The 144,179-nt window shown below is 45.3% G+C and overlaps 1 protein-coding gene across 7 annotated transcripts; it reads left to right on the forward strand.

Moving 5' to 3' along the window:
- The first annotated feature begins 35,978 nt into the window (after positions 1-35,978).
- Positions 35,979-77,603, forward strand: TENT4A (terminal nucleotidyltransferase 4A). 7 transcript variants are annotated; one of them, XM_059694676.1, is made up of 13 exons: positions 35,992-37,165; positions 57,076-57,199; positions 58,241-58,287; positions 59,641-59,761; positions 62,493-62,600; positions 63,642-63,770; positions 67,221-67,434; positions 70,113-70,239; positions 71,325-71,425; positions 72,083-72,255; positions 72,701-72,859; positions 73,900-74,064; positions 75,366-77,603. In XM_059694676.1, exons 1-13 carry the CDS (start codon positions 36,453-36,455, stop codon positions 75,555-75,557), a joined length of 2,373 nt encoding a protein of 790 aa, XP_059550659.1. In that variant the 5' UTR covers positions 35,992-36,452; the 3' UTR covers positions 75,558-77,603. The 7 variants fall into 7 exon arrangements, with proteins under 7 accessions (XP_059550664.1, XP_059550663.1, XP_059550662.1 ...); XM_059694675.1 differs by having other exon boundaries at positions 35,995-37,165; positions 75,363-77,603; XM_059694681.1 differs by lacking the exon at positions 73,900-74,064 and having other exon boundaries at positions 35,979-37,165; positions 72,676-72,859; positions 75,363-75,498.
- Positions 77,604-144,179: the final 66,576 nt, after the last annotated feature.

Raw genomic sequence — 144,179 nt, forward strand, 5'->3', positions numbered from 1 at the left:
AAGCTGGATGGTTATGTTATACTTCGTAGTTTTATGTATTTTTAAAATTTTAAAACAATACAGAGATGTGCCATGGGCTAGGTTATTTTACTCAGGACAGAGATCCCACAGGTCTGCTTGGGAAATAACAACCTGGGTAGAGGCCATTCATACCTGTAGAGGCCACAGGAGTGAAAGAACAGGGAGGCTTCCTGGGTCTGCATTTAGTCCCCTGTTGGTGAAAAAACAAACAAATTAAACAAAAGGGGGAATGGGAGGCTCTGGAATAAAACAGGTGAGAAGCACATGAAGAAGGCACCCTCGGGGAGGATGGAGAGCCTGTCAGGGCCCACTGCACTTGTCTGAGCAAGAGAATGACACATCAGCACATGCTGGAAGATGTCTCTGGTAGCACTGTGGGAGAGGCAGGGAGGTGGCAGGGTAAGGGGCTGGAAGACAGGGAGTCTAGATCAGATAAAGTGAGAATTAACTATAGAATAGTTCCCAGGGGTAGGGGAAGGAGGCAGATATGAAAAATAGGAGTGTTTTGAAGGCTGTATTTTTTAATGGGCAAAAGATTTGAACAGATGCTCCACTGAAGATGTACCTGTGACAAATAAGCAAATGAAAAAATGTTTGCCATCTTTAGTCATTAGGAAAACACATTAAAACCATAAGCGTATCACCCCACATGTGATGGAACAGTTCCAACTTAAAAAGCCTAAGTGTTGGTTAGGACATGAAGCAACTGAAACTCCCACACATACATCGATGATGAGAATGGAAAACAAAGACCGACTTTGGAAAACTAGCAATTTCCTTCCCTTGTTTCCCTTTTTTTTTTCTTTCTCTTCCTTCCCACCTTTCTTCCTTTCCTTCTTTTATCCTCTCTCTTCCTTTTTTTTTAATTGTCAAATATGTAATGCTAATTAAAGGCCAGGTAATTCATGCTCTTGCAATTTTATCACCATTTGATCATAAATAGCAAACACTGTAGGTCTGAACATCGTAACATTTTCTCAATCTCTTAACTCTGAGTTTGAAAATTTAGCTAAATTTCTGTTGAAACTTGGGAAATTTTAACTATAAACAATGATGGAATTTCTTAATTTTGGGCTTGTTCTTTGAAGATTATTCACAGTGTGAATTTAACAAGTGTACCATTACAAATTTTAGAAATTATATTCTTAACATTCATCTTTTCTGCACTTAAAATTCGTGAAAGCTTTCTTTCATTGTCAAAGCTCAGAAGTGTTTATCACATGGTACACTATATTACAAATGTGGTATTAGGAGATTTGGAAACAGTTTATCACAGCACTAAATATAGACCATAATGCCACAAGAAATTCCAGTTCAAGTTAGAGGTCAAAACACAATTTAGACTTCAAGTGCTGTATTTAAAAAGGATATAACTTTTGAATTTGAATAAAGAAAAATCATTTCATTTTTTAAAGGCTTGGCACTGCAAAGAATGGAATGCACACACAAGAATTATTACTGCACAGTTGTCCTACTTTTCTAGGACAAGTCAAGAAATGATTTGATTTATAATGCAAGAGTTCCCAGGCTTCTACCTCAGTCAACTTTTCACATAGCTCTCTGATGTTCAGTGTTGAAATCTATAAAAATTCCTTCTCAAATTGATAGTCCCACAAATATGAGCATTATCCCATTAACACTAGTAAGTCATAACTTATTTACTTCCCTCCATTAAATATTGTTACATTTATTTCAAAGTTTAAAAACTACAGGTTTGCTCATAGTGGAGTTTCTCCAGGCACAACTGGTTTGACCAGAAAAAGCAACCATTGACTAATAATGCAATCTTTATTAAAAAAAATTTAACCCAATTTTGTCATTTAAAAAAAGCTAGTGAAAAAAAAGGCTGTATAAAGATGTATCTTTTCCAAATCATTGGGAAAGAGACATTAGTATTTTTATTTTTACTCTATGCCTTAGAATTCCTCACAAAGTCTCTCTGACACACCAGAACAGCATTTGCAAAGCATTATGATAAAGGCAGTCCATGTATGAGGCTGTCAGACACATACTCAACAAAATCAGGAGGCTTATTGTTAATATGTTGCATTGTTCAGGTAGTAAACAGTTATGTGCTCATTATTTGCATAGAACATTGATTTCTATAAAAAATAAGAACAGCTAGGAGACTACATCCAATGTTCAGTCAACTGTGCTTCCCACTTTCTGCAGGCAAGTCCTCCTATAGACAGAAATCTTGTGGCCATTCTCTGGCACTTCCCTGAGTTATTGCCTGAACAGCATGCTAGCCCCTGTCATAACAGTAGACTTCAACCCCGAGGTTCCTTTCACCCAGATAGAGCAGTGCCCAGGAGCTGGGTGCCAAGAATTTGCTGTGGCCTTCATGGCTCGCGTTACAACCCACTGGGCAGTGCTTCCCTGGGCTCTGGGGGTTGCCAGAAGTTAAAGCCCCTGTCTGGGTCAGTTTGCCACCACCAGCCACCCCCTCCCCCCATGTCTGCCTCTCCACTCTGATATTTGACCTCATTCTCCAAGTGCTGCCACAGCCCTGATAGCTTCACCAGGGAGGAGATGTGGGGATGACCTTGGCCTATGATGGAGTAAGTCCAAGATTGCCAAATAAGTCATGGCTTTAGAACCTTCGGTTTAAGCTGATTCAGTAGTTCCTGTAGCTTCTTCTATGACCCTGGGGAAGGCCCGCTGTCTGTTTTCCCCACCTGAACATGTTTCATCCACCTGCACTGTGACCAGCTCTCTACTAAGATTCTATGTGGGACCCTGGCACTGACCCCCCCCAGTGTGGGGCAGAAGGCTGCTCCACAGGGAAATGGCCCTGCTGCTGCTGGGGGCTGCAGCCTCTCCTCAGGGACCCTGGGTCCAACCTCTATCTGCTCAGGGCCAGTGGCCCCTCACTTGCTCCTGTGGTGCGGGGTCCTCGGGCACCAGGTGCATCCAGGCGCCTAGCCCACAGCTCGTCACCTAGCAAAGGCAGCCCCTGGCCACCCTGCCCACTGCTGTGTTTCCTCTTGGCCATCCCTCACCCCCACTCCTCCCCCCACAAGTCTGCAGCCTCCTAGGAGCTTGCTGCTCCCCCACACCTGGCCTCCCCTGACAAATGTACTTTGCTGTGGCCAAAAGCCCTTCCTATTGTGCTCTCCTGGTTCATCTGAGCCTCACCCTGCCCCTTTGCCGGGCCTCACTGTCCTCCTCTCACTGTCCCCGGGTTCAAAGGGGCAGGCTTCCTCCTCTCACTGTCCCGGGCTTCCATCTTGGCCTCTGTTGCCTGCTGGGCCTTCTTTCTGACCTCAACCTATGGTTACACTTTAATGTTGCACAAGGCACAGGATAGAGGGAGGGACTGGCTTAGTGCGAAGGGGTAAGGTCAGGTCATGTTCCAGATGTGGCCACCTTCTTACCATTGCCAGCTGCCTGGCTTGTTTTAACCCCATATGGTTTTCCCTCAACCCACCAGTCCCTTTCCATTATAGACGCAGAATCCCTCCCTGGCTTTTCCCTGTTTAACCTATTAGCATTTTAACTTCTCCCTGGCAGGGACTTCGTTCCTTACTTTTTACCTGCTTCTCACCAAAACTATCTGCCTGCCAGGCTCCTCCCTCAGGGCATGGCATCAGTCACCTGTTGTCTGCTCTCTGCTCAGTTTGCCACTGTCTGTGGGAAGATCACACCCACCGCTGCCTGGACAAAGGTGAAATCCAGCAAGGCAGAAACTTACTGTACCTGTGTCCTCTTCAGTGGATGCATCTTCGGGGCAAGGTGTCCATTCAACACGATTTACTGAGCACTGAGTATGTGTGTGCCAAGCACAGTCAGAAGTGCTGGGGCAGAGGGCAGATGAAATACTCCCTGCCTAGGCACAGTGATGGGCAAGAAACAGATAAGTAGCTAAAACAATGGCTGGGAGGAAAGGGTGACAAAAATAAACACAAGGCCTCGTAGGGGATTATGACCCTCCGTGTTGTCTGAACTTCCACCCACGGCCACTGTGGTGGTCAAACGCTGCCACCCTTGTCCAGACACGAACCAGCGTGCTCCAGGCTGTCTCCCACTGCTGGCCTCTGGAGATGCAGAAGCCACCTCCACTTCCCTGTCCCCTTGTCCTTTGGCAGCAGGCACAGGCTTCATCATGATAATCCTTTCTCAAACTCCTCCAGCCACTTCCATCTGAAAAGGAATTTTTGGACTGGAACCCGGATTCTTTGTCCGCCAGAGTCAAAGAATGAATCCACGGACAGAGAGTAGTACAGCAAAGGTGGAAATTTATTAAAGAACAAGTACAGACTCCCACATGGGGAGAGGGAAGGAGCCCCACAGAATGGACTCCCACATGGGGAGAAGGAAAGGGAGCCACCCCGTCCCTTCTTCCACAGTTTGTAAAGGCTGCAAGTCCCTGTGTCTGGATATCCCCTCTGATTGGCCACGATAGCAACTCCTGAACTCAAAGGTCAAACACCACATGGGACATGTGATGCCTTCCTCCCTCATTGTTTTTTCTTTCTGGCTTTCTTCCTTCTTGTTTATTTTGTAAATATAGATTTTTTGGCTACTCCCAGCTCCCTTGTCTTATGTAAATGCACCTGTGGCTACTCCCTGCACCTGGCTTCCTTGTGTTATGGAGATGTACCTGTTGCTGCTTCCTTGTCTTATGGAAATGTAACTGCATCTGGCTTCCTTGTCTTATGGAAATGTACCTTCTCCCATCTGTAGCCCTGTGTTTTTCCATGGACCCCAATTCTAAAAATTCCCTAAGCCTGCCTATATTCCCCTAAAATTCCTGTTTCACATCTCTGCTGCCTCCAGGGGAGATTTCTGCTCTGGGTTTCAAGGCACTGCAGTTTGGATCGCTCTGCCCCACTGATTCCATGTCCAGACCCCCTGTCCTGTTGGTAGGACCCCTGTACATTATGGCTCAAAAAGAGAAATGCAAGAGAGTCTGGACACCCATTGGATTGTTGTATCACAAATCAGCGAGCTGGACAAGACCCCTAATGATCCATTTAGTTAGGAGTCATCTTTATTGCATGCAGGTTCAGAGCAGATTACCTCTGTCAAATTCTGAACAAACACAGGAGGGAGTATTTCCTTTTTATATCCTTCTAGTTCTTCGTGTAAGACAGCTTGTAACCTTGAATACATATCATATCTAACAAACACCTGTCAGACAACTTGTAACTTTGAGTACATATCATATCTATATAGACACCTGTAACCTTGGATGAACAAACACTCGGCAGAATATGTGAATTAATACCAGTATCAGTGTATCAGCCCCTTTAGAGGGCTAGCTTGCAAGGTCAGACAGTTAAGTTTATCTTTTCTATTCAAGCAAAAAACAAAGGTATTTTACAGTCTAAAAATAACAGAGTTGTCCTACAGAATAAGAGACTAAGAATAACAGAGTAGTTCAAACAGCAGTTTTCCAAAGGAGGGACTACTATGCTTAAGCATCAGCTTGTGTGGGAAAGCCATCTCCAGTGGCAGCCTCCCTCACCTGGCCAGGCAGGAGGGGATAGGACTACTGTGGATCAAGCCCACCTCTAAAGCAGGCTTGCAATCCGAGTTCTGAGATTTGCAGTTACTGTTGGGAATCAGAGAAAGGATTTTCAGCTCTAAAATACTCATTTGAATCAAGTTTTCACAATCTTAAAATAAAATTTAAATCCATAGTTTAGAAATCCAATTATATTTTAGAACAATTTGGGGGGGGGGGAGAGAAGACATCAGATATGACTTCAATAAAAGGAGAATTTATGAGAGAGAAACTCACATCCTGCTGTTTTCTAGAGACATTTGGGGGCTGTTTTGAGGACCAGGTGAGCTGGCCCTCTGAGGTCACACCCATCAGAGGCTTTAGCGCAATTCATCACAAGGAAAGGCACCTTGTAATTCTGCCCCAACCATCCTGCTGGAGCTTTGTTCTGTGAGTTGCTGCTGCTGCAGCCATGCACTCTGGTGATCTGCTCTTTGGTCACATGGCTGGCACTGACTTATCATTCTGACGGAGCCACTAGGGTGCCATCCCAGCTTCTTGGTCACACCTCCTTACTCTGTTTCTCCTTGGGGCTCAACTGCCCAGCGATTCTGAGCTTCAGTAGCATAAGTTAACATTCATTAGAGGACACTCTTTACCCCTCATGGCTCCAACTTAGGTGAACAGCAGTGGGACACGCAGAGCAGTTAAAAGCACTGGGCTGAATCCTGACTCCACCGTTTCCTACTCACATGACCTTGAGCAAGTCACCTTTGAATTCTGTGCCTCAGTTTTCTCATTTGCAAATCAAAGATAATATAGCCATGCACCACAAAATGGTGTTTTGGTCAATGAAGGACCCCGTGTACCATGGTGGTCCCATAAGATTATAATGGATTTGAAAAATTCCTACCACCCAACACCATAGCCATCCTAATGTCATAGGACAATGCACTATTCATGTGTTTGTGGTGATACTGGTGTAAACAAAACTACTATGTTGCCAATCGTATAAAAGTATAGCACAGTGGGTCCCCATGTATAAAGGTCCGCATATGTGACTTTCTTCAAATTAATAGAATAATTCTCCAAATGGAAGAGTTTCATGCAGTTCTCCTGTCCTGGTCCACCACTGTATTTTGGAGATCAGGAAAGTGGGGTGGCAGATCTTATCCTGAAAGGGCGAGGGCTACTTCCTCCATCTTGCCCCAGGGCGAGGGCTACATCCTCCATCTTACCCCAGATCCTCCATTTTTTGGGCAGCAGCCTTAGCCATGTGCTCAGCAAGGAGCTTCTTCCTGGAAGCCCAAGCCTCTGCTAGCCACACCTAGGATTTCTTTAAACTAACCAATGACAATCAAGGGAAGTGCGCGCCATAGATACGACCACATCCTGTGTAACAAGACACCGACTTGCGCCCAGCCAATTGGCAGGGCCCACAGTCCTCTCTCCTCCCCTTACTCCAACTCCCCTATAAAACCCCTCTCCACACAGAGCTAGCTCTCTCTGCCGCTTGCCACTGCGTCAGTGAGTGTGGTCGGGGAGCCGAGCTAGCTCGAATAAAGACTCTTTGCTTTTGCATCGGACTCGGCTGGCTCCCTGGTGGGCTTTTGGGGATCCTGATATCTGGGCATAACAATCCCTCAGATCACAGAAGATCAGACCAAAAAGAACTGCTGCTGTTTTCATGAGGAGGCCTGAACCATGCAGAGATCCTGGGCTCCAAGTTGCCTGCTACAGCTGGATAGGTGTCTGAGTTCTCTCTCTTGGGAAGAGGGTGAGCAAGTTGTATTATGTGGGAAGAAATATAAAGCAATTTGTTCACTGGAGGGTGGCCAGTGACATAGAAATGCCATAACTTTATTGAACTGCTTCATTTTCTACCTGGGATCCAGGAAACTACATTTCCCTAACCTCTCGCATATGCCTGTGACCATATGATTAGTCTTGACCAATGTAATATGGACAGAAATGACATGAACACGTATTAGCGTGTGACATATATACAAACTTCTTTTTCTTCCGTCCCATGGTGATCTTAGAGGCTATTTGTTGAGGATGGCAGTGCCACGAGATGTTTCTGCCACTCGGAGGAGAGCTTCCGAGGGGAACCGACCAACCAGCAACATCCACATGAGACCTTGCGTGAATGAGAAATGAACTGTTATTATGTCCAGCCACTAAGATGTGGGGGTTTTGTAGCTTCTAACATCACTTTCCTGAATAATAGTGTCTTAAATAATACTAGGAGTTCACCTGGATAAGGGGGAAGGAAAAACGGATTTTAGGTGTAGTGAGGATGAAAATGCTGGAGCATATTTATTAGAGTAGGTTCGGGATGGCTGCAGAACTGGGTGATTCTAAGAGCCATAAAGAGAATGAAATGACAGCAAGATCAAATGATCAAGAGTCCACTTGTCCAGATGGGAAGTTTAAGATATTATTCTGTAAGTGATATGCAAATAGGAATTTTAAGTTAGACGTAATATGATGCAATATTACCTTTAAAAATACTCCCCATGACACAAATTGAGAGACTTTCTGAAATACCTAACTGGTATTCTTCAAATATGTCAGGGTCAAGAAAGATAAGGAAAGACTGAGGAACTGTGATAGACTGAAGAAGGCCAAAGAGACAACACAACTAAATAACAGGTGGGATCCTGGGATGATAAAAGCACATTCATGGAAGAAAACAATGAAATTTCAACGAGATCCCTGGTTTAGTGATGTGTGCCCTCTCATGGTTAATTTCCTGGTTTGATCATTGCAGGAAGGGCATATGGGAACTCTGTACTATTTTGTAACTTTTCTGTGTTTATCTACACCTATTACAAAATAAAAGTAAGAGAATGTTAAAATATGTTGCGAAGCATGGTATTAGATCAAATACCTAAAGAGGTATCAAAAAGGGCCTCAGGCAAGAGGTGGGAGGGGCCTGGCAAGCTAAGTGGGGCAGAAGGAGAGGCAAGTGGGGTCTTAGCCAGCAAACAACAAGCCAGAGTCAAGGCCTCAGATTCTAAGGCACCCGATGCCCATGCACTTGGATGGGGCATGAGTCCAGAATCAGATGGATGTCAAAGGTGATTTGATATTCATTCGCAGAAAACGATCTGGTGCTTCTGTAATCCTCTTTGTATTCAGTCAAGATTCATCCTTGGAACTAAGACTTGGATAACCCTGGAGGTGGAGACCTGTGAGGTAAGTAGGGGAAAAGAGGCTGTCTTTGCCAAAAGAGGTCGAAAGTGGCTGAGATTCAGAATTCTGGATACCTAGGCTCTGGTCCAGTCAAGTTGTCATCAATGGAGCGCTCCAGGAATACAGATGCACCCTTGTGTATTGGGAACTCTTTATGACCAGTCTTTTTTTTTTTTTTAATATTTGTGTTGATTTCAGGAAGGAAGGGAGAGGGAGGGAGAGATAGAAACTTCAACGATGAGAGAGAATCATTGATCAGCTGCCTCCTGCATGCCCCCCACTGGAGTTCCAGCCCGAAACCCAGGCATGTGCCCTTGACTAGAATCGAACCCAGGACCCTTCAGTCTGCAGGCCAACACTCTATCCACTGAGCCAAACAGGCCACGGCTATGACCAGTCTTGATGGTCTTTGTTTTCCAAACCTGTATGTGAGCTGGGCCCAGAGCTGAGTATGTTCCTTTCCCACACGCTTCCCTGCTTCATTTATTCAGAAACTACTCATGTGCTCCCTTTTGTGTCAGGCACTATGCTTGGTTCTGGAATATGAAGGTGAGCCAAGTAATATGATCCCTGTGTTTATGGAGCTAGAGTCCAAGGCCCCACTGTCACTAAACAAATATTGCACAATTTGCCCTAACCGGTTTGGCTCAGTGGATAGAGCATCGGCCTGCGGACTGAAGGGTCCTGGGTTCGATTCTGGTCAAGGGCATGTACCTGGGTTGTGGTCATATCCCCAGTAGGGGGTGTGCAGGAGGCAGCTGATTGATGTTTCTCTCTCATCGATGTTTCTATCTCTCTCCCTCTCTGTAAAAAATCAATAAAATATATTTTTTAAAAATATTGCACAACTGGAAACCCCGAGATTTTGCTACAAGTATATTCTGTAAATCACCCTCTAAACCTTCCCCAAAATGGCCAGCATCCAGTTAGTAGGATGGAAGTGCCATGGAGAAAGGGAAACTCTGATTTTTGTGGGTCACTAGACACTGACTCTGAATTGATGTTAATCACTGTGTTTCACCAAAGTGAAGACTTATGTTGGTCAAATAATAAATGGGTTGTAATCCAAATCCCACAGTGAGTCCTGTTGGCTGTGGACCCATTTTGTTGTTATTTTTCCAGTGCCGGACAGTAGTGATTGGAATACACACTAGAGTGCTCTGCACTCTGCACATTGGGTCCCTAATGCTCAGACGATAGGAGGCAACAAGTGGAAGTCCCTCAAACGCTTCCTTTCTTCTAGGACAATAAACAACAAAATACCATGTCTCTAGGTGGACTGCAGAGCTCAGTATGATTACCAAAGACTTGAAAGATACAGGGTGGTGGTCATACAGTTTTTCTGCAGAAGTTTTGACCAGAGTACTCTTTTTTTTTTATAAGTTGAAAGTATTATATTTTTATTTAACTTACTTCTTGCATCATTTCAAAGGTAATGGAACTGTGGACACCATAAATTTAGTTACACAGAGACTTCAATAGCAGCTGCTCTTCCAGATGTGGTACCTTTACTGGAAAATATCAACACAGCTCCTGGCATTTGATATATAGCTATTAATCTCACAAATGCTCTTCTTTCTTTCTTTCTTTCTTTCTTTCTTTCTTTCTTTCTTTCTTTCTTTCTTTCTCTCTCTCTTTCTTTCTTTCTTTCTTTCTTTCTCTCTTTCTCTCTCTCTCTCTCTTTTTCTTTCTTTCTTTCTTTCTTTCTTTCTTTCTTTCTTTCTTTCTTTCTTTCTTTCTTTCTTTCTTTCTTTCACAAAGAAGTTTGCTCTCACTTGGCAGAGCCAACAATATGCCGTTACAATCTTGCCTCAGAGTTATGTCCACCTTCCTTCTCTGCCATAATCCAGTCTGTGGAGAACTTGATTATTATGATATCCTATGAAATATTACACTCACCCTCTACATTCCTGGAATTATTCAGATTGAATCTGATGATAAGTAGGGAACAAGTACCTTAGGTGCTGTCTTAGTCAGCTTGGGCTGCCATAACAAAATACCACATTAAGTGTGTTAAATAACATAAATTTACTTTCTCACAGTTTTGGAGGCTAGATGTCTAAGTTTAAAATGCCAGCAGGGTTGGTTTCTGGCAAGACCTCTCTTCATGGTTTGAAGTTGGCTGCCTTCTCTCTATGTCCTCATACAGCCTTCTGCTTGTGCATGCATGGAGAGAGTTCTAATCTCCTTCTCTTCTTATAAGGACACCAGTCCTATAGGATTAGGGCCCCACCTTATGATCTTATTTACCCTTAATGACCCCTTTAAAGGCCCTCTCTCAAATACAGTCATATTTGGGGGTTAGATCTTCAATATACTAAGAATTGGGGTGCGAAGACAAACACAACTCAGTCCATAATAGATGCCTTACTAAGATCCATGACAGCCAGAGGGCAAGAGATAAATGCAATGACAATTCATGGAACCAAAACCTGAATAAAATTCCTAGGCATGTAGTGGTCTGAAGCATGTCAGAAAATTCTTTTCCAGGATAAAGAAAAGTTGCTGCACATTATTCCACCCACAACTAAAGAGATGCTTCACACTTAGGGGGCCTTCAGGATTTTGGAGGCAGCATATATCACATTTGACTGTGCTTCTCCAACCCATTTACTGAATAACCTGAAAGGTACCAGAGCAAGAGAAGATTCTGTATCAAGTCCAGGTTGCAATGCAATTGCCCTGGCACTTGAGCCTAATGATAGAACAGATCAAAAGATACTTTAAGTAAGGGGCATCTCTGGCAAGTCCCAACAATAAAATCATAGGACAGAGCCAGAGGTTTTGAAGCAAAGACCTCTCTTCTGCAGAACAATATTCTCCATTTTGAATAAAAGTTTCTTGCTTGTTACTTGGCCCTGAAAAATACGGATCAAGCTGTCTGATCAAGCGAGTTCATCACCAGGTGGGTGTTGCATTTATGTAACTGGCCTCCAGCGGTTATAGGAGACACAAATAAATTGCATAAGCATGTGTTTCAGACTCTGACACCTGTCCCTGCGCATTGTGACCTTTTCCTTAAGGAGTTCTTTCTGTGTAGTTGACTGGGAAGGAAAAGCCCTCATGCCTGCTTTATGCTTGGTGCTGCACATCATGGAGGAACCAACTAGAAGTGGACAGCTGCAGCATGTCACCCCAGTCAGGAAAATCCCAGGAAGACCATGCTAGAGGGAGATCTTCTCAAAAGGCAGAATTTTAGGCAGTTCATTTGCTTATCCATTTTGTATAGACAAGAATGGCAAGAAGGACAGATCTACCCTCAGTTATAGGTGCCAGACAATGATTTGTGCAGATGCTCAGAGACTTATAAGGCAAAAGATTGAAAGGTTGGTCACAAGGAGTTGTGAGGAAGAGTTATATGCCTGATCCTTTCAAAATTGTATATGAAATCTTTGGGTTTTTAAATGTGAGCAACTGATTCGAAAATATAAAAAATGCTGCACAGGCCAAACAATAGATGTCCTTAACTTGGGTCTTGGGACACTTGTAGGTTATAAAAACTAAATTAAACAAAACAAAAATAAGTATTAGAGAGAGAGCTGACATGTGCCCAAGCCTACCAATAATCAAGACAAATAAAAGAGATAAAAGGGTAAACAAGTGGCCCTGACCAGTTTGGCTCAGTGGATAGAGCGTCAGCCTGCGGACTGAAGGGTCCCAGGTTCGATTCCGGTCAAGGGCATGTACCTTGGTTGCGGGCACATCCCCAGTAGGGGGTGTGCAGGAGGCAGCTGATCGATGTTTCTCTCTCATTGATGTTTCTGACTCTCTATCTCTCTCCCTTCCTCTCTGTAAGAAATCAATAAAATATATTAAAAAAAAAAGGGTAAACAAGTGAATCTTTTCATCTCATTCCCCAAAAGTTGAGGTTGGAAATTCGGGTGAACAGGGGGTGCTGTGGAAACGCTATGACACCATCTCATCTATGACATGATGCACGTCATATTTCTATGACATTATATACAGTCAGCTCTTGTTATTCACATTAGTGAGATTCTATAATGCTGCCACCAACACCAAATTATCAAATACTGAACCATTGCTCCTAAATGAAATGAAGAGCTTCTGTCACATTTTTACCAACCAATCAATACATAGCTTTGTTTCATTGTTAAGTAATTATTTATTAAAGACATCTATTTCATATATATTATTGATCAATTAACATTGAATTCATAGCCAGTAGCATTATACTTTATGCCTGAATGGAGCTTATTTAACAAACACATTTGGTTTTCCCAGCATATCTTTTTCTATCCCTTCACATTCAAACTTCCTGTGTCCTGATAGCTAACGGCTGTCTCTTGTAAGCAGCACATATTTGGATTTTAAAAACTTTGACTGACAGTCTTAATCGTTTTCATGGAATATTTAGACCATTTACATTTAATATACTTACTGACATAGTTGTATTTATATCTACTATCTTATTACTTGCTTTTTATTTGACCCACCTGTCTTATTTTCCTTTCTTCTCTTTTCATGACTTATGTATTAATCAAATATTTGCATCATTTTATTTTTCCTATATTTACATGTTGGATTATTTCATTTAACATAATAATGCCAGGTCTATCCATGCTGTTGCAAAGGGTATGACATCCTTTATTTTTATAATAGAGTGGTATTTCATTGTGTAAATCTATCACAGCTAACCCTACATCTAAAAGAACTAGAAAAAGAATAACAAATGGATTTTCTTCTTTTGAACAGGATCTGGTTGATGCAACTGTTCATTTAAGATACACATGATGCCTAATGCCTAAATAAGATTTTAGTTAAGACAGGCAAAGAGATATTGGGTGGGGTGGGAGAATGTAGATCATTCAGAAAAACATAGCAACATGACTTAACATGAGGAGAACCAAGATGGCGGCATAGGTTAACGCCGGAGTTTGCTGCTTTGAACAACTACTTCAAAAGTGAAACCAAAAAACGGAAGGGACATCACCCAGAACCACAGGAACACTGGCTGAGTGGAAGTCCTACAACTAGGAGGAAAGAGAAACGCACACGGACACTTAGAGGAGGCACAGTGCTGAAGTCAAATTCTGAGGTGCGGAGCGCACGGAGCTGGCTGGCGGTGGAGGGCGCGGTTGGCGTTTTCAATCGGGAGGGAGTCGCAGACTCTGAGCTCCAGATACAGGCGAGTCTTTAGGGACCCAGACTCAAACGGGAGAAGCGGTACTGTCTGGCTTCGGTCAGAGCGAGTGCAGCTTTCTCTCCGAGCTTTGCAGCGGGTGCTGGGACTCAGGCAGAGCCCCTGGGGACAGGACTGAGAGCCGCCATAACTGCTCTCTCCGGCCCACCCTGTTGATCCTGTGCGACCCGCCCCGCCCAAGCCCTGCACAGACGCATTTGCCGGATAGCCTCAGGCAAAGGCTAGATTAGCACCTCCCTAGAGGACAGAAGTTCTCTCACTGCTGACACAGCTGATTCTCATAGCCACTTGGCCTGGAGGTCAAACCCTCCCTGGAATTAGCTACAACAATCAAGATTTATCTATAAGACTGTGAACAAAGACCACTAGGGGGTGCACCAAGGAAGCATAACAAAATGCGGAGACAAAGAAACAGGACAAAATTGTCAATGGAAGAAATAGAGTTCAGAACCACACTTTTAAGGTCTCTCAAGAACTGTTTAGAAGCTGCCAATAAACTTAATGAGATCTACACGAAAACTAATAAGACCCTCGATCTTATATTGGGGAACCAACTGAAATTAAGCACACACGGACTGAAATAACGAATATTATACAGACGCCCGACAGCAGACCAGAGGAGCGCAAGAATCAAGTCAATGATTTGAAATGCGAGGAAGCAAAAAACATCCAACCGGAAAAGCAAAATGAAAAAAGAATCCAAAAATGCGAGGATAGTGTAAGGAGCCTCTGGGACAGTTTCAAGCGTACCAACATCAGAATTATAGGGGTGCCAGAAGATGAGAGAGACCAAGATATTGAAAACCTATTTGAAGAAATAATGACAGAAAACTTCCCCCACCTGGTGAAAGAAATGGACTTACAGGTCCAAGAAGCGCGGAGAACCCCAAACAAAAGGAATCCAAAGAGGACCACACCAAGACACATCATAATTAAAATGCCAAGAGCAAAAGATAAAGAGAGAATCTTAAAAACAGCAAGAGAAAGAAACTCAGTTACCTACAAGGGAATACCCATACGACTGTCAGCTGATTTCTCAACAGAAACTTTGCAGGCCAGAAGGGAGTGGCAAGAAATATTCAAAGTGATGAATACCAAGAACCTACAACCAAGATTACTTTATCCAGCAAAGCTATCATTCAGAATTGAAGGTCAGATAAAGAGCTTCACAGATAAGGAAAAGCTAAAGGAGTTCATCACCACCAAACCAGGATTATATGAAATGCTGAAAGGTATCCTTTAAGAAGAGGAAGAGGAAGAAAAAGGTAAAGATACAAATTATGAACAACAAATATGCATCTATCAACAAGTGAATCTAAGAATCAAGTGAATAAATAATCTGATGAACAGAAAAAAAAGAATAACAAATGAAGTACAATGTAAGTAGAAGAAAGAAAAATAAAAACTAGAGCAGTAATAAATGACATAGAAACTAAAAAAACAATACAAAAGATCAATAAAATCAAGAGATAAATAAGATTGATGGACTTCTAACTAGACTCATCAAGAAACAAAGAGAGAGTACCCAAGTAAGTAAAATCAGAAATAAAAGAGAAGTAATAACTGACACCACAGAAGTACAAAAGATAGTAAGAAAAACACTATGAACAACTATCTGCCAACAAATTGGACAACCTGGGCAAGATGGACAAATTCTTAGAAACATACAATCTTCCAAAACTGAATTAGGAAGAAGCAGAAACTCTGAATAGACTGATTATAACTAATGAAACCGAAGCAGTAAAACCCACCCTCCCCCCCAAAAAAGTCCTGCACTGGCTTCACAGGCAAATTTTACCAAACATTCGAAGAAGAACTAACACATATCCTTCCCAAATTATTTTTAAAAATTCAAGAGGAGGGAAGATACCCCAGCTCATTTTATGAGCCCAGCATTATCCTAATTCCAAAAGCAATTAAATACATTACAAAGAAAGAAAATTATGGCAAATATCCCTGATGATGTTAAAATCTCCAACAAAATATTAACAAACAAGATCCAGCAATACATTAAAAACACCATACACCATGATCAAGTGGGATTTGTTCTGGACATGCACGATTGGTACGATATTCACAGATCAATAAGTGTGAAACATCACATAAACAAAATGAAAGATAAAAATCACATAATCACATCAATGGATGCAGAAAAACATTTGATGAAATCCAGCACCCATTTATGATAAAAACTCTCAGCAAAGTGGGAATAGAGGGATCACACCTCAACATAATAAAGGCCATATATGACAAACCCACAGCCAATATCAAACCCACTGGGTAAAAAGTAAAAATGTCCCCCTTAAGATCAGGAACTAAACAGGGATGCCTTTTTAACCATTCTTATTCAACATAGTACTGGAAGTATAGCCACAGCAGTGAAACAAGAAGAAGAAATAAAAGGCATGCAAGTTGGAGTGAAGGAAGTAAAACTGTCATTATTTGCAGATGACATGATATTGTACATAGAAAACCCCAAAAATTCTACTAGATCTAATAAATTAATTTGGCAAAGTAGCAGAATGCAAAATTAATATTCAGAAATGGGTGAGAAAATTCTAAGCATGACTCATAATAAGAAAAAGTAGTCTGTGAGTAGTTCTTTTCTCTTTTGTGCATTATTCTTAAAATATTATACTAACCCATTGAACCATTATTTTATATTTCGTTATCCACCGGGTGAAAAGAGTATACATGTTTTTCCCTCAAATAATTCTCTCATAAAAACTCACAAACATAAAATATATTTTTCTAGTGTTGGGTTTATATTTACCATCCATTTTTTCCCCCCATGAACTTACATGACATGAAAAGACTGGGTCCTGAGTCACCACAATTTGAATTTAAACTTGTCTAGCATTTGAAACTTTAACTAGCAGAATATAAGTAACTAGAGGCCCAGTGGATGAAATTCGTTCATGGGTAGGGTCTCTAGGCCTGACCAACAATTAGGGCCAATCTGTGGGGCGATCAGTGGGCCAATTGGGGCCCCCACTTGCACCCACCTTCGCCTGGTTCTGTCTGCTCACCTGCTCCACCATCCTACCATGGTCCCACTCTCGTTGGGGCCCATGGGGGCTGGCAGTGCCTCCACTGCTGCCCGCTGCCAGCACCTTTACTGCTGCCCGCTGCCAGCACCTCCACTGCTGCCTGCTGCCAGCACTGCATTGCTGATGCCCGCCATGTTTCTGCACGCCCCCTGGTGGCCAGTGCACGTCTAACTCCCAGTTGGTCAAACTTCCGCTGGTGGGGAAAATTTGCATATTTGCCTTTTATTATATAGGACTAGAGGCCCAGTGCACAAAAATTTGTGCACTCGGGGGGGAGGGGGAGGTCCCTCAGCCCGGCCTGTGCCCTCTTGCAGTCTGGGACCTCTCGGGAGATAACAACCTGCTGGCTTAGGCCTGCTCCCGGGTGGCAGAGGGCAGGCCCAATCCCTAGGTGCAGCCCCTGATCGGGCTCAGAGCAGGGCTGATTGGGGAGTTGGGGCGCCACCCCGTCATGCACAGAGCAGGGCAGATTGGGAGGTTGTGATGCCACCCTCAGTCACGCTCAGGGTAGGGCCAATTGGGGATTTGGGGCACCATCCCCTGTCACACTCAAGGCAGGGTCGATGGGGAGGTTGTGGCACCACCCCCTGTCACGCATAGAGCAGGGCCAATCAGGGGGTTGGGGTGCTGCCCCCGTCACACACAGAGCAGGGCCGATCAGGGGGATGGGGCACCGCCACTCTCACACTCAGGGCAGGGCCGATGGGGAGGTTATGGCTCTACCCCATCACACACAGAGCAGGGCCCGTGTGTGTGTGTGTGTGGGGGGGGGGTTGGGGAGCTCTCCCCTATCAGGCACAGAGCAGGGCTGCTCAGGGGGTTGGGGCCCCGCCCCCTGTCACACACAGAGCCGCAGGGCGATCAGGGGGTTTGGGCGCTGCCCCCTGTCACACTGATCCCGGTGCCGGGAGGCATATTACCCTTTTACTATATAGGGTAGAGGCCTGGTGCATGGGTGGGGCCGGCTGGTTTGCCCTGAAGGGTGTCCTGGATCAGGGTGGGGGTCCCCACTGGGGTGCCTGGCCAGTCTGGGTGAGGGGCTGAGGGCTGTTTTCAGGCTGGGAGTGACTGAAGTTCCCAACCACTCCTTTTTTTCTTTTCTTTTTTTTTATTCTGGGCCAGCTTTACCTTGAGGCTTGGCTCCTGCTCTTAGGCCTCCGCGGCTAAAAGTAGGTTTCTGGCCTTTGCTTACAATGTTGCGAATCTGCTGGCTGAAGTCCAGCGGTATTTGTTACAATGTTTCTTAAACTGCCCGCTCAGAGGCCTGCAGCCGCAGGCGGGGAACGTTGGTTTCCTCCAATGATCCTCCATCACTGAGGCAACCAAGCCTCATGTTAGTTTCAAGCTGCCTGGCTGCCGGCTGCCATCTTGGCTGACAGTTAATTTGCATATCTTGCTGATTAGCCAATGAAAAGGGTAGCGGTCATACGCCAATTACCATGTTTCTCTTTTATTAGTGTAGATTATATAGGATGTGTCAGTGTTGGCAACGATGGTTTACGGTTCTTTTAACATTTTGAATTCTGTAAATGCCTTTGCCTCCACAGCATGCTTTTTTCATTTTAGGCATTTTGCAAATAGGATGATGCTTTTGAAACAGAATTTTCTGTCTCACCCTGAAATAATGTGAGAAACACACCCATGATTCCCATGATTTTTCTTTGTCATTTTATTGTTTAGACATGAAAGGGATTTATGTCTGTCACTAATCAAGCCTTTATTAACTAGTAACATAACTATAGCATTTATGCATATATGTTCTATGACACATCTATTTCACAAACTCATTCTTAGAAATTCGTGGCAAAAGAACAAAGTGAATATTTCTCCCATCCCACCTCCCACAGTTCTGTGTCTTGTACAAAACATGTGTGATGACCTATGTGTCTAAAATATGCTACGTGCATTGTCTGGAAAAGAGCCAGCTTCTTTTGGGAAAAACAAAAAATAAAAAACAAGATCATTCTCTCTTACTGGATGATAAAATATAGTGTTCCAATTAAAAAGCATATATTCCATTTAAAAAGAAATGGAAATGATTTTAGAAATATTATTTGATTGAGCCACAGATGAAGACAAATAAATTACATATCTTCTTTTCCTCTAAGCGACATTTTCCTTGTACGTTTTAGCACCCAGATGTCAGCAATTGTGTTGAGTTCATGAATACTACTTTAATAACTGACTCATTTTGACCTTTTAATTTTTACTTATGTGCTACATTTTTCAAACCAGTGTGAAAAACCTCTGTCTCTTGCTCTTTCTCTAGTTCCCTAAGTTGAGGTCATTGGGAAGGTACTGGCTCAGAGGCTCACACCCTTGGAATGCAGTGGTTACTCCTTAAATCCTTAGACCCAAATGCATGCCTGTCCTCAGACTCCTCCTTTTGCTGGTCCAGAGCACTTGGAGGTGAATCGTGTCTGTCTCATGTTAGTTTGGGACTAGAGAATTATATAGGGGGAAAGGACGGTCATAAGTACTAACTCTATACCCAATTGCTGTTAGGCACGTTTCTTCCTTCTTGATTCCGGGCTGCCTGTTGCAGTGCCAGGACCACCCTTGCCCCGTCTTTCAAATTACAAAGGAGCAGAGAGGCCGGCAGGCAAATACAAGTCGCACCCACTGGTATTGAGCGCCTCCTGCCTGCAGGACTCCTGCTATGACACAGCCTGCCGCCCTGTTGGAACACTGAGTAAATGAATGAAATTTTACGTAGAGCAAGAGTTACCTAGTTCCAGGCAATGAGAGCAGCCCATTACTCATTTATTTTCCAAATCAGTATAGCAATTTTCCCAATGATTGTAAATCTCTACGTGTGGAGGAAGGCCTGTTCTATGAGGTGACCATTGTCTGTCCCAGGAACTAGACACAGGCAAAAAGGAAGGTTGCTTTTCACAGCCCCCCTTACAGACTGTCCAATGGTAACTGATGTTCACTCTGACACAAATCAGCACCCGTGCCCTGCCTCCTGCGATGTGCTGGTTCCTGGAACAGGCTGTTGTCTTGACCTGGGCAAGCATGTAAAGTAATTTCTGTAGCTGGTAGCATTCATGTACGAGTTAGTACTTATGATCATCCTTTCCCCCTATATAATTCTCTAGTACCTGCCAAGCAGTGTGGGAAACTATTTTATCTTGCAGCCATCCAAGACGTGCCGCATATACAGTAGAACCTCGTTTCTCACACTTAATTCGTTCCATTTCCCATTATTTCTAATGGGAAAAAAATAATTTTTTCCCATTAGAAATAATGTAAATTGAACTAATTCATTCCAGACTCCCAAATTCCAGATTCCCTATTTTAACCTTTATTATATACAGTACATATCTATTATATTGTTTAATCTATAAATACTTTTAAAACAAAAAGGACATGAAATGTAAATGAAAATTTAACAAAAAAGGAAAGGAAATGTACAGTAAAAATGAAAATTTAACAATAATTATAAGCAGCAACAAAGGCAAAAAAAACCCCCAAAACCCAAAATATTCACAGCATAATATCCTGAGATTTTTAACAGTGGTAAACAGACTCATATTTGTGCATTATCTCCTTTGTCACCTGAGAGATGTATGACTGATCATACAGGTATCAGCATGAAAGGGTGCCAGGTTGAGAAGTGAATTGTTCGAGATGGGAGACATTTGAGAAACGAGGTTCCACTGTATAAGTTTCCCTTAATAATGTCCATCACTTCCCAGAGTGAAGTGGCCATCCTCTTTCTTTCGTCTTTCCCTGCCCTCCTGTACAGAGGTAGAGTTTCACTCTCTGCATATACTAAGGCTACCTCCTAATCCTATCACTTTAGGTTGATGTGGCCGAGAAAGCTTTGTAAAGGTTTACATTGGCCCTCTTCCTGGAAGGTTTGGGCTGCACTGGGAGAGGCAAAGACCCCACTGGGAAAATCTTCCAGAAAACTGGTGCACCCTCAACCAAAGGTCAGAGACAGGAAAGCCAGTGGCTCGCTGAGCAAAGAGTTCTGAGGCCTCAGGCTTCAGCAAACCGTGAGTGGTTGGAAGGAAGGCTGGTCTGGAGACCGAGGTCTGGCAGGGAATATCCCAAAGGTCAGACCTGTTACTCAGCTGACACTGTGTATGGGACACAGCTCTCAGCCAGGCCTTGCTGAGCTCTGTCATACAGAGTGGACAGGGCTGGCACTCTCCCCAACTCCTATGGGGGTTTGCTTATACAGGAACATACGTGTGTAAACCTACAGTGAAAACCAGCATATTAGCGCCATTCAAATAACAGTGTGTGCCAACGGCACGGCTTCTCTGCTGCTTCTGTCCCTTAGAAACTCTGACCTCAGGACGACTGGTGGAAACACCAACTGCGCATCCCTCTGAGATGGCTCACATTCCATCCGGTGTGCACGTTGTCCGTCACACTGAGGTTTTCTTCACCCAGAGCATTTAGCACCTGCTCTGATGGCTCTGCCTTTGCTCAGGGGGGCAGGACCTAGGTAGGTATCTGACTTCCATCTGGGTGACACTGAGACTCCTTCCATCACACACCCTAAGGCATCCTCCTCCTTCAAAGCGTCTATGTGAGGCCAGGTGAGTATAGTCCCCAGGCAGGAGCAGACCTCCTCATCCCCTTTGTGCAAGGGATTTGCTCACCCAGCCCACCCACTTTGAACAGCAAACTCCAGTCCCACCAGGAGTCGGGCCCTCAAACTCCATGGAATGATCATATTCTCTGAGCTGCTCTGAGGCACTTCATCGCTGAAATTCAACACTCCTCCCCTTCCAGGAAGTAAATAAATGGACAATAGCAAGGAAGAACAACCTCTCCTATGTTTTCTTCTTAAATGTTGGCACTTGTCAATTTTGTTCTTTGCTGGAAGTGAAAGCCACACCTTTTCCACAACGACTGTGTTCTGTTAGGAAGTACTGTAGCATCATTTACTAAATCACACACGCCCTGCCCTGTGCTTTTCCAACGCACCATCTCATTTCTGCTGTGGCTGCCCTTCGAGTTGGGGACCTCCAGCCATCGTCCCGTCATGGCTCGAATTCAGAAGGGAGGCAGCGTTATGATGAGCACTTTTCCTCAACAAATAGCTGACTGGTGGACTAGCGAGAGTCCAGCCATCGCCTGCATCTGCTTTACTGGCTGCACAGAATTCACTGGAAAGGTCTCTGCCAGCGAGTCTCTGTGTCCAGCCTCTGTCGGCGCCTCTAAGAGGGGCCTGCCCCTTCCAGCTGCCTGGCTGGGACTTCCAGGCTTCACTGTCATGAGAAAAGAATCCACAGGTCTGTAAACTCGCTATTTTTAGGCCTTGGTGGATTTGAGCCAGTTTACCAAGTGCAGTAATTACCCAAATATTTTATTGAACGGGGCCTTGAACAATGACAACACACATCTTAAACCTACTCAGAAATTTAAACAGGCTTAGATGGCCTCACAGCTAATTCACAAAGACACACGACAAGCCTCCTGGTCCTGGTCCCACTCACCCTGCTCCTCTGCTCTTGTCACCCCCCCCCCCCCCCACCAACCCAATGGGCGAGCTCATGCAGAGCTGCCGATTGCAGGCCAGCAAGGAAACGTTCACTCCCAGACACGCCTTTCCAGACCGTCTCTTCCAAACGTAGGACTTGCGTGTCTAATTGCCTCCTGGACATCTCTCCAGGACGTCAAGGGGCGTCTCAACCCTAATGTTCCCGCAGGGACTGCTTCCACTCCCCTCAGCACACTGTGGCCACTAACCAGAGACAGACCCCTTGTTCTCTCTGCCTCACTCCACAGTCGATCCTGATAACTCTACCTTCAAACTCCACGCTGAATCTGCCTATTGGTCCCCCTCAACCCCCATCACCCAGGTACCCACACCATGTCTCTTCCCCAAACTGGCTTACTGTCTCTGTTCTTCCCTGCCCAGTTAATTAGCTTTCACATAGCCCGCTGGTAATCTGTTCGAGAATATAAATTCCATCTTGATTGATAGGCTCAGATCCTCCAGTTTTTCACCTCTTGCCCTACCCTGTGATGAAAGACACACGTGTCTGTGGGTCTCCAGTCTGTGGTTGTCAAATGTCAGGTACCGAAGCTTATAACTTGAGTGATGGTTTGGCAATGATAGAAACTAGAGATGCCTCCAGCTTCCTCTCCATGTCCCGGTTTGCACAACTGAACAAAACAGATGCCCAAAGGGTTCAGCAGGGAGCAGGGAATAGTTAGAGAAATAGAAAAATTAATTAGTTCATTAGACCTGGGGAGCAGTACAATATTCAATTCAATTAACATGGAATTTGGAGCCTGACCAAGAGCAGAAAGTAGGCAGCAGTGCCCTCAACCGTGTCTTCCCCTCAGAGGAGGAGATAAGCAGGACCCAAAAGAAACCAGGGGAATTCCAGCTTTTTTAAAGAACCTCTGAAGGACCGTTGCTATGTGCTGGTCACTCTGGTAAGCCCCTCATGCCTTTATACAATGCTAAGCATAATTTACAACTATTGTCCCCATTCTTCAGATAAGGAAACTGAGGCCTTCGAGGTTAATCAGCTTGCCCAAGGCCTCACAGTGAGGAAAGGCAGCGTGACTGCAAAGCAAACTGGCTCTGCAGTCCCTGTTCTTAACCAAAGAAACCAAAGAGTGTGAGATTGGGCTGTGTGCCCTGATTCAAGCCCTAGAACAGGAAAATTTTCGCAAACTCCGTAAGACAGAGAGCCAGGTTTTGTTTACCTAGAACTGCTTCCCTGCACAGAGCCACAGCTTACTAATACCTTGGGCTATGGCACAAAGGTTTGGATTGGCTGCCAATGAGCTCAGTGGGAGCGGGGCACAGCAGCCCACGGACGACTCCATCTGCAGGCGGTGTCTGGGATGGCAGTGGCAGCTGCGGAGCTGGTGTATAAACAGTCAGTGCTTCTTGCTGTAAATATTAACACCAAGGATCAAGGAGAAATAACGGAGTAAAGGGGTCTTTACTAGATAGAACGAAATACTGAAAAATGAGAATTTTCCTGTTCCACAAAGTCTTTTTACATCGTAGATTTATATTCATTTATATAAAATCCCTACCTTCAACCATGTCCATCACAATTCCATCTGCTATGGCAGAGTAAGCCTCTGAAATATATTTATATGAGAGCATTTCTCCTATAAATGGAACACAGGTTGCTCAGTAAAACAGGCAGTCAATGCTAAGTGCCTGTGGTGCTTTCAAAATAGATCTACTGTCCTCCTTGCTAAGGCAGTGGCTCCCGTGCTCACCATCCAGGGCGTCCTGCCCCAAGCTCCTCGGTGGAAACCTGGATGCTCTCCGATTCTCCCTCTCCCGTTCCTCCATGTGGAATCAATTATGGGGCCCTGATGATTTTACCCCCGAAACATTTTGTGGCAGAGTCAGTGTTATGTTAGCCAGACCCATTTCCTTTCTGTCCTGAGCGCTCAGCTCAACTATGCTTGCTAGACTCCCTCGTACCGGGGTGGGGCCACGAGTCTGAGTTCTGACAACCAGGATGTGGGCCGAAGGTCCATGTTGGCCACTCCCAGGCCTGGCCTCTAAGCTTCCTGCAGGGTCCTCCATCCTATTTCTTCCCTCTCCTGCTGGCCTTCTGCAGAGAACCAAGAGGACTGCCAGGCAGGCCCTAGGGAATGGCAGAATTCCTAAACGGAAGAGCCCGCATCCCTGCATGACTGCATGGACTGGGACCCTCCTTCCTCACACCCAGGCTCCATCACAGACCCACACTGGACCGGGATGGAAGTAGGAAATAAACTCTGACTATACCATGTTCACTGAGCTTTAAGGCTACTTACCTTAATTGACCTTCTCCTAAATAATTCTTCCTAAACCTAATACTCTACCCATGACTGACTTTCTACTTCTCTCAACAGGCCACATCCTCCCAACCTCTGTCCCTACCTTCTACCTTGTCCATCACAATTCCACCTGCTAAGGCAGAGCGAGCCTCTTGGTGTGAACCTTTTAATAATGACTTCGGATATGGCCTCCAACGGCTACAACATGACAGATGGTCTCTCCAGGCCTGGCTTTGGTCTACAGTGTAACCCTCACATTACATTTCTGTTGCCACCCACCGGGCCTGGCCACAGGGAGTGCTGGGCATTTCTGTCTCAGGACTGTTTCTCTCACCATGCCTCCTCGGGAACATCCTTCATCTGTCTGCCTTCTACCGCCCTCTGCCGACTTAACCTCTCTGGGCAACACTTCTTCCAGGCTCCCTTCCACTTTAACTCCCGAATCACCTGCACACCATGCACGCCCCTGTGTTTTCTACACTGAGAGCACTTGGGACAGAGATTGTGTTGGTTGTCTAGGCTCCTGACACACAGCAGGTGCTCAAAAGCTACCCCCAGATGTGCCAACCAAAAATGTCTTTAGGCATTGCCAAATGCCCCCCTGGGAGACAAAATCAGCCCTTGAGAAGCCCTGCTCAGGGTCACGTGGGAGAAGGGATGATCTGTTAACCCTGACAAGAAAGCACAAGGCACATTATTTTGGTGGAGTCAACCTTGTCAATGATGACCTGAAACTGGATTTTGTCAAAAAAGGCTCCTGGAAGCAGACTTGTAGGGACCAAATTCAGAAGAGATTGGGGGTGGCAGACATTGGGCTTACACAAACCCACCATCTGCTTTTGGCTAATGACCCCAGTCTTTTCCAACATGGCTATATGCCTAGCACAAGCACGTCTTGTGATTGGTCTAAGCTAGGGGTGGGGAATGTCCTGTCTCTGGGCCATATAAGGCCTGCAAAATCATTTGGCCTGGCCCTACCAAGGCATTAATTAACTGTTTGACCAAATATAGCAAATATATTTTTTTGGTCTATAGCAAATAGATCAAATAATTTTTAAGTTGATAATTTTGTATGGCTTGTGAATGAGGTTAAAATATCCAAATGGCCCTTGACAGAAAAAAGGTTCCCCACCCCAAGTCATTCACAATCATTCTGTGTACCAATATCCCAGCCTCTTTTGCAGGTAGTGGTGGTCTTCTAGTCAGTTATAGTCAATGTGATATAAGGAGAAATCCAGTGTGAGGGTTTCTTGAAATTTTTGATTTTCTGATAAAAATGGCCACAAGCAGCAGACACCCCTCCTCTCCCTTCCATCCTTGACTGTGGGCATATGGCTAGAGCTGGGACAGCCATGGTGCCAAGCCAGGGGAGTCACAGAGGGTCAGCTCAGACATCCTGAGTGGTGCTGCACCCTGGCAAGAGCCCTCTATCTCTTGATTTCTTATTTTGGTAGAAAAAGATCTCTGCTTTGTATAATCCCCTGAAGTGGGTTGAATAGTGCTTCCCCCCTCTCCATTCATGTCTACCTAGAACCTCAGAATATGACCTTATAGTATTTGGGAATAAGGTCTTTGCAAGGGTAATTGGTTAAGGATCTTGAGATGAAATCATCCTGGGTTTAGGGTGGGCCCTAAATCCAATGACTGGTGTCCTTATAAGAAGAGAAGAGAACACAAGGAGTCTTGTGGAGAGAAGGCCACTAATTTATTTTTATTATGTATCATCTAGACATTTAAAATGGAGAATATCATGCATGCATAACACTCCATTTACCTTATTGTGAAGTAATAAGAATTTCACACAAATTACTATTACAGATACCTGAGGCTTATCATTTTTTATGTTCACAAACTTCTATTTTCTAATATATAGCTACTAGAGGCCCGGAGCACAAAAATCTGTGCACTTGGGGGGGGTGGGGGGTCCCTCAGCCCAGCCTGTGCCCTCTCGCAGTCTGGGACCCCTCGGGAGATAACAACCTGCTGGCTTAGGCCTGCTCCCGGGTGGCAGAGGGCAGGCCCAATCCCTAGGTGCAGCCCCTGGTCAGGCTCAGAGCATGGCCGATTGGGAAGTTGGGGTGCCGCCCCCTGTCATGCACAGAGCAGGGCGGATCGGGAGGTTGCGATGCCACCCTCAGTCATGCTCAGGGTAGGGCCGATTGGGGGGTTGCGGCGCCACCCTCTGTCACGCACAGAGCAGGGCCAATCAGGGGGTTGGGGCACTGCCCCCTGTCACTCACAGAGCAGGGCCCATCAGGGGGGTTGGGGCTCTGTACCCTGTCACGCACAGAGCAGGGCCAATCAGAGGGTTGGGGCGCTCCCCCCTATCAGCCACAGAGCAGGGCTGATCAGGGGGTTGGGGTGCCTTCCCCTGTCACGAACAGAGCAGGGCGGATAGGGAGGTTGTGGCCCTGCCCCGTCACACACAGAGCCGCAGGGCGATCAGGGGGTTTGGCCACTGCCCCGTCACACTGATCCCAGTGCCGGGAGGCCTCTCGGCTCCGCTGATCCCGGTGCTGGGAGGCATATTACCCTTTTACTATATAGGGTAGAGGCCTGGTGCATGGGTGGGGCTGGCTGGTTTGCCCTGAAAGGTGTCCTGGATCAGGGTGGGGGTCCCCACTGGGGTGCCTGGCCAGCCTGGGTGATGGGATGATGGCTGTTTGCAGCTGGTCACACGCCCTTCATGGTGGGGGTCCCCACTGGGGTGCCTGGCCAGTCTGGGTGAGGGGCTGAGGGCTGTTTTCAGGCTGGGGGTGACTGAAGCTCCCAATTGCTCCTTTTTTTCTTTTTCTTTTTTTATTTTATTCTGGGCCAGCTTTAGCTTTGAGGCTTGGCTCCAGCTCTTAGGCCTCCGCTGCTGAAAGTAGGTTTCTGGCCTTTGCTTACAATGTGGTGATCCTGCTGGCTGAAGCCCGGCAGACTAAAGCAGGTTTCTGGGGGTTTGTTTAGCTTCTATATTTGTTACATAGTTGCTTAGAGTTGCAGCTCAGAGGCCTGCAGCGGCAGGCGGGGAATGTTGGAGTCCTCCGTCACTGAAGCAAGCAAGCCTCATGTTAGTTTCAAGCTGCCTGGCTGCCGGCAGCCATCTTGGCTGGCAGTTAATTTGCATATTTCCCTGATTAGCCAATGGGAAGGGTAGCAGTCGTATGCCAATTACCATGTTTCTCTTTTATTAGATAGGATTTAACATTAATTTTGAAATTATATTTTTTACTTTTCAAAACCAAGATTTTTTTTAACATGATTTAACTTATGTATGAATTTAAAAAAATACTTCATTTATTTATTTCTCTTTCTCTAATTAAATTTGTACACATTTAAGGTATACAGCATGGTAATTTGATATGACTATACACAGTGAAATGATTACTAGTCAAGCTAATGTATCCATCTCCTCACAAAGTTTTTCTTTTTTTGGGGAGGGTGGAGCTTTTTGAAAATCTTCCCTGTTCCCCTAGAGCTCACCTTATGGTGAAGGATCATGTGCTTCCGTGGATAAAGAGAATCAAAGCATAATTGGGGGCTCCCTGTTTATAGGTCTCCTACAGACCATCTCCCCAGTTCTGGTACATATTCCTTCCACTGGAATATACCTTCCATATTCTGTGTGGCTGAATGAAGTTAATTTTTTATGGGATCTAACTCATAGTATGTGCTCTGCTGAGGTCCCCACTCTTGTCATCCTGACTGGGCTGTGGTTTCAGACAAACCTCTGAACCCTCACCTAGAAAGTAAGGCGTTAGACCTGAGGATTTGTAGGGTGCTCTGCTTTTCAGATTAGGTGGGTGGAGCAGTCTTAGGATCCTGTGCTGGTTGGATGTGCTGACTCAGCTCTGAGGAAACAGTGGACCTTGTGTTTTAGGCAATGCTCACCCAAGGCATTAACGTCACCACAAGAGAACACCAGATGCTGGAGCCTCCAGGTGGCACATAGCACCATCTTTGCAGTCGTATTGCCAAAACTAAAAAGACCAAACTGAAATTCCATCAAGACTCCAGATCCAGAGACCAATTCACAGAGAATAGAGATGACAGGAAACATGTTAAATGATACCACATGGAGATATAATTGCAAAATACAGACTGTGGGAAAACAACAACAGATTAAAAAAAAAAGATTAGGCAGAAATCACAGATTAAAAGCCTTAGAAGATCTAAATCAACCAATTGTAATGTATAGATCTTTTTTGAAAAACAACAACAACCAATTAAAAATTTTATAAGATACTCAGATATTTATTGTTGGTCAGATATTTGATTAGATTAAGTAAGACAGTAATTATACTTGGATGAGATAATATAGTTATGTTTTAAAACAAGAATGCTTAGAACTTAGAAATATGTATTAAAATATATACGGATGAAATAATATATTATCTAGGATTTGCTTCAGTATTGTTGAAGAGGGAGGAAGTGGGTGAGGATTCTGATGAACAAGCATGGCCATGAGTTGATAATTATGAAAGCTGGGTAATGGGTACACAGGGGCTCATTACATATGTTCTCTCTACTGTTATATACATTTGAAACTTTCCATAATTAAAAAAAGAGATCATTCATTTTACAGAAAAACTCACTCCAAAGATTTCCTTTAATTGAGTGGCACCACTGCTTGAAACTTCCAAAAAGTTTAGCATTCACGTTTGCAGAAAACCTCTCTTCGTGAACACAAAATCAAAATTGCTAGGTGCAGATCTCTTTCTTTCTCTGTCTACCTCCCTTTCTCCCCATCGGTGACAAGAGATTACCCACAAGCTAGACATAACCCATTGACTGTTCTAGTCTGGGTTTCACAGTACATTAGCATTTTAGGAATTAACTGCTATATCGTGGTGCTTTCGGCAGCAAATCAAAGTGTGACCTGTCCAGAAAATACTTCAACTAGTAAGGAATGTTATCACATCAGATGCCAAAGGGTCTGGGAGCCATGGTATGGTTAAATCTGCTGCTCGCAAGCAATTGAGAGCATCTTCTTTCCATCATTCGGCCCATCCCCCAGAGGGTTGGTCACGTCTCTCTCCTGGCCTCTAGATGGCTACAGCATTGTGTGGTGTCCTATGCAGATATAAGTATGTTCAGTGGTGAAGAAGGGAGTTTCCTCCTATAAGTCTTTTTTACTCAACTGGGAGACTCCCAGGAGTGTCTTGGCAGCTTTTCCTGAAAGTCTTTTCCTCTAGGATTTAGTTACCTCAGCGCTGGCAGGAAGAATCTGATCACCAGGAACAGCACAGACTCTGTGGTGTGAGGAATGTGGCATCTTCCTTTGTACCTGGCCATGAAGACACCTGGGGAGAATCAGGGCCCTTCCAGCTAGAGCAGAGTAGGGTCAAAGGACTTGGGTGGGCAACCAGCTGCATCTGCTTAGGGGTTGACATTTCAGATCAGGCGATTTCAGACTCACAACTGCATTTTCCAGTTGGGTGGGGCCTGCATTCTGGCAGCCTGGAGAGGAGCAGCTTTGGACCCTTTCTGCTAGGGTCCCCACCACTCTTCATTCATGTCACTTTGGGGCCCCAATCATTGCCCTTCAGTATCCCACACCCCTTGCAGTAGGAAGCTCCTTGCATTAAGAGGTGAAAGCTATTTCTCTACCACTTGAATCTTGTCAAGGCCTCATCACTTGCTTTGGTGAGGAAGTGAAGGTGTGACAGTTCTGACCTTGTGCATGTCCAATTGCTTTCCCTTTCAGCTATCTTGAGAACAAGCTGGGTCTAGCCTGCTAGATAGTGAGAGGCACATGGGCCAGTCTCTGGTGCCCCAACTGCCAGCCAGCCAATTGTCAGCCATGTGAGTGTGGCCACTTTAGACCACCTGCCTTCAGCTCACCTGCCAGCTGACTGCAGCATATAAGTGATCTATAAGCCAAGTTTGGCTGTATCTGACTTAGATCAGCAGAACCACAGTTGGTCTGTAGACTTGTGAGCAATGGTAAATACTTATTTTAAGCCACTGAGTTTGGGGGTGACTTACTACTCAGCAGTAGCTGACTAACACACACATACACATCCTTGATTTTTTCAGTTACTTACATTACCTATTCAGTTCCTGTGAACAGTTGAGTTTGGGAACCCTATATTAGGCAGAGGTTTCAAACTTTACTGTGTTTAAAACTGCTCAGGAATTTACTTAAAATACAGATTCCTGGGCCTCCCTCCTAGAAAGTCAGGTGAGCGCCAGATATCTGCATTAAACTAATCAGCATATCTAATTCTGGTGCAAGAAGTCCGTTGTAGGCTACACTTTGGAAATCATTTATTTGTGAGTACAAACCATAATGTGATCTCTACTATTACCCCTCCTCTAATATCAGGAGAGAGAGACAAGAGTGGGTTTTGGCCAAAAAGGGAAAATGCTGGGCTCATCTGTGAAACTAGGTAAGCAATGAGAAAGACCTCCCTTGCCCAGAGTCTCAGGAACTGCATTTTACTCTCAGCAGTTCTTCTTGATTTACATTAAGAAATATATTGCTTCTAATTTACATAAAAAGATTTATGACCAAATACACAAGTAATAAAATCCCAGGTCTAATTATAAGAAGTTGAATGGTGGCTGATGAATCAAACTAAGGGAATTAGCTAGAGGCAAACAGCAAAGATGGAGCATCAGGCTATAGAGGGGAAAAAGCTTAAAATGTTGAAAAGAAGTAAACAATGGCAATCTATATAATAGATCCTGGAAGCTGGCAAGGTAAGTGCCTGCTTTCATTCCCATTCAGTCAGTCAGTAGACCCTTTGTCATTCCACCAGTGTTCACTGAGGACCTACCATGTGGCAGACACAGTCCTTGAGCTGGCCCACAGCATGGAAAAGGACAAATAAGAATTCTTCTCCTTGTGGATCTTACATTCTACTGGGGTGAGGGGGCACAGCTGATGAAAAGATAAATAAAATTTATATTAGATGGTGTAGAGGAGTTGAATTGTGTGTCTGGCCAAAAGATATGTTTAAGTCCTAAACTTTGGTACCAGTAGAATGTAACCTCATTTAGAAACAGGCCCTTTGCAGATGTAGTCAAGTTAAGATGAGATCATTAGGGTGAGCCCTAATCCAATATGACTTCTGTCCTTATAACAAGAGGATAAGAGACCCAGACACAGGGAGAACTCCTTGCACTGATGAAGGAGGCAGTGATTGGAGATTGGAGTGATGCACCTATAAGCAAGGAATGCCAACTCACTAGAAGCTAAGAGAAAGTAGGAACAGATTCTCTCCTACAGCCCTTAGAGACAGTGGTCCTGACATCTCAGTTTTAGACTTTTTTAAAAATATATATATTTTATTGATTTTTTTACAGAGAGGAAGGGAGAGGGATAGAGAGTTAGAAACATCAATGAGAGAGAAACATCGATCAGCTGCCTCCTGCACACTCCCTACTTGGGATGTGCCCGCAACCAAGGTACATGCCCTTGACCAGAATCGAACCTGGGACCCTTCAGTCCACAGGCTGAGGCTCTATCCACTGAGCCAAACGGTTAGAGCTCAGTTTTACACTTTTAGCTTCTAGAACTGTGAGAGAATTTCTGTTGTTTCAAGCCATCCAATTTGTGTTATTTTGTTTCATGGCTCTAGGAAACTAATGAAGATAAATGCTAAGAGAAAAATAAAGCAAGGGAAGTAGGGAGTGTTGAAGGTTAGGTGGCAGTTTAAGAAGAGTCACTTGGAAGTCCTCACCAAGACCTGAGACTGGAGCGGGGAGCCATGTGGACATCTGGGGGAGGAGCATCCCAAGCATGTAACAGTAAGTGCGAAGGCTCCGAGGGAGTGTGCCAGCTGTGCTGTGGCTGGAGCAGGCTGGGTTAGAGGAAGAGCTGGGAAAGGAGATGGGGGGAGGACCAGGCAATGTAGGGACTTGCAGGTAATAGTAAGGCTGATTGAGAAAGAAAGCCATGGAAGGTTTTGAGTACAAGAGTGATATAATCTGAATTTTTAAAGAGTAGTACTTTTTTTTTTTTTTTTTTTTTTTTAAAGATCTCTCAAGCTGCTGTGTTGAGAAAATGGCAAAAGGGGCAAGAATGGAATGTGGGAAACTAGCTAGGAGGCACCGTTTTAAAAAAGGCTAGAAAAAGTGATGACTTGGAGGGGGTAAAGGTGGGGGAATGAATGAAGCGGGGGATAGCAGCTGGGTTTTGCTGTTTCTTGCAGGTGAAGCCAAGAGGATGTGTTGGTTATGGAGAGGGGAGCCTAGTATGACTGCAAGGATTTTGGTCTGAGTCACTGGAAGCAAAGGGTCCTAGAATAACGATTATTTTTTTTCACTTTTGTGTGATATTTCTGACTTTTGTGTGATTTTTTATAGTTTAACACATGTTCTAATCCTTATCATAATTTGCACATGTACAATATACAAGGGCTGAAAAACGTATGAACCAAAATGTTCAGTTTTTACATTAACACCATTTGCCAAAAAGCCTTAGTAAGCAACACATGATCTTTCATGTTGGTAAAATGTTTGAAGTGTCAAGCACTTATTAATATGTACTCATCTCTGGTATAGATGAAAAGAGCATCTTATCTAATAAAAGAGAAACATGGTAATTGGCGTACGACTGCTACCCTTCCCATTGGCTAATCAGGGCAACATGCAAATTAACTGTCAGCCAAGATGGCGGCTGGCATCCAGGCAGCTTGAAACTAACATGAGGCTTGCTTGCTTCAGTGACGGAGGACTCCAACGTTCCCCGCCTGCCGCTGCAGGCCTCTGAGCTGCAAGCAACTATGTAACAAACATAGAAGCTAAACAAACCCCCAGAGGATCGCAACATTGTAAGCAAAGGCCAGAAACCTACTTTCAGCAGCAGAGGCCTAAGAGCTGGAGCCAAGCCTCAAAGCTAAAGCTGGCCCAGAATAAAATAAAAAAAAGAAAAAGAGGAGCGGTTGGGAGCTTCAGTCACCCCCAGCCTGCAAACAGCCCTCAGCCCCTCACCCAGACTGGCCAGGCACCCCAGTGGGGACCCCCACCCTGAAGGGTGTGTGACCAGCTGCAAACAGCCATCATCCCCTCACCCAGGCTGGCCAGGCACCCCAGTGGGGACCCCACCCTGATCCAGGACACCCTTCAGGGCAAACCAGCTGGCACCCACCCATGCACCAGGCCTCTATCCTATATAGTAAAAGGGTAATATGCCTCCCAGCACCGGGATCAGCGGAGCTGCGAGGCCTCCTGGCACTGGGATCAGCGTGACAGGGGCAGCGGCCAAACCCCCTGATCGCCCTGTGGCTCTGTGTGTGAAAGGGTGCGGCGCCCCAACCCCGATTGGCCCTGCTCTGCGCGTGACAGGGTACAGAGCCCCAACCCCCCTGATGGGCCCTGCTCTGTGAGTGACAGGGGGAAATGCCCCAACCCCCTGATTGGCCCTGCTCTGTGCGTGACAGGGGGTGGCGCCGCAACCTCCCCATCGACCCTGCCTTGAGTGTGACAGGGGGCGGTGCCCCAACACCCCAATCAGCCGTGCTCTGAGCCCGACCAGGGGCTGCACCTAGGGATTGGGCCTGCCCTCTGCCACCCAGGAGCAGGCCTAAGCCAGCAGGTCGTTATCTCCCGAGGGGTCCCAGACTGCGAGAGGGCACAGGTCGGGCTGAGGGACCCCCCTCCCCCCTGAGTGCACAAATTTTTGTGCACCAGGCCTCTAGTCCTATATAATAAAACCCTAATATGCAAATCCACAGAACAGAGGACCCATTGTTATAATGTGCACTGACCACCAGGGGGCAGACACTCAATGCAGGAGCTGCCCCCTGGTGGTCAGTGGTGGTCAGTGTGCTCCCACAGGGGGAGCGCCACTCAGCCAGAAGCCAGGACTGGAGAGCACAGCAGAGGTGGCCCGGGGGAGTCTCTGCCATGTCCTCCGCTGCAGTTGGTAAGGAGCCAGGGGTCCCGGCCTGCAGGGTGCAGGCTGGGCTGAGGTGTTCCCCCCCGCCCCCACACTAAATTTCGTGCACTGGGCCTCTAGTTTAAAATATAATGCTCTTAAAAAGACCTTGCTCAGGTTATGTTAAAAAGCGGTGGTGCCCTGGTGCTGCTGTGGGAGCAAGGGAAACACCTTTAGGGCCCTGGCTTGGGTTCCTCGAAATTGCCACCGGGGAGCGAGTGCATTCATTGGGCTTAGACCAGGAAGGGCGGGAGTCCCTCTGAGGCAGGGGAGTGGGGTGGGGCCAGTGACGTCCAGTCAAGCCTTCTGGGCTTGCATGGCACTGCAGGTTTATGTGACACTGGCGTTTGCTGTGGACGTCACAGGATGTGTGGTTAGCCTTGCCTTCCAAACAACACCATTGTCAAACCGGGCTCACAGCCTCCTCTGGACACCGGCAACTCAAACAGCAGACAGCTGGGCGACTCTCTAATAAGTCCTGCCAACACCATGTCAGCTTGAAAAATCCAGGCCACGAGGCCTTACACACAAGTACACGGACTGTTTCTCCCATGGGCAGCTGGGTAGCACTGCCAGGTTTGCCTCCGAAATCGCACCAGTGAGCTGGCTTGGAAGACAGAACCTCGTTTTCTGCACACGAAACCATTAACAAAAGGAAACAAACAAAAAAAACCCGGTAAGGTGGCCCTCAGAGAAGGGTACTGCCAGCCCCCCGCCCTCCTGCTCTGGCACAGCACCGTCCAGGCCGCGGGGGAGCACGTGGGCGGGCGCAGACACGAGTGACTGTAGCGTGACCCACCGGCTGCACAAGGAGCTCTGATGATGGACGGGAGGGGACTTGGGCATTTTTGTCATCTCCTCGGAGCAGCGGGCGCAGCGCGGTTAGGCTGCTCCGGCCTTTATATAAGGCGAGGTGGGGGGGGGGGGGGCGGACTGCACAGCGCGGGGCGTCCGAGACCCCCACCGGGCTGCGCGGAAACTTCCACGCAGCGGCGGCGACCTCTTGCCGTTGCGCACGCGCAGCGCGGCCCGTTGGCTGACAGGGACCCTCGCCCAGCGCGCACGTCTCCACGCCTCCGCCTCCGCACAGAGGCCGGAGGTGGGACTGGCGGAAGCAGCCGGGCCGAGGACGGCGCACTGGTCTCCCCGTTACTTTCTTTCTCGCCGCAGCCAAGTTTAGGCTCGAAGGGCCCACGCTGCCGCCGCCACCCTTGAGACAGCCCCTCCCAGTCGCGTATCCTTCCGACGCCGGCTCTCCCCACCCACGCGGAGGAGTGCCTAGCGCAGGCGCGGTAACCCAGGCGGCGGTGTCCACTGAGGATTTAAAATTGGCCGCGCGTGCGCACTGGTGCCCCGGCCCCCGACGAGAAAGGCCGTGCTTCCTCCGCGCCCGCCCCGCCCCCGCCCCGCTCCCTCTCCGCCCCTCATTGGAGCGGAGGCGGCGGCGCCCCCTCCTTCCCCCGCGCCCTGTCGCCGCTGAGTGTGTCTTTTCGCCGCCGCCGCCGCCGCTGCAGGAGCACCGAGCCAGCGGCGCGAGCGTGACTGAGGGCCCGGCGCACGGCGGCGGCCCTCCCTCGGGTCCCGGGCCGCGGCGCCTGGGCCCGCCCCCTCAGCCCGCCCCTCTCCCATGGCCTCTCCCCGCGGCCCCTGTGGAACGCCGCCGCCGCGGCCCCCACGCCCGCCCCGCGCCGCCTGAAGGAGCTCGACAGGCCCGAGCCGACCCGCGGCCTGCTCGGGCCGGCCCGCGCCGCTCCGGGACCCCGCGACCTGCCGCCGCGACCCGGCCGGAGCCGCAGCGCAGGCTCGTCCGCCCGCCCGTCTGTCCACCCGCAGCCCGTCCGTCGGTCCGTGCACGGCGCGGCCGGGCTCGGGGCGCGGCGGGGGCGGGGCCGCGGCGGGGCGGGCGGGCGCGCGGGCCCGCGGGGCGGTGCGTGGATGGATCCGCGCGTGGCCTGGATCCAGCCGGAGCAGAAGGGGCCGGCCAATGCCCTGTGGATGCAGATCTGGGAGACCTCGCAGGGCGTGGGCCGCGGCGGCTCGGGCTTCGCGTCCTACTTCTGCCTCAATTCGCCCGCGCTGGACACGGCGGCCGCGGCGGGGGCGGCCGGGCTGGGCGGCGGCAGCCTGGCCGGGCCCGTGCCGCCCGCCGCGTCGCCCCCGCCGCCCGCGCCGGGCCCCGCCGCGCTGCCCCCCGCGCTGCTGACGGCGCTCGGGCCGGCGGCTGAGGGTGCCCGGCGCCTGCACAAGTCCCCATCGCTCTCGTCCTCGTCCTCGTCCTCGTCCAACGCCGAGTCGGGCACCGAGAGCCCGGGCTGCTCGTCGTCGTCCTCGAGCAGCGCCTCCGTGGGACGGGCGGGCGGCGGCCGCGGCGATGCCTTCTTCCACTTCGCCGACGGCCCGCCCAGCACCCCCGGCGCGGCCAACGGGCACTCCGGGGCGCGCGGCCCCGCGCCCGCCGGCTCCCCGCCGCAGCACCAGTTCCACCCGGGCCGCCGGAAACGCGAGAACAAGGCCAGCACGTACGGCCTCAACTACCTGCTGTCGGGCAGCCGCGCGGCCGCGCTGAGCGGAGGGGGCGGCCCGGGGCCCCAGGCGCCGCGGCCCGGCACGCCGTGGAAGAGCCGGGCGTACAGCCCAGGCATCCAGGGGTGAGTGCGCGCGGGCGGCGGCGGGCGCGCGGGCGGGGGAGGGGCCGGGCCCCGGCGGGGTGAGGGCGGTGGGCACCCGGCCGGGCCGGCCAGCGCTCCTGCGGTGGGTGCCTCGGGCGCTCAGACATCTCCGTCTGGGCTCTCGTTTTATTTCTGGGGTGGACGCTGGAGGCTCAGGTCCGACTGTGCTAGACGGTTCCCATTTATTTATTTGTTTTTAAAATACTAGTCTGAACGCTCTGGCTATTGCCTAGTTGTGTTTCCATATTTGCAAACCCTTGAGTAAGTCTTTGTTTCCAAAGAAATATTAAGCTCCTTTTATAAACGAGCGATCAATTCGGCTTGTGCAGATGTGTGCTGTTTTTGCCTCTTGAGACTGGAAAGGAGGATCAGATGCCCCTTTCCTTCCCCCAGAATGCTTAGGGGCAGACCTTCTGTCAAAGTGAGGTGCAGGTAGGTACGGCGTTTTATGTAAGCTAAGTTGCAGAATGTAGTGTTGCCAGGAACTTGAATCAAATTGAAGGTAAATATTGTTAATATTTCTTTATTTTTTTTTGGCAAAGCCCATTTAAAAGATGACTTTTTTGGGGGTAGTAAAACAATTTGAGAGGGCTTGTATGTTATGATTTAATTTTGTGCTGAAATTAACAAAAAGCATCAACAGCATTTTTTAAAAACCAATAGTGTTCAAAGAAAAGAAAAACGTTTATTGCACACACTTACTTTTTGGAAGATGCCACCTTTATTTTAAATCTTTCCACAACAGGCTCGCTAGAGGGACTTCGAAGTTCTACTTAAGTTTAGGGCAATTACAGATGGCCAGGCCAGATAAAAACCTGTGTGGTTGGATGGAGCTGTCCTAGGTGAGCCTGCTCAGGTGCCAGTGTTACTTATCCAGTCCCTGTGATTTTCTGTGCTTTTCTAAGAATCTAGAAATAACATTTTCACATACGTTTTATTTCAGTATTTCAAGACTTAAATCATAAACTTCCCTTGCACAATTGCATGCTCATTTAAAAGGCACCTAAGGATTTCCCAGGTGTCAGGGTTGTCACAAACGTTAGAGTTCTACTAATTTTACAATTGCTAAGTATTGGGATTACTTCTTAAAGGAACTCTCGTGTAGGTCTGTTTATTCTTATTGGAAGTGAGAATAAATTGATCCTACTTTAAAGCATGTGTGATACACGTTAAAGCTGCATGTTCTGCAACTTATTTCACCTGGTTTGAGTTAGAGGTGTTACTTTCTTAATTACCCGAAGCCTGAGGATGCACTTTGGACCCAAGTAGGAGACCTGTCTCCTTTCCCTCTCTCCTTTCAGTTCTCGCTTGTAGAACTTGTTGAAAAGAGGTGGTGGGAGTGTTCTCTTGAGGTATGACATTATATCTAAGGGCTCTTTGGGGAATCTTCAGGTTTCCAAACCTGTCATGTAACTGGAGTTGGCTCTGTGTCTTAGTACTAGGAAGTGGGAAGATACGTGATCTTCACTGTAGAGCAGTGATGGCGAACCTATGACACGCATGTCAGAGGTGACACGCGAACTCATTTTTTTGGTTGATTTTTCTTTGTTAAATGGCATTTGAATATATAAAATAAATATCAAAAATATGTCTTTGTTTTACTATGGTTGCAAAAATCAAAAAATTTCTAAATGTGACACGGCACCAGAGTTAAGTTAGGGCTTTTCAAAATGCTGACACGCCGAGCTCAAAAGGTTCGCCATCATGGCTGTAGAGCATTTTTGGACCCAGACAGCTGGGAATCCTGTTTCTGCCCTTCATGAGCTTCTAGCAGTGGCAGCAGCATGCCTTGTGCAAATCACTTGGACTCTGAACACTGCTTCCTCACTCTTAGGTTTCTATCTAGTAAGCCTCAGAAGGTGCCTTGCTGTTGCTTTTCTTAATGAATGAGCCCACCACATGCCAGGTACTTTGCTAGGATCTGGGCAGTGTTTGGCACAGCCTCATGATCCTGACCCCGGAGGCTGGCCCTCCTGAGGGTGACTCTGCCTAGCACACGTGAGCACTGTTTGTCCAGGTATGCAGATCTCACGCCCATCACTCTCTCGTATCCAGTGTTTCATCACTGTCCTGTTCAATCTCTCTGTACCTCATCTTCCTTATCCCTCCACAGAACTATTGTTACCTCTAGTGGAGATTGCTCAAGTAGTCCCACGTGGTTGTCTTGCCCCCTCTCTGGGGCCTTTCCCAGCACTGCCAATGGGGTGATATCCTGCTAGGTTTCATCAGGCCCCACCCCCTTGTAACTCTATGATGGCACCTCCCTTGTCTCCCTTAGGTTAAAGACTAAAGCCTTAAGCTTTCAGCAGGCCACAAGGCACTGCTGCTCTGGGCCCTGCCAGGGGGCCCGGCTTGGTTGGCTTCCCCGCTGTGAGGATTCCCATCCTGCCCCACCTCCCAGCTTGCCTGTTAGAACTCAGCTCACAGGCCATGTGGTATAGAACTAAGAGTGGGCATTGAAGCAACCAGGAGGTCTGTGTTTTAACCCACCTAGGGGTGATGGGAGCGCTTCCTTAATGGATGACATTATATCTAAGGGGCAGTAATATGCTTTCCCCCCTCTTTTATTGGCCACTTCTCCTTGCCTGCCTTAGGGGTGGGGGGAAGTGGGGAAAGGCATGTACCTCACCCCCAGTATTGACCTCAGTGTATCTACTTCCTGTTATCTATGCCTGGAGGAGAGCCTGCTAGGATTGCCGACCATGTTCATGGAAGGGTAGGGTACCCTCTGCTTGGTTTGCTACTCCCAATCCTTCTATCAGACTAACCTTTCAGAGAGGACACGCGGGAGGAATAGTACAGCCAGTGGTTGAATGGTGCCTATGTTTAAAGGAGGAAGGCAACGCTAATGATCATTAACATGGGACCCTCTGGGCTTAAGGGAACTAACCTTTTGATATCAAGAAATAGCTCTGTCTAGAACTTGCCCCTGGCTGCTAGCTTACCCAGAATGATGGGGAGGCCACCAAAAACTCTTTCACTTGTGGCTTAGAAAGGGAAAGAGCTGAGATAAGAGAGTCCCTGGCCTGGCCAATAGAAAAAAACCTTGTTGATGAGAAGCTGATCAGACTTACCTATGCCCAGGACAGGTGTTTCTGGAAAGACAGTGTCTGCAGTCCTCAAGAGATGATAAGCAGTTGCCTGGTGCAGTGGAAGTTTGAGTAGCATTAACTGAACCCAGTTGGGCCTTTGCCTGGTAGTCCATGTAGCAACCTGCACTGTTTGTTCTTTTCTGAAGAGGAGGTTTCTGCCCTTGGAAACCTTGCCTGGTGACCTGGCTTTGTGGGCTTGCCATTCTGCTTTCATCCTTGAGATAAAGAAAAAGCACGTAAGAGGAGAAGGGTTAATGCAAGAACTTTCAGAGTAGTGAAGGTAAAGTGCTTATTTTGGAGTTGCCATTGGCTCTAGTTCTTATTCCATCATTTGGTTGAACTCTCACACTTTGGGGAACAATGTGGACAGTATGAGATATACTCTCTACCTGGGCTTCTGACATAGAGATGTGGACAGGTGTGTGGATAGGTTCCTGGGTCTGTGCATCCTGGCCTCTGGTTGCTGCCATTCTCTCATGCCCTCAACTCCTGACCCCAAACCTTCTGACCCAGAAGTGCTCTGTTACTTTGTTTTTATTTTCTTTCTTTCTTTCTTTCTTTCTTTCTTTCTTTCTTTCTTTCTTTCTTTCTTTCTTTCTTTCTTTCTTTCTTTCTTTCTTTCTTTCTTTCTCTGTCTTTCTTTCTTTCTTTCTTTCTTCCTTCCTTCCTTCCTTCCTTCCTTCCTTCCTTCCTTCCTTCCTTCCTTCCTTCCCTCCCTCCCTCCCTCCCTCCCTCCCTCCATCCTTCCATCCTTCCATCCTTCTGTCCTTCCTCTCTCTCTCCCTCCCCCTTTCCTTTCCCTTCTCTTCTCTTCTCTTCTCTTCTCTTCTCTTCTCTTCTCTTCTCTTCTCTTCTCTTCTCTTCCTTCCCGCCCTCCCTTCTTTCTTCCTTTCTTTCTTGATTTCAAAGAGGAAGGGAGAGATAGAAACATCAATGATTAGAGAGAATCATTGATCGGCTGCCTCCTGCACGCCCCCTACTGGAGATCGAGCCCACAACCTGGGCATGTGCCCCTACCGGAATCGAACCTGGGACCCTTCAGTCTGCAGACTGACGCTCTATCCACAGAGCCAAAACGGCTAGGGCTTGTTACTTTGCTTTTAAAATGGCTTTGGAAACCTCATCAGTTTATAGGTAAAGGAAAGTCCTGCACAACTAAGGTGGGGAGCATAGACTTGAGATGCTTTGTCACAGACTGACTGGTGCCCTTAAAGTCCCAGGAAGAGCATAATACAACAAGTGAAGTCCTCCAGCCCTTTGGCAGACCCCTACAGGTCTGGTCTCTGACAAGGTTGTCCTCTCAGGCATGCTTGCAGTGCAGCAGTCATATGCAGTATTCTCTCTGCAGGTCCCTTGACGATGTTTAATTTTTGACATCTTCCATTCCTCCAAAGAAAATTTTGTTCTTTGTGTGAACTTTATGAGAAATCGGTAGATGCCATTCATAGGACATGGTCAGCCATACCATTCAGGGCCCTGGGCATGGGTTCTTTCTAATTTCAAGTGTGTTCTCTTTCCTCTGTTCTCCTGAGGGAGTCAGAGCTTGGAGGAGCAACCAGGATCCCTTCTCTCTGTGGCTCCAGTCTGACTTGGCACTATCTAAAGTAGAGCCAGTGTGACTTCCCCCAACACATCCTTGAAGATACCATGTGGGAGGGCACAGGTGACAGCCCATCAGGGCCCACCTCAGACCACAGCCATCATCACTATAGTTGTCTTTCTTTCACTCGGATCTCTTCATATAAACATCGCAGGATGCAGGGGAGAGATTATTGCAAGATCTGCCTCAAAATGTGGAGGTGGCACACTTGGGTCTTGTTTTCTGAGTGTTCATCCTGTCCTGGGCATATAAGTTCAACCAGAAGTATAAGGTTGTAGGAGAAAGCAAGAATGATCACACTTTGCACATATTTGCTGCCGTACTGACCATTTATGAAATGAGCTCAAACACTCCTTCCTACCTAATAATAGCATCACTCATTCCTGCCCATTGTATCACAGCCAGTCTCTCTGCAAAGTGAAATTGAAAATCTAGCACAAGAGGCTGGCTGTGATGAAATTGAGGAAAGTGATACCTGGTTACTGATAAAAGAGATTGGATGAAGATAGGACAGCTAACACTTGGGGAAGGGGCTGCTCATGTGGAGGAAGAGGCGGGTGAGGGCAGGATAGATGCTTTGGAAAAGGAAGATTGGAATATCAAACAGGTTGGGGAGTGTCCTTTGGGAAAATGGAGGTTTTGAATATTTCTGCAAAAAATAGCCTTAATGCTCAGCCCCTAGAAGTCAGAGTGGGGTAAGATGGAGCCTGTCTTGGTGCCACACCAGCTGCTTCCTAGAAAAAAGACATGAATGTGACTTACTGCTTTTGTAAGTAATTTTTTAAGTAAATATTTTAAGTTAAAAAATTAGTTTTTCATAATTTTAACTTCAAGGTAAAGTTTCAGAGCTTCTTCTGGTCACTAATATGAAATTTTGGTCCCCATTGTAAATGGATTTCTGTAAGTGACCTATGGGAGGAGAGAGAACAGTTATCCCTGGAAAGTGAGAACCTTCTGTGCCTTGGTTAGGTCCTCACAGTTTAGGATCTTGTTTTTCAGTTGTGAAGTAAAAGAGGGCTGTAGTAAATAAAACAAAACCCTTGATTTTGATGATGCAGCCAGAATCAGGCTAACAGGAGAGGGATGACTGAGTCATACTAACCAGATTCAGAGGAATTGTGTAAGCCACAGCATTACCTAGAAATTGCCACTGGCCAGTGTGGCTGAAGAGGCCTATCTAGAAGCTCTGGACAGCTTGTTAGTATTTTCTCTTCTCAGAAGGCTGCTGAGTGAGCATGGCACCTGAGTTAGGGCAGGTAGGAGATGACAATGATGGAGACAGATGCTCAAGTGCAAATGTGCCTCCCAAGTAAAGTGGTCAGGGTACATCTCCCCTGACAGTTTGGGATTTGCAGTACAAAGTAAGTGTCTTACTCTAAGATTTTTATGCTACGCTAGTTTTCTGTGGCTGTGTAACAAATGGCCACAAATTCAGTGCCTTAAAACAATACTCCTTTTTTGTCTCTCAGTTTCTGTGGGTAGGAAGTCAGGGATGGCTGGATTGAAGTCAAGGTTTTGGCTGCTGTGTTCTCAGCTGGAGCTCAGGGTCCTTTTGCAAGCTCATTCCTGTTATTGTCAGAATTTAGTTCCTTGTACTTGTGTTAGGTCGGATATTTCTCATTCCTTGATGGCTGCCAGCTGGGGGCCTCTCTCAGCTACTTTAGGCTATCTTCATTCCTTGGCTTGTGGGCCCTCCTCCCTCTTTAAACTGGCAACAGCTCCCTGAATGCCTGATCATGTCTTCTGTAGCTGGAGGAAGCCCTCTGCATTAAGGGCTCATGTAATTGGGTCAGGCCCACTAGGTACCTTCTCTCTATCTTAAAGGCATGTCACATGAGTGATGATATCATCATAGTAACCGGTTTCAAAGATTAAGGCATAGAATTTTCTGGGGCTGCTTGCCACATGCAGGTGTTCTCCTATAGGTAGACTTCCCCTACTGTGGGAAATGGGTGATGAGGAGGTGGTGGTTTTCTTTTCCAACACTTTTGTCCCTTGACTGGACTCCAGCTCATAAGGATGACTCTTGCAGATTGCTGGTTTTGTCCTCTGGCTTGGTTGTCACCATTGAACTCAGATAACCAGAGTGACCATTGCTATAAGTGCTTTCTTGTGCCTCTCTCATGTGGACTATTCTTAAAATATGTTATCTAAGAAAAGTTTGCATTAAAGCCATCAAAATAAACACATTAAAATTATAGTGATTGAAAAGTCCTGTTCACGAGGTATTGTGCGTTGGTCATTCCTATGCTGGGAGAAAGGGTGGTTGGTGACTAACCCAAGTCCTCTCTTTTTTTAAAAAAATGTCTTTATTGATTTCAGAGAGGAAGGGAGAGGGAAAGAGAGATAGAAACATCAACGATGAGAGAGAATCACCAATCAACTGCCTCCCGCACATCCTCCACGGGGGACCAAGCTTGAAACCCAGGCATGTGCCCTTGACCAGAATCAAACCCGGGACCCTTCAATCCACAGGCCGACACTCTATCCACTGAGCCAAACCAGCCAGGGCCCAAGTCATCTCTGTAATCTAGTTTTAAGTACATAACAGTCCATCTTTGCAGAAGACCCCATATCACCTGTTTTTCAGCCCAGGGCAGTGGGAGTGAGGGCTTTCTGATAGCCCCGTTCAAAGCCCTGTGCTTCCTTCAGGAGAAGGACAAAGAATACTCCTACATGGTTTTCCCATGGTCCCTTCCTGTGGAGTTACTGCTGCTCTTAAAATACTGACCACTGCTCTCCTGCGGCCACTCAGGGGATGTGGGGCTGTGTCTCAGCCTGCCTTTTCAGAGACAAGCACATGTTATCCACTGTCTGTGAATAAGTGTCGGATGGATGGATGGAAGAAGGAAAAGGAGGATCTGCCATCTTAGATGAGCAGGTCAGGGGTGGCAAATCTACATAGTTTAAATAAACCAAATTGTTGTTTGTCTTAGATTTCTAAAGATTTGATTGTCATCTCTGAAGTTATTTAAATGCAGAATATTTAGATCTATTGGGGTTTATTGACCTGTCTTTCTAAAGAGAGTGTGTGATTAAGGCAGTTTTATCCTTTCTGATGTGGAATATAAAACAGAAGACATTCAAAAAATTATACTGAATTTGAGGCATCCCCATTTAGTTTTTTGACTTTTTAAAATTGATCTTGGAGGAAGGGAGGGAGGAAAAAGGGAAGGAGGGGGAGAGAGAGAAAGAACATCAATATGAGTGCCTCAACTGGGGATCGAACCCCCCTCCACATTGGCCAAGGCCTCATTTAGTTTTTATTTTTAATATATACTTTATTGATGTCAGAGAGGGAAGGAGAGGGAGAGAGAGATATAAACGCCAATGATGAGAATCATTGATTGGCTTCCTCCTGCATTGAGCCCGAAACCCGGGCATGTGCCCTGACTGGGAATCGAACCGTGACCTCCTGGTTCATAGGTTGATGCTCAATCACGGAGCCACACCGGCCAGGCCTCATTTAATTTTAATTGGTCTGTCTGTATTATTATAAAAGTAATACCTAACATCAGAAGTTAAAAACTTGGCTACCTGGTATGTGTCCTATGTCCAGTTCATGTGTGTCCTGGGCTTCAGAGGCGTGTGTTCCTTATGCTGGTGACAAGGAGGAGGAGGCAGGGACTGGGCCTGGGCCTGGGCCTGGGCCAGGGCCAGGTGGGTCTCTGCAGAGGTTTAGCCCTATCCCATTGATAGGTGGACTATATGGGAGCAGTGCAGTGGTTTCCATTGGCAGGGAATGTCTTTGATTAGCATCAACTAAGCTGCTCTGCAGAACCCTTAGGCTCTTCTGTGGGTTAAGATCGGAGTTAATTTCCTAAGTGATAAAGTAAATATAGGTCGTTTGTATCTTTTCATGTTTGAAAGAGATTTCAGACTATGGTACTGTTTCTGGAATCCTGTGGATCTGAAGGAATGGCTAGATGCAGGGCTAGAAGGACAATGAAAAATCAAATTCTATTTTTTTGCTTTGAACCCTATGGCTAGCATTTGTTTCCCAGCATTGGGAAGCATGACTGTGGCCTTGTGCTTGCTAGGTTAGCCTGCATCGTGCACTCGAGTAGCCTGGCTGACAAGGCTGTTTTTGGCTGGCTTCATCCTGGCTTACTTCTGAGCCTCAGTTTCCCCATCTGTGAAGCAGGATAGGGCATATTATATTTAGAAGATTTGGAAGTGCTATGTGTGTGACTTGTCACATGAGGGATTAGAAAGGCCTCTGCTTTCCTTTTCTTCTTTTTTCGCTGAGGAAATTGAAACCAAAAATTAGGTGCTTCTTGTTGCCAGCTGGATAGAAAAAACCTTTTGCTTGGTTTTTGAAAAAATGGACAACTTTCCCTCTCAGGCCAAAACATTTCTCTTGGATAAACTGTTAAAGACTGAAGTTCTGAGTCTTCAGGGAAAGCTGTGGACACAGCTGGAGGCCAACATGAAGCTTTGGAAATACTTTCTCCTTTTGAGTCAAGATATACTTTTCTATTTTTAAAAATGTAATGTGTTCTCTAGTTTGTAAGTAAGAGCTTTAAGGGTACTCCTGAAGTGTTTTATCAGGTATGTGTGTGTTGCTGTATGTAACTTGTGTGAAATTGTTCACGAGTTTTTTGTTCCGTGCACATAGTAGAAGTGCATGTTGTGTTCTTTGAGCTCTTTGCAGCTCTAACGTGTTCTGTGTACAGTGGAGAAAACAAAAGTAAGGGATAGGGAAGGTTAGGCAGAAGCTAGAGCAGCACTGTCTGGGAGATGGTCTGTGAAGATGGGAGAGCTCTAGTTTTGTGTGGTCCAATACAGTAGTCACTGAGCACTTGAAATGTGACCAATGCAACTGAGGAACTGAATTTTAATTGTATTTAACTGAAATTAAAATTTAAATAACCTTATGTTTGGACAGCATGGAACTGGAGTAATTTTAGACTCTATTCAAAACAGTGTTTTATTCAGTAACTGTTGCCTAAATAAATTGAAACTCAGACAACAGTAAAAGCTGTGCTACCCAGCAACACCACTAGAAATCTCTAGAAATTGTGTTTCTGAGTTTCTAGAGTAAATCTTTTCAAAGGGCTGCTGGTTCAATAACACATAAAGGATAAAAATAGGTTCACAGCAGAATACGACCTGGCACAACTTTTATGGCTTGGAGTGCCTACTCCAAGGATGCAGGTGATAGGTACTTTTGCACTCTGGGTTAATGATATTATCTGACAGACACTACCTGGTCCTCAGCAACAGCAGTGCACAGTGCGTGGGGCTCTGACTAAATGTCCTCCCTGAGTTCTTTGAATAGGCTTATGAAATGGGTAATGTTACTCCTGCCTTTAGACAGAAAACCAAGCCTAGACAGGCTAATGTGATTTGGCAAAAAGTGCTGCACTTAGAAATGCCAGTCCAGCGCTAAAGTCAGGGAGCTCCAAGCAGTGTTAAGTGAAGCAGATATCCCCAAGATGGGGGTGATGGAAGCTAGCAACTAACGTGTCCTGCAAACCTGGTTTCAATGTGTTTGTGGAGCCCAGATTTAAGGTGGGTGTGGGCTAGCTCCTCTTGTGAGGACTCTGACAGTCAAGTGCAGAATGAAGACGGGGAGTATTGGTATTGCAGGAGGATTCCAGGGTCAGGAAGCCAGTCCTGCACTGCAGTACACTAGAACCTCCTGCTTTCTGGGCCATTCCAGAACTGGCCTGGAGGGAAGTTGAGATAGAGGAAGCAGGACTCCCACCATCTGGATTATTCTTAGATATTGCATCCTACCAAAAAAAGGAGCATTTGCTGAGTTGCCATTGTACCTGAAGACAATTGAAAGACCAAAAGCAGGACCAGCGAGCATTCGCCGACCTCCTCCTTGGTGTCGGGTGCTGCATTGTGTGGAACCTGCATTCTCCCTATTCTTCTAGCAATAACTCATTTTAAGGAGAGACAGATTAAGCCTCAGTAAATGTAAGTGCCTTGAGTGAGGTGCAGCCAGAAACCAGAAGGAATGGAGGCCTGCTTGATGAGAAAGCCCATGCACTTCACCATTGCCTCCGCAGGGAGTGAATTGGTACACTTGAGTTAAGAGCGAAGCAAGAACCTGGTGAATTGGTGGGAGCCATGGTGCAGCACCCTAAAAAGTGTTTCTGTTATGGGCATCTTCTCTAAATTTAAGCAAACAGATTTTTTAAGAATTGAAGGATAACTCTGAAATGATGGCTGAAAATATTAAAGAGGATAGATAACCTTGCATGGCCTGTGAAATGTAAAGAAATTCAAAAGTATTGTTATAAGTTATCTCATGGAAAAAAGCAGAAAATGAATCTGTCTAAAGAGTTTGTGGCTCTTTCAAAGACTCACAAGAGACTGATGTACTAACCTAAGTACAAGCATGAAGGATAGAAATAAGAATATAGAACTGAGACCAATGTCCAAAGAATGGGAACTTGTGAGAATTGTCCCAGGGTAAGGCTTGGAGTGAATTGAAGCTTGCAAAATTGTTAAGAGTCAAAAGGGCCTTTTAAGGTAGGTCTTAGAGTAAGACCAGAAGAAGTAAAAGCTCTGTGGATGGGGAAGAGGACTCACTGTGCTCTGGGCAGCCATCTGGCTCCAGCCCTTGCATTTGTCATTATCTTTTAGTTGTGTGTGTTGATTGGCCAACTTTCTAGAGGCGCTAATTGGTGCCATATTCTCTGAAGCCTGCAGTGTGCCTGAGTGACAGGTTTCTCTGCCTCCGAGCCTCTGCATGTCCCCAGTGTCGCTGGCTTTGAATGTTGTGGAGAAATCTGAAGCAAGTCTGATTCCCCCTTTGGGAATGCCTACTGTGTGCATGTCCACAGGTGTATAGAACTGGACATGGTCAGACTTTACCAAGGGCTTTTTTTCAGTCTTGGTGACGTGGAGGTGATTGTCAAGTCCTCTACCAAGTGTGTTTCCTGCATGGGCTTTCCTGCTCTGAGGGACTTTGGGACGACTTGTCCTATGAGGACAGCAGCACTGGGGAGAGGCTGTGCATGTCTGATGTTACTACTAAATGGTTAAGGCCAGGCCAGTAGATGGTGGGGAAGAAGCAGCTCAATGTGGTGGAGGTAGAATGGGGTTTGGAGATCCCAGAGGTCTGCAGGAAGCAGACAGGGAAGCTTCAGAGCAGTGGTTCTCAACCTTGGCTGCACATTAGAATCACCTGGGGATCTTTTTAAAATCCTGATTTCTGGGCCTCATCCTCCGGAAATTCTGTTTCTTTGTTATGGGGTGGGGCCACAACATTAGTAACAAAGAAACAGAATTTCCGGAGGATGAGGCCCAGAAATCAGCATTTTAAAAAGATTCCCAGGTGATTCTAAAGTGCAGCCAAGGTTGAGAACCACTGCTTCAGAGAGTGCTTTGAGCAGCAGAGACACCTGCTGTAGAGGTGCTGTCCAGCTCCAGACGTGCTGCTCCGGCAGGTTGTTTAACCTCCACGCCTTCTGTAATCGGGCGATAATGGTGGTTATCAGGCTCATACTTGGTGAAGTGTGTCCAGCGCCTGGACAAAGTAAGCAGGTGGTAAATCTCAGCTAATAATACGAATATTGATATGATGATATCACTAATGAATTTTAAGTTTCCTTCTAAGTCTGAATGCAGCCTCAGAATTCTGCCCAGCTCAGGCCTCTGGCAGCAGTGCCTTTGGTGAGAGCTGGCACAGGAGAGAAAGCCTGTTAGGTGTAGCTGGTGTGACAAGACCAGAGAGGTGGGGTACTGGAGAGAACCCCCTCTCCCTTGCTCACATGCATCTCCTCTGGGTATGGTCTTCCACATCTGCAGAGGTTTTACTGGGATTGTGGGGCAGCTTCTTCAGGAGCCCTGTCTTTTTTTTTTGAGAGGGGATGTGTATGCTGCAGTGAGGGGTAGCTTCCTAAACAGTGACTGAGAGTGGCACTAGAACCAGAGCCATAGCACTGAGGGGGGCCTATTAGCCTCCGGGGCCTTGGAGCTGAGCAGTCATAGGAGTAGTTCCCAGACCTTCAGGATGCCTGGCCTCACTCACTGTGGGCTGCAACAGAGCCAGAAAGGAAAGTCCTCACTGGTTTGTCCTTACTCTAAAGGCTGAAGGAGGCCAGATTCTTTAAGAAGACCTGAGCACAGTGATATCTGCTCTTTGACCTTTGGAGGTAAAGCTGAAGTGGTAATACTTTGTTTTGGTTATTATTATAAAAACAATAACATACTTATTGAAGAAATCTGGAAAGTACAAAAAAGAAATTACCCATGATGTTCCTGCTAACACTTGAGCATATTTCATTATGTTATTTTTAATGTGATAATCACTGGCTTTTTAAAACTTTTAAGAAGAATTGGAGGGAGGGAGACAGTAACAGTTGAAGACAGTTTCTAGTATTTTCTATTGCATTTTATATCATAACTAGAGGCCCGGTGCACAAAAATTTGTGCACTTGGGGGGGGGGTCCCTCAGCCCAGCCTATGCCCTCTTGCAGTCTGGGACCCCTCGGAGGATGTCCACCTGCTGGCTTAGTCCCGCTCCCTGGGGGATCGGGCCCAAGCTGGCAGTCAGACATACCTCTGGCAGCCCGGCAGCCCTCGGTGGATGTCCACTTGCCAGCGGGGAGCAGGCCTAAGCTGCAGTCGGACATCCTTAGTATTGCTGAGGAGGCAGGAGATGCTCCCACCACCACTGCTGTTCTGGCAGCAGTCAGCCTGGCTTGTGGCTGAGCAGAGCTCCCCCTGTGGGAGCGCACTGACCACCAGGGGGCAGCTCCTACATTGAGCGTCTGCCCCCTGGTGGTCAGTGTGTGTCATAGTGACCAGTCATTCCCAGTCGTTCTGCTCTTAGGGTCAGTTTGCATATTACCCTTTTATTATATAGGATAGAGGCCTGGTGCACGGGTGGGGGCTGGCTGGTTTGCCCTGAAGGGAGTCCCGGATCAGGGTGGTGGTCCTGCGGGGTGCCTGGCCAGCCTGGGGGAGGGGCTGATGGGTGTTTGCAGGCTGGTCACACCCCTTTCAGGGTCGGGGTCCCCACTGGGGTGCCTGGCCAGTCTGGGTGAGGGGCTGAGGGCCGTTTTCAGGTGACGGAAGCTCCCAGCCTCTCCTTTTTTTTTTTTTTTTTTTTTATTCTGGGGTTTATTTACCTTCTATAATTGAAACTTTGTAGCCTTGAGAGGAGCTTAGAGCCGGCCAGGGCAAGCGGGAGGAAAGCCTCCTGCTCGCTCCAGCTCTGGCCACAGCCTGCTGAAAGCAGGTATCTGGGGTTTATTTACCTTCTATAATTGAAACTTTGTTGCTTTGAGTGGAGCTTAGATCTGCCACGGCAGGCGAGAAGCTTGGCTTCCTTCATCATTGGGGCAACCAAGCCTCTTGCTTGCTCCAGCTCTGTGGCTGCCAGCTGCCATCTTGGTTGGGTTAATTTGCATATAGTCGCTCTGATTGGCTGGTGGGCATGCCTTAAGGCATAGCGAAGGTATGGTCAATTTGCATGTTTGTCTTTTATTAGTATAGATGGAAAAGCCTGGTTTTCCTCAAACATTTAGAATTGACCAGGTTCATGGGGGATGTTAAAGGTAAACTACCAATAGAATGACACATGGTAAACACGGGACAGGGACGTTGGGGACCAGTGTGGAGAGTTCTAAGAGTTCAGTGAGGTGGGAAGATTGGACATTTTAACACTTTAGTGCAGGGGTCCTCAAACTTTTTAAACAGGGGGCCAGTTCACTGTCCCTCAGACCATTGGAGGACCGGACTATAGTTTTAAAAAAAACTATGAACAAATTCCTATGCACACAGTGGTGGCAAAAACACCCGGCGTGCCGGATAAATGTTTTCGGCAGGCCGCATGTGGCCCGCGGGCCGTAGTTTGAGGACCCCTGCTTTAGTGGCTTCAGGTGCTGAAACTTCTTGTAAGTAAACCAGAGGACGGTACGTTCATTCATCTGGCTTCTCTCTTTCCTTAACAAAACCATGAATAAATATCTGAACTCTGACCATAGCTTTGCTCAGAAGTAGCCATGGGATTTACAATTGGAGGGGGGAGCAGGCAAACCCATCCATCCCTCCTTCACCTCGAAGAGCAGACAACATTCCTAACAGATTGGAGTGTTTTCTTTGCCCCTTTTGTTTCCATACTTTTATTTTAAACACATGTTGTTGTCCTTCTTGGTCAAGCACTAAGAGCTCACCTCTAAACAACTTATAGATTTGGGGAGGGGAGCTAGAAGGTAGGGGCAGGGAGCCAGTTCTGTCTGGGGCTGGATACCAAGTCTCTGGGCTTGGGGAGTCACAGCAACAGGGAGGAATAGGGCTGCTCCCCCTCCCTACACCCCTTCAGAGCCAGCCAGCTCTCCCTGGCTTTGATTCAAATTTAGACACAGTTGAGAACCTTGAACCCTGCCAGCTGAGCTTCTAAAATAAAAAATAATCCCCTGAAATGGTCATCTGTTATCATCAGTAGCTTCATTAGCTGTGAAATGAGGTAGTTTGCTTCTCTAACCGGGTAATTCATTTTGTGCTCTTTAAAACAGCTCTTTGAGGTGGGTTTTATAAATATTTACTGCAACCATATACCAGGTACTTAGATACTAAAACATTGCTGATCTTATATTTGGTACTAAGAACAAAAATTAATTTAGGAAATATACTAAAAATTGAGAAGTCAGTCATTACCTTTTGAATGGGTCTGTACTCTTATAAGAGAGTCATTGTAGATGAGAATGTTTAGTTTAAAAGCACCCTAGAAAAATATGCTTCAGAAGTGGTTCACCAGTAGTTTTGTGAGGATTGTGTTTCTGGAGCTCGGCCACAGGTCAGTGCTCCAGTACTGAGGAAGGGGAAGGTAAAAGGGCTGTGGGAACTAACCCCCTTAGGAAACTTTTTGAGAAATGTCCTGGTAGCTTCTGCCTGGAGCTGCTGGAGAGGATGGTCCATGTGTCCTTTTAGCACACCAGACAGGCAGCCAGCAGCTTCTGCCACTGAAGCAGGCTTGGAACCGGTCCCAGGGCCCCCTGATAAATGTTCATAGTTTCCTGCTGGTTTTGAGATACTGCCTCTGATTCATTTTAGAAATTTTTCTATAATGGTCACAGCCTAAAAGCTTGGAAGATTTGGAGACTGAATTCTAGTGGACTGACATTGAGCTGTAAGAGAGAACAATGACTAAACTGTCTTTGGGTTAGGAGATTTAGTGTGGTTTTTATGTAGCTATCTTGTCAGCTGTGAAATGCCTTTGAGGTTTTGTTATGTGAGAAGAGTGAACTTCCTCATTTTGGTTTTTGAGGAGAAATGATCAAAAATTTCTGTGGGCTTAATTCTGTGAAACTGGAGAATTAAGTGTGTGCATATGGGAAGTAATAGATTAAAAAAATGACCTGTGTGATATCTGATGCTGTCGGTTGGACTTGTGGCTGATAGTACCTAATAGTGAAAGTGTTTTGTCCCTACCCATATATGCAGTTTCTTAAAGGGATGAAAACTATTTGTAATGTTAGTATTGAATAAAGTAATCCAAATGCTTTTATTTAGCACTGTTTACATTTCTAAAAGGACAGTTGGCTATTTAAATGGGTTCTGTTAACAAGTTAGGTTAGCCACTACAGGGGTAAAATATTACTTCTTGGAATGCTGATTTTTGATGTCTTTTTGTAGGGAATGTAAATTTTAAATGACAAGGTCATAGCAATATTTATCTAAACTTGATTTGATTCATTCCACACGTATTTGTTGAATGCTTGCCATAAGCAAACACTGTTCTGGTGCTGGAGGTCAGGCAGTGAGCAGGTGAACCCTTTGAGGTTGGTAGGTTCCAACCTGGGTGGAGACAGACTCTAGTAGTCCATTGATACTTGGCCTGAAGAATGCAGGGCATAGGGGAACAGTGCGTGCTGGGTTTGGCCAGGGAGAGGGAGGGTGCTGCCTCACTGTCCTGTGGCTTCTGATGATTGCTGCGATGCCACAGTTCTTCTGGGGCTGAGCAGGGGTCCTATCTCACTGCCAAATCCCCTGCCGATCCTTGGTGCTTCCTCTCTCTTTGAGGCTTCAACCTAGAGACCCAGCAGAGGAGGCAGCTGCTGTAGCTTTTCCAGTAGGTCCAGAGGTTATGATGGTTGTTAGACCTTTCTATGTCTTTCTGTGCCGAAGGTGTAATCATAGTCCAGAGCCACGCAGTCCTCTGGTGGTTCCAGGAGTCACACAGTGCCTTTAGGGCCCCTGCTTGCCTCAACAAAGGGCTAGCAGGGCTTGGGCCAGTGAGAGCACCTTCTAGTCCAGCCAGTTCGCCAGCAGTATCCCTTCATTCCCAGAAGGCAAAGTCAGAATACTCTTACTATGTAATATTTGTTAGGACAGTTGCAGACTTTGAGATCCAAGTTAATACCTATTTCAGATAGGTGTATTATCAGTGTATCTTACTGGTGGAAGACGCCACTGTAATCAGGAGGCCTGTGTGTCCCACTTGGCACCTCCCTGCTCTGGAAATGTGGGCATGCTGCGCCCCCATCATTAATTTCTCCTAAAATATGGGAAGGAGGGAGTGCTAGACGACCTCTCATGTCATGAGCCAGTCTACAGACATGTGAGAAAATGGACACTGTCATGCGGATTGGGTAGTGTCTGCAGACAGGCAGCACAGGCTCCCTTCACGCCTTTCTTTTTCCTGGTACATCCAGGGTGCTGAGGGTAGGGGTCCTGGGAAGCTGAGGAGGGACTGTCTTATGTTGTTATTTCAGATACATACAACTTAAGAAAACAGTGACAGGACGTTCTGCTCTGCAAGTGCAGACCTGCATGACATTTGGAATGCCTGTTGACAAGATGATTTAATGTATTATATTTGTGGGATGTGGATATAATTTTAGCATATTAGCTTTGGTATTCTTCTTCCATGACTCTGGGCCAATTGTTTAATTATTCTAGGCTCATATTTTATTTTTGTCTCTAAATTTCTATACTACTGTTGTTATCAGACCACGACTAAGAGGTTTAGGAGAGCATGTGCCCTTAGTGCAGTGATGACAAACCTATGACACGCGTGTCAGAGGTGACACGCGAACTCATTTTTTTGTTTGATTTTTCTTTGTTAAATGGCATTTAAATATACAAAATAAATATCAAAAGTATAAGTCTTTGTTTTACTATGGTTGCAAATATCAAAAAATTTCTATATGTGACAGCACCAGAGTTAAGTTAGGGTTTTTCAAAATGCTGACACGCCAAGCTCAAAAGGTTCGCCATCACTGCCTTAGTGCTTCAAGTGCACTAACTTCTCACCCAGGGTGGCAGCTGGTCCCCCAGCACAAGATGTTCTCAGGAAGAGCCCAGTGCTTCTCCCAGGCAGCTCTCCCCAGTGATGTCCTAATAACAGGGAAGGAGTCACCTGTGGCTCTTAGCTGGTGTGGGCACTAGCTTGCTAACCAGACACATCTAGTCATGCTAACAACATTGCCCAGTGGTAAGAAGTTTTAGGTCACACTTCAGACTTTAATGTGTCTGTTGAGCTGCTGAAAGAGATGTGATTGGTGCTCAGTAACTGTTAAAATAATAGAAGCTTTACCCTCACTATCTTGGACTTCAATGATATTTTGGAAAACGTAGTGCATTTTAGTGTTACATGACTCTCTACCTTTTTGTTTTTATTAAAAGACTGATCCTCGCTGGCTGAACTGGCAGCATATTTGGGTGAGGCTTTTTTTTTTTTTTTTTTTATTTCAAAATTTTCCCAATTTCTTTTTTTTAATTTTTTTTTATTTTTATTTTTATTTTTTTTTTTATTGCTTAAAGTATTACAAAGGGTATTACATATGTATCCATTGGGTGAGGCTTTTTTTGATTAAAAAAAAAATTAAACATGGTGAACAAAATTGGATTCCAGTGATGGACTGAGATTGATGGCCTAACAAGGGTGTTGAGGATTTATTTCCTACTGGAGGATTTATTTCCCCTGCTTTTAGGGCCTTGAGTAGTCTTCAGACTTGCTGCCGAGTGTCAGGAATGGCCACTCCAAATGAATTTTGGGAGTAGGGAGGCAGTACTTCAGGTAAGAAAGATGAAGTCGACTTTAAGCAAGAGCCTATGTAAGATAACATGTAAGATAATATGGTGCTCCTTACCTTCATAACTTGATGTTAAAGGTCCTGTTGAGAAGTATTGCCTGCTGTTATGTGGACTATTTTGTAAGCTATTCAGCTGACTTTATTGTTATATTATTATTGAGATAATTTTGTTTTGTCTTTTATTTGTTTTTCTAAACAAACTTGGAATGGAAGCAGGTGAATCTGATTTGTTATAACTTCTAGGATTGGACCATCTCCCATCTCCCACCCCAACCCCCATCTTTAATTAATCTAAAGGAAATGGAGAATGACCATCTTTCCTTCCTCCAGAAGGACTTGTTTACAGAAAAGGTCTTTGGCCCTAAAACTTAACTCCACTGTTGCCACCCCTACAGGGCTGGCTTTTTGCCCATGGCTGACAGTGGTGACAGAAGTGTCTTTTGAGGCAGAGGTGAGATATGAAGTGGCTTTGGGGACTCCTCTCTCCTGAAGACCTTTGTTAGGAAAGAAAGGGCTGGCCATACTTCTGCCCACATGTATTTGGTTGTTGACCTCCTTGCCTCTGAGTCATAAGGAGAGGACACATAAGGACTGTTGAGATAAATAGGGCTGTTCTGCCTCCAGGGACAATGTTTCTGTAACAGTTTGGGAGGCACTGGACACTGGATCCAGCATGTTGTTAACAGTGGGAGGGCAGAGCCTGACTGCTGAGACAACCCTCAGGCCTCCTAAGCACACGTGTCTTTGTCTCTTATGTCCCTGTCTCACTTTGGCCTGTCTTAGACCATCCATGCATAGTATGAGCACCAAAGGTGCCCAGTGGACCTCGGAGCACATCAGAACTGGGGTGACTGTGTTTTAAAAGAAAAACATAGTGACACATCAACTGGAATTATCTTTCATAAATGGAATTCTCTGTACCTTAATGTAAGATCACTGAAATGAATTTCTTTTGAATAAGTCTTAAAGTGCCAGTCAAAAGTTTTGGTATATGGTATTGACAAAATTCACTCGTGTTAATCTATGGTGCTATACAATACTGTGTAATTGGTCCATCACAGAGTGTTCAGAGGAGGAGAGAAACTGGTTTGTAAGTGGCCAGAAATATATTGTAGTGCACGCAGATCTAATACCAAAGTGTAACGTGGTTAAGTTTAATTATAACTCTAGTATGTTTTCTCTTTTGTTTACTAGACTTCATGAGGAAATAATTGACTTCTATAACTTCATGTCCCCTTGTCCTGAAGAAGCAGCCATGAGAAGAGAGGTGGTGAAACGGATCGAAACTGTGGTTAAAGATCTTTGGCCAACAGCTGATGTGGGTATAGTCTTTGTACTTCTTTGTCACATACAAGTAAATGTGAGCACCCAACATTGTAACCTGTCAGTCCTGTCTGTGCAGACCTATGTCTCCCTTATTGGCCCAAGACAGGGATTCTCCAGATGTGGTCCTGGGCCAGGCAGCAGCATATCTATCACCTGAGTGCTTGTTAGAAATGCACCTGCTGAGTCAGACACCTTGGAGGGGCAGGAGTCTGTGTTTAACATGCCTTCCTGGTGGTCCTGACATATTCATGTGTGAGGACCACTGGCCTAACAGAAGGTTTTTTGGAATGGTGTGATTATTTTTCTTTTAAATTCACCTTAAGGTTAGAAATTTTACCCCTTCCCCACCACTCATTGTAGCATAAGTTCATTTTTGTGAAAATTGAAAGTGCTTCCTCACCTACCACTTTTACAGTAAATGAACTAGAGTCCATTGAGTTGAGGGCCACTGACATTTGTAGTGCTTAGCGCAGGCAGCATGAACATGTCATCTGACCAAGTTATGATGGTCTGCCCACCCTGTCCTAATCGGTCAGCCTCTCCTACCAGTGACCAGGGACCATGACTGGTGGCCCACAGTGATGGAGATGAGCTGGCAGCTGAAGAGCATGTGAGCTCCCAGTGAGCCAGGGAGCAGCTTGATTCTCCTCCACTTTTAAAGTGACTTATTACAATATCTTTGGCTTTAACTTTAGTGCCCTGGCATAGTGCCCTGCCTCTGTGTCCCAGCTGTGGGTTTGAAAGTTTTTGGAGAGTTTGAACCAGGCTCTAAAAAGTCCTTGGCTTTGGCAGGTGTGGGCAAGGCCAATAATTATTTTGTCTCTTAATTTTGAGTTTTTAAAAATTCCTTTTTGGGGAAGGTCTTTAACTTAAAAGATTAACTAGATTTCATTGGATTGTTTTTGGTTCCTCCCAACGTGCAGGGCAATTTAAATTTTACCCCGAAGTAGGAGTGAGGCCTTTCTTTCAGTGAGAAGTAATCAAAGGATGACTGAATTGTCACCAGTTCTAAGACAATCATTCTTTCTTTCAGGTCCAGATATTTGGCAGCTTTAGTACTGGTCTCTATCTTCCAACTAGGTGAGTGCCGGATTAGTGTTTATGTTTACTGGGAGCAGGGGAATGGCGGTGTGTCTGTCTGTTTTCAGGGCTCATAGTAGGTTTCTTCAAGTCTAAGGCTAGAAGTACGAGCTAAAGGAAAAGACTAGAGAGCACAGAGGGGACATAGGAAATAAAATTTAATTTACTATTATGGTAATTGTTGCTTTGTATTTTTTTTCTTGTATTTAATTTGATGGGGTATGAAAGTGCTGGACACTAGGAACATTAAGAAGATGAGTAAGAGGACCAGGGGAAGAAAATGCAATAGAAAACATCCCGCTTATATTTTCGGATGTTTTGAAAAATTGATCTCATATTTTCATGAAGATTCAAGCAAAATTTATTAAATAATACTCATTAAGCTGTGTATTTGACAGAAAATTGTCAAACAAATTTACATGCTAAAGTCATTCTTCAGTGTTTCCCTATCTCCTGAAAGCCAATTCCAGCATGACAGCAGGGCTGAATCTGGAGTGGCTGAAGGGCATTTCCCCAAACCTGAAAAGGATGCAAAAATGATTGCTTGCTGCCAGACAGCTAAGGGCATCTCAATCTACATGTTATTGCCTCCTACTGGCCAAACACCTGAGTAGCCTTAGGCAGTTTCTCCAAAACCTGATAATCTGACAATGGACACTGTATACTAAACCTGACCCTTTGATATGTATATCTCCACATTGCCTTAGGACAATTTGTGTTAATAAAAAGCAAGGGGTCCTGAGACAAGATCATCTTAAGTTTCTTTAGCTAGGCTCCTCTGACTCCCTATAATGCCTTTCAAAATTATGCTTCATTTCTGGACTCTTTATTAAGTTACACACAGCTGGAACAAGAACCCCGGCACCTATCAAGGACTATTTCAATATCCAAATCAATTTATGTACATTGTTTCATTTAAAGTCTATTTTTTTGTTAACCCCCTGTTAGTATTTTGAGACTAAAGAGGGTGTAATCTCAGGGTTTGGAGTGGGCATTGGCAGGGCCAATGGGGAATTGAATAGCTTCAAGGAGTCCAGGAGTCCCGGGTCAGCATGAGTGACCCAGCATATACAGCACAGAGTGAGGGCCCAGAAACCTCAGAGGGGCAGACACTTTATTTCAGTCCCTTATTACCTCGTGATGTTGGGAGATTCTGTCAGCCTTTTTGTTTTCAGTCTTTATGTTACAAATACTACTTCATAAGCTACATTTTCTCTCCCTGAAAGGGATATCGGTAATAGGGTTACCTTGAGGGAGATGGGAGTGCAGCCTGTGGCACCAGCCCATCCCAGATGTCTGTGTTACCGCATGGTGAGGTGAGCAGCAGTTTATGGCCACTTTCCTTTTGTCCAGTGACATCGACTTAGTGGTCTTTGGAAAATGGGAGCGTCCTCCTCTCCAGCTGTTGGAGCAGGCCCTGAGGAAGCACAACGTGGCTGAGCCAGGCTCCATCAAAGTTCTGGACAAAGCTACAGTAAGTGGAGGCCTGCTCCGATGCCGGGGTGATTAATGGGTTGTCTGCAGCAGGGATTGGTTATGTTTCTGAAGACTTCTCTACTTTTGGTGTAAATGTGCTTTCTAGTTGTTGTCACCAGCTGAGAACCGGTTCAGTGACAGTCCGAATCACAAGTTGTGAGAGCATCCGACTGTTCCCGGCACTGAGATACATGCCTGTTGACTTCTCTTAGGGCAGTGGTTCTCAACCTTCCTAATGCTGCGACCCTTTAATACAGTTCCTCATGTTGTGACCCCCAATTTCATTGTTACAATTTGAACATAATTAAAGCATAGTGATTAATCACAAAAACAATATGTAATTATATATGTGTTTTCCGATGGTCTTAGGCAACCCCTGTGAAAGGGTCGTTCGACCCCCAAAGGGGTCTTGACCCACAGGCTGAGAACCGCTGTCTTAGAGTGTGTGAGGAAAGGATGTTAGTACCTGAAACGAGACGTGTTCAGTTGCTGTCCTTTCTGGAGTATGTAACTGAATGATTAAACCATGGCTTTTATTACATAGAAAAAGATTACTATTCTCCAAGTTATACTTCAGAAAGAAATACTTACCTGTTTCATTCTAAAAGTACACATTTATGAAAAACCTCTTATCTTGGGAGGAGTTGGAAGATGAGACTGATTTTGAAGCATGTGTGTCAAGGTTTCTCTAAGTCCAAGATTAGAAACAGTGCAGGAACTGTAAGTTACTTGCCTGTTGTGTGATAGTTATTAGCTCACCTAGACTACAGGCTAACATTTCATTTTTAAATTGTTTCAACCTGTATGAAGCCAGACTAAGTCCTTCTAGTTTTAAGAAAATTGTCAGAAATTAAGCTGTATCTTGCTCATGTAGTGGAGCCATTTGCTCACCTGCCTTCTAGCACCATGGATAAGTGTGGGCCATTTTTTAAACCACTTACAGGCATTATCTCAGTTAATCCTCCAAGGCATTCTCATTGGCAGAAGCTATTATTTTTCACATTTGACAGGTGAGGAAACTGAGGCACAGAGAGGTTAGGTAATTAGCCCAGGGTGGGCTTAACAGCCACGCCTTTTCTTCTGCTGCCAGAGGTCCACTGTCACCGGGTGTCCGTGGCAGTTGGCCTAGGGGAGCATGTTAAATCAGGTTGTGCACTGAAAACCCTGTGTCTCTATTGACTTCTGGACATTTTAAACCTTTAGCTAGATCCCATTTGTTTTGGTAAAGGGAATGCAGCCTTTTTAGTCCGTAGAGGCTGAATGACTAAAACATTGCCTTTTCTTCTGGAAAAACACAATTTTGGGGGTGGGGATGATTTAAATGATTGTTTGGGCATCTTTTATGAGGCCAGTTTTTTAAAAAAATGTCTTTTTATTGATTTCAGAGAGGAAGGGAGAGGGAGAGAGAGATGAAACATCAATGCTGAGAGAGAATCATTGATTGGCTGCTACATCTACTGGGGATCAAGCCTGCAACCCAGGCATGTGTCCTGACTAGGAATCGAACCATGACCTCCTAGTTCATAGGTTGACCTTTAATCATAGAGCCACACTGGCCAGTCTTGAGGCCAGTTTTGAGTGCCTTTTGGTGATAATTTCTATTGATGAGTATTTTCAAAATGGCCTTTTATTCTCTGACTAGAAGCCCAGCACATGATTGAAATTGCGCGAGGAGGCGCCTCACCTCCCGCTGTGCGAGGAGGCACCCCACAGGCTGCCATGGAAGTCAGGCCGGACTCGCACCATGGGCAGCTGGGACCCAGGTCTGACTCGCACAGTGCCAGCCACCGTGGGAGTCAGGCCTGACTGGCGCTGTGGGTGGCCGGGACCCGCGCCTGACTTCCGCCCCAGGCCCCCTTGCCCCCCTGCCTGTGTCCACTCTGGGGCTGCCTGAGCAGTCACGGCGGCTTGGCCAGCCCCAGGCCTCCCTGGCCCTCCTGCCTGTGTCCGCTCAGGGCCGGCGGAGCCGCCGTGCCGGCTCGGGCAGGCCCCCCTGTGTCTGTCTCCGTCTCCGTCTCCGCTCGGGGCCTCACCTGAGTGCACAACCTCCTCTTGTCTGGTCATGACCCATTATGGCGTCCCGGCCTAATTTTCATATTGCCTCTTTATATAAATAGATTTTTTAGGGGGGATTTTTTTTTTTTTAGTTTGTTTTAAAGATTGAAACCCATAATAGAATTGTTTGGAGAAACAACATCAGTACAAATTATAATTCTAAAAATGGCTTTGAAGTTCTCTTGAATGTTTTCAGAAATTCTAGCAAACATAATTTGGGGACAGGAGTTCCTGCCGATAATCAGGCACTTGTGGTGGAACCGGGACTTATTTGGCCTTTCCATGTGGTAGGCAGGTGTGTGGAGCCCGGGCCTTCTACCCCTCTTTCTCCTTCCCTCAGCACCTGTTCCCCTTTGCCCCATCTCATTGGCAGAAGCAGATAGTGGCCATGATGGATGCTTGATCACTGGCAAGATGCTGAGTCATGCCAGCAGGGCTGGGCAGAGGTGTTGCTGGGGTGGGGGGGTGGGGCGTCTTGGGTTCTAAGGACTAGAGGTTAACTCTGGCAAAAAGTCCCTTTTCTTCTCATCTTTAAAATTTTGGGTTTATGATCTCTAAGCCCATTTTGTAAATAATTTTTTAAAAGCCTCTGTACAACTTTGGAAACATTTTGATGCCTGACTGTGGAGAATGTTGCATATTGAAGCACAATTTTTCAAATTAAACTTTTGCAGGTACCAATAATAAAACTCACAGACCAGGAGACTGAAGTTAAAGTTGACATCAGCTTCAACATGGAGACTGGGGTCCGGGCAGCAGAGTTCATCAAGAATTATATGAAGGTACTGCCATTAGCAAGTTAACACAGTAAAAATCAGGGACTTAAGATGTTATGTTGGGTATTGTTTCTCTTACAAATGTTAAAAACTTAAACTGATTGTTCATAATAATAGAGCTTGTACAGTTGTGTTATTTATCCTCAACTGAAAAACAGCTCTGTAGTTTCAATTGCCTGTAGTCTGGGTGCTGCTTCTTCCCACAGTTTCAGGGACCTTGCTCCTTCCGTTTCTCTTTTCCTTTACATCATGTCTTGTCTGAGAGCTCATTTCTACCCCACAGACATGAAAACAACAGAAGTTTCCTCTGTCTCCCACCCCTTCTCCCGCCTGTGAATTTCCTTGTTACCTTCACCCTGCTCTCTCCTTGGGAGGTCTGGACACTCATCCTGTTGTTGTCCCCTGCCTCATAAGCTTTCCCCCCTCCAACCTCCTCTGCTTTTCTCTGGGTGCCTCTGAGTGTTGGAGGTTCTTGCATTGGTTCCAGGACCTTCCCTTGATCACTGTCGCATCCTTCCTTCCCTTCACCTGCATAGCCCTCTGCCTGGCAGCAAGCCCTGGGAAGTATTTGAAGAAATGTACTCATTTATTCTCTGAGTTTTTCTTTGTGCAAGTTTCCCCACCTTGTAACTGGGGAGGAGCTCCCCAATGGGATCTTAATGAGCCCTTTGAGGATGAGCCTAGAGCAGTGATGGCGAACCTTTGACACGTGTGTCAGAGGTGACACACGAACTCATTTTTTTGGTTTATTTTTCTTTGTTAAATGGCATTTAAATATATAAAATAAATATCAAAAATATTTACTTTGTTTTACTATGGTGGCAGATATCAAAAAATTTCTATATGTGACACGGCACCAGAGTTAAGTTAGGGTTTTTCAAAATGCTGACATGCCAAGCTCAAAAGGTTCGCCATCACTGGCCTAGAGCTTTCCAAGGGGCAGGAGGATTGAGGAAGCTTTCTTTTCTACCATGTAAAATTTGCTATGTAATAAGTCTTCAAGGTATATAAACTAACCAGTAAATATTTCTCTTTTGGAATTTACAGAAATATTCATTGCTGCCTTACTTGATTTTAGTATTGAAACAGTTCCTCCTGCAGAGGGACCTGAATGAAGTTTTTACCGGTGGAATTAGCTCATATAGCCTAATTTTAATGGCCATTAGCTTTCTACAGGTGAGTGGGCTTTCTCCCCAGTAGGACTAGGTTCTTCCACGGTGGGTGTTCTGACCAGTTGCTGTGTGGGTCCCAGCTGTCCTCCTCTCCCTCCACTACTCTGTTTTGGTTTAGAAGAGATTGACTTCTAATTTTCATAATAAAACCCTATTTTGATGAATACTTCTTTCCTACTGTTCTTTATAGTTTATTTTGTAGCTGACTTAACTGTTAGAGGAGGGAGGGCTTATCTGGTTGTCAGTTAAGTGTATATCAGTCTAAACTCGAGGAAATACCTATACATTTAGAAAACTTTCATACCTTGATATACAATAAAAACATTGTTCTTGGTGCTTGACTATGATTTATACTGAAAACTATCTCAGAAAAAAGTTTGATACCGTATATGGTAAAAACAGGAAAATTGCTAGTAGTCAGTACAACTCCTGGTTGCACTGCCTTCAGTTACTTTGACTTCTTTGGCCTGTCTGTGCAGAGATGCTATACAAAGAGGGAAAATGGAATTTTTCTACAGTTTTAATCCCATTGACATGTCTTTTACTCTCGCCTCCACAATGCTGCCCTTATAGCCACTCTTCCCTAATTTTTGAATATAATTTTGAAGTAACACAACCATCTCTTCTTAGCTTACTTTGTCATATACAGTATGTCCTCGGGTTACGTCGGAGACCCGTTCCTATGGTGTGACGTAACGCGATTTTTGCAGTAAGTCCGAACCCACCTACATAACCACCTACATCACTCACATGGAGCACATACACAGCAGTAATGAAGTGAAACAGTAAAAAAAAATTAAAAGGAAGATAACAATTCCTGACCTTTACTTGTGGTAAATAAATAATAAAAAACAAAGCACATATGTACATACATCAAAATGACGGAACTTTTTTTTTATAAATAAATGGGAGATGGCGATGTAACTATGAAATGACATATGTCGAGTCTGATGTAACCCCAGGACTGTCTGTATTCCTGATGTGAACTATTTTAGTAGCCATGTAATAATGACAACTCCTTACTTTTATTGCCCTTGGCTAAGTGCCTTTTGTTTAATTACCCCATGGGATCCTTGCAGCTCTCCTGTGACCTAGGAGCTTTGCCTAGCATGGGTGGGATTGTCTTTGTCATCTCCACATTCTTTAGTGCAGTGGTTCTCAACCTTCGTAATGCCGTGGCCCTTTAATACAGTTCTTCATGTTGTGGTGACCCCAACCATAAAATTATTTTCATTGCTACTTCATAGCTGTAATTTTGCTACTGTTATGAATTGTAATGTAAATATCTGATATGCAGGATGTATTTTCATTATTACAAATTGAACATAATTAAAGCATAGTGATCAATCACAAAAGCAATATGTAATTATGTATGTTTTCCGATGGTCCTAGGTGACCCCTGTGAAAGGGTCATTCGACCCACAGGTTGAGAACCGCTGCTTTAGTGTCTTGCCCCTCCTACCTCAAAACTGAATTGTAGCACCTGAGTTCATTTCATGGCTAATTGAGATAAGAAAACCCAGCCTTGTCCTGGGTAATCCTCAGGTATTTTATTTTGACTAGAAGGCAAGGAATAAGAAGGAGAGTAAGGTAAGGAAAAATAAGAATGCTACACTTGTGCCTTTGGAATATGCAAATCCTCAGAAGTTAAAGTTATGAACCCTAAAAATACTTTTAGGATTCCTCATGGAGCTCTGTGTTGTAAATTGTGCTTCTATCAGGATTTTTATTTTTGTGTGCTATCCAGTGTAACTCTATGCAGTTGGCAGTGTTCTCTCTGCCCTTGCAGTCCAGCATGGGCCAACGGGCCAGATGCCTACTGAGCATTGGCCATGTTGCTAGCAAGACTGACAAATGGAATTTTTAATTAATTGGTCTTAATTTATCCTGCATAATAAAAGGGTAATATGCAAATCTACTGTACAATGGAATGACTGGTTGCTATGACGTGCACTGACACCAGGGGGCAGACGCTCAACCCAGGAGCTTCCCCATGGTGGTCAGTGTGCTTCCATCGGGAGAGTGCTGCTTAGCCAGAAGCTGGGCTCACGGCTGGCGAGCGCAGCAGTGGTGGTGGGAGCCTCTCCTGCCTCTGGAGCAGCACTAATGACGTCCAACTGCTAGCTTAAACCTGCTCCCCCTAAGCGGCCTAAGCTGGCAGTTGGGTATCCCCTGAGGGCTCCTGGAATGTGAAAAAAGGCACAGGCCAAGCTGAGGAACACCCCCTCCCCCCCCAGTGCATGAATGTCGTGCACCGGGCCTTTAGTTTAAATATAAATAGCCATATGTGGCTCGTGGCTTTCCTTATGGGCAGCACAGGCCTGCATTGCTCAGATTCGGGTCTCTTAAATCAGTTACTCAGGAAGGTGTTAGTAGACAGTGACTTAGGTTAAAAAAAAGTCCATTACCCACTTAAAGAAATTGTGGCGCCAAACTGAGGCTGATGCTAATCTCTATGACAAGTTTGCTATAAATATTATGATAGAATACTAAATTACTGTACACAGTTAATGTTAATCCTTTTGTATTCTGGTTTTCTGTGATACTGTTTAATCTAATGCTGCCCCCTTTTGGTTGTATTTTGGAACAATGAAATTTAGATTAGAATCTGTAAAATCACTTCCACCATCTAGACTAGCAATTTTCAACTTTTTTCATCTCATGGTACACATAAACTAGTTACTAAGTTCTGCAACACACCAAAAAATGTTATATTTTTTGCCAATCTGACAAAAAAAGATATGTATAATTTTGATTCATTCACATAGGATGACTATTGTTGTGTTGGCTGTTGTAATTTTTTTTTTTCATTTGACAATCTAAGGCAGGGGTGGGGAACATCGGCCTGTGGGCCATAGAAGGCCCGAGAAATCATTTGATGTGGCCCTGGCAAGGAATTAGGAGTGAGTTAATTAAATGTTTGACCAAATATAGCAGACTAATTTTTAGGTTGATAATTTTGTATGGCCTACAAATGCTGTTATAAATATCCAAATGGCCCTTGGCAGAAAAAAGGTTCCCACCCCTGATCTAAGGGAGAAGAGATCAATGCCCCTGATTGAATAGTTAGGTATTGCATGTTTTAAAAATTCTGTGGCACACCCGTTGAAAATTGCTTATTTAGATGACCCTAAATTGTGCAGAATATGGCCCACTCATCAGTGATTAGGAACTTGTGGTTAATCAGATGTCTGTGTTTGTAGGAAGTTGCTGTAGAGATTACCAGTTTCAAAGAATTGAAGTATAATAAAAACGTTCAGCTAGAAGGTTTTATTTCTTTTGAATTCTCTTTATTGACCAGGCTCTGTTACTGACTTTGGCAACTGCTCTGAGCGTCCCAATGCCTCTGGGTGAGTGGGTGCTGCTGAGGGCGGTCCTAGAAGAGATCACTAGGTAGCAGATTTCATCACATGCAATCTTCTTTAGAAATGACTTGAATCCATTGCTTTTACAGTTGCATCCAAGAATTGATGCCCGGAGAGCTGATGAAAACCTTGGAATGCTTCTTGTAGAATTTTTTGAACTCTATGGAAGAAATTTTAATTACTTGAAAACTGGTATTAGAATAAAAGAAGGAGGTGCCTATATTGCCAAAGAAGAGATCATGAAAGCCATGACCAGCGGGTATAGACCTTCGATGCTGTGCATTGAGGACCCCTTGCTGCCTGGTAATGGCACTTTGCTCTGATCTTGCCCCAAGCATGCAGGGGCATCCCTTCCCTGGTGTACCGGTGTGGTGGTGGTGGTGGTGGTGGTGGTGGTGGTGGTGGTGGTGTATCCTTAGGCCCTGGCAGCCAAGGGCAGTTCATTAGGACTCCTACTGTCCTAACAGTTAATAGTGACAATTTACAATTCCTTACTTAATGCTTCTAATTACTTATTGCAAAGTTGCAATTTTATTTACATTCTGTAGTCAACCAGAAAGATGTAGAATGTGAAAATTAAGAAAAAAAGTTTATATTTTATTATCAAACTATTACATATTTATCATAAACCATTTAATTCCCAGAAGTATGTAGTAGAGAAAGAGCAAAGTATGCTATACTCGCCTCCCATTTTGGTGTATATTTCTCCCCCCCCCCTTTTTTTTTTTTTTTTACATATATTGCAGCCTTATAAAAAATGGCATAATATAATACAAACAGATTTGCAATTTGTTTTTTACTTAACAGTGTATCCAAGACCCTCTTTTTTATATGAGTAGGGTCTGTTCAGTAACAAAGATTGCCAGCCACCTTGAAGAACCCGAACGAAGCAGGTCTCCAGTTTTCCAGTTTTATTCCTTTTATTGTTTTTAAGGGTGCTCTTATTCCCAACCTTTGTGACAGTTTTTTAAGTTTTTGCCAATCTGATAAAATCATGCAATATAAATTTTCATTTAATTTACATTTCTTTAATGATAGTGAGGTTAAGCACATTGTTATTTATCAATTCCACAAATGTTTATTGAGCATCTATTAGGTGAGACACTGTTCTTACTGTTGGTGATAAAGTCAGTGACGGACAGGTGACAGAAAAGGTGGTGGAGATGTCAGCTCCAGGTACACTGCCCCTTTGTATGTCTTTTGTGTGAGTTCATGTGCTTTGTCATGTGTCTGCTGGACTGTTCCCTTACCAATTTTGTGAGACTGTAAGTTAGGGAAGTCTTTCTTTGTTGTACATGCTGTACTTTTATCTCCCAGTTTGTCATTTGCACCTGGATTTATCTTTATTGTTGAAAATGTTACATATGTCCCCCTTTTTCCCCATTGACCCACTCCACCCCACACCTGCCCTCCCCCCAGACCTTCACCCCATTACTGTTTGTGTCCATGGGTTATGCATATACGTTCTTTGGGTTTGGTATTTTTTATTGTTTAGCTTCTATATATATATTTATTTAATGTCCTCATATTTAATGATTTTTGTTTTATGGCTTTTGGGGTACAAAATTTATTTCTTAAATTTTTTTTAAAGAAAACATACTGACTCTTCTGTTGTTCGTAAATGCCATGATTTATGCCATGCCTTTTCAGTAGTGATTTTCCCGGCAGCATGGTGTGGCAGGTTTTCATCATCTGTCCATGTTTGTAAGTTAAACACAGAATAAGTTAAACATTGTCTTCAGTGTTTGCTAAAATGTACTTAAAAAACAAAAACTCCACTATATCACTAGGTTATCCTATATAATAAAAGGGTAATATGCAAATTGACCTTAAGGGCTGAACGACCTGGAACGAACAGTCGCTATGATGCGCACTGACCACCAGGGGGCAGACGCTCAACGCATGAGCTTCCCCCTGGTGGTCAGTGCACTCCCACAGGGGGAGCTCCTCTCAGCCACAAGCTGGGCTGACAGCTGCAAGCGCAGTGGCGGTGGTGGGAGCCTCTCCCACCTCCTCGGCAGTCGGACATTCCCCTGAGGGCTCTTGGACTGCAAGAGGGCACAGGCTGGGCTGAGGGGACCCCTCACCCCCTCCACCCCCTACCCGGTGCCTGAATTTCATGCACCCGGCCTCTAGTCCTATATAATAAAAGGCTAATATACAAATTGTCCCCTCGGGAGTTTGACCACTCGCTATGACGTGTGCTGACCACCAGGAGCAGCGTGGAATGAAGGAAGGCCCCATCCAGCAGCCTGGGGAAGGAAATCCCCGATGGGCCCTGATCACCAGCCAGGCTTAGGGACCCTACCCGTGCATGAATTTCGTGCACCAGGCCTCTAGTATTATATAATTAAGTATGGAAAAGATACTGTTCCAATACTCAGAATACAGCTTCTAAAAAAAATCCTTATCTGGCTTGTGAAGAAATTTCATGTAAATTAAAATTAAGGTTAAGCTCCTTGACTATGACTTGCTTGGTGACTTCAGTGGCAGCTTTATTTGATTTACTACCCAACACCCAGAGTTCAGACCTGAACATTCTATCCGAGAGGATTTGCTCGCGAGGATTTGCTCTGTGGGCCTCAGGTTAACTGCCTACTGCAGTCAGTGTGCTCTCAGTCAGTGTGATGGCAGCCTGATTCAGGTTGCTGCTTTGGCCCACTTGTGTTTTTTGCCTCCTGGGGAGTTACTTGACTTTTTCATAAATGGTCACTCTGTCTCTGTGAGTGACATCTCTGTTCATGGAGGTAGACTCTGATCTGATGATGCAGATCAGGCCCCTCAGCTCAAGAACAACGTGGGATGCCATGTGGTGATTAACTAATGTGTGTTTGCAGGTGCGTGATCTGGCTTAGCTCTGGGGGTCTGGATATGTTTGAGTGGTGAGGGCCTGATTCAGAATAACTTTATATGAGAAAATAAAAAACATCGATAATGGCTCAAATGTTTGGTAGAGTTTTACAGCTGCCTTTCTGTTTCAGGAAATGATGTTGGCCGGAGCTCTTATGGGGCCATGCAGGTGAAGCAGGTTTTTGATTACGCGTACATTGTACTCAGTCATGCTGTGTCACCGCTTGCAAGGTCCTATCCAAACAGAGATTCGGAAAGGTAACAGAAGTCATTCTACACCTTTGTTGGGTTCACAGCTGAAGGGCATGGTCCTTGCACCCTTATTAGCCTCTGTCGTTTGTTTCCATGAAGTTTTCTAATGTATGTGCCACCAAATTTTAGTAAAACTTGAAAATATCAGAAAAGGAAGACCTTTTAGGAATTCAGGATGGCTCTATTTGATTCATCCAAGGATAAGAGTTGAAAATTTCTTATTTGAGGAGCTAGCATCCCCCTTCCCGCACCCTCCCCCCCCAAATATTTTGTTTTGGGGAGGTGATTCTTGGCTTTTAAAACTTTGGAACTTGATGCTTTTTTCTGAGGGAGTCTTCAAAATGTTGGGTAGTCAGCTCTACATGAATGTGTATCCCAGTCCGCATGCCCCATCCCTTCTCTCTCAGGCACAACTATCCATCATTCTCCATTCTGGAACACTTATAATATACACTTACTTCTAGTGAGAAATATTTATATTTGCCTGCAGATTATGGTGTTGTGGTGGAGGTGATGGGATTGGGGGACAGAGAGAGAGAAGTGAGAGCAGGGAATGAAAAGAATAGTATGATTGTCACAAGTGGTAGTTGAAAGTGCCATTGGCTCTGTTCCTTGGGCGGGTTATGGAATACGTAGGTTTGGAGACCCAGCGCTGGTGGTGGTAGACCTGTCATGGGTTTTGTGCCTCAGTCCACTCAGTGTTTTCAGGCAGCACTTTGGGGCCCTGTGGTGGGTGCGCTGTCTCCCATTCTCACCGTGCAGGGGAAGTGGGAATTTTAGACCTTTGTGATTATGGCGGGTGAGGAGGGTGGACTTCCCTACTTAGGCATAGGATTTTAATAGTCTTTTGCAGATCATTTAGGTTCAAGAACTTCTACATAAGTGAATCCACTTTTACTCTACTGTGATCTCAAAGTACGTTTAGGCTCAAACATCAGAAGCCATGTATTTTTAAAACTTATTTTAGCTTTTTTCCTGTATTTCACTTAGGAAAGCAATATTTTGTTAAAAGTATAAATAGCCAGTGAAAAGGGTTCATGGATTCACAGTCCTGTTGTGCTATATTGATGTCCCTCCTTGTCCTTTTGTAGTACTTTAGGAAGAATCGTCAAGGTAACTCAGGAAGTGATTGACTACCGGCGGTGGATCAAGGAGAAGTGGGGCAGCAAGGTCCACCCAGCTCCCGACCTTGGTGAGAAATTAATTTAGTCAGTCACCTTTCACCTTCTGACCATTCATGCAGGAGTATCCCCTTTGTTCCTTCCTGGGACATTGTTCACACTAAGAAAAATACCTAGTTTTTCTTTGAGTTTAATTTAAAACTATAAGACTTAGGTCAGCACTACGCAGAAGAAATATAATGTGTGCCACATGGAATTTTAAAGTTTCTAGTAACTGCCTAAAAAATGTAAAACATGATAATATGATTTATTCAATTTAGTGTTCAAATACTAACATATCAAAATGTAATCAATATAAAAATTATTGAGATATTTTGGAACCTTCTTTCATACAAGAGCTGAAATCCAGTGTGTATTTATACTTATAGCATATCCCAATTAGCATGTTAAATTTCCACCAGAAATATTTGATCTGTGTTTAGATTTCATAAAATGTATAGTTGAAAACTCTTTACATAGCAAGTTGTTTCAAATATATTTAAATGTTTTCTAATAACTAGAATATAATTTTAAAAATTAATTAAATAGAATTAGAAATTCAATTTGTCAGCCTCATTAGCATCATTTTAAGGCTCAGTCACATCTGTGACTGGTGGCTATCCCATCAGGCCCACATGTCTGCGCTCCTAGAAAAATGACTCACCTAGGCTGTGTTTTTCCTTCCACAGACAATAGAATTAAGATAAAAGAGCGAATAAACACATGTGATGGGGAGCAGCCCCAGCGCCGAGAGCCGGAGCCACCCTACACCCAGCACCTGACCTTGTCTCTGCCCTGCCCCCAGCTTCTCTCCTCGGGCTCCTCTGCGTCTTCCGTGTCTTCACTTTCTGGAAGTGACATTGTGAGTGTGTCAGCTGGGAGGTCTGTGTCTGTGGAAAGCATCCATAGCAGGGAGTTTTTATCACTCTCTCTGTGTATGTGACACCACCCTAGGTCTGCAATGAGTGGTCCCCACTCTGCTGTGAGCCTCATTCTCAGTGGCCCATGTGGCCCCTTATAAATGGTAATGCTACTGACGGTAGAATTACAGTGGACTTCCTTGAATAGTTTTTTTAAAACTTATTTGGAAATAAAACAATTAAGTCTAGGCATCCTTTCTGTATTTCCTTTACATTTTCCTTCAGTTTTGAAATGAAGCAAATGTGAGCAGCTTTGGGCTGCCTGTTGTTGAGCAGCAGTAATGGACGGATTCTAGCAACCTTGCATAGCAAGCATGCTGCAGGCATTTCTTTCGTGACCTTAAGAAGTCGCCTCTGTACAGCCCTCCCTGTTCTTTCTGCTCACAGGATTCCGACACCCCGCCCTGCACAACGCCCAGCGTTTACCAGTTCAGTCTGCAAGCACCCACTCCCCTGCTGGCCAGCTTGCCGACCGCCTTGCCCATGCCGAGTGGCAAGCCTCAGTCCACTACTTCCAGAACATTGGTCATGACAACTAACACTCAGGTATGTGGCCACTGGTGCCCATCCTGTGATAGGTCCTTAGGAACTGTAGGAGTGGCTGACACTTTGATTTAGGAAAAGAACTTTAAAGGTCTTTGGAAAGTACATTTCTGTCTCGTAGGAAATTATCTTCATTTGTGGGTCTCATAGAATATAATTCCTGTCATTCTTTACATTGATACCCAGCGTGAGACCACTGTCCTGGGTTGTGTCAGAGAGAGGGACTGATGCTTTCCTCAGGCAGAAATGGACACTTGTCCCTGTTTCCCCTGAGGATCACAGAGTTTACACTCTTACCAAGTGTAATAGACACTTTGACCTTTTCACATTGTTTTCACACAGGCAATATTTATAGGACTTTGGCTATTAGAATATGTTCTTTCTTTTTAAAATTTAGACAAAGTTAGAAGTCTGAAAGACAATATCCAAAATACGAAATTTTGTTTCAACTTCCCAATTATATATCAGTTGAATATGTATATATATAAAACCCATCACATTAATTTACTTTAAAGAGTAAAGCCAGTTTCTCCAATGTGGTTATAATTGAGTGTTCTAGTAAAGTGACATAGATACGTGCAAAGAGGGTCACACTCTTCAGAGGTCTGTGGGGCAAAGGACTAAGACGTGAGTAGTGCAGTTTTGGAAAGCCTGAGGCTTCACGCCAGCACCCTGTGCTGTGACGGGACCGTGATGCAGAAATAGGGGCAGTCCTTGACTACAGAGGAGGGCAGGGACCGCCTGCCTCGGTGCCAGCTGCAGGCTGTTGCTGCTATGGACTGTTTCCAGAGACTCAAGGGACAGTTACTCTGATGGCTGTAGTTTTTGAATTGTTATTTGGTCTTAATAAATATTGAAACGTTCTGACTTGGGTTACTAGCTATACTTCATATTGTGATTGTGGTTTCAGAACATGAAAAGTTTCTGATTTAGAACAAAATCTTGTGAGGTTCTAGTCAAACACAAACCGGGCCTCAGACCTGGAATGGTTGACCGGTATTGGCTCTGCGCCTTATGGGTGTCTCTGTTGGTTCTTTCCCTAGACTAGGTTTACTATACCTCCGCCGACCCTGGGTGTGGCCCCCATTCCTTGCAGACAAGTTGGTGTTGAAGGAACTTCAGCACTGAAGGCCGTGCACCACATGTCTTCCCCGGCCATTCCATCCGCGTCTCCTAACCCGCTCTCCAGCCCTCATCTGTATCATAAGGTAGGTCTCCGGTCCAGCCCAGGCCCCTGGTACCCACCATAGCAGGTTCATGATAGGTGTTGCTTAATTGCCATCTCTGCCAAAGAGAGAATTCCAGAGACTTAAATACACACACACACACACACACACACACACATGTACACACATTTAAAATATGTTTTTATTGATTTCAGAGAGGAAGGGAGAGGGAGAGAGAGATAGAAACATCAATGATGAGAGAGAATCATTGATCGGCTGCCTCCTGCACACCTTCTACTAAGGATCGAGCCTGCAACCTGGGCATGTGCCCTTGACTGGAATCGAACCCGGGACCCTTCAGTCCATGGGCTGATGCTCTATCCACTGAGCCAAACCAGCTAGGGCTAAGTATATTTTTATTGATTTCAGAGAGGAAAGGAAAGGGAGAGAGAGATCTCCTGGGGATCGAGCCCTTAACCCAGGCCATGTGCCCTTGACTGGGATCGAACCCGGGACCCTTCAGTCCGCAGACGGACACTCGATCCACTGATCCAAACTGGCCAGGGCTCTAGAGACTTTTTAAAAGGGAATTTGTTTTCTGGTCATTCAGCTGTTTGCTTTCCCTTGTAACAAATAAAACTTTAAAAGTGTTAAGAAATTATTTTAAAATTTAATATAGCTTAATTCCTTTCCAAATATATTTCTCTTAATTTGTCTAGTGAAATTTTTAGCATAAAACTGAAGTGAAGAATATTTTGTTTTCCCATGTATCAATTTACGTGCTAAAAACTTTGGTTTTCAAGAAGCAAATAGAATTTAGAATAGATATTGATGCGGCTCTTTGCAGTGCTTTTCATTCCCGCAGCATCACTCCCTCCCAGTGCTTTGCCTGGCACCCTGGCAGAGGGCGAGGTGGGCTGGCAGGGCTCAAAGTTCATTTGCTTTCTAGGCCCCGGGGTCCCTGCCAGTGCCCTTCTCCATTTCCCCGTGGCCCATCTAAGTCCAGATCCCACACATGAGAAACTGTTGCATAATAAGATAACGGGCCATTGTGAAGTTCCTGTGCTCGTGAAGTGCCAAGGTGTTTGAAAGAGCTGTGACTGGCATCTTCCAGTAGGAACAGGGTATAGTGTCTGAGGCCAGTGTTCCCCTGGGCCCTCATGGGCTGTATTTGCTGCATTTATCACTGTCCCTCATCACTCCAGCCAGGTCCTTCATTGCTTAGGCTCACTGCCCCGAGGCTGAGCTCACAGGAGCTGGGATGGGCGAGTCTCCCATGGCACTGGTGTTTCTTGTTCCCAAGCCACTCTTCATCGTGCTGTTTCTCTTTATCTCTTCAGCAGCACAGTGGCATGAAGCTGGCCATGAAAGGCTCTCACAACCACAGCCAAGGTGGCAGCTACAGCTCTGTGGGCAGTGGAGGTGTGCGACCCCCTGTGGGCAACCGAGGACACCACCAGTATAACCGTACCAGCTGGAGGAGGAAAAAACACACGCACACGAGGGACAGCCTGCCTGTCAGTCTCAGCAGATAATAGCTCCTGGTGGCGCCTCCTGGCCACCACCCTTCCGAGACTGACCCGGGTGGCCTCGGCGCCTGGCAGGAACTGAGACCAGCATCCAGCACATCAGCCGGGCCCCTCAAACGCCTGCTGCTGATCACTCTGCATGTTCCTTGTGTGGTGGTCACGTCCATCTTAAAGAACAGCTCCTTGTGCTCATCTGTGAAGCCTTATTCCACGTGGACGCTGTTTTCTGCCTTCCCAGGATCCTTCCAGAAGCAGGTCTGGACCTGGAGCTGCAGGGGATGAAGTCGGCTTGGGCGTTTGTTTCTCAGCTGTGTCTGTTCCTTCGAGGTTGGGTGTTTTCATCTTACCTTTGTCAGAGCCACAGAGATCAACCCCATATCGGCTCTTCCTCGGCGGATGGATGGAGGTCACATTGTTTTACTGCCCTCACGTTTTGTTTCAAGTTTCAGAACTGTTTTTCTATGTAAATATTGAAAACTTATCATTTGTGCAATAACTCAGATATTTTTTATTTAATTTCCTATTTTCACATAAGTTATATTTAAGGGAAGAGGGAGTTTTTTTTTAAACAAGCTTAGGTCCTTTCCCGAGTTGCTTTTCTAAGTTGGGTTCATAGGGTTGGCTGGTTGTCTGGTGAGCACCGTTGCAAACACCATGAGTGAGGGGCTTGGGTTTATTTTTATGTTTATTATTTGGGTCAGAGGGGAAGCCTCTCAATTTATGATGAGGGAGCCGAGTTGCCCCCTAGTTTTCTGAAGGGGTTTGGCCCCCAAGTCTTCTGACCAGCTGCCTGCCGGTTCTGCCGTCCAGCCTGTCTGTTGTCTCGCTCTGACCATGGAGTTTTAACATTTTGGTTTTTGGTTCTTTTAAAATAGACAACAAATCCAGCATTTAAAGTGCCAGAAGTATAACTTTCTAAGGGGAGAAAAGGTTGTCACATTATAAAAAAAAAAAAAATGTGAACTACATGCTTCAGTCAGCTTTAGTAATAACAGCCTGTAATGATGGGGCTGGTGAGGATCATGACGGGACAATGGTGCCCAGTTTAGGAATGTGGAGAAAGGAATTATGTTGATTCCATTGAGGAATCTGTATAGCAGTGTGCATTCGTTCTGTTAAGAGCAAATATAGGAAAAGTGCTTCAGCTGCTCAGCTCGCTGTGGGGAGTATTCCTAATGCTTGCAGGAGAGCACAGCCCAGTGTCGGGCTGGGAGGGCTGGCGCCCAACTTGAGAAGCATACAGGTATACTATGCAAGTGTATTCTGCCATGACAACCACTGTCTTTGTTACCTTTTTTTGAACAAGAATATATCCATCCTGCCTAACCCTGAGTTTTTGGAACACTACAATTGTCCTGGGATTTAGCTGCATCTCATAGGTCTGACTTCCCATTTCTAACATGGGGTATTGGCCCCGCTGAACACTACAGGGAGGTTGGCCTTTGGAGTCCACTAGTGGAGTATGTTGAGGCAAGAAACTTATTACCATGACACCTGATTGATATGCTGAGTGATATCTGAATGTGATGGACACCCAGCAAGGACAAGCTTTAAAATGTCTACGGTCTGTTTGGTTTTAAGCAGGACTGGCCCGCATTATCATTGAGAGCTGCCAGCTGTGACTGCAGCTTCCCTAGGAGGCATTCCAGAATAGAGTAGCACATTTTGTCTACAGTTCTTAATGATCGAAAGTTATCAGAATATTTAAAAATATTTAAATTGTAAACCTATTGATAAAGAGATATTTATAAAACTGATATGTAGGTCTGTACTAATCTCTACATATTAGCAATATTGACTGTAACCCTATACACTAAGGACACCTCTGCAGGGACGGCGGCCAGTGTCCCATGGGTGCCCATTTTAAAGCTCGATTCACACGCACAGGTGCCATGCTCCACCCCGTCATGGTGAAGGAATGAATTGGCCTGGCTACCACTGTGGTCACAAAGGAGATCATGTTTCAATTTTTTTTGTGTGCAAACAACAAAATTGACATATTTTTATGTAAAGTTTTTCTATTCTTTGATTTTTAATAAACTTTGGAAATCATGTAGTGTTTGTGTGTGAACTTTCAAGGGGAAAGGTGCTTCCTACAGTTTCACATTCTGGGATTTTCTAAATTTAGGCAATGGAAAATGATTTCATCCATTGGTTCAGCAAATTCAGAACTTAGTTGAGGTTCCAAGTTATGGATGAGAGAATCGGAATTGAAGAGTGTCTGTTCTCATGCTGTGCTGATACGGGCTCAGTCAAACCATTCAAATGATACTATGTGATTTCAGAGGCTGATTCTGGGATACTATGTACTTAGACTCCCAAATGAAATGTGTTTCTTCTTTTATATTACTTAAACATATGACACATTTTAAGCTGTCAAATAACATTATGTATCTTGAAATGTAACTTATGTGTAGACTTTAAGAGGAAGTTTATAAAAATTCTTACAAACCAGTGAGTGACACAACTACTTGTCTCAGGCTACATGGCCCCTTTGTGTGTCCAGAGCCATGGACAGTGTGGTGAAGGCAGGTGTCCTCGGCACACTGCACATTCAGTCGGTCCTTCCAGCGGTTTCCGGGGGTACTCCGAGCAGGTGCGGCTGGAGACCACTGAGGCCCCTCACAGCACTGCGTTCCGCAAGGTCGCAGGAAATCTCGGTGTGCCCCAGAAAGTGCGGTGGCTGGAGGCGGTGACCTGTGCTGATGAGTGCATGGATGAGAGCCCCACTGGGCTCAGGAAATGGGTGATTTCCTGTTGGACTGGGGTTTCATGGTCAGTGTTTATAAGATGCTGGCCCTCATCAAGATGGGACCTGGAAAAGTGTGCTGTGATTGTTTCAAATGCACCAACCTCAGCCTCTGGTCACTTGACCTCATTCTTCACTCACCCACGTAAGGCTGTTAGGCGTCCTGTTCAGTCTTCCCTGTTCCCCTGCTGCCTCCTCATCCAGCTACGTGGCCCATGCTTCACAAACCTGCAGCCCCTCATGGTAAAGCCTCTCACCTGCTGTCTCTCAATTGATTCTCCTGGCGAGACCCCAATCCTGGGTTCTCGCCCCTGCAACTTCCCTCAGCCCGTGTGCAGGGTAAGGCAGGGTAAGGAATACTGGGGACTTGAGCCAAGACCCTGTAGGTGGCACCGCTGAGATGAGGCTGACATTGGTGAGTGCTTAATGGCTGCCCGGTCCCATGGCACAGGCATGGTTCCCATCTCCAGGTGAGTAAACTGAGGCACAGGGAGGCTAAGAAACTGGGCCTAGGTAATGCAGTGAGTGTCAGAGCAGAGACAGGACACATATCCTCTGTGCCCCTTTTACAGTGACTGCTTTTATCTCCCACGTTGTCCAAACTCCCTCATCCCCCAGTTCTCATTTCCTCTTGGCCATTGGCCTTGGCTCCCGGTCAGCAAGGAAGCTCCTCTGAGCCGCTGCCTCCTCCCAGCTTGAAATCTTCGAACTCCCCCTCATGAATGATGGCTGTGCGCCCCTCCTCATCTGTGTAGCCCTGGGCTTGTCCCAGTCACCCCATCCTTGCCTCTCCAGGACACCACACTGCCACCCAGCCAGCCTTCAGTCCTCACCTTAGGGTAGCACTGGCCTGGGGGGGGGGGGCGGGGCGCGAGAGGAGGGGGGGGCTTCGTCACAGACCCAGGCTGCACCTTCAACCCTCAGACAGCTGTGGCTGCGTCATGGAGATTGCAGTGGCAACCTGTGGGTGGGCCATGTGTTCTCCCATGGAGAAGGCCATGGTTACCCTTGCCCTCTGAATGCTTGCCTCTCAAATGCTCAATTGAGAGGCAGCAGGACTTATTTTGTAACATACTATTGGTCATGCATGAACCAATACTCATGTAAAATACAATAAAATGAATTCACTTGAAAAGTGAAATGAAAACCCTGGGCATACAGCCTATGTTGTTACCGGATTCGACAGACCCCAGCGTGCTGTGGGTTACAGGTCTCTGTGCTTCCCATCAGCACCCACATCCCTGAGCGGCTGGGGTTCTGGAGCCCACCTGGCCCCTCACTCTGAGCTGCAGCTTCCACCGGCTCAGGCCTCTCCAGGCCCTCCCTCTCGGGGAGCATTCCTCCTGCACCCTGGGAACTAATGACCAGCGGATCTCGGGCCCCAGCATAGCCCCTGACCACCACACTGTGCTGATTCCTTCCCGTGGGTGGCTAGTGGGAACCCACACTGTGCCACTGTGCTTGGCAAAGTAATTCTAAGACCTGTGTGCGTGTCTCCAAGGAGGTATGGCTGCCCGGGCCCCACCTCCGGAGATGTGAATTCATTGGTGCAGACAGAGCTGCATCCAGGAAACTTTACGCCTTGATTCTCTTGCTGAGAGCCTCTGCCAGAAAGCACCATTTTTCCTATTTCTGTGACGCCTCAGCAAAAGGGATGTTTTCCTTCGCTACCATGTGCAGGTAACCGTGCCACTCTTACGTATAGTGCCTCCTCTGCTCTCTTCTATTTAACTAAACGAAGATGAGGGACAGGGAGAGTTGCCTGGGAGAGACGTTAGAGACCGGCAGAGCCTGCCTCCTTCCTCCAGGTCTCCCAGCAGGGCCAGCCGCCTCTGCTGCTTTTCCAGAGGCCCTGAAGGGTGGGGACCGTGTGCCCTTTGGTGGGAGCGTCTCACTGGCGGGAGGTGACATTGCGTGGTCTGGTCTAAATGGTGCTGCACTCTGTCCTGGGTGCAGCACAAAGAGCAGCGGGGACGTGTTTGGGACTGGTCTCCCTCTCTTCATGCCCTGAGTTTCCAGTTCATCATGAAGTTTGAGAAGCCCAGGGGTAGGTCTGGTGCAGGCAAGGGGGTCCTGCCTAAGTGTGGGAGGTCTCCACCTGTGCGACCCGTCCCTCGAGGGGCACAGGGTGAGTGTTGGCAGGTATGGAGGGGGTAACCCCTGTTTGTTTTTTTATCCATCTTGCCTAGGGCTGGCTCCTTTGTCCACGCCCATGGGGTCCCTCCTCCCCTCAGAGCCACATGGAGGGGTCTAGATGGTTGTTTTTCTCTTATCTAGTGTCGTGCCCAGAATCTTCAATGGCCAAATGATTTTTTTTTTACAATATCATAGTGAGAAAGTATTTTTCTGTGAGCTTTCTGAGGTGTGTGTGTGTGTGTGTGTGTGTGTGTGTGTGTGTGTGTTTGTGTGTGTGCATGTGTGGGTCCCTCACAGGCTCAGCACCATGTTGGCCACCCAGACCTTGCTGGACAAAGGTTTATGGGAGGAATCCTGCTCCCCCTGCTCTGGTATCACATGCCAGATAAAGTCTGGAGCAAATAAAGTGCAAAGCTTCAGTGAATAATAATAAAAAAAAATGTGTAGAAAAGCAGCAGGAAATAGAGTCAAGACTCCAGTTTTATTTTTTAGAGAAACTGGAATCTAGATGTGTACTAACATTTTTTTTAAAAGTGTTCTGTCCTTTCAGCTGAAGCATAACCTATTCGAATGTCGCCACCCCAGAGGGGTGTTTGTTTGTTTGTTTGTTTGTTTTCACAGAGCGCCTGCCAATCAATCAGCATAGGAGGAAGAAAAGTTGGAGCCAGGAGGAAGCCAGATAATTGCCAAGAATTTGTTTTGTTGTTCTGCTTCGTTTCATTTCATTTCACCTCAAGTTCCTGGATGGGTGTGTCTGCTGCCCCGTCTGTCTCCCTGGCAGGTACACAGGCCTCCATCCTTTCCTGCTGCTGACTGTTCAGGGGATCTGCCCTTGACACCCCCCTTCAGGACGTCCTGGCTGCTCGGAGTCCAACCAAGAGAAGACAGGGGGCGCTCTCGCCTCATGAGCAGATTTTCTCATCCTGGGAACCTTCTTGGCTGGTGGGTCCCCCCTTCCCGCAGGGGTTGCAGGCCTGTACATCAGCAAGGGGCAGGGGGGTCCCTTTCCGGGAGAGGGGGGCCCCTGAGGTAGGCTGCAGATTAAGTTAGTATTTGAAAAACCTTGTGCTTAGGTTTAAAAAATAACAGAGAAATAAGGCTGCATTTTTTCTATGGGAAAAAAAAGAAAGAAATATCTGTAAAATCCCAACAGTGACGACGAGGCTGCATGGTGGGGGTCTGGGGCCATTCCTGCTGCCCCAGGAGGTGCCCATCAGCTCCATGGGCGGGGGGTGGGGGTTACCCAAATGGGTGAAATCAGACTTCCACCCTCCCCGCAGAACCTGCAGGCAGACTGTCATGAGGATCCCCACATGCTGGGAGGGACCTGCAGGACCTGCCTTCAGGGTGCCCTTCTTCCACAGAAGGACTCAGTCTGGGAGCTAGAACAGGAGCTGCTTGTGGGTTGGGGACCGTGTCCTGTCCCATCGCCCTCCCTCATTGGCCGTGTGAGCTCCCGCAAGGCCACAACCACCTTTCTCAGCACCTTACCCCTGGACCCGGAACTGGGAGAGCAAAAGCCCTTTGTAAACGGCCAGCTGCTCTGCAGGTTCCATCACAGCAACCTTCTCCCCTGACCGCGGCCTTCAGGGTGCAGGCTTCCTCACCTTCACTTCCTTCTCTCTCCTCACCCCTCCCTGGGCCTCTCTGTCCGCCGCATTGGCACTGGCTCGCTGGACAGGCCTCTGCTTCCGGGAGCTGCACACCAGCACGCGTGCGTTTACTTACGGGCACACACACCTGGTTAGACTCCACGGGGCACCTGTCACACAGTCCCCTAGGGGCTGGCAATGGGGCTGTTGACTTTATCTTCTTATAATTACATTTTCCCCTGAAACAATTTTCAGTTAAATGTCTGTTTGGCAAGGTACCGAGTGAAAGCCGATCTGACCTAGAAAATGACAGGAACACTTTTAATCCTTCCAACTTAACCTTTTCATCCTGACTTAACCTTTCCCTGCTGACATAAATGAAGAAATGCGGGCTCTTCGCTGTTATGGTTTCAGGGGATTACAGGTGCGGCTGTGGAGAATTTAGGAGAGTTTAGCTCAGCCTCAGCCTTGCTCTTGGCCCTGTTGGAGCACACAGACTCCACAACACGGGCTGGACCTCCTCTTGACCGCTGTTAGGGCCGGGCCAGTCTTTATGCCGGCTCACTGGGTGCCAGGCCCCCACTGGGCACTGGGCACATTTGTGGGGTTTTGTTAGGTGACCCTTGTTCACCTGGGCCATTCACTCGCCCTTCTTCAAGCTGACCCAGTGCCAGCTTGGGCGGGCAGCACCCCTCCCCACGGTGGTGCCGTGCTGAAGGAACAGGGTATTCTGATGGCCACAGGGAGCAGGGTGCAGGGGCCTGGGCTGCTGAGCTGGAGCACCACATTGCCCAGCTAACGGGGTCTCAGTGGGAGTGGGGGGTGGGTGGTGCCTACACATCTCCTGCCTCGTCACCCACAGCTGCTGACACCAGGGCCCCTTTCCTGGGATCTTGGGGGCCTTAAATAAACCAGTGCTTTATTCAGTGCTGTGCGCACTGGAACAGATGTGGTGAGGAGAAAGCATTCCAGTCTGCCTCGTTTTTTCATCCCTATTGAGTGTGTAGTGTAAGAAATAAAAGTATTTTCTTTGACTTCCATACCACCACGAGATGAGAAAGTCATTTGGGAAACGTACTGGAAAAGAGAATTCCATCCACTTCCCCCCAAATCTGTGTGTGTGTGTGTGTGTGTGTGTGTGTGTGTGTGTGTGTGTGTGTGTGAGCCTGCACCCAAGTGCCTGCACAGAGTAAGGACAAGAAGTAAAGTGAATAAAAATCTCTGTTGGAGCCTCAAAGAAGCCCAGTGGTACCCATTCAATCCCAGGCTCCTTGTAAACAGTGTTTGGTCCACAAGGATCTTTCTCTCCACTGGGGAGGAAACCTCAATCAATAGAGATGATCAGGGCACCAGCCACTAATGACTGCCATTAGCTTAAGTCATTTTTCTGATCACAAATACGATGTTCATGTTCATATTAGCACACTTAGAAAATATAGGACAATATAAGGAGTATCAGAACCACCTCGAATTCCAACAGGCATAGATAACCACTGTGATCCATTGGTGTACTTTCAGGCCCCTTGGTCAAATCTAGCCCGCTGCCTGGTTTTATAAAAGTTCTGTGAAGTTGTATTAGAACACGTCCACATTCATTTGTTTACTTATCATCTAGACTCTTGGGCCATGTTCTGGCTTCAGTGGTGGAGCTGAGTCATGACAGGCACTGCACAGCAACCCCAGCTTTGGACAGTTTTTAGTGTGTGTGTGTGTGTGTGTGTGTGTGTGTGTGTGTGCACTCATGAGTGTGCATGCCTATGGCAGACTCATTGAGTTGATAGATTCAGTGTGTTTTAGCAAGGGGACTCCGGGAAGAACCCGTTTCAGAGTTTCTGGGGACATAATGAGCTGCGTTTGGCCATGCTGAGTGTGAGGCAGGAGCCTGGGAGAGAGCAGGGGTGGAGATGGGGGAGTGAGGAGGGTGGTCTGGGTGGGAGAGGGTCTTGGTAACCTTGGAAGCTGTGGGCATGAGTGACCACTGAAGTTCAGAGTGAAAGCAAAGACCGGCGATGGGCTATGGGGAGCGTGGTGTGATGCGCTGTTCTTGTGTGGGAGGGGGAGGACTCGAGAGAAAAGAAACGAGGGCCCCACGTCCCCGGAGGAGAGTGTTGCCAGCATGACAAATGCTTCAGAGAAGGCGACAGAGCTGAGGAGTGTGAAGGGGCCACTGGATTGGAAAGTTGGCAGGTGGTTGGTGAGTTGTGTGATCCCACAGGCTACAGAGAAACACAGCCAGAAAGGGGTGGGGAGGGGGCACACAGATGTTCTGGAAGATAATGGGTGTTTCCTGTAATGAAAAGTGACCTAACAATTTTGTGCACATATGCAACACTAGTTAGTGGAAAGTTCTTTTTTCCCCATTACTTAAATATAAGTCCAAGTAAAATCTTTTCTGTGATTTATAGATTTTTTTTGAATAAAGATACTGCTTCATATATATAAGAAATTTTAACATGGTATTATTCATTAATTTATGAAATGTTATGTTGCCTCAGTGCTCATATAAATAAAATCTATATTTTTAATTGCCACAATGAATCACAGATCCTGGGGAGAGGAATTATAATATGAATAATTTTTAAAGCCAATAATTGCAACCCAATTTTATCTGATTTGTATTTTAGCATGTCAGCTGGTTTGAAGAGATGCATTTGTTAAGCAACTTAAAGTTTAGGTAGCAAATGCTTACTTTTAAAAAGGCTTAGAAAATAAACTTAGTTTAGAATTTAATGAAACATTTCTCTCCATTTAAAATAAACTAGAACTGGATGCCAATATTTTGGATGTCTTGTGGTTTAGAGCCACCTAGTCAGGCAGTTGTGTGATTTTTAACTGTCCCATCATTTTTCTTAGGTCAAGTGTTAGAGGACTAGTAGGTTTTTATTCATCATGCCCAACCTCACCCGGCCAAGTAGAGTGGTCCCAGGGGTGATTCTGAGAGAAGAGGAGTGTGAGGGGGCAAATGTCTCTACTTGTGGAAAGAGCTTTGTGGGGATGGGAGGTGGGGGGCAAAGCCATGCTGCCCCATCCCACCCCACCCCACCCCACCCCATCCCACCCCCAGGCTCCCAGGGAGCGAGGATGGGCAGGAGGGAGCTGGGCCACTGCTCCAGGCTCTGCTCCCTCCTGGCTCCACAGAAGAGCCTAGAGAGGACGCTGGGTGGGCCTGCCAGGCCTGGGTCCCCTGGAGCAGTAGGGGTGCTCTCAGGACCCCAGAGTCAGGAAGGCATTGCAGGAGTGGGGGAGCCCATGGGGTCTCCAGCCCAGCCCAGAGACCAGCCTTCACGGGGGTGTCATGGCAGTCTCCCACACCACCTGCTGAGAAAGTTGAGGCTGCCAAGAGCTGACCCTGGCCCAGCCTGCTGCCTTATCTAGGGAGCTGCCCAGCCCTGGAATCATTAGAGGCAGAGAAAACCCAAAGACTGTGTGGCGACAGCCCTAGCCCTCCCGCCAGGGAGCGGTGGAAATGGCCCAGACGCTGCCTAACTTGTTTTTGGCTGCGGTCGGATATTTGGGTGTGAATCTCCAGCCCAGGAATCTGTGTGTCAGGATGCACAGCGCCCGCCAGGCGGAGTCGTGCCTCTGCCAGAGAGCTGTGATCCTGACTAAATTTATCCTGAGTTTCCTGCTGTGCCAGATCCATCTCGACTTTGAACTTTAAGAACAGCTCCTTGGGTTATGCAACTGCACCTCGCGGGATGTGAGCTGAAGGCAGTGGCGGAAATCATGCACGCGGACAGAAGAGCTTTCTTCCTGCTCCAGGCAGCTGGTGTCTGGCTGCAGGCAGGGTAGGGGAGTGGTGGTGGCGGGGGGGGGGGGGGGGGGGGGCCTTCTCCCTGCTCCAGCCTCTCTCTAAGGCAGGCCCCATACTATGGGCTGTTCCTCTTCCCAGATCCCTTCCACCCCAACAGAACTTACCCCGCCGGGGACATCGCTGCAGGGTTCTGCAAGGGGCAGACAGCGGGTTGATGGGAATGAATTGCAGGTAAGATGTGAGCCATGTGAGAAAGCCAGGTGGTCAGCGTTCCACCCTGGCCGCTCATTTCACTCGCCTGGGACACTCAGAAAACATTGCTGCTGGTCCCATGCCCACAGATTAGGATTTGGTTGGGTGGAGTCTAGCCTGGATGCCAATGTTTTAAAGCTCCCTTGGCATTTTTGAGGTGGAGCCGGAGCTGAGCTCCACTGATGGGAGGCATTACTTTCCCAGGTAACATTTGTGCATGCACAGAGCCCCGGAGCCTTCAATGCAGTGGACACAGATGGGAACTGGAAACTCAGTGCAACTGCTGGATGCCCTGTGCTTGCACCGCCCTCTGAGGCTGGTGAGTGGAGGACACCGAGCTTCCTGTTTCACCTTCCATGTGACCCATCACTGATGCTCAAAGTGCATCTGCTGGATAAACGAATGGACATCTCAGGCTGCGAGGGGTCGGCCCTTCCCTGACTACTGCAAACCCAAATGAGCCTCTCTTGTTGCTTGCCCACGATTGAGGGTGGTCTCAGGCAGAAACCTGAGGGTAGTGGCAGTGCCAGGCCACATGGCAGAGCCTGGCTGTGAGCATGACACGCTGCCCGGGGGCAGCGCCGGCTGCAGGACAGCTGTCCTCATGCCAAGGAATTGCGTTTCCACAGTGAGATAAACCGAGTTACGGAGAACAATGTGATTAGAAGAAAGACATCATCTGTCTTGCAGACCCAGGACATGATAGGCTCATGGGTCAGGACTTTTTAAACAAAGAAATAATAATAAAAAAATCCTTAATAAAAACAAATAAACTTACAAATGTTTATAAAATATAAGATGAAGGGCCTTTTCATATGCTAGGATTTATTAACAATTTTTATTCCAGGAAGGGCTATTTTTGGAACCCATAAAATTATTCTGGGGATTAATTATTTCGATTTAATTATATTTTTTTGGAGGGGGGCTTACAAAAAGCTATTTGCACTTTAAAAAATAGAGAGAGAGATAGAAACATCAGTGATGAGAGAGAATCATTGACTGGCTGCCTCCTGCCCCACACTGGGCATTGAGTCCACAACCCAGGCATGTGCCCTGACCAGGAATCCAACGGTGACCTCATGGTTTGTAGGTCAATGCTCAACCACTGAGCAGCTCCAGCTGGGCTACATTTAATGAGTTTTAAAACAATGGAGACATAAAACATTACAAAAGTAATCATGGTCAGCACAGACAACATAATGAAGGACAAGAGCTGGGGATCTGTCAGTTTGTGGATGGTTGTATGTCTGTCCACTCATCCTGAGACCAGCTGGGTCTCAATAACCACCTATGAACACACATCAGGTAACCTAAAAAGATTATTTATTTAATCCTTACCTAAGGATATGTTTATTGATTTTAGAGAGAGAGAGAGAGAGAGAGAGAGAGAGAGAGAGAGAGAAAGAGAGAGAGAGAGAGAGAGAGAGAGAGAGAGAGAGAGAGAGAGAGAACCATTGATGTGAGAGAGAAACTTTGACCTCAGATCTAACCCACAGCCTGGGTATGCCCTGTTCCGGAATCAAACCTGTAACCTTTTGGTGTGTGAGGCAACACTCCAACCAACTGAGCCACACCAGCCAGGGCAGAGTGAAAAGATGTTAACATAAAATTGTACAATCTTAGTGTGTGAAGGGCTTTCAGATTACTTAGTCTGACACCAAGAATTACCCACGGGGAAACTGAGGCTCAGGAGAAATGATGCTAACAAGGTCTTATTGTTCTAGTGACACAGATTTGTTCCCCCAAAGTCACTGCCTGGATACATTGAAAATTATAGGAATGTGTCAGGAAAAAGCTCTGAGAAATGAGGAGTACTTGGGAGTGTGGGATAAATGGGAGCTTTGAGGTAATTTATTTTCTAAATAACAACATTGAAACTGCTCAGCTGTAGCCTTCCAAATGCTAAGCCAGAGACCAACATCACTCTTGGCTGGTGCTTCTCAACGTCCTCGCTGGGAACTTTTGGGGACGTAGGGACCTAGATTATTAATAAGTGATAGCATTGCCTCCAGCAAAAAGGGAGTGGCATGGGATCAGTAGTCAATTAATTTCTGTACACACTAAGTTAAGTACGTTAATTATTTTAAGCTGTGGGACTTTCTGATTCTTTAGTGTGCCAGTGTGTAGTGTTTCCCAAAGTCATTTAATCAGGGTGCCCTTCCCGGACTGTTACAGGGCAGTGGCCCACAGAATATAGGTCAGGTGGTAAGAAGATGTCAGGAGCGGGACCGTACAGGCGTTAATGAAATAATCGAGTTGCATATAATACACAGCAGAACACTGGATCTTTGCAACAGCTCCTCCAGATACCAGGTTACAGGTGAGGGAACAGGGCTACAGAAGTCCCCGAGGGCTCATCAATGGTGGCTGCCTGCCGGGAGCCGGTCCATGCTTGCTGTTTCAAGGGACCTGGCATATATGGCATACTGTTCTTAATATGTTTGCTCACCTTCTTGGCGCTGTGTTTTAACCAAGGTCACCTCTCTGAGAAAGGTTGTTTCCCCAGGTAGGGATTTTCCCCTGAATTTAGGGAGGGGATAAAACCCCTCAACTAAGTGCAAGGCGGGTAATTAATCACTTTAACTACGAACAATCATGCTTAAGCTACATAATCTTTACTCTCTGGAATGGAGATAAGAAACGCCCTAACCTTTGTAATAGAGATTGATAGGATTGGAATCAACTGGTATAAATACAGATGTAACAAGACAGCAAGAGACAGAACTTATAACACAGAACTTAGAACACAGAGCTTAGAAGACAGAACCAAGAGAGACAGAGCCTAGGCACGGGACCTACGGGAGCGTTCTCTGGAGACGGAGGAGCTTCGCTGGAGAGAGCATGGCAGGGGATCCTGGACAGAGGCTGGCCTCAGAGCCTGGAGATGGAGCCTAGTGAGAGAACATGGCAAAAGATCCTGGACTGAACCTGACTACAGAAATATGGCAAGAGAACCTGACTAGAACCTGGTGACCGAACCTGGCTGGAGATCTCAGACAGAACCTGGCTGGAGAACCTAGCAAGACAACATGGACACAGAACCTGGCTGGAGATCCTAAGCAGAACCTCTCTGGAGATCCAGACCAGAACTTGGCTGGAGATCCAGGCTAGAGATCCTGGCTAGGCTGCTGATCAACTGAACACTGTCTCCGTGTCATTCCTTCTTCGCCGACTCCGTCCACACCTTTGGGGACCCCTGGACCTACTGGGGTTGGACCCCGGCAGCTGCCCTTAAGTGGCTGTCAGGCTCAGCTCCAGAGCCCAAGCTGCTAAGTCCTGGCCTCTGTGGATGCCATCGGCTCCCAGGCCTGCCTCTGATTCTGGAGGTCAGTGTTTTCCTCACCTCCTGTCTCTGCATCTTCATTCTCTCCACTCTGAACATTGCAATTTCTCCAGTGACTCACACAGCAGCCACCTCATCTAGTCCCTCTTCCTTTTGTTCCCAGTTAATACCGTCTCACTCTTTAGATGTCAGCCAAAGGTCACTTCCTTGGGATGCCTTTCCCTTTTCCATCAGACTAAGTCACTGTCTTCTGTGCTCACCACTATGCCACTCCTCATAGGGCTCTTGCACTTCCCTCCACCGCAGGCAGGGGGCAGTGTACACACACACACACACACACACACACACACACACACACACAGTGCCAAAGGCAGGGGCTCAGCACAGCAAAGATGAGTCTCCCTGCTCCTGGCTAGTCTCTCACCTTTACCCCAGTGCAGAAGACTGGCCAGTGCTCTTGCTGGGTGCTGGCTCTGTATGTTGACTAGTTGACACATGCTTCATGTTTATGATGGTGTGTGGCCTTCCAGTCTATCTCTTCAAAATGGAGAACACACACACATGTACATCTCTCTGTTTTCAAATAACAAAGCTATGTCCCAAAGTACCAATTCCAGCAGTGGCTTGCCTTGATCTTTACTGTTGGTTGTATTTTTAGATACATATTTTGATTATCTGGCTCTCATATAGTCAGAAGAAAAACAAACACCAGCACTCTTTTATTAACACAGCTGACAAAATTTACTTCTCTCTATTAACAACTTTTAAAAGTGGCATTCTTATAGAAAGAAAGGGTTGTCACTTATTGCTCGCTTTAGTTGCTGCTATGTTATCTTTCTCTAAGGAGTGTCAAGTTGCTATTTTACCTGCTTCTCTGAGAAAGCCAAAATAATCACATTGACCCCTACCTGCAGTGAGAGTGAGCCATAACGAGCAAAGCTGAGCAACAAGCAAGTTGCAGGTGCCAGATGTTACCTAGATGCTAAATTATTAACTGCTACCATACACCCCTCCTCCACTGTGAACTCTCTCTGGCAAAGGTAATTTTAAGGTGGGAGCTTTTCTTCATATGGCATAGGGGAAGCTCAAAATCAAAATCGAGATTACAAATAGTTTTATATTTGAAAAGGGTCTTTTTAGGATAATATGGCAAGTCGTTTCGCTCACACATTGAAACCAGAACTATGAGGTTATCAAATGTCCACGTTCTTTGCAGGTGTTGACACTTTTGTCTGTCATTTTGCAATGATGGACTCCCTCATTGCTAGTCACTGACCAATTATCAGAACCTAATGGAAAGTGCATGGATGATGCATGTCTATTGGGGGAATACACCCAAGATTCCTGAATGGGGGTCTTCTAGAAGAATGGGATCCATCCTTGACCTTGGGGAGTGGAGATGGGCATCTTATAAAACTCACCCCTGAGAAAGAGGTTGTCTATACTCTTAGACTTGCCAGTCCTCGACATATCTTGGAGATTGGAAACCTTCCCTCACCGCTAAGCAGGTGAGCAGTATGTGAATTGCTGACCCCGCTATCAGCAACAGCTACATTTGGTCCCAACCCGTTCACTCTAGCTCTTGGCTGCAGGCCAAGCCCATGCCCACGTGTGTCCCTGGCTCAAGGAGCTGAGATGAGGTCTTTCTGAGCCACTTCAGATGGTTCCTCCTGAGGACATGAACTGGGCACCAACCTTGGAAAACTGATGACTCCTTGGCTAGTCGATCCATTGTAACTGAGTGAGGACCTTAACAACAGAGTTTCTGTCTGGTAGAATGCTGGGGTTCTTGATCCAGCATCTAGAAGGGTTCAGCAATCTGGGGAAGGGCTGTGTGTAACTTAATAAAGAGTTCAGAGATGAAACATAATTTTGAAAGGCATTAGGGAGCCAGAGAAGACTTAGTTAAAGGAACTAAGTTCTCCTTGTCTCAGGACCCCTTGCTTTTTATTAACACAAATTGTCCTAAGGCAGTAGTCCGCAAACTGCGGCCCCTTAAGTGTGGCTCTTCCACAAAATACCACATGGGGGTGCGCACATACAGTGCGATTGAAACTTCGTGGCCACACTCAAGGGGCCAAAGAGCTGCATGTGGCTCACGAGCCGCAGTTTGCCGACCACTGTCCTAAGGCAAGGTGGAGATATACACTTCAAAGGGTAGGGTTAGGTACAGAATCCATTGTCGGATTGGAAGAATTTGCCTACGGCTGTTCAGGTGTTTGGCCAGTAGGAGGCAATAACATGTAGATTAAGATGCCCTGAGCTGTCTGGCAGCAAGCAGTCATCCCTTTTCAGGTTTGGGGAAATGCCCTTGCCACTCCAGATGATTCAACCCTTGCTGACATGCTGGAATTGGCTTCCGGCAGTAGAAGGGTCAAATAAAGAACCTTGGAACTGCAAGAACCTTGGGTTAGGCCTCAGGACTTCTGAGATAAACATTGGGCTCATTTAGGTATACAGGAATGTATCCAGGTACACACACACACACACACACACACACACACACACACACACATTCTATATATATGTATATATGTATATATATGTATGTATATGTTTGTGATGTGTGTGTATATGTATACTAGTATATAACACATATCTATGTAAATGAGCCTATTAAAAATTTGCAGATAGAACACCCAAATGCAGAGAAACTATAAAATTAGCAATTTATTAAATTTTGAATGTTTAAAATTTATTTCAACTGTTAAGTAAAAAAAATTATATGGCTTCACTCTCACATTCTAGGTCTTGATTAAAGGTTTAATAAAAAATTGTAATCTTGTGCTCTGACCCAGGCACAGGTGTGCTGGAGCCAGCTCCCGTTAGGTAGTTCACCAGAGCCACTCTGACCACCTTCCCAACTCCATGCTCAGTAACAGCAAGTCAGTAGCTTGACATCTGATATGGTTAGCAGTATTTACACCATGGCAATCAGCAAAAGCTACAAACCAGGTCCTTTCCAATCCCAGGAGAGCTCTCTGTTCAACATTTACCAGCAACCACTGCTTCTAACTTCCAGCATGGAGGCTATAACTTCTCTATGTAAAACCTGGAAATCTCATTGAGGAAGATGGTGGTGATCATCAAGTGGTATTAGGAGCACCTGCAGCTGAAGGAGCCATTCTAGCCCATGGGACACCTTGTCTGAGATCCAGAGAAGGCTGCTGGCATCGACCTTTCTTTCCACAGGTCCAGCAGAGCCGTGCCAATGCTGGGGACATTTGGAACACATAAGTGTGTTATCTCGTGTTTCCAAGCCCCTTTTCAGAGCCCGAGTGGCAGTGTGAAAGCACATGCTTTAGTACCTGATGAGAATAGGAAATTGGAAATTCCTGTCTCACTCTGTGGCTGAGCTGCCGATGCAGGTACACGCTATCTGATAAATAAAATGGAGCCACACCTCTAGAAGCACACATCTGGGATGCTGGGCTGTCTTGGGAGTGCATTTACCGATGGGTATATAGACACTTCCTTTTCCTAACATCAGAGTTCAGTAGTACAAACAAATGAGAGTTAATTTGTTTAAGGAGGAACTCACTAATGCATCTTAAAAGGATTTTATAATGCACTCTTGACTGCATAACCATTGTTTGCAGGATTTGTTTTACAGCTTTATTGAAGTACAGTTTACGTAACACACACTTCATCACTGTGAGGATGTAACTTCAGTGGTTTTTGGTCATGTACAATTGTGCAACCATCACCACAACCAGTTCACTTCTCGTCCCCCTATAGCATTTCCTCCTGAGCTCCCAGCCAGTCAGCTCCCGATCTTTCGGTTTCCATGTTTTTTTTTTGTCTTTTCTAGAAATTTCTGCATAAATGAAGTAATATACAATGTACTCTCTCATGTCTAGCTTTATTCACTTTGCATAATGGTTTGAGATTAATCCAGGTTGTTGCCTGCAACTTTGTCCATTTCTTTTAGCTGCTGAGTAGAATTCCATTGCACAGATATACCCCTTTTTGCTAATTTGCCTATCGATGGGCATTTAGATGGTTTCCAGTTTAGGTGTATAAAGAATGCTGCTGCCGTGAACATTTGTGCAAAAGTCTTTGTGCGGACATGTGTTTTCATTTAGATACTTAGGAGTAGAATGTCTGGGCATAAGTAGATGAGTGTAAGTTTAATTTTTAAAGAAACTGCTAAACTACTTTCCAAAGTAGCCACACCATTTTACATCCTCCAGCACTCCTCTCCCCCCCGCCACCCCCCACCCCCGCAAGGGATGAGGGTTCCCAGTTCTCCACATCCTTGCTTACACTGGTACCGTTAGTCTTTTTTATTAAAGTCACTCTACTGGGGATATAGCAGCATCTCTCTCCAATTAGGACGGTTTCATTCCTGTGTCAGTGCTTTTCAGCCTAAGGCCACCAGGAGTGCACTATTGGTTAACAAGTTGGATTTATTATTCATGATGGTGAGGGAGACTCGCTCCACGAGAAACAATGGGCAGCTCAGTGTGAGGGTGCTCGAAAGAACTTGGTGTAGGATTCGGGCTTTGGGTGGTGATCTGGGGGAGGATGTAAGGAAGCAGGCGTTTGCTCTGGATTGGATGCTGTCACAAAGCAGGGAAGTTCTATGGCTGGGTGTCTCCATACATGTTATCTATGGGCAAGGCAGACTGGCGTGAGGACAAAGCTGTAATTGGTAGAAGAGTGATCACGCATTTTGGCTGAGGGGGGAGAGTTAGGTATTCTGTGGGTGTCACAGGGACCTCTTGTCTGTGCCTAAACAAAATTATGCAGGGGGCTTTCTTGGTTTCACTTTCTTACTGTCAGAGTAACCTTGTCTGAGGTTACTATTCTGAGAGATTATGTCCAAAAGAAAATGACATACTTTGATGTCAGGGGCTGCTGTCAGTTTTTCCTTTTTCACGCGCCCACCTCCTCACTGAACCCAATGGTTAGTCATATTCTTGACTCTGTGTGTTTGTGTGTGTGTGTGTGTGTGCGTATACATGAATGTCTGCAGGGGCTGCAGAGGGAAAGAAAGTAGGATTTGTTTCATGTCTCATGTAAACTACCAGGAGACAAAACTTCACACCTCTCCCCATTCCACAGACACGTGATCACTCTTTTATGCCATCATCTCTGGATATATGCAATTTTCTTGTGTGCTATCTCCACAAATCATGTTTTCTTATTCCCTCATCACCTACTTTCCCTCTTCTGTCCTGTTTTGCTGCCTCCCGTGTGGGATATCTCAACAGGAAGGAATGTTACTTGGTTTCAATGCATCTTTCTTAGTGGCACTGATTAGCTCCAAATGTGACTTAAAAATCATCTGTGATAGACGGTTATGTAAGATCATGGCTCCCCAGCTCTTTTGGAAGCAACTTAAAATGCCCAGAAGCACATGAGAGTTCAACTGAGGCGACGAAGCCTGGGAGGGAATTGGAGATGTATGAGGAGGCATCACTGGGAGGTGCTATTTCTCCATCAAGGCTAAAAGTGGCCGAGCCATCAGACGCTTAGTTCTAGTTAATTTTTCTTCTCTCTGTTCATAAATGTGCTACATTGTTTATGCTCCATGAAGAATTATTGCCACGCTCGCCTGGTGGCTTATTACTGCCTGTTGTTTTTCTTCTTCATCATACCTTGCTTCAGATGTCTGAGCCGATCTCTTTATCTCAGCAGTGGTACCTCGCTAATGTTATTCCTCCAGGAATTTATTTTGAAGGAAGCTGCTTTCTCCTTATCTTTTTGTATTTATTAAAATAATACAGCAGTTTATAACTGGTTAACATTGCATTTTCTCATGGATAGTGATATAAGTGGAGTTGAAATTCTGGGCTAGACCTACTTCTTCCTCAACAACATCAAACTTAAAATACCTTTGAAATATATTGTGTGGCAAGGCATTTACTGCTCAGTGAATACCCCTGTGACACTCAATCTTCCCAGCCCCTTGGATTTAGGTAGGGTTACGTGACAGGTTCTGGACCGTGGGTCAAGATTACAAGCATCCCTTCTGGACTTTTAAGCACTTAAGAGAGGGCGCATGAGCCTACACTCTCTCTTCCACTGAGGCAGTGAGCTGAAAACCCTGGGACTCAGATGGTGTAGCTCTAAGAAGCAATTCGCCTGGACCTCTGAGCCACTGTTTGGAAGTAGGAAGACAAGTAACCCAAATGCAAAACCACTGAGATTTCTAGGTTACTTTGTTACTATAGCATAACCTACCCTATTCTGACTTGTACACAAAGCATTCAAATGCTAGCAAATGCTACACTTACAATGAATAATAAGGATCTAATATACAATCAAAAGAGGTAATCAGCAATTTAATAGCTTTTTAAAAAGCCAGAATTCTGGTGCTTAAAAAAAAAGGAATTTGTGAAGTTTCTAGGAAGGAGCCTTTTAGGGAGAATCAAGGGCTAGCAGTGAGTGATGTTGTTTGATTTTGTGTCAAAAGCCTCCATTTTTGTTACATTGATACAGTTTCCAAACACAATTAGAGTAATGTTTATATTTTCACCCATAAGTAGAAATGACAGAGGAAAAATTATTCTCTGTAGACAAGAACACTAAAACAGGAAAAGGAAGTCATTTTCCACTAACGTATGAGAAAATGATTACCTTAGGAGGAAATACTGTGGGTGTGAGTAATACCCGAAGAGAAAAGAAAACCTCCGTCCATTCATGATTCTATCCATGATTCATGAATCTTCCAAGTGCGTAGAGAAGCTGAAGGGAGTTTAAAGCAAACATTTCTCTTTATTAACCTCTAGGGGTCGCCACCACGCACTGCAGCTTGGTTGTTGAGTGTGGTAACAGGCGAGGATGACTGCAAAGACTGGCTGCGATGTATTTTCTTTAGGTATTCTGTAACTTTTACAGATATTTCTATAGTTCTTGCACATTTTTCTGTTAGATGCGTACCTGTTTTTTCTCCCGCTGTTGTGACTGGGACCTTCTTTTCCCGATTATACTTTCTAATAGCTTATGACTAGTACATAGAAAATTGTCTTGGGGAATTGGTGCTAGCTGCTGTATGAAACAGCTAGCATTTCAGTACTTTAACACTAGGACGTTTTGTTTCTTGTTGTTGGACAATGGATGCAAGTTGGTCCATCTTCATCTGAGCCTTGATTTTTAAGTCAAGTTCTTTCCATTCCAATCATGCAAGGCTGAGGGTTTTTGGACTCTGTTGCCTAAGATTACTGCTTGCACACTTGGCCCTCCTTTTCTGCACTCATCTCTTTATTATAATTGCTTTCCAAGAGAAGCTATAGCCAGTACACCCTCCTAACATGCTTTGTTCATCTTCCTCTTTAGAACTAAGATACACTGGCATGTGGCCTGCCTGCCAACAAATAAAAGCCAAGATTTTTATTAAATATATTGCCACAAGATAACATTGATCCACTTTTCCAGCCTTAAGTATCAATGTTCTTGCCATTCAACAGCTATCATAATGCTACATATTTTAGGTTTTATTATTTTTTTAGATTGTAAATACCCTCTTTCAAGTTATTAAGTTTTGTCCTAGGGTAATTAATGAAAGTGAGCTGACACAACAAACAATTTAAAAATCTCAGTGGTCTCCACATTGAAGCTGTACTTCTTTCTCATGTCATAAACCTAATGAATTTGTTCTGTTTTTAAATGTGTTTTTCCTTTGTCATTTCTAGAAATTTGGAGCAACATTGAGGGGAGAGAGCAGTATTGTGTTCTGTGTGGTACCTTGATCCAATGCTCTCCTGTGAATTGGATTTGATCACCTTTAAAGTGTGATGCCCAGAGCGGGACTCTGTGCTCCTGGCCCCACCAGTGTTTGAGTCCTTGGACATAGAGTACGAGGCAGGTAGTGTATCCGCAGCTCCAACCTGACCAGGGTGAGCCTGAAATCACTACTCCTGGATGCCTGTGCCCTTGGTAACTGGTGTTCCCAGCTTAAATGGGAAGCCTTGGGAAACTTGACAGTACAGCTTCCTCTTCCTCGCAAACAACATTGCTTTAGTTGGAAAAACGAGACTGCTCTAATCTTCTTGGCTTCTCAATCCAGTTCTGTGGTGCGAGAAGAGCCTGAGACTGACCCCAGCCGTCCCCACTGGGGGTGTGGCCGTGGCTTTGTCTCCTAGGTGGAAGCAGCCCCTGGCCCCAGGCTCCTGCCAATTCCCCAGGGTATCCCGTGCTCCTGTGGCCTCTCACTGCACATCCTACCCCACTGCCGTGTGGCTCCTGCCCTCCTGCGCTGCTCACACCCTGTCCTTTGCAGACAGGGGCTCAGTCTGGCTTCCTGGGGGCATATTGGCTGCAGCTCTTTCTTTTCCTCAGAGGAAGGCGTCTAGAGGAGCTGCTGCTCCCTGGGCTCATGGCTGCTCCTGCTCCTGCTTCAGCTCACTCCTCTGGAGGCCTTGAAACTGAGGTGTGGGGTTCTGTCCCCTCTGGACTCTCTGGGCTGATAATCAGCCAAGATGTTGAAGCTCTTGTTAAAGGGCAATGTTCCTGGAGGAGGAGGGAGACAGGTGAAGTCATTCCTTCCCATTAGCATGTCAGCTCATATTCATTCTCTCCTATGAATAATGTGATGATGTAAATTGGTACTGATTAAGCTGGGCACACAGGGAGGCCTCCTTCATGCACGGAGAGGATTCCCTTAATTGAATTTTGCATATAACCCAAGGTTACTCCTTCAGTGACTGACTTGTGGAGGCCTTCAGGGTAAGGCTCTGAAATAACAACAACTCCTGGGATGGAGAAGTGGGTGTTGAGGGACTGTGCCAAAGGGGTTGACTCCAGAGTACACCACGGAGATATCTTGGTTGCTTCTGAGTTTTATTTCCAAGGGCCATCGAGACGATGATGATGTGCCCTCTGATAACACATCCCTCTTGCAGGTACTCTGGGTGAGGGGCATCCCCAGTTGATTGTATATCGCGTCAAAGCCTTAAGACACCATTCAACACAAAGGCATTAGACAGTCTTCATGGGGCTACCTGCGATTCTTTTCCACAAGAGGAAATAGCACAGCGTCACCACTGCTGACATGATTGCTCCAGCTGAGTTTCCTGGTGCTAACTGGCAGCATGAGGCGGGGTCTGCTCCGTCACCTCTCCCTCCTATTTACTTAGGAGGTGTTGTCTGTGTGTCACCTGGGAGGGGCGAGCCTCTGCATCCCCAATCACAGAACAAACCAAAAGGCAGGCTAGCTCTCAGAAGATTGTGATAGAACGCTCCTTCTCACCTTTTCAGAGCCCTGGGAGTTTACTATGGTAAAGACTAACACTTCATGGGAGACAGTGTATAAAAACGCAGGCACGGAGTATATTTTCATGTAAATCAGCAGAAGATGGAGAGCTTGTCTTGCTTTCACGTGGTTCCTCCACAAGATGTTTTGAAAAAAGAAAAGCAAAAGACTAGTCAGAAGAGTGATGGCTGTCAGTAAAAGTGGAAAGAAAAATTAAAACAACCTGCTAACTGTTGGGCTTGGAAAAAAAAAGAGTAACAAATCCAAGGAACATTTTTATGTGTTATTTTACATTTGACTGTTTTTCCTCCTGAGGTTTCATGAATATATATATCAGATGGGATATATATATTAAAATCCCCAGAGTAGATGAGGAGGTAGGAAAGAAGGCTCTTTGGTTTCATGTCTTTTTTTTTTCCCCTCAGAACAATTTATAGTTTAACATTTTTCTCTATTATTTCCACTGGAAATCAGTTTTCCTTAGAAATTAAATGAGTGAGAACTGTGCATTTGCTGAGTGTCTTTTTTAAAACCAGTACTTTGCTGTCTTCTCACTTTCAAACCTGTGTCTTCTGTGATCGTTCGCCTTTCGGTTCTTCAGTCTGTGAATGTTACCAGTTGGCACAGATGGATAAAAGGAAATTAAGAATCAAGTTAGAAACTGAATCGGGATTCAGCAAACTTCTCAGTTTTGTGAGTGAGGCTGTGTATTGCGGCTCAACTCTGCCCTTAGATGAGATGAAATGAGTGCATATGGCCGAGTTCCACCTTCATTTGAGGACACTGACATTTCAATGTCATCTAAGTTTTACATGTCACAAAATATTAACCGTGGTTTGAGTTTTTAAAAATCATTTCAAATATAAGAAACATTCTCAGCTTATGGGTCATATTACAACGAATGATGGGCTAGATTGGCCTTTGGGTTGTTTGCTGACTTACAGACAAAATCCCACATTTGACTTTTAAGGGTTCTAGCAAACATTTAAATATTCAAAAGTAGGAAGTAAATTTATTTGTGTTACTGGATACTTTTACCTTTGATTACTGACCTCTGTCTTAGCTAAAGATGCCAAGAACTTAGGCGTAACTCCCAGGACTCCTGACTATGGCTGCATGTCCCAGGTAAGCAAGGACCACTTACCTGAGGGTCAGATGGTGAGTTTGGAGGTAACCATGATAATAGCTAATAATGAGGTAGCACTCACTGTGTCACTGGAACTAATTTCCAATATCAGCCCAGTGAGCCATCACAATAAACCCACAGGAAAGGCCCCAGCACTGTCACTGTGGAGATGAGTCCACTCACTGAATGCATGAGGCCACACAGCCTGGTGGTGGCACCTGAGGGCCAGATCCAAGCGCTGTGCCCGCTGCTGCTTTACAGATGGGAGGACACATGCCTGCGATGGTTCATCTAGGAATAGGAAGCGACTGAATGAAAATCTGAGGACGGCACCCAGATGTAGCTGCTCCATCAAAGAGTAACCCATGGTTGGTTTTGAGTAGAATTTTACATTTTATAACATTATTGGCCAATATTCCAAAAGGGACTGTACATTTTGCTTTTAACTCCTCCATGCCCCCTTCCCCCACCCCAATATGTGGCACATGGCGGGGACATTTCTGACCTCTAAGTCCCACATCCTTTTGCCCCTCCTTTGTTGGAAGAATCCTTCCTGAATTTGGTGGGTTCTACCAACTTCCTCGAGCCATGCTGACATTCAGGGTCAACAGCTGGCTTTCTTTATCGGAAATATTCTTGCAGGAGCTGCCTGCCTAGTGTGGCTATTGACAATCGTCCTCTAGAGACACCTTTCTAATTGACAAAGGTTCTCTATAGACACCTTTCTAATATACAAAGAGATGTGGCCCTGACAGCATATGAGCATCTGTGTCACTGACATCTAAGCAGATAACAGACAGAGCTCCATGGAGCAGCCAGCCCACAGCACTTAAGAAATTCTACTAGCAGGTAAATAGCCAGGTCTTCTTTCTCAGATTCCATTTGTGTCTCCGGGACAGAAATGTCATGGATTAGTGAGCCTTCCTCCCACCCTCCCTCCCTCCCTTTCTCCCTCTCTCTCTCCCTTCTCCCCTCTCCTTCCTTCCTTCCTTCCTTCCTTCCTTCCTTCCTTCCTTCCTTCCTTCCTTCCTTCCCTCCCTCCCTCCTTCCTTCCTTCCTTCCTTCCTTCCTTCCTTCCTTCCTTCCTTCCTTCCTTCCTTCCTTCCCTCCCTCCCTCCCTCCCTCCTTCCTTCCTTCCTTCCTTCCTTCCTTCCTTCCTTCCTTCCTTCCTTCCTTCCTTCCTTCCTTCCACCAGCATCCTCTCTGCAATATAAAATTTAGAAGTCAGTGTGGACCTTTAGAGTTAATTTGATCCAAATCCTCATTTTGAGCTGGGGTGCTAGGTGGCCCAGAGCCCGCAGATGTGACAGCAGGGAAGCCCCCGCCAGGAGAGAACAGGTGAATCCTCCTCACTGGGATTTGTGGACCAGGGCATGAGGAGAGTTGAAACTCTCGTGGGCTCTCACTACTTCTTGCCTTGATGGAGCTGTTTTATTACACATACCAATGAATGGCTCTGCTACCTGCTTCTTGTGAGCCAGAAATGATAAAATCACCATCTTGAGAACAAATAAGTGAGTAATAACAATTACAAATTATTTCACTCAAACTGCATAAACAGGAACATGTATATCCACATGTCTACATTTTATGGAGTGTCTGTTCTCTCCTCTCAGGACATAATTGATTAGAACAGATTCATAATGTTTCTGTGTAATTAATCAATGCTATGGGTCCATGATCATCACAATTATTTTAATTTGTATGTGTAATGATCTTATCAGCTAAATACTTACATAGGGCTTCCTGTGTGCCAGGAGTTATTCTAGGCTCCTTACAACAGCTAACTTAGTCCAAACAATCGTCCAATGCACAGGTGTACTTTTCATTCCCATTTTAGAGATGAGGACACTGAGGCACAGACTGAGCTCATACAGCTGGTAATTGGCAGAGTAACGACCGTCTGCTGCTGGGTGAGTATTACCTGGTCTCTTCAGGTACAGACAGGAAATGGGAGACAGGGAGCTCCACGCTTCAGCTGGCCTGACCATTTGGCTGGAGTTAGCTCTGGGCATATCTTCCCATCAGGAGATGGAGCTGTTTGGGGTTGGGGACATGAAGGTTAAGCTTTCACAAGAAGCAGAATGGATTTCCCTGGGCCTGACTCCTCTACCTGTCTGACTCCCCTGGGCACACAGTGTCACATATGCAGACCCGGGCCATCAGGCAGGACCAGTCCAGAGCTCGGCATCTCATCTGGGTCTGAGTGGAAGTGGGGGTACCATCCTCCCTGGGCCATCATAGCTGGGGTGAGCCCTCTTCCTGGGAGGGGGTGTAGAGCAGGAGATCTCCCCCTTCACCCCTTAGCTCAGCTCCTCTCGGACCACCCCATCTGCAAGCAGACATTGGAGCTGCAGCCTTCATCCAGCGGCCATCAGGAATGCCCCCTCCTCCAGCTCACAGAGAAGCGCTGTGTCCACATTCACCTTAAATATGAGTAAATCTCATCTTTATTCAACGTTTAGAAATATGCATATGATTTAAAGGACGTGAAACACCCATGGAATCTCCACCAGTGGCTTTGTACTCACTGACCTGGAATGAGAACCCACCAGAGACACCCCAACCTGATTCCTTTGGCTAGAGCCATCCTTCCCTTCAGAAGGGCGGGCCCCGTGCTGATCTGTGCCATTCTGGCTGCGAGCCCCCGGGGCAGTCTTCCAATCCTTCCCCAGTGGAGTGTGCTTTCATTAAAATGAAGTAATTAAAAATAAGGGGAAAGCCTTTCTATTTATAGATGGTTTTACAGGCATTCTTTAAAAAAACCTGAATTTGGCTCCAGTGATTAGGCATGGTTCTCCTAGGTCTTATACGGGTTTTATTTTTAGCGGTGCAGGACCATTTCTAAAAGCATTCAGCTGTAATAACAGAAGAGGGCAATGGGCTCCTTATTTCAGCTGCAAGTAGAACGAAGGCTGCTTTAGTTATGCTGCTAATTCTCTCAGACATAACTTGTTCATCAATTTTATATTATGTGTGTTAACACACTTTCCACACCCTGATTGTTTTGTCATTGCCTACACCAGGGGTCCTCAAACTACGGCCCGCGGGCCACATGCAAATACAAACATTGTATTTGTTCCTGTTTTGTTTTTTTTACTTCAAAATAAGATATGTACAGTGTGCATAGGAATTTGTTGATAGTTTTTTTAAAAACTATAGTCCGGCCCTCCAACGGTCTGAGGGACAGTGAACTGGCCCCTGTTTAAAAAGTTTGAGGACCCCTGGCCTACATTAATGCTCACAAGAAATTGGAGGACATTTTTGTTTTCATATTTTTATGTTACAGATGGGGAAACTGAGTCACAGCAGGCGAGGATAGAAATGAAAGCTGTGTTGAGAGTTGGTGTCAATATCTGTTCTCCATGGGGCACTACAGGGTCATGAATAATGGTCTGGGAGGAGAAAACTGGATCTTGGCAGCATTTGCTTCTGTGCTCCTGGTGTCTAATTCTCCGGGATTTTGGAGGATTCTTGGCTGGCTTATTCACCAGAGAGAACCAGAGTTAGTTTTGGTGGTTTTTTTGTTTGTTTGTTTGTTTTTTTGGTGGTGAACTGTGCCAGTTAGAGCAGAATAGAAATCTTTCCTTTCTTAGAGTTGTGTTGGTTGGCATATATGTTACATAAACCAATGTCCCCATTTTAGAAAACTCACTTGGGGTTAACAACTGTTTTCATGGCAATGCACTCAGAGGAGTAAGTGCGGGAGAGGGCTAAAAGGACAGGCTTTTGTTTCAACTTTCTTTTTCTTGGAGAAGCCCAGGTTAAGACAATGGTCAATGTTGTTCTGTGTGGAGTGTTAAAGAAATGACCCAGCAAGAAAAATGGTGCCTATGCTGGCTTCGCTCAGTGGTCCGTGGGCTCATTCAGGCCGTGAAGGCGAGATGGTTCCAAGAGAGGAAAGGAAAGGCAGTTCATTGTCAGGGTCTTGAATACCAAGTAGATGCTAACCAAAGCTTGATAGCTTTAGGAAAATGTGCTCTTACTTTCTCTCCTCTTACAAAAAGTCTTTGAGCAAATGTGCTTTCCAAACTTACCTTGGTATCAGGCAGGTCCTCCAGAGAAACAGCATTAGCTGTGTGTGTGTTTATGTGTGTGTGTGTGTGGCGAGAGATTCAGACACAGAGAGATTTATTTTAAGGAATTGACTCACGTGGTGTGGAGGCTTGAAGAGCCTAAAATCTGATGTTTGAGGTCGTTAGGCTGGAGATTCAGGGAAGAGTTGCAGCTTAGCAGTTCAAGTCCTTAGGCCGTCTGCTGCAGAACTTCCTTCTCAAGGAAGGTCAGCCTTTATTCTATCAGGCCTTTGACTGATGTCGCAAGGCCCGCCTACAATATGTAGGGTAACCTGCTTTACTGGAAGTTCACTGATTTAAATGTTAACCTCATCCAAAGAACACCTTCATGAAAACAGCTAGAATAATATTGGATCTTGACCCAGTCAACAAAATTTATAAAATGAATGATCATATTTTTACTTGGAAGCACAGACCACATTCATGGACACTGTGGCACAGACACTGCTCACCAATATCTATGGGCTCCCCCATATTTTCCAGCCCCATTGCTGGTCAGTGAGCTTCTTTTCTGTGTGAAGCATTTCAGTGTCAGAACTCTTCCTCAGTTTATTATTTTTTTGCTTTGGAGATCAAAGCAGAGTTATAGGATTGAAAGTCCTAGTATCTTTAGCCTATCTGAGTGAGAAATAAATTGTTTTTGTATTAAGTCACTGAGATTTTAGGGCACAGCCTGTCTAGTCTGACCCAGATACTTTTTAAGCTTGTGTGTGCATGTGTGTGACTGTGGAAAGTAGATTTGAAGAGCTGCATGCTAGAGCTCAGCCAGAGCCACCTCAAAAAATGATTCTTATGCTGAGTAAAAACCTATTTGCCATGTCTTTACTAGCAGATTTTTATTTCTAGAGTTATTTTTGATCTGTTGTGTGTTTTTTCTTATGAGCTGAATGTTATGAGTATTATTACAGGCTCTTCCTGGGTCTTTTGGAAGGCATCAAAAATCCTTTCTTACTCTGCTCTCTGGAGGTTGATCACACCAGTTGTGGAGCCCCCTCTTGCTTTAATCTGCCTTGGATTCCTTCTTTGGAGAAGTGTCATCCTAACCCTTGTGTCCTGTGGACCTGGCAGTCACACCCTCTCCTCGCAGGTATTGAGTATTTGATAGGATGGGAAAATATAATTATAGCATCCACAGTGTTTACTCTGGGTGGATATTTTATTAAAGCCAGGCTGCTTGGAGCACCTCTCTAGACTTTCCCTGGAATTGGATGGAAAGGAGTGTTTTTTTCCCCTGAAACTTTTCTTTCTTCCCTAGTATTTTTTTATTCTTTTTTTCTTTATTGATTAAGGTATTACATGTTTTTTCTTACCCCCCCCCCCATCCCCCACTCATGCCCTCACCACCCTGTTGTCTGTGTCCATTGGTTAGGCTTATATGCATGCAATACAAGTCCTTTGGTTGATCTCTCCTCCTTACCCCCACCCTCCCCTACCTTCCCTCTGAGGTTTGATGGTCTGATCGATGCTTCTCTGTCTCTGGATCTGTTTTTGTTCATCAGTTTATGTTGTTCATTATATTCCATAAATGAGTGAGATCATGTGATATTTATCTTTCTCTGACTGGCTTATTTCACTTAGCATAATGCTCTCCAGTGAAAGGAGTGGTTCTTAATCTAGTCATGTAGCCTATAAACATGTGGCCTCACTGTCAGAAGCAATCTTCCCAACCATGTGGAAATTGTTTCATTGTAGTGAGAGCCAATGGGATCAACATGCAGGGTGGAACAGACAGTGGAGCACAGAGGCAGAAAAGATGGGCAGGATGTCCTGACGGCATTGCTTTAGCCTCCAGATCCGGCCTCTTGGAAATTCACCATAGACTTCCCCCCTTAGGACATTTCTGTCCCTTGCCAGGAATCCTGACATTTATGGCAATATTTCAGGGGTGTCGGTGTACAAGTTCTCCCTACCATTGGCTGCTATCAAGGCGGTTACCAAGAGTCAGGAAAAGAGGAAGCCAATTCTAAACAAAAGAGAAGAGAAAAATGGTTCTTTTGAGAAAAGAACAGAAAACACGCAGAAGAGAAAAATGGATTTTTTTGGTCACTTAATCTCCTTTTAATATTTTGAGGGGTATTTAGTCAGCACATCTTGGCTTTTGCACTGATTGCATCTGTTGGTATTGAGTGCAGGTGATATTTGCTTGCCTTTGAGTCTTCGTAAGCAAAGACCTGGCATAAGTAGCTTAAACATCTTATTTCTATTTAGATCTTATTTCTCAAATTTGTTCCTAAAATAGCCTTCTGGGGCTGTTTTTCTTCTGTTTGGACTATTTGTGGATCCCTTGTGATGGATGGAGATGCTTCCACATTGTCACGTGATGAGGAAGTTGTAGCATGTGGCCTCATGCAGATGCTATGAGCTCCTGAAACTCTCTGACCATCTCAGAGAAACTTGGCACCTGCCCAGTAACTGGTCCCTGGGCTGTTCCAGTGCTAAAAAATCTTCTTCAAGGGGATGTTGCAAAATTCTTTTTACGAATTGCCAAAGCTCCAGAGATACTGCCTTCTCTGAGCAGTCTCATTGGTAGCTAATATTTTACGGTGACAGTACACTAGGTCTAAAATTCAATTTTCTGGTTCTCAGATGCAAGAGTATAAAGACACAGGTGCTGCTAAGTGAGACCCAGATGCATTTGGCCACGAGCAAGTCTTTGATGGGTTAAAAAGGATGGTCTGAACAGGGGTCACGTAGAGAAAGCTGAAGTGCACGGAGCTAGTGAGCTGTCTCTTCTAAAAGGTGATACTGTCGAACACACTGTTACTAAAGACTTTAAAACACCATAATTTTGTGTTACTTAAATTTTTAAGTGCTTTGTATGGTTACATTTGCTTGTAATCTGAAGAGAGATTTGTCCATGACCACTTGACAATCCTGATATCCCATCTGTCTTGACCGGATTCTATGTCTCATTTTTAAATTATTGCAAACCTTCATGACATCACGGGCATATTTTACGCTGCTCACTGGGTGGCTCTTTGCCCCCACTGCTTGCCAAGGGGAGGTTTTAGACACATAAATCATTAACTCCTCGCTCTACATGGAATCGTAGCATTTAGAACTTGAAAGGGTCTTAAGGAATAGTGTCAGAGCTGCTTCCTTATTCACAGGTGACAGAATGAACACCCCGAAAAGGGAAGACATTTGTTGAAGGCCTCAGTGTTTCCCCAGGCAGAGGGTGCAAAGAAAAAGAAAAATGAAGAGGGCAGGTATGTGCACCAGTGTTTACAGTGAGGCAGGGACAACAGTAGCAGGCGGTTGGCCTGTCTCTGTCTGTCTGGGCCTTGGCTGAGTGGTACTGTGAGGTGGCAGGACTGGGGTCCTTCCCACCCCCTTGTCAGTGTGCCCTGATGAGTGAGCATCAGCTGGCTGAAGTCAGGATGGGCTGGCGTTGCTAATGTAGGTTTAGGGACCTCGGACCCCAAAGCAGCAATGCTCATGCACCTCCACCCACCTCAGCTTTCAGCTGCTTATGGGGGTGGGTGCTGCATAAACAAAAGCTGGAACCCAAAGTCTGAGTGTAAAAGAAAAGTATCCATTTTCATAGTTGTGGCCACAGGTGGTGGCTGCTCATGTCCAACCATTAAATAAATATGGAAATATTTCAATAAAAATAAAGATGCGCTTTTTTCACCCTCAGTTGTACTCCTCTCCTCAGTATTAACAAATATTAATGGTTATACCTACATTTGCAAAGCAGTTGTTTTTCTGAGGTGACTTTCCTCAGCGTATAGGGTCCCAGGACAGTGCCCTATTGGCTCTGTGTGGTTTGCCCCGGTCATTTCTCCATGGCCGAGTCAGAGTGTGAAAATGGTGTGAGATATGGTAATGCACTGGAGTTCAGCAATGTATTAACTCATGCCACAGCTAGCTTAGTGCCGGGGTAACTAAGCCTGCCCCCCCAAGGAACTTGCATTGTCCCAGAGGAGAGTGTAAACATGACAAATAAGGGAACACACATGTGTGGGTGGTGATGAATGCTTAGAAGAAACATATACCACGGAGGGGTCAGGAGTGTGTATATGGAGAGTTCCATGTATATTCCTCTGGAGGTCAGGGAAAGACTCATGGAAAAAAAGACCTGATAGGATGAGGGGATGGGGAGACACATGTACAAAGGCCTTGAGGTGGACATACTGCTGGAATCTGAAGGAAAGCAAGAAGGCCAGCGTGATCTGTATGCAGTGAACACAGCAGAGAGGGGGGCAAAGAGATAGCATGTGTGAAGGTATGCCAGTATACCTGTGTGTACATGTGAGGACATGCACGTGTGAGTGTGCAGGTATGGGAATGTGCATGTTCATGCATATGTTTGCATGTGTTGTGGACAGGATGTAAGGGCCTTGCAGACTATTAGAGGGACATTAACTTTTCCTCTGAGGAATATGAGAGGCGTCTGTGGAAGATGTGAGTAGAGGAGCAGCAGAACCTCTCGACATTTTGACAGGCTCCTCCAGCTGCTATGAGGAGAACTGGCTGTGAAGGGTGAGCTATGAGCAGGGAACCAGTCTGGCGGAGTCTGAGGGCGATGGTGGCATGCACCTTAGAGGCAGCAGTGCAGATGCTGAGAGGTGGGCAGATGCTGAGAGGTGGGCAGATGCTGAGTGGTGGGCAGACCCTGGATGACTTTAAAGGTGGAGCCACCTGGATTTGCTGAGGATAAGAATGAAGATGACAGTTGGCTGAGAGTTTCTAATGGACAGATTGTCTGAATTGGCTGTTTTTTTTTAAAGGGGTAGGAAATAGGGCTGAATCTTCAGGTTAAGATAAGAAAGAGGCAGTGAATCACTTTTCAGAATCACACATCTACTCTGTTATCTGCTCGGAGATGCATCGGGAGCAGGCAGAGCGGTGCCTGGCAGCTAAGTGAGGAGTGGGGCTCACCAGGTTCATTTTGCTCATCCAGGTCTTTCTCTCTTGAACTTGGACGTGTGACCTTGACTCCAGTTGGACATGGACATTTGATTTGGGTGCTCACCCTCTGAAAGCAAATGTTCTTACTCATGAGCTAAGCTGTTCCCTGAACAGGAGATGTCTTGCCCCCCTATGAACTTGAAGAATAAACTCAGGCAAATCAAGATCTCTGCACTCTCAGAAAACAGTTGTTGTCTTTCTACCAACTAGGAATGTGCTGAAGATCAAAGGAATGGTGTCTCCAGAAGCCTGTAACCACTGACTGACTCCTGCAAATCGCTGGGTCAGAAGTGTGTCGGATATAAGACCCTGCTCAGGGGTCAAGGGCCAAAGGCAGGATCTCTATGTGGTGCACTTTAACTAAAGCAAATTCTCTGAGCAGACTTTTGGGGAAAAATTGAGAGAAGTAAGAGCGTTTCCTGGGGTTTGGGGATGGGGGTGGCTCACTCAAATGCGTGGCTGTTAGCTGCAGACTTCCTTAGTTCTACATAAACAAGCATCATCTTCCCTCCTGTTCTGCTGTCTCCTCAATTGCTCCCAGCTCAGTGCTGAGCCGATACAAGGATATTCAGGATCGTAAGGTCACTTCAGGGCAGATGCTGTCTAGCTTAGGAGGGAACACAATTCATCTTCAGTATCATGTGTGAAAGGCAGGAAGGCAATACAGCCTGTCCTCCTTCAATAAGGACATTACTCACCATTTTACCAGAACTACTGAACAGCTTCAGAAGGTATGACTTGCTCTCATTGAAATGTAGATGCAAATTGCCTTTCCAGGCTAAATACAATCTTTTGGCATTCTCTCCTTTGAATTATCCATGCCTCTCTTCACCAGCATTAGCAGAGCTAATTGAGAATTGGCAGCACTTAAAGTCATGGTTTCAAGAATGGCTCAGAAAGCCTGTGAATGTCTCAAGACCACTAGAGCACCATTTATTCCTGCCCAGAGGAGTCTTCCAAGCTCTTTCCACCAAATGTAGGATCCCAAAATATCTGCCTCCTGGCACCCAAGTAAGAGACTTTACTCATTTTGTTTTGGATGTGTCTGTAGGTGATTTGCATCCCTCTGTGATTATGAGAGGTTTTCTTTGCATGAGGCCTTTGGGGGCACATTTGAATGACAGGTGGCATTGGATCCGCCCCAGGAGTTGTGGTCACCAGTGCTGGTGCCCAGGGGATGCAATGTGCTCCTGCACTGTGGGGGCCTCGCCTCAGTGTGTTCAGTCTCCCGCTGGTTCAGCTCAGTGCAGCCTGGCAGAGTCAGGCTGGCTTAGAGGCTGGTTTGAGAGAGGAGCATTGGACTACCCTGCCTTTTGAAGGTTTGTCATGTGTGAAGACTCTAAATCATTGAAGCCAAGAACTGCTATTAATTAAAGCCGATAACCGCATTAAAGAAATATTTAGTCCTCTTGATCTGGGAGCTGGAGATTTTCACAGCTTAACATTTGTGCACCGAAACCAGTAGACTTAATAGGTTTAGCATGGCTGCAACTGGTAATTATTAAAGGCACTGCTTGCAGTTCCCAGGGAGTCATGCTTCCATCCGAAATATCTTCTGGGCTGTTGTTCGAGGACTATCTCTGGCTGTTTTGGGCTGGCTTTTAATGAACACAAACACTCCGGAGAAGTTATTGTTCAGAGGATTTTTCTGAAAACCTGCCCCCGAGCTTTTATTTTTATGAGGAATAAGAGGTCAGAATTAGTAGTGAACACAGAGCCCAATTCTTAGACTCTTTCATCATTAAATCTGTTTTCTATGGGTTGATTTTTATTTTTCTCCCTTTCAAACAATTGCCTTTTTATATTACACCATGTTATCAGGTTTTGTAAAATGACTTATCAAGTAACTTGCCTGATGTGCTTTTTAAAGTCTGATTTTTTTCATAAAGAATTTTTGAAAAACATTTCATGAATTCAGATTACATTCATCAGTAGATTTGCAGCTAAACCTGCATCTGTAACACTAAGTAAGCATTTGCATGACCTGCATTTGGTGTGAATTCTTAAAGTCAGGAAAAATCAATGGAGCCAGCTGTTGGCTGAGGGATTCAGAGCATGTTCATATCCACGGGGACGTTGGCGAAGACATTGGGTAGAGGCGGTAATGCATTTTAATGCATGTGCCCGAAGTATGCTCTTCGTTGAGATTGGCTGTGACTCTGGACTTTTGATCACAAGTGCAGTGACACTTTGCCTGGAGAGTCCCCGAGGCTGCACCCTCCCAGCATGAGTGGACTAAGATTTTGGGTCTCTCATCCCTACTCCTTCCCAGTACTCTAGCACCCCACAAATCACAACCCAGGGCTTCAGAAAGAGAAATTCTTCCTTACTCTCTTGTGATGCAATGTATAGATGTCATCACCAATATTGCCTGATAAAAGTCTATTTGGCCAGTCGTTGGTGTTTTTTCATTGAAACTGAGGTGTTACAATTTCTCACGGAATCATTGTAAATGATAGTGCTTATGTTTTATTGTATGTACTTCAACAAATCTCTTGAGCAGAGTGAGAGAGATCCATCGCACCAGGTGCCTGTGTGCCTCTCTGCAACACTGACTTTCCAGAGGCCCATTGTTCCTTAGATTTTTTTGTTAATCCTCATCTAAGGATATTTTTTCCATTGATTTTTAGAGAGGGAGAAATGGGAAAGCAAGAGAGAGAGAGAGAGAGAGAGAGAGAGAGAGAGAGAGAGAGAGATGAGAGAGACACCGATTGGTTGTCTCCAGCACACATGCCTGGACCAAGGCCAGAGATTGAACCTGCAACCCAGGTATGTGCCCTTGACCCGGAATTGAAGCCTCAACTCTTTGGTCCGAGGGTCATCACACTAACCACTGAGTAAAACTGGCCAGGGCTGTTTCCTAGCTTTTCAATTTTGTTCACAGATCTGTTAGCAGATCATATAGCATATGACATTCCAGTGGTCTAAGATATTTTAAGAGAAAGACTTAGCAAGAGAGTAAGGCTGGAAATGTTTCATTTCCCCGGCGTCTTTGTTCCTTCTGTTTCTTGCTCTCATCCTTGTTGGTAAGGTGAAGGTGCTAAATGGCCAGGACTGGGAGCTTCCTGGCCAAGGAGAAGACTTCACTCAGCCAGAAGAAGGACACTAGGCATTTCTTTGGTGCTACAACATACGTATTAATGGTGCTTTTTGGACAACTGCTAATGTGGGGGTTTGCCTCAGGGGATAACAGTTTCTATTATTTTCAGCACTAGCAATGCCAGCTGTCTGTCTATCTATCTATCATTTTTTCTTTGACTCTTGGTCTTTTTATATTTTTAAAGTAATGTCAGATCATTCTTTTAAAACATTTTAAAGGCCTAATTTCTTATCATATTGGGCTTGTTGACAATTTTCTTCTAGAAAGTTTGGTTTCCCAGCCACCTCCCTCCCCCATTCCCCTCCGCGACCTCTTCTGTTGATGCCCTGGGTGTCCCCACACAGTGTCCCTCCAACACACACATCTCTTTTCCTAGTCCCCTGGGGACAAAGGTAGGCAGGGGAGTCCTTCAATAGAACTACTGTGTCTACTGGTGACCTCCTGGAATAAGGAGGCAGGTCACCACGGCCCGTGCCTTGAAACTGGCTGTCTGAGTGCTTGTCACAGCTGCTGGGAGGGCCAGGCGGGATGAAAGGCCCCTTTGAGTTGTCCATCCATTCAGAGAGTCAGCTCCCAGCACGGAAGCTGAGCAGTAATCCAAAATTAGATACTGTTGTTCTCACTTGTTAGTTAAAAATAGCTGTTCTGCATCCTTCATGCAATCAGCCCCGGGCTGTTTTCAGCAAATGTTTATGACAGAGAAAGGCATTTGCTAATTCACTGCTGATCCAAGGAGAATAGCACTTATTTGTTGTTCTTAAGTAAACAGACAACCCGGGCTGCTGGTGGCAATTCACTTGCATTTTCTTCAGATTTACAGGGTCATTTTGTTTTGGGAGAATGGCTAGTGAGGAGAGAGGAAAAGCAGGGCACACATTTAACATGATTCTATAAAAGAGGCAATTTACTGGGCTCACCCGTCAGGCACATGGTGCTGGGTAGTTTCGATACAAAGGAAAGGACCGGAGCTTTCATTTAGATGGCAGTAAGCCCAAAGAGCTGGCCTCCTTGGAGATTTGCAGCCCGCCCCCTCCCCTCCCCGAGTTCCCATGTCCGTCTGTCCTCAGTGCATGCACAGCATCTGATGGAGTAGCAGGTAGGGAGTTTCTGCCTTTCAGATGCACGCTTTCCTTTTATGTCTGTTCTGAGCCAGCTCTGCCTGCACATCCAAGTGTGAAAACACCCTCTCTGTGCCTGTCAGGGCCTTTTCCTTTCTTGTATTCTCCTCTCCCCTCTCTCATCTTCGCTCTCTCGCTCTCTCCTGCTTCCTACAAGCCTGATTGATGGGGAGAGGCCAGAGGCCGCCAAGCTGAGGGTGGGGAGGGTGCTGGGAACTAGTCATGGTGACCTTACCTGGGAATTTGGATTCTTTCCATCCCTGGCAATAGTAGCATAAAACTATGGCAGGGAAGTCCAAGTCTCAGGAATTTTAAAGTTCAATTTGCTAGGAATAGAGTCTGAAGACATTTATCTTCAAGGCAGCGAGAAACTGCACTTTCAAAAGCCCTCCACAGAGAAAGGCCTCCATAAAACATGGCTCTCGGATCTCAGGGATGGGAAGGGAGCCATCCAGGGCCAAGAGTCTAAGTCTGGGGATGAAAAACAGGGAGGAGGGGACACAACTCCAAGCAGAGGTTTTGGCGAAATATCTAGAATCATCAAAGGGTCACTGCAGGCCTCCTTCTCAGTCTCCATTCAGCAAGTGGTTTTGTTTTACTGAGATATGATAGAATAGGCTACTGAAAAGCTAAAGTATGTCTGAAAGCATGATGGACCATAGACAGTATTGTGTCATCCTTTAGCAAGTGTCTGGGGGGGAAACGTGTTCTCCCCAGAGGAGCGACTACACTGATTCCGGGCCCCCAGGTGCCTGGTTGGAAGGGCAGAGAATCATGTGCTGCTGGTCAATGACACTTCTGTTTCTTACATTGTCAGGGCTTGGTCAGCAGCAGGTAGTGTGAGTGACGAAGTCTCCTGAAGCAGGGGCAGTGATGCGGACCATGGCTGTGGCAGGAGGTGCTGCAGGCAGGGCTGGGTTCCTGGGCGGTGCCCTGTGCAGTCACACGGGGCCCCAGGCTCCGTGCAGTCTCTGCTGTCACTGTATTGACATTGCTAGAACTTCTGAAGAAGGAGTTCCACATTGTCACTTTGCAGTAGGACCCAAAAATGTTGTGGCAGGTCCTGACTCTAAGAACAGCAGGAAGGAAAGCAAGGAGGAAGGGAGAACAGAGGCAGGCGAAAGTGGACGGGAAAGAAATGGAATATTTAAGGAGGAAGATAACCTGGCTGAGAGAGAGAAACGGAGAGAGGGCAGAAGAGAGAGCAATTGTGGGAGAGGGAATGACTTTGTGGTTTTGAATTAGAAAAATGAAAGGCCTCCCGTTATGTAGCTTCCAAGGTACTTGCAGTAAAAAAAATGAGTTGAAACTGGTGATTCTTATATCCCGGTGTTGCTTGGGTGGCTGCTCCATTAGAATCGTCTGGAGGTAAAATAAACATGAGAGTGTTTGCATGACTGTCTCTCTTTATTTTCAGTACCAGCCGATTAGGAAATGATTTTCCTCAAACATACCAGCATCTTGGTTTTCTCTTGGGAAAGATTTGGTTGCTAAATGGAAGGGGAGGGTGATGACCAAATCATGTCCCCATTATGTTTAATTCAGGAGCTTTGCATGCTTCAGGTCTCCCTGCAAAAGAGCTTCAGTTACATTTCCCTTTATTCTCCAGAGGGAGTTGCACAGTCTTCTGATTTACGCTGAGGTCACGAGAGGGTCTGCAAGCTGCTGCAGAGCATAAATCACACAGCCTTCTGACGTAACTGTGGGGTCACAAAGGGACCGTGGAAGACATTAGTGAAGGGCGAGATTAATATGTCTTAAAGTGCTCATTTATTTCTCAAATGTACAGCCTGAAGTCTCTCTCTCTTACTGCTTATTAGGCCCAAGGCTAATTTTCCAACTTCATCGCTGAGCCGCTGTGGGATCGGGACTCTGAGCCTCCGGGAGAAGTGACTCACTGCTGGTGGGAATTATTCAGCAAAGTGGTTGGGAGGAATGACTGAGCTTCCCCTCTGAGGAAGTGAGTGATGCAATGACAAGGAGCCCATGCGTGGAGCTGCGAGGCTGGCACTCTGTGGTGTGCTCTGTGTAGCCTGGTGAGGTGTGCCCGGAGCTCAGGGTGTGCAGTCCCATGTCGCAGCGAGTGCCAGCTCTGTCCACTTACGGGATCTGTTCTATTAGTTTGTCTTTATGCCACCTGGTAGACATGGCTGCTGCTGACTATGTCCCCAGGTGCGGGGCAACTGTGAGCAGGATGACAGCCACAGTGGCAGGGTGCCAGGCCCTGCCAGACTCCAGCGTTTGGTCTTTTGGGCCCATGTTCTGTTTGCATGGAGAAACTGAGAATACCGTTCACCTGGTCCAGGCTCAGTGGGCCTCAGGAGGTATAGTTACCCGTGGAGATAAACTCTCAGGAGAGATGAGCCAACTCCTTTACTGGCACTGGGACCCCAGAAAGCAACAGGGACTTCCAGTAGGCACTTAGGGCACAGAGATGCTGGGGGCTGAATATGATGAGGGGAGACAAGTACCCTCCCCTCCTTAGACTTTCTCCTCTGTCTGTCCTCAAGTCCACGTTAGCCATCAAGACAGAAATTCTGGAATGGCAGAACCCAAGTTCCTGTTGGGGTGAGCCGCGGCCATGAGACCAGTGAACTTCATTGTCCAATTTCAAGCCTCTCACCACCGTCCAGGCACTTGGCCTAATCTCCTACCTGCTTACCCACCTGTCTGACAAGTCATCCTATTGCTCTGAAATTCCTTAATTTCTCTTCAAGCCTTGCAGAACAAACTCAAAGAGTGTCACAGAGACCCCTCCCAGCCTGCCTTGCCCACCTCCCCAGCCTGCCTTGCCCACCTCCTCAGAGGCGACTTCCACACCCCGCAGTCATTTATTCAGCCCATATTTCCTGAGCACCATCCTATTACAGGCCTTTGGTGGTACCGAGGATATCAAGGTCAGCCAAAAAAAAGGCAACGTCTCAGATTCCTGTGGCTGTTGTAGCAAATACAATGAACTTGGTGACTTAACACAACATATTTATTGTCTCACAGGTCTGGAGGCCAGCAGTCCAGGTATGGGCAAGGTGGGTTCCTTCAGGAGGCTCTGATTCAGGTGGTGTCCCTTGGCTGGTATCTGCACCCTTGCATCTCTGCCTTTGTCTTCACGTGGGCTTTCCTGGGGAGACTCTCCCACTCCTTCCTCTTCTTAGAGGGACACAGGCCATTGGATCAAGGACGATCTCATCCTGAGAGGATCCTGAACTCAATCACATTTATACTAGAGGCCCAGTGCACAAATTTGTGCACCAGTGGGGTCCCTCGGCCTGGCTTGAGGATCAGCTGAAACTGGCTCTCTGACATCCCCTGAGGGGTCCTGGATTGCGAGAGGGCACAGGTCAGGCCAAGGGACCCCCCTGGTGCACGATCGGTGCTGGGGAGGGAACGCAGGAGGGCTCCAGGGCATGTCTGGCCCATCTCGCTCAGTCCTGATTGGCTGGACCCCAGCAGCAAGCTAACCTACGGGTCAGAGTGTCTACCCCCTGATGGTCAGTGCACCAGTCATAGTGACTGGTTGACCGGTCGACTGTCTGCCCCCTGGAGGCTCTGATTCAGGTGGTGTCCCTTGAATCAGAGGGAGCGGTTGAGTGGCCTTAGCATATCATTAGCATATTACACTTTGATTGGTTGAACAAATGACCGGATGACTGGACATTTAGCATATTAGGCTTTTATTATATAGGATTTGGATTTAGAATTCTAAATATGCAGTTTCGATGCCAGTTAAAAACAGTTGCATGAATGACACTATTAACTGTCTTAGCCCTGAAGGTGTCTGAGAAAGATAAAGACATACAATAGTTTGTTATCAAGTAACATGTCATGTTTCCTTTTTAAAGCTAATATATCTTTGTTCTTAAATATAGTTATTCAAGTTCGTCGATTAAAAAAGTCATGAATGTAATGCATTTTAAATCTGTCTTCTTTTTCTAGCCTCACAATGTTGATGAAGAAAAGCCCCAGGGGGAATATAGGTGAAAATTTATTTTGGTTCACGCTTCTCCCTGCCCCACTTCTATTTATTGAAGTAACCATCTGTAGGTGGAATGACCCACATGCTATCATGGTGTGTAAACATACGCAGCAGTTTGTCCCATAATTTCTTCTATCGAGAAAGTTTCCTGCAGTCCTGTAGGCTGCATCTGTTGCTATAAATTTTACTGAGGCATTTATAAGCTTATTCATGGATTACCAAGTCCTGGGCATTGGTGAGGGTGGCTGTGAGCATTTATGTGCCTCTCTCTGGAGAAACAGCCGAAGTTCTCCCTTCCTCCCATTTGTCCACAAGATGTCGATGCTGTTTCGCCTGTCTGTCCCAGAGACAAGCAGAAGAGAAGCAAGAGCTCATGCAATTACTGTTTGTGGAAGAGAGTGAAGAGAAAATACTTCAAGCTTATTGTATTTGTTTTTAAAAATAGATGCATATTTCCTTTCAATAGTTTCTAAATGCACATAGTGCAACATGCCTGCTACTCAATCACCTTCTATCCTTCTGGAGATAGTCTACACCCCATATCTAAATTGGTGACAAAACCACACGCTATTTTGAACTTAGCTCTATTGTCTAACACTATACCTTGGAGCTTAGTCTAAGTTCTGTTTAAGTATAGAATGGCCATATCTTCTTTTACACCCATCTAAGCCTCCTAGCAGGAATATCCCAATGTTTATTAAACAGTTACATGCTAAAGAACATTTGGTTTTTGAATCTTTTGTTCACAGACATGTGTGCTCTCATGAATGTCCTTGTAGACAGGCCATCTCAAATATGTCTGAGCATTCTGTGGAATATATGCTAAGAAACAATTTGCTGAGTCAAATTGATGCGCACCTCACATTTTGGATTATGTTGCTAAATTATTTTGCTCTCCGTCAGCAAAGTGTGACAGTGTCTGTCTTCCCACCTGCTCACCAGCATAGTGTATTACCAAATGGTTAGATTTTTGTCAGTCTGGTAGAGAAAACATTGCATATCACAGAAGTCTTGATTTACAGCCCTATTGGTGAGGTTTGTGCATCCATTCACTTGTTTATCCTTCTGTAATATTAGCTGAGCACCTACTGTGTGCAGGCAGCATTCTAGCTGCTCTTGATGCAGCACAGGACAGCGTGAGCCCCAAATCAGCTATTCTCATGGAGCAAACGTTTTAGTCGAGGAGCTAGGCAAAGGAAAGTAAATAAGTAAAATAGCCTCTAAGATGGTGATAAGTTCTATGAAGACAGAAAAAGCAGTAGAAAAAACTAAAGAGCACAGGGCAGAGGGTTGTAGTTTAAAATGGGGTGAGGGAAGCCCCTCTGAGTGACTGAAATTTGTGTAAGGCCCGATGGGATGAGGAAGAGAGCCGGGCAGCGTCAGGGAGGGTGTCCAGGAAGATGGTGCAATGTGGCATCGACCTAATCTCAGAATTCTTTTTTTAAAAATATATTTTTATTGATTTCAGAGAGGAAGGGAGAAAGAGAGTTGGAAACATCAATGATGAAAGAGAATCATTGATCGGCTGCCTCCTGCATGCCCCCTACTGGGAGTTGAGCCAGCAACCTGGGCATGCGCCCTTGACCAGAATTGAGCCTGGGCCCTTCAGTCCACAGGCCAGTGCTCTATCCACTGAGTCAATCTGGCTAGGACTCAGAATTCTTATTGTTGTGTTTTTTTAAAAATATATTTTATTGATTTTTTACAGAGAGGAAGGGAGAGGGATAGAGAGTTAGAAACATCAATGAGAGAGAAACATCAATCAGCTGCCTCCTGCATGCCCCTTACTGGGGATGTGCCCGCAACCAAGGTACATGCCCTTGACCGGAATCGAACCCAGGACCCTTCAGTCCACAGGCTGATGCTCTATCCACTGAGCCAAACAGGTTAGAGTAGAATTCTTATTGTTGATCAGACTTGGTTCACACCTAGGGGAGGGCCATGGACTCCACCTCTTTATGGGACGAATGAGAAGGTTGTGTTATTGGGCAATGCATTAATGGGGGTTTTCCAGAGAATAGAACCAATAGGATGTATCTCTCTCAATATATATGCAGATTGATCTATCTATATGTCTATCACTCATATATTTATATATCTATCCACTCCTGCACCTATCTATATATCTACATCCATCTTTGTATATCTCTATTTCTACATCTCATGTCTATATCTATATCTCTAATAAGAAATAGAGGAGGAAAGAGAAATTTGTTTTGATAAACTGGCTCAGACAATTGTGGGGGCCAACAAGTCTGAAATTTGCAGGATAGGCCAGAAGCCTCGAGACTCAGGAAAGCGTGGATGTTCCAGCTCAGGTCTGAAGGCTTTCGGGAGGCAGGATTCTGTCTTCCTGTGGGGAGCTCAGTCTTTTTTTCTCTTAAGGTCTTCAAGTGATTGGATGAGGCCCACCCACAGTATGAAGGGTAATCTACTTTACTCAGAGCCCACTGATTTAAAGATCAATCCCATCTAAAAAATACTAGTATGTTCACAGCAACATCTAGACCGGTGTTTGACCAACTATCTGTGTACTGGGGTCTAGCCAAATTCATACATAAATTTGGCCATGACAAGCAATATTGTTGTTATCATCTTTGGAAAATGCAATCATCCACATCACACTGAAGGAGAATGAAAAGGCCAGGAGTGGTGTGAGCATGATAAGAAAGGAGGATAGAGAGGTCATAGGAACCAAATGGATGTCCTTGGAGCCACTGGACTTTGGCTTTACCTCTGAGATGGGAAATCAACGTAATGTTACATTTTAAAGGGGTTGCCCTGAATGCCCTTTGGAGAAGAGTAAAGGGGAACAGTGTGGAAACAGGGAGCTCAGTGAGGAATTGCAATAACCCAAATTGAGGGCATGGTGGGGAGAAATGGGTAAGATTCTGGATCCTTTCCGAAGACAGAGCCAATAGGATGTGTTGACATATTAGATATGGGGGGGAGAGAAAGAGAAGAATCAGGGTGATTCCAAGAGAGAAAGAAGACAGTTTCAAGAATCATTTTATATGTTTTAGAGCCATTTTCATTTTTTTTTTCTGTAAACTCTCTTGTTATTACTGTGCCCCTTTTTCTCTATTGTGTTGGCCTATTTCTTAAAGATTTATGGGAGGTCATTATGTGTTAAGAAGATAAGCTCCTGTTTGTGAAATATTTTTTCTAGTTCTCCATTTGCTTTATAACTTTGGATAATTTATTTTTCTACTGCTTAGATTTTTTTTTGTTTTCCGCAATCTAATTTATTTATCCACCTTTTATGGCTTCTGGGTTGAGGTTCTTTTATATTTTTATGAGAATGAGCAAGATACGATGGCAATTTCTTTGCATAAAAACATTTTCTTTTTTCAGTAAGCTTGGAAAACAGAATTTGCGTAAACCAGGATTTAGGAGTAAAATAAAGATTTGTATTTCACAAGTTTATGGTCACAATTTAAATCACTATCTTTACTACTTCTGTTGAAGCCCCATAAACAGAACAAAGCTATCTTAATTGGATTTTTATTCCTAGCTCTACTCTTTAATATCACTTTTGATAGTGATTTAGAAAATAAATGAAGTAGGCTAAGGAGAGCCTGAGTGACAGAGAAGATAATCTAGAAATGTTTGTTAGTTCTTAAATAACTAGGTTGAAATAATATTTATCTCTCCGTCTTATGATTCTTAATATCCTAATATTTGCTTCCATAATAATCGATTAAACTGTAGTGGATTATACTTTACATAAAACAACCAATGTTAAATATTTATGAATTCAGCTTTATAAGACAAATAAAGTATTCATTTGGGAATGTGTACTTCTTAAAAACACAGACTTTTACCCTTGAAGAACCAAACATTATTTACAAAGGAATTGCCGAATTCTTTCTGGTTTTGAATTGCATAAGATGAGCTGTACTTTTTCTATCAGTTTGATAGGAATTAAGCTCAACTTTTATTCCCAATTAAGAATTTCCATTAACAACACTTAAGGCACATGATAATGAATCTTGGAAGTTAGGAGATGCCTCCTGCATCTTATTAAACATTGTTCTAATTCAATAACACAGTTTAGAGTTTGATGAATAATAAACATATGCTTCTCTGTACCATCAACACTAATAATTGTGGTTCTTCACATGATGTTCACAGTCTACCTCAGTCATTCTCCAGAGTGCATGGACTCTTTTCCCACAATAGGGTCATCGACACAGCTGCTCACAACCCACTCCTGTTTTCTCCTGGACTGACCTTTTGCGATAAGATTGGGTTCCCAAGAACCACGACTTCCATCTTCTCTTCTTGACTCTTGCTTTCATGAAGCCAGCTGCCATGTCCTGACCTGCCCCCTGGAAAGGTCCAGGTGGCAAGTACCTAGGGCAGCCTCTGATCAACAACCCACAAAGAAATGAATCCTGCCAACAATCAAGTGAGTGGGGACGTCCTTCCCCAGGTGAGCTTGAGATGACTGCAGCCCCAGCTGACACCTTGACGACAGCCTGTGAGAGACCCTGATCCACAGAACTCAGCTAAAAGGCACCTGGATTCCTGATCCCCCCAAACTGGAATATAATAAATGTTGTGTCTTTAAGTAGTTAGGTTTTGGAGTAATTGGTTATGCAGTAATAAGTAATTAATACACCTCCATCACCCAATGTACAGTCATGCATCCCTTTGCTGCATGACTCTCTGTGCCCTGAAGCTCAGGTGGGCCATTCTTGGGGAGCCTCCTGTCCAAGTCTTGGTCAGGGGTGTCTCCCTGTGTCCCAGTACCTAGGCTGAGTGCTTCGGGATGCTCCTCACAGTGAAGTTGCCTGTTCACTTGTTTGTCCCCAGGGCCACAGGCCTCATGAATGGGGTCTCTTCCCTCCTGTTGCTTATTCTGCCTCATTCTATTCACCAATACAATACTGGAGAGCATTGTGCTCAGTGAAATAAACCAGTAAGAGAAAGACAAGGACCCTATGATTTCACTCATGTGGAATTTAATGAACAAAATAAGCTAACAAACAAAATGGAAACAGACTCAGATAGAGAACAGACTGACAGCTGTCAGAGGAGAGGGGGTTTGGGGGGTTGGGTGAAAAAGGTGAAGGGATTAAGCAAAACAAACAAACCCCACAACAATAAAAACTCAGACACAGACAATAGCATGGTGATTACCAGAGGGGAAGGGGGTTGGGGAGAAGTAGAAGACAGTAAAGGGGATAAATGGTGATGAAAGGATACTTGACTTGGGGTGGTGAACACACAATACAATATACAGGTAATTTATTATAGAACTGTACACATGAAACCTATATAATTTTATTAACCAACTAGAGGCCTGGTGCATGAAATTCATGCACGGGGGTGGGGGTGTCTCTCAGCCCAGCCAACACCCTCTCCAATCCGGGACCCCTTGGGGGACATCCCTCTCACAATCCTGGACTGCTGGCTCCTATTCGCTCACCTGCCTGCCTGGTCGCCCCTAACAGCCCCCCACTGCCTGCCAGGTCACCCCAACTGCCCCCTCCCTGCTGACCTGGTCGCTCCTAACTGCCCCCCCCCTCCCCGCTGGCCTGGTCTCCCCCAACTGGCAATCCCCCCTGCTGGCCTGGTCACAGGCAGCCATCTTGTGAGGGTGTGAGTGTTAATTTGCATATTACCTCTTTATTATATAGAATGTCACCCCAATAAATTCAATGAAAAAACCAAATACTGAAAAACAGATGTCAGCTTAGTTAAGAAAACACTGCCACTATCTTCTATGTTTATAGCAGCAGAGCTTCCCAGAAGTGTAGTTGGGGGTGCATGAAAACTTTTGGGAATGTAACCCTCAGAATACCTTCTCTAAATTTGAGACTTCTCACCAAGGTTATTAGGAAACATGAGAACATGGAAAATTGATCAAGACTATGATTTTTTTATTCAAAGAGGTTAGGGGCCCTAGCCAGTTTTGCTCAGTGGGTAGAGTGTTGGCCTGCAGACTGAATGGTCTCTGGTTCAGTTCTGGTCAAGGGCACATGCCTGGGTTGTGGGCTTGATCCCTGGTAGGGGAGTGCAGGAGGCAGCCAATCAATGATTCTCTCTTATCATTGATGTTTCTATATCTCTCCCTCTCCCTTCCTTTCTGAAATCAATAAAAATATTTAAAAAATATATCCAAAGATGTTAGGGAAGTAAATGGGAAAGACCTTGCAGAAATACTAGTGGTTAGTTATGAAAAGGTGTCTAAGGGTGACACTTTCTAACTTTCTACACATTTGTTCTCTAACCCCCTGTGGTGCAGGCTCTGTGTCCATTGCTCCCACACCCCTCCATCTCACCACCACATCCCGCCTCTGTCTGTGATATATGACTCTGGCCCACAGTCACAGCTGATTTATTACAGGCACACTGCAGTGATAATGAGGTTTTCTCAAGAGGAAATTTGTAATTTTGAATGTTGGAGCTATAAACAATAATATAAACGAAGCCACTTTTTTTTAAAAAAAAATAAATCTTTATTGTTCAGATTATTACATTTGTTCCTCTTTTTCCCCCTCCATAACTCTCCTCCTCCCAGTTCCCACCTCACCCTCCGCCCTCATTCCCCACCCACTGTCTTCATCCATAGGTGCACGATTTTTGTCCAGTCTCTTCCCGCACCTCCCACACCCCTTTCCCCCGCAAGAATAGTCAGTCCATTCCCTTTCTATGTCCCTGATTCTATTATAATCACCAGTTCATTCTGTTCATCAGATTATTTATTCACTTGATTCTTAGATTCACTTGTTGATAGATGCGTATTTGTTGTTCATAATTTGTATCTTTACCTTTTTCTTCCTCTTCCTCTTCTTAAAGGGTACCTTTCAGCATTTCATATAATACTGGTTTGGTGGTGATGAACTCCTTTAGTTTTTCCTTATCTGTGAAGCTCTTTATCTGACCTTCAATTCTGAATGATAGCTTTGCTGGATAAAGTAATCTTGGTTGTAGATTCTTGGTATTCATCACTTTGAATATTTCTTGCCACTCCCTTCTGGCCTACAAAGTTTCTGTTGAGAAATCAGCTGACAGTCAGTCATATGGGTATTCCCTTGTAGGTAACTGAGTTTTTTCTCTTGCTGCTTTTAAGATTCTCTCTTTGTCTTTTGCTCTTGGCATTTTAATTATGATGTGTCTTGGTGTGGTCGTCTTTGGATTCCTTTTGTTTGGGGTTCTCTGCCCTTCCTGGACTTGTAAGTCTATTTCTTTCACCAGGTAGGGGAAGTTTTCTGTCATTATTTCTTCAAATAGGTTTTCAATATCTTGCTCTCTCTCATCTTCTGGCACCCCTATAATTCTGATGTTGGTACACTTGAAGCTGTCCCAGAGGCTCCTTACACTATCTTCGTATTTTCGGATTCTTTTTTCATTTTGCTTTTTCGGTTGGGTGTTTTTTGCTTCTTCGTATTTCAAATCTTTGACTTGATTCTTGCACTCCTCTGGTCTGCTGTTGGGAGTCTGTATAATATTCTTTATTTCAGTCAGTGTATGCTTAATTTCTAGTTGGTCCTTTATCACAACATCTAGGGTCTCATTAGGTTTCTTGAGGATCTCACTATATTTATCGGCGGTCTCACCAGTCTTTTCAAGGGCCTTACTAAATTTATCGGCGGCTTCTAGATAGTTCTTGAGAGACCTTAAAAGTGTGGTTTTGAAATCTATATCCAGCATTTTTCTTTCCTCCATTTCTGTCATTTGTGTCCTGTTTCTTTGTCTCCACATTTTTTATGCTTTCTTGGTACACCCCCTAGTGGTCTTTGTGTGCAGTCTTGTTGTAGTTAAGCTTTGATTGTTGTAGGTAACACTGGGGGGGGGGGGGGGGATTTGACCTCCAGGCCAACTGGCTGTGAGAATCAGCTGTGTCTGCAGTGGGAGAACTTCTGTCCTAGCCTTTGCCTGAGGCTATCCAGCAAATGCCTCTGTGCAGGGCTTGGGCAGGGCAGGTCCCAGGGGATCCACAGTGCGGGGGGAGCGAGCAGTTATGGCTGCTCTCAGTCCCGTCCCCAGAGGCTCTGCCTCTCAGTGTCCCAGCAACCACTGCAAGTACCTCAGAGAGAAAGCTGCCCTTGAGTTCCGACTGATGCCAGACAGTCCCGCTTCTCCCGTTTGAGTCTGGGTCCCCAGAGACTCACCCGGAACTGGAGCCCAGAGCCTGAGACTCTCTCCCGATTGAAACAGACAACCGCGCCCTCAGCCGCCAGCCCGCTCTGCACGCACCTCCGCACCTTTGTATTTTACTTCTGCACTGCGCCTCCTCTGAGTCTCGGTATGCTTTTCTCTTTCCTTCTAGTTGTAGAATTTCCCCTCAGCCAGCCTTCCTGCGGTTCTGGGTGATGTCCATTCCGTCTTTTAGTTGTATTTTTGAAGTGGTTGTGCGAGGCAGCAATCTCCAGTGTTTACTTATGTCACCATCTTGGTTTCCTCTCCCGAAGCCACTTTAAAATGGAGTTGGAGCTGCTATGCCAGAGAAGCTGCTGTACAGATCGTATTCCTCAAATCTTGGGATATTAAAAATGGCAAAATAACCTTTGGACTGGGCCTAAGCAATCTTGTGCCTTGCCAAAGAACTGTTTGCAAAGATAACAAGAAAACATTTATTATGACTATTGAACTGATGAGTAGCAGGCTGAAAATTTGAAACACTGTTTAGAATTAGCATCACTATGATATTGGCACCAATAGAAATACCTTCATTCTATTGATGTCATTGATCCCTTTCCCTTGCTCATGAATACTCATTGCTTTTGTCTCCTAATCGAAACTCTATTTGGGCTTCTGCCTGATTCGGTGTGTGCTGAGTAGCTATGCTTTTTGATCTCAGTAAATGCTGGTTGCCTCTCACTTTGAAAGGCCTTTTATTTTGGGGTTAACAAAGCTCAGGGATATGGAGGCCCTGGGGCTGAGTCAGTGCATGACACAGGGTACACCCCTTTCTCTAGCTGATATGTAGAGCGACTCTGCTAAGTTCTTCCACAAAAACTAATGTCTTGGGGTTTGGGTGTGGGGATGTGCTGGAGACATTTGTCATGGGCAGTATAGCCAGAGAGCTAAGCTTTGTGTTGAACTCTGTTCTGGAGCACAGTGATGCCAGAATGGAATTAATCCACTTGCAGTTTGACACCTTGATAAGTCGACAACGTGGTTCCTGCTACTGGAGGTCTTGCTAACCCTTGGGTCTGGTCTGTCTGTTTTCTGGAATTTTCTTTGACATTTTTAGCCTCTGCATTTTCTCCACACCCAGCCTGTGTGCTGTCTCCAGGAGGCAATTATTTATTTGAGAGAAGGTGGATGCCACTGGGCCTTCTTCATCTTGATGGGGGCAGTTCTCTCTCTGAGCTGAACGGACACCAATTCTGGGTTTTTAATCCTGTTTTCTGCCCAGAATGGCTCTGATAGCATGGCTACTGCTGGCCGCACTGGATGCCCGCTCTGGTAGCCAACAACCTATGTTTGCAGTTTCTCTGGCTGCATGAGGCAGACAGCTGAGTACAACAGCGTATCCAAAAAGGATTCTATTTTCCTTCATGTAATAAGAAGCCTGGAGGGAGGCAGTCTGAGCTGGTGTCATGGTCTCCATGTCCCCAGCTCCTTCCATGTTTCAGCTCCTCTGTCCTTAGTATGTGGCTTTCTTCTTTCTGGTCTCAGGTGATATTACAGTCATATTCCAGGCAGGAAGAAGGGGAAAGTTGAGAGGCAAAAGGCGTTTATTTTCCAGCTGGGTCTGTCCCTTTTGTTAGGAAAACCATTGGTTTCCTGGCTGTTACATCTTTACAGCGATAGTTCAGTGATGTCTGTGTCCTGCACTGGAAAGGAAGAGACCATGCTGGTGTTATCCCTTGTGTACTCTCACTACTGACCACAGGGCCTGGCACCCAGAAGGTACTCAATTCATGCATGGAATGGATGAGGGGCCAGTGACTTCTTTGTTATGATGCCTCTGTGATCTGGCACCAGAGCCCTAGATGGAAGTCTGGAAACATGGGCTTTCATCTTGATTTCACTGTCAAGAGCTGGACCCTCCCTGCCTCTAGTCTCCGCGCACGCGCGCGCGTGTGTGTGTGTGTGTGTGTGTGTGTGTGTGTGTGTGTGTGAGAGAGAGAGAGAGAGAGAGAGAGAGAGAATATTAGGATGTGCATGCATGATTGTGTACACATGTGAGCATGTGTGAATGTGTAAGCATATGCACATGTGTGTGTGGGTGCTTGTATGAGTGGTATATGAATTTGTGTAAGCATGGGTGAGAGTGTGTGTATGTAGATATCTGAGTATCTGTGTGTATATGGTGTATGTGTATGAGTGTGAGTGTGTGTGCATGCATGTGTTTGGGCATGCATGTGAGTGTGTGCGTGCATGGTTTGTGTATATGCATGAGTGTGTGTGAGTGTACGTCAAGTGCTGATAAGTTAATCATCCTTAAAATGCTTACTAGTAAGTGGCTTATACAGGTTCTAGCCCAGGGAGCTTGTTTTTCAGTTTTATTTTGCTGTGCAGAAAAAGGAAAATTGAGAACTAAACTGCAGATGCACAGAATATGCATTGGTGGTGTGGACAGAGCACCTTGGCTGTGGAGGCTGCACGCTGCAATGTCCCTCTGCCCATCCTGTGCTCCTCTCAGGCCCAGGCAACAGTGCATCTGCCTGGCCGGCCGCCCCTGTGTCCAGCCCCGCTGACCTCGGCTTCCTGGCCAAGGTGGCCTCCAGGGCCTGCCCCACTTGGAGGACTGATTTCTGCCTGCCTGCGAGGCTGGCACAGCGATAGCACCTGATGGAGCTGACCTACTTCTGGTGACGGATCAGCAGGCTGGCCTGGCCTGTGTATTTCCTCCCCACCTCCACGGCAGCTTGCTGGCCTCTTACTCTTGTCTGGCCACACAAGGGCGGCTGCCATGGGTGTGCTAAGGTTCTGATTGCTGTGGTCATAGCAGGACTGTCCTGACTCAGACTCCAAGGTGTGTGAGTGTGTGTGTGAGCACACACAAATTTTTTTTGTTGTTTTTTAATTCTGGAGCCTGGCCAGTCACTCACTGGTAGCCTGTGAGGGCAGGTAGAAGGTGGTTGTCTTTCCTTCCACAGGGTCATACACACCTGCCCCCCCGGCCCCCCTCCCCCAATCCTATGGTGGTGCCACAGCCTCTTAGGCAGTAGAGAGGGGCTTTTTCCTTTTTGGCTGAGGGGTGGCCCCTAGAACTGACCAGTCCTCTTGTGTTTCAGGGGAGGCCGCCAGGAGAGCTGGCGAGGGCCCAGAAGTGGCAGCCAGCATGCTGAGCTCTGATGGGAGAGTGGCATGGGGGATTGGTGGCTTTGCAGCATCTCCATGGCTGATAGGATGGATCTGTTATTGGTGGGGTGCCTTCTGTGTCCCCACCCATTGCTGGTGGAAGTGGGCTTTTTGTGGTGCCATGGAAACAAGAATTTCCTGAGGCCCCCATGGAGGATGAGGCATTGTGGAAAGCTTTATTGCTGAGTAAACATTAAGGGAGTTCCCTGCCAAGGTCCTATCTCCCTCTGTCCACCATGGAAAAGTCCCGTTTTGTCCTCAGCAGGCCTAAGTTCAAAGCCACTGCCTAGAGTCTTTGCTCCATATTACAGTCCAGTCCAGTCCAGTCCAGCATCTGACCAGCTTAGCTGTGTTCCCAGCTGCAGACCAGTGTGTGTGAGGTCCACACCTTCTCTACATCATCCCTCCTTCACTGTGCATGAGCCCAACTCCCCTTTGTTGGAGCCCTCCCCTCAGTGATGTGCAGGGAATGGACAGGTGGTTCCCTGTGGAGCTCGAAGTTGCAGCTTCCTGGTGAAGCTGCCCAGATGGCCATGCTTATCATGTCTGGCCTCCCTTCTGCTCCTTTCCAGTTATCAGCTGGTTAGGTGGATCACAGATCCAGATGAAGAGTCATTTTATCCAGGGTGGGTGAGACATGTGGCCCATCAGTGATGTACCCACTGAATCTTAGGGAGCTCACCATCTCTGCTGACTATTTTATTTCCTTTGACTGTAGTTCAGTTGCTCAGGAAAAAAAAAGAACTTAAAGTGGTTGATTCTGACTCTTGTGCTCATGGAGGGCTGAAAGGTCATTGCCAGGAGGCATCTGATACTGGAGCCTTCAATGCACATGGGTTTGACCAGGGGGCCAAGGGTAGTGACAGGCACCATCCTGTCATTAGATAGAAGTTATAATGGGAATTTTACTAACAAAGCAGAAAAGAAATTTACTTTTTAAATATATGAATTGGACCAAAGTTTCCAGAACAAGGAGAAAAAGTGGCTACAGAGGCTCCTGAACTTCCTTCTGTTCCTCTTCCTAAAAAGTGAGTGTGCTGGGGGTGGGGATGGTGCTCTGTATATCTAAAGCCTGTCCCCAGGCACCACAAGGTGAGTTCTGCCCCATGGTGTGGCTCAGGCCCCTTGCAGTCCACCTGGCTCCATATTCTTCTCAGCAGCTACTGGTAAGTACTCCAGGTCCAAAACTTCTTTCTTCTCCAAAGGCTCAAATTCTTTTTTTTAAAAAAATATATTTATTTATTAATTTCAGAGAAGAAGGGAAGGGGGGGGGGAGAGAGAGAGAGAGAGATATGAGAGAGAATCATTGATTGGCTGCCTCCTACATGCCTCCTACTGGGGATCGAGCCTGCAACTCAGGCATGTGCCCTGACCAAGAATCGAATCCTGACCTCCTGGCTCAGAGGTCAAAACTCAAGCACTGAGCCATGCCAGCCAGGCTCAAATAGTTCAAATTCTGTTACATTTTCCTGTCACCTCCAACTTATCTTTCCAGAAGCTGTGTCATGTTTGTTAAAACCTATTAATTTCTCAGAAAGTTCTCCATCATCTTTTTGAAATCCTCAGAAATCCCATGTATCACCAGCAGCTGTTTTTATTGAAGGTACGGGAGGAGCTGAGGCTGGTTGATGTGAGACAGAAATGGATACGGTGCCACGTGCTTCCTCTGCACAACAGACCAGGGCTGTGTCCCACCGTCCCCCTGCTCGGCCTATCTTTCCCTGCAATGACCTTTCTGACTCTTTGACAGAGTTTCAATGACTTGTACGTGCAAAGTGCATGATGTAACTTTTGTCTGCTTTAACTTGTTCTAATTAGCTCTTGGTTCCATCTTTGGGAAAAGAACAATGACTGTATTTTAAGCATTTGAAAGAAGATGGCCTGTTTTACAATAAAGTCAAATTTTGATAAAATATTTAAATCGCAAAACACTACAGATGTGAATTAGGAAAAAAATTCAATTTCTTTACAGAATGTTTGGCTACTTGTATGGCTATTTAGACACTACACATTCAAACTATTTTATAGGTATGCTTCCTTTACTTTAAAAAATAGGTCAAAAATGGTTTTCTTCTAGAAGTTCATACTTTACTATTTTGCTGTGAAAAGGGAAGGTAGGCTGGCAATAGTTACATTTCCCAATTATGTAGTAATTTACCATTTTGAGCTATTTTTATACTAGTATACGTTCTCATGTTGATAATGTGAGAAAAAGAGAAGTCATGTAGTTAAGTGATTCGTTCAAGAAATTTGAATCCAGGTGTCTTAAGTTTGAGTCAGATTCTATGTACTTTACAACATTATTCATTTGTTATGTTTTAAAATTAGTTATAATTTTGACCATGTGCATAACTAAAACCTGAAACACAAAGAGGTAAGTTAGCAGTCCTCTGGACTCAAAGTCCAAGTGTTTAGATTTCTAGACAGTAGATATTTTGTGTGTGTTTGTATTTCTGTGTTTATATACTACTAGAGGCCCAGTGCATGAAATTCGTGCACTTGGAGGGGGGTCCCTCAGCCTGGCCTGTGCTGTCTCGTAGTCCCAGAGCCCTTGGGGATATCCAACTGCCAGCTTAAGCCTGCTCCCCATGGAGGTGGAAGAGGATACTGCCACTGCCACTGCACTCACCAGCCATGAGCCCAGCACTGACCACCAGGGGGCAGCTCCTACGTTGAATGTCTGCCCTCTGGTAGTCAGTGCACATCATGGCAACTGGTTGTTCCCCTATTCGGTTGATTTGCATATTAGCCTTTTATTATATAGGATTAGTATTATTTACTGCTACATTTTATTTATTTTTTAAATTTTATTTATTTATTTTTAATATACTTTATTGTTTTTTTACAGAGAGGAAGGGAGAGCGATAGAGAGTTAGAAACATCGATGAGAGAGAAACATCGATCAGCTGCCTCTTGCACACCTCCTACTAGGGATGTGCCTGCAACCAAGGTACATGCCTTTTACTGGAATCAAACCTGGGACCTTTTGGTCTGCAGGCTGACGCTCTATCCACTGAGCCAAACCAGTTAGGGCTGCTGCTGCATTTTAGAAAAGTCATTCAAAGTTAGTGTTCACATAAAACAAAAATACTAAAGGACACAAGGAAATTCTGGGGGGAGTTGGATATGTCTATTCCCTTGATTGTGGTAATGGTCCCCCAGGTGTGTGCATATGTCCAAACTCATCTGTGGGAAGAGCTCAGGAGATTTATCTCAGTGCAGTGGCAGATGCAATGGCGTGAGCGCACTCTGCCTATACAAGCTTCCTCGGCACACCGGGAAGTGGCAGCGCCCGCCTGAGTAAGCCCCCTAGAGCCCCTACATAGTACCCTGATCTTTCCTACCATTGGTTGCCCTAAGGATGGTGTAAACTTCTGATTGGTCTGGAATGTTATATATGTTGCTGCACTTACACAATAAACTCAGATCTGCATCACTGAACCTGGTCTCCAGAGTCGGGCATGCTTCGTTAGGACTCCGTCGGCCTCACCTCCGCTGGAACCCCTGCCTCACTCATCAATTTCTACACATGGAATATATGAAATTCTTTATCTATTAATCACATGTCAAAGCTGTTAAAATATAAGAAGTAATTTCCAAAGTTAGTGATGACAAAGGCTATCCCTGGACCTTAAATTATGTTTGTATCCTAGGTTTCTTTTTCTTTTTAGAAGTGTATTAATGGTTCAGGAACTATTCCTCAATTCTTTGAATTTGGAATTGAACAAGTGCTACTTACACTGAAATACATCACCTTTTGGAAAAGTGTTGACTGGTGGTTTGGGTGCAAGTCAGATTTCTGAAAAATAAATTGATTTCTTAAAATCATTAGCCGAGATGCATGTCAGCAGGGGATCTGCTGCTAATGGAATATCGAGCACATCAGAAAAAGTTGTTTTCTTGCAGGAAACTTTCTGGACGGCCTGCTCTTTCCTGGTCATGAGTGACCCATTGGACAAACAGGCTGTGTTTTCCTGGAATAGTGATTTACACTTTTTGGAAGAATTGAATGATCAAATGGAAGTGGTCAAAACTATTAAATATGTCTTAGACTTAAAATGTAGCTTTTTATGGAAGAAATCTTCAAAAGTTTTCTATTATTTGCTCTTTTTATCAGTGCATGTGCACACACAAGATCACAGAGGTTTCAGTAAGCTGAATAGTGGTAGAAGGCTAACAGCCCTGTCCAGCAGGCTCCTTGTTCACCGCCCTTTACAATTCTTCCATAGTACATGGTGTGTTATCACTCCTTCTTGGTGTGGCTTCCTTTGCCCTGGTCTATTTCTAACTCCTGCTATTGACTGAATTCCTCTGTCTTTCTTTGCCCCTTGGCTATCTTCACAGTGTCTAGTCTCACTCATTTCTTTTTAGACAGGTATTTTATATTTTCTGTTGATATTTTTTTCTAGTATATTTTCTAACAGGTTATTTACTGCTATTATAAAGTTTCATCATTTTATATTTATACTAGAGGCCTGGTGCACCGGGCCTCTAGTTTGTTTATATCAGCATGGACTTGTGGATAATGATCTTATACTTTGGGTTATGGTCTAATACTACTTTACTTACTTTTTTGCTGAAATTGATTCTATTTTGTGCCATTGGGATTGATTTCAGTTGGCTGATTCCTTTTATCAGAGAATGAGATTAGAAAACCAAGATCTGTATTTTGGGTTTGTGGCCATTTTAGAATGTAATTTTAGATGCTAAGTATTTTGTATCTTTTCTCAAGATGATTTTGATAATTTAAATTTTTTTGAAAACCATAATTTTTAACATTTTACATTTAAACAACATACTCTTATATGAAGTATTTAAAATTATTTATAAAATGCTATTTCTATATTATTTCTAGCTGTTTTAAAAATCAGCTAGTGGAATAATTTAGCAATTCTACTGATTTCTTCTTTTCAGTTCATTAACTTCTGATTTGATCTTTACTATTTCTTTCCTCCTACTTCCTTGGGACTTCATTTCTCCAACTTTTTAAGTTTATAATTTTTTTTTAGTAAATGCTTAGTTCAGATAGATTTTATTCTTTCTCTTTTAATAGCAAAAGCATTTAGAGAAATAAAATTTGCTTTTAAATATAACGTTGACTCCATACCTTGAGGTTTGATGTGCCAAAGCCCTAATTAAAATGACAGACATTAGAAAATTTATTTTTGTTCACTCTTTAACCAAGAGTTATTTGAGAGGATGTTTTAAAGTCTCTGGACTTGTTTAATTTAAATTGTTATCAAGGTCTAATTCTTTTCCTATCTTAAGATAAGGCCATTTTTTGGTAACAGTATTGTGGGTACATGTAAGTAATTTATCTTTTCTTTGTAGAGTCCACAGGATAGATTATATCAGTGAATTCACAATTACATTATTTACATTTCCTGCATCCTTGCTTTTGTATACTTGATCTGTTTGGCACTGAGTCGTGTGTCTTTTTCTTTTTAATCAAATAGTCGTTTTATTTCAATCTCCTTTTCTGTACTGGTCTTGAGGATACACTATTTGTTTCTTGGAGATTTTATAATTTTTTCCTTTTCTTATGGATTACCCCTTAAATTGATATTATACTCCTCAGTGTCACATTTAATTTATTTTGTCTTGAATCCTGGTCTGGTGTTAATTGTGTTCTAATTTCTTTTTATATGTGTTTTCCTAACTGATCTTCATTCACATTTTTATTTTTAACTTGTATGTATTATTTTATTCTTTTATCTGTCTTTTAAAGCAGCACATAGATTGATATTGCTTATTAATCCAATTGAGAGTTTTTGTACTGTATTAGGTAAGGGGGGTTGCCTGGTTAAATGTATGGTTGCTAAGAATATATTTAAATTATCTTCAACTTCCTCCTTCTCCTTCTCCTCCTTCTTTTTTGAAAGAGGACACACTCCCACAAAATAAATGTGGTAGATATATGCTATATTTTCAATCCCAATTTCATTGGAAGCCAACAATCATGTTCCCAGCCTCCCTCAGGCTGGGATGCAGGCACATGACCTGGCTCTGCCAATCAGATGTGCCTATGTGATGTTGACTCCAAGGAAGGGGAACTTTATGAACTCTACCTTTTGGTTAGGGAAGCAGCCGATCTCTTTTATTTGGGCAGCAACTGTGGTAGAGGGTCAGGGTCTGAGGCACCTGTGCTCAGTATCATGGGGTCTACACCCAGTGGGTAGCACTGATATTAATAGGGGCTGACACTTAGATATTGTGACCTCAGATATTGTCTTGGCTGCCAAGACCTATGCCTGACTCTCTAGCTAGACCCCTGATATCTTTTTACAAATTCCTACCTAAATTAAACTGGCTAGTGGAATGGGGGATAGGGGTGTGGGAGGTTCTTACCATTAAGAACCTGGGTGCTAGCAGAAGCAAAGAGTTAAAGCTCTTAAAGCTTGTAACACATGATGCGTAGTCTGAGCAGGGGAGGGTGTGGGTCTTTCTGCTGGTGAATCCCAGTGCCAGGGATTTCAGCCAGTACAACAGCATCAGCTGCCAACATGTATGAGGGTGTGAGTGCCTCTGCTTTGAACACCAGGAGACAAGTTATGGTGCTTTTCTTCTTGGGTTTTCTGGGTGTATTCATGACTCTCTTGTGAGGCCAAAAACAGAGGCCATCCACTGTCCATCCACTTGTCCCTTAAAAAGAAAACACAAAAGCCAATGACACATTTACATTTCAATTATTGCATTCAAATCAAGTTGTATCAGCCTTTTATTTGCTTAATGCCTCCAGACTTCATTGAAGTTATGGTACCACCAGGTGAATGAAGGGTGAAGGTCTCCTCAAGAAGTGTCAGGGTTGGGTGAGAACATTTTCCTGAGGACAGTCACCCAGGTGCACTAGAGTTGGAAGTGACTGCCCATTTCTGGTTGGTGCAAATGCCTACATTCCAGAATAAGGCAGTCTTTCTTTGGAACTATCCATTTTGTTCTGGAGAGAGGGTGGAACATGTGGTGTGCTCTCTGAGAATCTGCTTTAAATCTATTTCCGTGTTTGCTGTAGGTAGAGAAAATTTTCCCAGACATCAACATATGGCTGTGGTGCTGCTGCCAGTTTTAGACTCTGTTTTTCTCAAATCCATTGCATCACTCCATTCCAGGGGCACCACTGCACTTTGTATTAGTTTCTTATGGCTGTTCTAACAAATGAGCACACGTGTAGTGTCTGAACATAGTACACATCGTTTTATCTTACAGTTCTTTAGGTCAGAAGTCTGATGCAGGTCTCACTGGGTTAAAATCCAGGTGTTGGTAGGGTCGTATTCCTTTCTGGAAATCCTTGCCTTTCCCAGCTCCAAGAAGCTGCCCACATTCCTAGGATCATGGCCCCTCCTTCCATCTTCATAGCTAGAGACTTGGATTTGCCATCTCCCTGGTTCTCTTTTCTGATTTTCTCTACCACCCTTTGTTCTTGCGATTACATTGGGCCTGTCTGGAAAACCTAGGATAGTCTCCTCATCTCAAAGTCAACAGATTAGCAACTTTAATTCCAGCTGCAACCTTAATTCCCCTTTGCCATGTGACATAACATACTCAGAGTTTATGTTAAAATCGAGGAATTAGGATGTGATCATTTTTGGAGAGTTCTTATTCTCCCTCCCACATATGCAATGCTTCATGCAGTTGTGAAACATGGTGGCCTTGCTGAAGCTGGGAGGAGTTACCTTGGTTTTGGTTAGCATGTGACCATAAAAATGTAAAACTTCCTAATTTGATTTTGAAGTGGCACAATTATTTGGTTCTATGCAGTGCTCACAGTGGCTCCACTGAGGCTCCTGGTTGCAATGTTGTCTGCTTCAGAGTGGAATTTGTGTAAGAGGCTTCATCAAAGACCCAAGTGAGATCATTTAGGTATGGAAGGACCAGAAGTGTCTGCACTTCTCTAAGACAGCTCACTTCACACTCATCTTGGTTTTCAATTTTACAGTAATTTTGAACTTACAGAAAAGTTGGAGAGATAATACAGAGATCTTGTATAACCTTCACCTAACATCTTCTCTTGGATGACCATAGTACAAAATCAAAACTAGGAAACTGACTTTGGTACATTCCTACTAGCTAAATTATAGAATCCAGCCGGATTTCACCAGTTTTTCTCTGTTAATATCCTGTTCTGTTCTGAGATTGAACTTGGGATCCACATTGCACATCTTCTTAGTTTATTCAGTGTGGGACAGAGGCTCAGTCTTTCAGTATCTTATGCTCTTGACATGTTTGAAGATTACTGGTCAGATATTTTCTAGAATAGCTTTCAGTTTGGGGTTGTCTGATATTTTCTTGTGATTAGATTGAAGTTTTGCATTTTGGAGAATAATACCACACCTATCTTTAACCTGATTTGTATGACTATTTAGATGTTTACTTAGCCTTTCTCATTAATGCTCCTTTGGATTAGCTCCCAACCTTTGCCTGTAGTAGGATCTAACTATTCATAATCTTCCCAACTCAAATGATCCCTTCCTCAACTTCACTTCATTGACACATGCACAAGGCGTGGTTGCCACTTAAACATCATTCCCCAATAAAGTCTCTTACTCTGATACTTCTATGGTTGCACTTAGCCTAAACTTGGTCTCTTTTTGTCATTCTGACTCTGGTCTCATGTCTTTCCATTTTCTTCCTCCTGCCTCCCTTCCTAAGGTTGTAACAAAGATGACATTAGATGATAAAGGAAGCACATGGTACGGAGCGTAGCAAGCGATCTCTAGACATGAGGTAGCAGTGGTAATGCCAGTCTCTTTCTGGCTTTGTTGGTCTCCTTTTCAGTTCATCCCTTAATTATCTCTCTTCCATGCTGTCATTGGCAAAGATTTGACCTTTTCCCTCCCATTCTCATTTTCCCTGAGTGAATTCAACCACCCCTTTATTCTTTGGCAAACTATGCAAAAAAAAAATGTTATTCTTGCTAATTGGCCCCACTGAAATCAGAAACAAATTGTCTTACCTCAGCTGAGATGCAATCCTGCATGACTCTTCTTTATTTATTTGTAGGCAGCTTTTCATTCTGAATACTTTCTCCTTGTTCAAGCCTCTAAATGGATCTCTTTGCTATACATCCAACCAAAGGGTCAAGTAGCATTTTCAAGTCTTTCCCCTTCTGCTCACAATTTACCTGGTCTTATATCCTTCCTTTGTCTTGAATGAAAGGTCTGTTCTTTGCTCTGAGATGCCCAGCTCTACCCAGGTGCTCCGTCCCCTCTGCTACTGTTCTCTAGGACCCTAGCTGCAGCAGTGACCACTCTTCCTCTGGCCCTTGCCCTTTTTCTTCCCTTTTCTGCAGACTTGCAACCACAAATATATGAACATCTCCTCTATTCCAAAGAGATTCTCTAGCCTGCCATCCACCTCCCTTCTCACTCAAGTTCTCAAAAGAATAAACTCATGGTTTGCCTCCCAGTCCTCTTTTCCTTTCACTCCTTATATTAAATCTGACTTTGTTCTCTCCAAGCTACCAGAACTCTGCAACCCAATTGATTGCTGCATGTAATAAAATTTTAAGTTCTGCATGGATTGACTGTGGCATCTGTCACCCTCACCAGACATTCCTTCCCAAGGCTTGCTCTTCCTCCCATCCCCATGGCAGTCTCAGTTTCCGGTAATTTCTCAGCTCTTACTGTTGATTCTCTGCTTCCATTGGAAGCTCAAACTCCATGTCTTCCATTTAAATGCTGTCTGTGGTTCTCTTCTCCTCTCCCTTCCTCTCTCCGTGAGTCCCCTCATTGCTTGTATGGCTCTGACCGTTGCTTCCATGCAAAGGATTCAGAATCTGTATTTCTAGTCCTGGCTCAGTCCTGGGATCTCCAGCTCTCAGCCCCAAACCCATGTATCCCAGAAGCAGATGCATCACCGTCCAGTTGTTTTTCCTGCTCCTACTGCAGGGAGAAGCTGAGCACAGGACAGTGCTCCAGGTTTATGAGGCCATCTTTCTACCACAGATACAATGATTAATGGGAGCTTTGAAGCTCTCGGATCTTTCCCAGCATTTTTGCATGGCATTTGGCTCTATTAATTTCCTCTGTAACCCTTTCCTTCCTTGTCTTTTTGTTTCCATTTTTCACGTGGAGGCCCCCTGGTTTCCAATCTCAGTCCCCTCCCTTCATTCTCGTTCCTTTGTCGGGTATCAATACTTCAATGCAGTAAAGCTCTCCAAACGTTAGTTCTGCTGCAGAACTCTCTGTTGTGCTCCAGATCGCCCACCCTGCCCCTGTCCAGCTCTTTAAGGAGCTGTGTGATTTGGTCCCATCCTGTATTGCCAGCCTGGGGTCAGAATGCTCCCGCCAGGCTGGCCATCTTGCCTCAGGACTTGAACACCTGCTACCTGAGGTGGAGCAAATCTGCCGTACTTTTTCATCTTCATACATCCCACTCATTATCCAAGGATCTGCTGAATCCTCAGGCACCAGTGTCCATCTGTTCACGGAGCAAAGGAAGCTCCTATGGGGCAGGACCTACTCTGAGCACTGGACATACTGTGTGGGGAAAACAAAGTCCTTGCTCTCGCGATATGTCTATTCTCCAAACACATGTAGAAATCACTTTTTTATGCACTAGAAGGATGCTTCTGGAGGGAAAGTGTGGCTCATGCCACCACATGCCTGCAGGGCCAGATGGACCCTTGGCAAGAGCAGACCATCCTTATGATTATATTGAATTGTGATGTAGTTAGATCCAGGCCCCTCTGGACTTCTGGACCCCATGTCCTTCCTCCATCTTTTCTTGCTCATTCTGAAAAAGGTAATAGGAAGAGAGGGCAATGGGATGCGAGTTCTGTTTAGATAAGGTATCCATGGAAAGCTTATAGACAAAGTGACCTTTGAGTGTGGGGCCTGAAGAAAGGGAAGGAATGAGCCTTGTGGGCGGCTGGAAAGAGTGTTCCAGGCTGAGTGCACAGCTGTGCACAGATCCTGAGGTTGGCACTTGATTGGCATATCCGGCGAACAGGAAGAGGCCAGTGTGGCTGGAACAGTGAGTTAAAGACCGTGGGTTGTAGAAGATGAGGTCTGGAGATGGAATCTGATCACACAGGGCCTTGAGGTCTGGTATAAGGACTTCAAGTAAAATGGGAGGCTTTGGGGGGGGAGGTGTATGTGTGTGCGTGTGTGGTATGATTGCATCTCTTGTGCCTTTATTTAGCAGAGTTTTTGCCAGATAGGAACATTTGGTAAGTCCCAAATGAAATTTTGGGATTGATTTGCATTTCCTCAATTATTGATGAAGAATGGATTTGCTTATTACAAAAATGGAATATGTTGTTTTTTGTAAATAGATTTTTAAAAATTTTTTTGCTTAGGCTTGTCTGAGATTATCCTTGCCACTGGAGTGTGTTTGTTGCCTTGAAGGCTGGTCCTGAGCGACAAGCTATGGAGAGACTGCAGGCCCCATGTGCTCACACAAAGAATGCCTAGGCTGGCCCCACTGCGATGTTCCCAGGTCAGTGGACGTAGTACTGAGCCATGCTTTCCCTAGGCTCAGTTCTTTGCTTTGAGGTCATCCAACCGTCCCCTAAAAAAATAAAGATTGAGAAGAAAGCGAGATTAATAGTGTGGAGTAGAGAATATAAAATCGCACTTCTTCCCAAGGTGATGAAATCCCATGCTGGCTTTGCTCCAGCAGATCTGAGACTAATGTAGCACAGTTCCCAAGCACAGTCAGCCTTTCCAGGCTCTGGCAGGTTTGGGCATGTGATTGACGGGTGGATGGTGCATGCTTTAATAATCCTTTCAGACCGAAGGGGCCAATGGTGCGGTGAAATACCTGAGGCCTCACTTCCAGGCCCACCTGGGCCTTGAAAGCAGCCCCTGCAGGGAGGGGCGGCTGAATTTGCACACAAAAGCAGAACTCCACAGTCTGGTAGCAGATGAGTCCCGCAGAGAGCCATTAAGCAGTTGCCTAATATGGTCTTGGGTCCATTAAGGTTGAGTAATGGCAATTAGTGTGGAAGCAAATTAGAACAACAGCAAAGGGGTTGATTATGAAGCAAATGAAAAAGCTCAAAAGGAAAGCCTTTTCTCTGAGGGTCTCAAAAAATTCTACCCTTTAATTATCTGCCCTCCCAGTGGCAGGAGAGTGAGGCTTCATTGGCAAGCACTGAAGGGCCTCTAGTCTGGACAGGGAGCATGTGGAGGGCCTGGGCTGTACCTTCTGGCGGAAGGCTGCATGATGGCTCGGAAGTGAATTCTGGAGTCAGGCTGTCTTTTACCATGAATTGAGTTTCAGCATGAAATCACCAGAAATAGAACCCTTAAATGACTGGGTTTCAGAAATTCCCACTAGAAGTTCAAGGAAGGATTGGGCACTCCTTTTCTTTAACATCCTTTTCCCTGGTCCCTGGATCCCTCTGCCACGCCCTGCACATGCAGGAAGGGTCACTGTGGACTCTCATGCAAGTCAACTTCATGAGTAGTTTCCCCACTTCTGTGTCTATTAACTCCTATCTCTCTGTTGTCCGCTCCTGTGCCAGTCAGCATGTAATTTCCCAAGGTGGTCATTGGGTGAATTAAGAATCACTTATCTAAATAGGTGAGTGAATAAGGATTTCCCCCACCCCATTTTGGCAGCATGTAATTGTAGGAGTTTTGGCAAGAGGTTTACTCCACATGCAAGATTTTAATGTTTGCCATTTCAGTTCTATTGTAGACAGGATTTTAGGAGGCACTTTAAATCAGTGGGTCCTAATTAATTCACAGAATCCTTGTATTGGAGAAGGTGATCAAGGGGTCTCCGAATTATTTTACAGGTGTTTCCAATGATTAAAACACATTTGCTTGGACAAGAGGCATAGAAATCATTAAAATGTGAAGTTTCATTGCTGGAGTTCTTGATCCAGCATTTAGAAGTGTTCAGGAATCTGGAGAAGCGCTGTGTGTAAATTAATCAAGAGTCCAGAGACAAAACATAATTTTGAAAGGCATTTGGGGGACTAGAGGAGCTTGGCTAAAGAAACTAAGGTGTTTTTTTTTTGTGTGTGTGTGTGGTTTTTTTTTTTGGTTTTGTTTTTTGTTTTTTGTTCTCAGGACCCCTTGCTTTTTATTAACACAAATTTTCCAAAGGCAAGGTAGATATACACATCAAAGGGTAGGGTTAGGCATACAGAATCCTTTGTCAGATTGGGGGAAATTGCCTATGGCTGATCAGGTGTTTGGCCAGTAGGAGGCAATAACATGTAGATTAAGATGCCCTCAGCTGTCTGGCAGCAAGCAATCATAATGCATTCTTTTCAGGTTTGGGGAAATGCCCTCAGCCATTTCCAGATGATTCAGCCCCACTGACACGCTGGAATTGGCTTCCAGCATTTCATTGTTGACTAGAATTAGAGCAGTTGGTTGGATGGGCTTAAACTGGTTTTTCTATATAGATTGGGGACTTGATATCTATGATAAATACAAATAATGAGCAAATAAATTTTCATTATTAAAGTTTTGATAAAAGTCTTTTTATAAACTGGAGGATTAGTGGTTCCCTAGATGGTGAGAAGGCTGAGTGAGACCCTGATGTGAAAAAACTCCTCTGCATAGAGTCAGCCTGAGATGTTCCCAAACATCTTTTTAGAAAAAACTTCTCACTCTATGGACTCTTTATCCTTCCAAAGACTTTATTTTGAAGTTGTAAAGTATAGCTAGAGATGGAAACATTGGCCAAAGCCTAGAAAATTGAAAGTAACAACTAGCAGTTCATTAATTAAGGTTCTTCCCACTTCAATTATCAACTGTTTTCATGTGCCTTTTTCAGAGCTTTTATGGTTCATTACTCTTATTAGTCCTCTCAGCAAGAGGCAGTGTTTTGAATTTCCAAAGTATGTCTCAATGGCAGGCGTTTTTCATCTTTAGCAGATGATTTAGTCTCATTAACATTTGAGAATCATCGATAGGTCTCTTCAAGGTCCAAACTATTATTTGTGCTAAAATTGATCAGTGTTCCAACATGAAAGGGCAAATAGCCACACATCTAATTGAATTAAGGTTGTTTTCTAGAGCTTAGCTTGTTTCACATCCTGACATGGAAGTCTCTTTACCAAAGGGTCCCAGAGACGGTGACCCATGCTGGTCTCAGCGGGCAGGGCATGAATACAGAAAGACACTTCTTGCTGACCCCTTCATGGATCTCAGATTCAAATCCAGCAATTTCCTTCCTGAATACATGATCTTTACACTAATCTATATTATGTTACAGGAAATTATTTTAGTTTGATGCTTTAGTCATTAATTTCCTTAATAAATTTAGTCCCTTGATTTCCTGCCTGAATTAGGAACCAGTTGAGAAATAAAATAGGTGTCAGGCCACTGGGGAGCCAACCTTTATTATCAATAACCTTGTGTGTGTGTGTGTGTGTGTGTGTGTGTGTGTGTGTGTGTGTGTGTGTGTTAAATTCTAAATGTCATTAGGTGTGTGAGCAGGTAGAATTCTACTTATGCACGCACCCAGGGACTAAGTGCTCCTCTCTGGGAAAACCTCCCTCTGGCATGGTAGAGAACAGACCACCAGATTGTGTGCTCTGTGTCATGAAAGAAGAGAAAAGGGGCTTCTCAGGTTTGTCCAGTTTCTTCTCTCAGATTCACCAATAAGAGAAGCCATCCCACTTCCTCTGGGGCGGAATGTATAACAGTGGGATGTGGAGCTCCCTCTGTATGTAAACACAAGGTCAAGGATAAAGGCCTTTCTGATAGTCTCTGAGGGGATTTATGGACCTGCCAGTTATTGGTGTGTTTCTTTAAAAAGCATTTTTGGAAGCTTTTGCTTATAAACTCAGATTTCAATAAAAGTTGATCTAGTCTAGTGGGTCTTCTAATATCACAACATTTTTATCTTTCTGGTTTCCCTGTAGATCCTGTGGATACATTGCATTCTTTACCAGGAACACCAAAACACAGCAGAGTGTATTGGTCAGGTTTTGCTATTGGTCAGGTTTCAAACAAACCCCCAGATCAGTGCTTCTAAGAGCAAATACTTTTTCTTGCTTAAGGATCTGTGGGTTGCCCAGAACTCCCAGGGCTTGGCTGTACTGGGCCCCAGACTATGTTGAATTCGAGTCTTTGTGTGATTTCTCATTCTGGACCAATGAGCACTGGGGACATGTTATTTTTCTCCTGGTGGAAGACAGGGTATCCAGAGCTGAGCAAAGTTATGCAGTGGCATCTGAACCTTCCGCTTGCATCATGCCTGCTCAGATTTCATCAACCAGAACAACTCGAGTGTCCAGACCCAACGTCACGAAGAGAGGATGGGAGGACGAATATTTGCTGAACAATACAATCTGCCGGAACAAAGGTGAAAAGGAAGTCAGCAAGGACCATGTTTAGTGACCACTTCCTTGTTCTGGTGTCTCCCCTCTCACTTTGAAATCAGGTAGAACTGTGTTTGAATTCTGGCTGCAGACCTAAGCTTTGGATAAGGTGATTCTTGAGCTGTGACTGAGAGAGCCAGCACAGAAGAGCAGGCGTGGGGAGAGAGGGAGAGGGAGCCTGGCACAGGAGAGGTGCTGCTGGCTTTCTAATTAATGAAAGCTGAGAGTATATTACTAAACCATAGTCTGCGAGGCTCATCTCTGGGGAAATGAGCTAATGTCGTCTGGCTGGGCTGCTTCCCTACCTTCTAGCTCAGTGCAAAGCCAGAGCTTTGAGAGCCTCATGGGAGGAAGGGTGCACGTCCCGGAGAAGTCCTCTGCCCCCCTCACATCAGTGTTGACAGATGCAGGGACTTTTGTCAGGAGTTGGATGGTGCGAATTTAGCAGCTCAGAGGGGATGTGTTCTGAGTTGTTAACTAAAGGGCATCCAAGGGCTTGGACTTAAGAAGTATAAGTAATGGTGTTTTATTATTATGTAAATTAAATGGATACACTCCTCCGCCCCATCAAGGGTCAACCCACTAGATATGAGGGTCGACCCTCATATGATGATATGAGGAGTGGGGTGAGGTGAGCAGCTTTGTAGGGTGCCCACAGGCAAAAGTGGCATCTCCAGGTAAGGCACCCAAAGGATGAAGATGAAACTGTTTTCATGAATGGATTCCAAGGACCATTAAGTGCTTTCCTCTCAAACACAGAGAATGATCTGGAGTAAAGCTAAGCAAAGGCATATGTTCATAC

This window comes from Myotis daubentonii, chromosome 4 (assembly GCF_963259705.1).
Source record: "Myotis daubentonii chromosome 4, mMyoDau2.1, whole genome shotgun sequence".
NCBI classification, from domain to species: domain Eukaryota; kingdom Metazoa; phylum Chordata; class Mammalia; order Chiroptera; family Vespertilionidae; genus Myotis; species Myotis daubentonii.

Coding starts and splice junctions, on each gene's coding strand:
- TENT4A (XM_059694675.1), top strand. CDS start 36,453: ATGGATCCGCGCGTGGCCTGGATCCAGCCGGAGCAGAAGGGGCCGGCC. Junction 62,601..63,641: donor TCATCAAGAATTATATGAAG/GTACTGCCATTA, acceptor TGGAATTTACAG/AAATATTCATTGCTGCCTTA. Junction 70,240..71,324: donor CCAAACAGAGATTCGGAAAG/GTAACAGAAGTC, acceptor GTCCTTTTGTAG/TACTTTAGGAAGAATCGTCA.